The sequence below is a fragment of the Trichosurus vulpecula genome, chromosome 4 (genome assembly GCF_011100635.1).
Source record: "Trichosurus vulpecula isolate mTriVul1 chromosome 4, mTriVul1.pri, whole genome shotgun sequence".
NCBI classification, from domain to species: domain Eukaryota; kingdom Metazoa; phylum Chordata; class Mammalia; order Diprotodontia; family Phalangeridae; genus Trichosurus; species Trichosurus vulpecula.
Window position 1 is genome coordinate 260,799,960 of NC_050576.1, and position 144,179 is coordinate 260,944,138.

General features: G+C 40.0%; 2 protein-coding genes across 3 annotated transcripts; one reads left to right on the forward strand and one right to left on the reverse strand.

Moving 5' to 3' along the window:
* Positions 1 to 3,882: 3,882 nt before the first annotated feature.
* Positions 3,883 to 37,511, forward strand: HLTF (helicase like transcription factor). 2 transcript variants are annotated; one of them, XM_036757613.1, is made up of 26 exons: positions 3,883 to 4,392; positions 4,764 to 4,793; positions 8,270 to 8,477; positions 9,353 to 9,519; positions 11,546 to 11,679; positions 12,154 to 12,251; positions 13,580 to 13,654; positions 13,849 to 14,040; positions 15,084 to 15,173; positions 15,791 to 15,863; positions 16,059 to 16,152; positions 16,688 to 16,767; positions 16,847 to 16,891; positions 18,134 to 18,220; positions 19,606 to 19,703; positions 22,047 to 22,190; positions 22,610 to 22,748; positions 23,282 to 23,417; positions 24,799 to 24,978; positions 26,403 to 26,527; positions 27,272 to 27,450; positions 30,085 to 30,210; positions 30,692 to 30,804; positions 31,076 to 31,256; positions 34,384 to 34,464; positions 35,284 to 37,511. In XM_036757613.1, exons 1-26 carry the CDS (start codon positions 4,373 to 4,375, stop codon positions 35,434 to 35,436), a joined length of 3,048 nt encoding a protein of 1,015 aa, XP_036613508.1. In that variant the 5' UTR covers positions 3,883 to 4,372; the 3' UTR covers positions 35,437 to 37,511. The 2 variants fall into 2 exon arrangements, with proteins under 2 accessions (XP_036613508.1, XP_036613509.1); XM_036757614.1 differs by lacking the exon at positions 4,764 to 4,793 and having other exon boundaries at positions 4,065 to 4,392.
* Positions 37,512 to 42,806: 5,295 nt separating this feature from the next.
* Positions 42,807 to 85,493, reverse strand: GYG1 (glycogenin 1). Its single transcript, XM_036757856.1, has 7 exons — positions 85,348 to 85,493; positions 80,997 to 81,132; positions 77,749 to 77,923; positions 77,306 to 77,468; positions 57,448 to 57,574; positions 47,101 to 47,320; positions 42,807 to 44,233 (listed from the first exon to the last, which is right to left on the reverse strand). The coding sequence occupies exons 1-7, from the start codon at positions 85,352 to 85,354 to the stop codon at positions 44,060 to 44,062; spliced, it is 1,002 nt and encodes a 333-aa protein (XP_036613751.1). The 5' UTR covers positions 85,355 to 85,493; the 3' UTR covers positions 42,807 to 44,059.
* Between the last annotated feature and the right edge of the window lie 58,686 nt (positions 85,494 to 144,179).

The following is a 144,179-nucleotide window of genomic DNA, read 5'->3' on the forward strand; positions in this document are numbered from 1 at the left end:
TATGGGAAAAAGTGGAACTTAAGTTCAACATGAATTAGTAATATAAATTTTTTTTTGTGGTTCAATCTTTCTTCAGTTGTGTCCGACTCTCTGTGACTCCATTTGGGATTTTCTTGGCAAAGATACTGGAGGGGTTCTCCATTTCTTTCTCCAGCTCATTTGACAGATGAAGAAACTGAGGCAAACGGGGTTAAGTGACTTGCCCAGGGTCACATAGCTAGTAAGTGTCTGAGGTCATATTTGAACTCAGGTCTTTCTGACTCCAGGCCTGGTGCTCTATTCACGGTGCTACCTATCTGCCCAAATTGTGAAATTGTGCCATGTGGTAAATAGAACTTGGGCTTCATCAACAGCATAGGGTCCAAGACTAGGGAGGGAAAAGCCCTGCTTCATTCTGTCCTGGCTCAGAACTCAGCTGGAATATTGTGTTCATTTCTGAGTGCTACATTTTAGAAAGGACTTTGAGAAGCTAGAGACTAAAGCTGAGGTTGTTAATGCTTTTTATGTATCCTGGATCCCTTTGGCAGTCAAGTAAAACATATGCAACATCATGTTTTTTAAATAGACAAGATAAATTCATAGGATTACAAAGGAAACCATTTATGAATCTGGAATTAGGAAGACCGAAGTTCAAATCTGACCTTAGATGCTTCCTAACGTGTGATCCCTGGCAAATCATTTAAGCTCTGTTTGCCCCAGTTTCCTCATCTGTAAAGTGGGGATAATAATACCCCCTACTTCAAAGGGCTGTTGTTTGGATCAAATGAGGTTAATAGTGCTTGGCACATAGTCAGCACTCTGTAAATGTTAGCCATTATCAGCATCACCATCATCACCATACACAGACAGATGTAGGGGTGTTTAGCCTGATTGAAGAGAAGAGTTGGAGCAGGAATGGTTATTTAAAAAAAAAAACTTTGAGGACTTTCATGTGTTAGAGGGATTAAGACCTTTTTCTTCATGACCCCAGTGGGTAGTTGGTTGAAGTTGCAGAGGCAAAAAACCCCCAAAGAACAGCCTTAAGACCCTCCCTAATAGAACTAAAAGTATCATGGATTGTGGCCTGAGGGCACTGGGAAGTACAAAGTGCACATGCTGTGTGTTCAGAACCAAGGCTGCAATGAAGTTGCCCATGCAACACGGGCAAGCACTGCCAGAAACACCTTAGACTCATTACACATTTGATTTTGAATTAATTTCTAGTGTTTGTGCTTTCAGAAACCTTTTACTGTTGAGAGATTTTTCATGACCCCACGTGGGGTCACGACCCATAGTTTAAGAGACGCTGGACTAGATGGCATCTGAGATGACCCTTCTAATTCCAATTAATTAATAAGTATTTATCATTTTTTTATATTATTCCAGGATTCTGTATGCAATGATTTTTACTCTTATTTTTGAAAGGAAAATTTTTACTCTAATTTAAGGATAATTAGGCACTGGAGCAAATTTGAGGAGTTGGTGTTTTTACATAATTTCAGAGCACAGGAACTGGAAGATTTGTTTCATGGGAACTCCTGCCTGGGCTTTAGAATAAGGGTGGGTTTTGGGTAATGGAATCAAACAAAAATTAAAAATTTTTGAAGCATGGCTCTGGTCCTACTGTAGAGAGTTGTGAAAGGTTACTCAGTCTCATCTTGGAGCCTCCAGGGGATTTTTTTAGGAGCAGGGTTTGTGGAATAGGTTTTGAGATGCAAAATGTGTAAATGTTTTCCATTGCTAAGGAAATTTTGGGGGAATCCATAGAAGTGGAAGGAAATCTGGGTGTGGGAAAGGGGATTCTGGAAAATGGTAACCAGAATTAGAACAAAAACAGCAATTCCAAATTCCTGCTTTAGACTTTAGACATGGTTACTGATTATGATGATAATACTCCAGCATTCTAATAGTGATACAAATGTGACTCCACCATTAAAGTTAATTTATATGTATTTATAGGTATATATATTTATTGTACAATTGTACATATTTATAATATCTTATGTGTGTATGTTAACTATTAATAGAAATATATCAAATTTATATTAATACATTATATAATTAATCTAATAAAATTATATGATAAATTAAATCATACAATTGATACACATATACATACATATATGTATACATACATACCTATATCCTACACATGCAGATATACAATATATTTAGAGAATATGAAAATGTTACAATATATACATATGGATATACATATGCATACACACATATATGTTGAGAACTTGAGGACTATATCTTACCAGTCACATGGATGAGAGATATGTTCATTTCCTATAGGTAAATAATATTGATGAAAAATAGAAATTCTCATTTCCTGATTGTGTATATATATATACGTGTATATATATGTATGTATATATACACATATATGGATGAGTACCTTAGTATAGGTGAATTTTGAGAAGAATAACATCAAATCAATATAGGGAAATATTTATAACTGGTTTGAGGGGCAAGAAATGTGATTTTTCTTGCTAGATGCTACACGGGAATTTGGCTTGAGCTTACCTACTGAATAAACCTGATGATCAATTCTGACTAAGTAAACTGAAATGATAAATTCTGGATCATTTGAGGCAATGTGGCAGTCCACAAATTCAACTTGACATTAATCAAAGTTTGGCTTTGAAACCATAGTTTTTGCCCACCTCTGTGCTCATCAAATAATTTATCAAGAACTTGGTAAAATTGACTTCCATAATTTGCATTTCCTCCCTAAATGAACAGTGAATTACATCTATTCTACTGTCAAAAGGCAAGGAGGAAAAAAAAAACAAAACTTGGAGAGCCTTAAGATCATAGGCAAAGTCAACATGGTTTGCCAGTAGTGCTTACTGTAAAACTGCTCCACAGACTCCAAATCTAAAGTAATCCCAACTGCTCATCAGATCGCAGAGTAATTGGGTTGATTTCTACTTCGAAGAACTCTCCTCTGAAGGGACTTCAAAGGCAATCTAGTCCAAAACCTATGAATAAGAATCCCCAGGGGTCATCCAGCTTTTTGTTTTAATGGCTCTCTTCACCTCCGAGAACTTCAGCTCAAAATAAATCAGTAAAGACCCTATCTATCTCACCCAACCCCTCCAACTGAATTACCTGGAGATTTTAAAATAGATTTTGTGATCTCTTCAGTACAATTGAACCTAACAACATTCGTAGAGAGCAAACGTTCCAAGGCGATTGTTACCAAAAGCCCCCCAGGTTCCCTAAAAATCTTGCAATCCCATCAATTCCACTGAGGCAGGTATTAATTCTGTACCTACTAAATGCAATCCCGGGCGTGGGAAACAAAAAGAGCGCCTGCACGTGAAGGGGAAGAGAACAATGCGATAGTGCGAGGTACACCTAACTCAGCCTCCCCAAAGGGAGGGTATTGTCATGCCTCCGTCAAATGTACGTTCTTGGTAACTTTGTTTACTTAAAGTTTTTTTTTTTTCCCTAAAGAATTATTACTTAGAAACAAATCACAAGGTCGAAGAACAAGTAACTGGTACATCCAAGTTCTGATTAAGAATCTCAAAGATACGCAAAATGAGACTTAGTTTCTAGGGCTACTCCCTAAGGCACAGCACCGGAAACATTGGGTTTCCGGGCTCCGAGGCTGGAAGTCTGCAGCGTTCGGGGTGCATTAGTCGACCCCAGGGTTTCGCAGGGGCTTAGTGGGAAGCAAACGGGCCGGGGGGCGGGGTTCCCCTCCTGGGAAAACCAGCTGAGCCCAGGCGCAGGTAGGAGCGCCCGGGGCAAGAACCCCTGCAATTTTAGCGCCGGCTTGAAAATCGCCAGGGCAGAAAGTCTCGGCTCAGCCCTCCCCGCCAGCCCCCGAGCCCGCCCTCCCCAATTCCCGGGGTGGGAGGGACAGCGCCGCGCGCCAACCCAGGGGGCGGGGAAAAGCCCGGATGAAACCAGCCGCGCGGGGCCCGGCCCACTCACCTCTTTGAATTGCCATGCGGGGGCGGTGGTCGCCTTCCTCTCTCGCGCCGTGATTGGCCGATCCCCGGCGAGCCTGCCCTCGATTGGGGCGTGCCGCTGTCAGTCACCACAGATCGCGGGGCTGGGTTTGTTGCGGGAAGGGAGACGGCGGCGTCGCTCGACGACGACGGGCGGAGGAAGGGACGCGACGTCGCCGCTGCCGCCGCCGCCGCCGCGGCAGAAGCTGAGGTAGAGGCGGAGTGAGGGGAGGTGCGGAGCGGATCGGGGCGGAGAGGCGACCCGAGCTTCGGCTTCGCATCTGTCTCGCGGCGCGCTCTCTGCCTTCTCCTAGCTTTTCCTTAGCGGCGCGGCCCGGACCCAAACAGCGGCGGCGGTGAGGCGAGGCGGGCCCGGGGGGCCTGAGAGCGGCGGGGTCCCGGACCCCGCCTTCGTGCCCAGCGCCATGTCCTGGATATTCAGGAGGTGAAGGGGCTGGGGGGGGGGCGGGTAACGGTTGTCCCCCGATCCCCAAATCAACCCCCTCGGGGAATCCCCCGCCGTGCGCGTGCCAGGTGGGAGGGGCCCGACCTGCGCGCTCCCCCCCTCAGCTGGGGGTCCCGGTGCCCGAGACCTTGGCCCGGGGGGAGGGGAAAGGGCAAGGGAGGAGGGGGAAGAGGAGGACTCCGGGCATCGCCGCCTCTCACCTGTCCCGGGCTTCTCCTCGCTGGGGGAGTCCCGCTTAAAGGGGTCCGGGAAAAAACCCCAAAACACGCACAACCCCAACAAAAACCCGAACTGGAAAATCTCCTGGTGCGGCGAGCTTGACCAGAGGACTCTCTTTTCCTCCCCTTTAGGACGGACGCGCCCCAGGTGTTCTTTAAAGTGTGAGTTACCCTTACTGCCTTTTAAACTTGTGCCCACGGGCCCCGCGCGTGTAGACGGCGGCAGCTGGGACCCGGGGGCCCGAGCGTGTCTGCGTGGCTCCGGGGCTTTTGTCTTTGATAATTCTTGTAAATAAAACCGCGGCCGCGGATGCGGGCCAGGGAGCGCCTGACGGCCGCAAAGCCGATGGTTTTTCTTGATTTTATTGGGATTTGTAGGTAGGCTCTCCAGAGGGCGGGGACTTTATATTTGGCATACCAGTACTTTAAAGCGGACCGCCCGCAAGTGTTAGGGCACTTTTTATGCGTTAAAGCTTAAAATACTAGCTGTCACCATTTTGGGGGTGCAGTTTTAGGCTTGGTAGACAGTTTGGGGTTCCAGTTAGGAATCTATAAATCTTGCCCATTCACTCATACCCATTATACTGTAAGTGGATAACATTGCCCCCCAGGAACTTCATTAACCCTTTTGCAGCGGAGATAAACGCATTTCAAATGCAGATTCAACATAAAAACACACGATTGGCTCTAAGGCGGGGAATTGAGGCCTTAAGGAAGCTTCTAGCCAGGTGCTCTGGGACTAGCCACCGGAGGAGATCTTTTCCAGGGGCTCTTCATGGAGGGGCAACGGTCCAGAAACATTTAGTGCCTACCCTGTGCCAGGCACTGCCCTGCAGATACAAAAAGAGGTGGTGCTTGAGTTGGGCTTTGAAAGCTGGGAGAGATGTTCTGGGACAGAGTGAAATAGTGAGAAGTTTGAAAGAGTGGGTGGAGTCCCCACTGGACTAGAGAATCTGAACTTTATTTAGTAAAGGGGAGCAATATGAATGCTACACTAGGGAATTTTAACTTTATTCAGTAAAATGAACAAGCTAGTGAAAGTTTTTGAGATAATGTACACAAGGCACTATATAAATGCTACCTGTATATTATTTTCTGAGTAGGGAATGATAAAACAGACTCGTGGTTTAGGAAGATAAATCTTGATTTAAGTCTCGGTGGATTGTAGGGGGAAAAGACTGATTGTGAAAGCTATTGAGAACATGAACTAGAAGGGTAACAGTGGAAATGGAAAAGAGGAGATGCGATTTATTGATTTGCTCTAAAAACTTGTTGACTGCATATGCGTGAGTTGGAGCAAAGGAGAAAGAGGCAAAAGGTGACTGAGTAGCCTGACAGAATAGTGATGATGCTCTTAGCCTGGGAGGAATCGAGGAATTATGAACTGTTAGGGGAGAGGAAGGTTATTAGACTGTAATTTGGACCGAGTGAGCTAGAAATGCTGGCACTGCATCTATCCAAGTGCAGGTGTCGGGCAGGAGTGGGAAATGTGCAACAGGATCTGGGGAGAGATTGGAAGCCATTGACCTAGAGTTAACAGTTGAAGCACTGGAAGGTGGATAGAGAAAAGAGAGCTAAAGGAAAAAATTTAGTATTTTGCTGCTTACGTAGTCTGCGTTGGAAATGGTACATAGTTTTCATGCTAATTTTTAAAATAGTATAACATCTTAAAGTAAGTTTTACAAAGATTAGTATTGCCAGACAGATTTTGAAGAATAATTTGGATAAGTGGTTCTATGTGCAAAAAATGGTAAGAACCTCCACGTGATTCTTGTATTTTTAGTATCTCTTGAATGAGAGAATACACGATGAACCATTACCTACCTCCCAGGATGGTTATAAGGATCAAATTAGATGATTGTAAAGGGTTTAGCTTGACCCAAAGTAGGTGCCATATAAATGTTAACTATTATTGAAATTGAGTCTGTAGAAGGTTTGTTTAACTTCTACTGAGTCATTTAATAGAAGTGGTTCATGTAGAATCATTGACCAAAAACTGTGTCCTCAAGATCCAAATCCAACACCAGCATTGTAAAAGGAGTTGGCGCATGTACACACACACACAATTTTTTATAGCAAGAATTTGCTAGAATCTTGGCAAAATACAGAGATGGTGTTCTTAAACTTTTCTGTGAACTCAGTTGTTAGTTTGGTAAAAAGCCTTTTGACCCCCTTTTCAAAATTGTGTTTTTAAATAACATGGGATTGCAAATGAACATAATTACATTGAAATACAGTTAGCAAATTTTTTTTTAAAGTTAATAGATCCAGGATAAGTACTTTTGATTTAGAAGATCTTTCGTGACTTAGTCAATAATGATCTTTATGTTTTCTGACATATATTTAAATTTACTGATTGACGTCTTTAGAAGGAAGACTGCGGAAGCAAATTTGCAAGCAAATACAGTAAAACTCCAAGGAATGATTATTATTAATGATAAATCAGTTTTGGGGAGAATGGCTATTAGATAAAATTTTGTGCCATGTGAACATCATTTTGATATTTCTAAAATTGCTGTTACCTTACCTAATCATACCCTCATATAGTAGAGGTTTAGCAGTAAGCTATTTTATAATAGCCTTATTGTTGCCAGTTTTGTTATCCCTTTGTAAGGCTTTGACATATAGATAAAGTTGCAATATGAAGCATATATTTTAAGATAAAGCTTTTTGTAAATAGGTTGTCAGCCACATGGAAAGGAACATGTGAAGTCATTTGTTTTACAGGACTTTACATTTCATAGTTGGGGTGACAGATGTATTAAAGGCCATCTGTGATCATGGGGAAAGAATTTGGGCAGGTCATGTTTCAAGAATAGGGGAAAGGAGAGGAACTATACCATGAGACCCTAAGATATGAAGGTCAAGAGGTATTGGACTTTGGTGGGAGGAGCCAGTGGTCCAGTTATTTTGGACCAGGATTGTTGATCGGGATATTTGGTGTACATGTACTTGACGTGAGCCAGAAGAGGGTGGTATATAAAAAGGATTCGCTGAAACCACGTGGGCAAAACTCTCAAAAATCCATTCACAGGGATATAGAAATAGCTCTTTAAAGAACAGTACAACATTAAAGTTGTATTCCTTAAAATTGGATTTTACCTGTGTGTTCAAAAGAAAATATTTGGAACCTGCTTTAGGTATTCAGAACACTTTACATTAAGATTTTAGGATATATAAAATCTGTAAATACTTTGCTTGGTTGCAGGTAGTAGAGATACTATATTTTCTGATCCAGTGGTTCTTAAAAGTGTGGTTCAGGCTAGGGACAACAAGAGCTCCTAGATGGCCTGTAAGCTAGCCTCTTAGAAGGGGAAAGGGGGAGAAATCTTGGAGCAGGAAGGGACCTTATTGATCCCAGGTCCTTTGATGGCAAATTCGGTCCTTTTTTTTTCCCATTTTTACCATGCTACCCCTCAACCTCTCATTTTATAGATTGAGGACATAGGTGATGGGGCTTGCTCAAGGTCATTTAGTGGTAGAACCAAAGACAAGTATTATGACTCCTAGACCAGTGTCATCTAACCTTCCTCCATATATCATCTCTATGATACTGAATGATAATTTGCTTATATTTACTAAAAAGGACCACTTCATTCAAAATGAGACTTGACTTCTTCCCTACTTGTTTTAAATAGGGATCCTCTTTGGAAATATTTGCAGTCATTCCAATATGGAGTCCATGGAACTTTTTCACACTGCACCTATCCCAATTTATTTCCTTCTTTTGATCCTGAAGACATTATCCCTCCAGATGACTTTATAGCTGGTGATGAAGATCTAGATTCAGTTTTATTTGGAACTTTGCGAGGTCATGTGGTTGGATTACGATATTACACAGGAGTGGTAAGTAGAATATGATGGTTCACTCGGTTTAGTAGTCTGGGTATTAATCCTACAGTTGCAGGAGGTGTACTCAAAGGAAATATGTTTAGCAAATGCAGTTTTCCATGATAGGGCTTACCTTGAATTAATTACAGGATAATGGATGGGTAATAAGGAGGAAATAATGTTTTCAAAAAATGCTTATTATGTGCCAAACAAAGAAAGTCAATGATATCCGAAAGGGTCTGTCATACATATTTTTGTATTGCTTTGCCTTTTTTGATATCTCTACTCCTTCCTTTTATTGTTCCATTAAAAGTCTTTCTAGCTCTGCTTTTGTGTTCTTTTCACCATCTTACTGTGCCTTTTTGTCTGTGCATTTTCTCTGAATTTTTGCTTCTGGCCTTTATCCGCCTCCAATAGAGGACCTATTTCGTCTGTTCCATATGTGAGTTCCTGTTTTTTCTTACTAGTGCACCATATGTAATGTGTTTCTTTAACCTCTTGCTTCTGCTCAATCATACAGCCTCGTTCCAGCATTCATCCAACAAAGTAGACTGTTTTTGTTTTTGAACTGAAGTATTATGTATTTTTATAATGGCCACTTTGCAAAAGAGAAAGCAGAAAATGATGAGCTAATAAAGATGAAATTAGCATTTCAGAAAGTTCCAAGAACTATAGCTAATGTGACAGAATTTTAAGCTGTGTTTGATGGTTAATTTGATCTTAGTGACATAGGACTATATGAGAGAGAGTGAGAGAAGATAGCCTTCAACAGCCTTAGTCTGAAACCCCAGAAAAAGTATTCTGGGTACTATATAGTAGGCTTTGAGCAGTACAGTTTAAAGGAAGGTATTATAAACTAACCGTGTCACTTACGTTTAATATTTTATTAGGTTAATAATAATGAAATGGTGGCGCTTCAGAGAGAACCTAATAATCCATATGACAAGAATGCAGTGAAAGTAAATAATGTCAATGGAAATCAGGTGGGTCACATAAAGAAAGAACTCGCAGCCCCTTTGGCCTACATCATGGACAACAAACTGGCCCAAGTTGAAGGGTAAGAATTTGGTTTGGAGAATTTTACAAATACCTTTAGGCTAGTTCCAGAGTTGTCCATATTTTTCCTATTGGTAATCAGTTATCTTTTCTTAAGTCTATAAAGCACTAACCACCCTTTACCATAGCTAGTGTTGTGGTTGAAGATCAACCGTGAAAGTGTCTCCAGAAGTTTCAGCAAGTGGAATGTTCATGAACAGATCAAACAGCTGAGCATTCGTCTCTGTTCTTCACACATCATCTCCATGCCTTTTTATTTTCTTATAATTCTGTGTGTTTTTGTAGTTAATGGGGAGTTAGATGCCTTTTTTTTAAGGTGTTTGGGGTAGTATGTGGGAAGAGGTGGTATAACTTAAGAGTAGTTATCAATTGATTGCAGGCAAAAGAAATAGAAACAGTTCGGTTAATGCTTTTAACTTTACTTTCTCCACCTAATAAGCATATTGATATTCATATTTATATGGAAATTTCGTCACTCCTTTGGAGATACATGCTACAAGTAAGGCTTTCTTTGTTATAGAGAATTCACTTTGGACAGTGTTCACAGGAAGCATTTGCTATCTTGATCATTCCTTTGACACTAACCATTTACTACCTTGTATTTTTGTTTATTTTTGTCCAGCCTTTTTTTATAAGCTTCTTGAAAGCAGAGTACACCACTTAACTCTGTTTTGTCATTGCTTAGCAAAGTGAACACGCGTATGTGTGTAGTAAGGGCTTAATAAATACTCATTGATAATTCTTACTATTTCTGTAGAAATCGTGGAACCAGAACAACAAAGCAGTGTTTCTTTTGACAATTTTATTCTGACTTAGAAACAACTCAAAAGTTTTCAGTGCCTTTTAAAAGTTGCTGTTGAAAGCAATAGATGCAAAAGCAGCAGCTGAGCAGTCCCTAATGAATCTAGTGCTCTGCCGATTGCTCTGAAGTAAATCCAGAAAGTACAGTCTCTAACCCTTATTTCATTCTCAGTGTATGTATAAAACAACCAGAGGATGAAATGGCACTATACAATCCAACTTTGGATATGTAGGTTATAAAAAGAAATTTTATTTCTAAGTTCTTTTAAGTAGCATTCTTGGCAGTTTTAAAAGCTTGATGTTGCACCTTGCTTTGGCACTCTAATAGTAATAATGCTGTCAGCAGTAACTGAGATTTAAGGTTTGCAATATATAAATTCTATATAAATTCTCTCATTTGATCCTGTGAATAAATTGCTGACCCTTTCTGTGTAATAAATTTTTCCCTTATAAGATTGAAGTAATAAATACAATGAAGACTTAATATTTTTTAGAAATTTGCCATGTTTAAGTTCTTCAGAAATGGGGTAGTGGTTAGTAATATCTTGGATTCTTAGGTATTTCTGACAAATAAAGCCTGTTTAATTATGAGTCTTATCTTTAGTTCTTCATCCTGCTTGTCACATTCTCTATGGAGCTGAAATATGGGAAGAAATGGGAAGGAGTTTGTGTTGCTAGTGGGAAGAATCCTTATTCTATCAATGCTTAGTTCTGAGAATCATGCAAGATCAGCTTCAGTCAGTTACATCCCTTCTTATTTGTTCAAATCCTTCCTAATCTCAAACGTTTCAATTTTTCTGGCAGGATAGGTTTCTCACCCCTTTAAGTCACCCTATTTTCCAAATATATTACAATATTATAATCACCATTCAATCTAAAGATACCTTATAATATTCCAAATTGTACTATTACAGAAATTACCTTATTGCACTGTCTTATCTCTTCTAACATTCTGGTTCTTAACTAACCTCTTATTTTCTCTTGATAGTTTTTTCCTCTATTTTTCAGCCCTTATTTTATATTTTCCCTGCTTAGTTCTCAGGCACAGTCTTAGCAAGAATAAAAATTGAAGCAGATAAGGGATTTTCATTATAGTAGTTCTTCATTCTCTAGGCTTTTATAGTTTAAAGAAGATACTTAGTGGTTTTAATACTTTTGTGGGGAAAAAAGCCAATGAAAAATAAAGGATTTCCCATATCCCTCATTTTTTTCCCAAATCTTTGTAGGGTTGTCCATTATGGAGCAACCAATGCTTTTACTATGCCTGTTCAGATGAGTTTTTGGGGGAAAGAAGAAAATAGAAAAGCAGTTTTAGATCAGTTGAAGAAACATGGATTTAAGTTGGGGCCTCCACCAAAAAGTAAGTTCAAGACCTCATTATTTTGATATATTAACTTTCTTCAGGTTGAATTTGTCAAGTTGTTGCTAAAAATGTAAAGAATGTAAGCTTATTTTGGGGAAAGTAATTTGTTTTGTCTCCCTATTTTCTTGCTTTTTGAGTGCAATAAGGGCTTAGTATTTGTCTGCTGAAGCTTCAAAATTTGAACTTTTTCTTCTGCTGTCTCTATGGAAATGACTGGGATTCAAATATGTGCTTTTATGAATCATAAATATGAGCGTTGCCCTTCAAGAAGTTGTTGGAGGAAGGCTTCTTATTTGCCCTGCCGTTTGCTTTGAGTAATGTAAAATAGTCTTTGGTGGTTAGGATTAAACTTTTTTTTTTTTTGTCTAGAAGATTTTTTAGTGAGACATATAAGTTTTAAAATGTTTTTATTTGTATATGTAAAGTTATTATTTTTGCATTTGCTAACTTGGTTTGTTTTGTGGGACACAGGTTCAGGATTTAAGTTTGGTAGTGCTTGGAGTTCTGAAAGAGCTGGACCAAGTTATAGTGTACCTATTCATGCAGCTGTGCAAATGACAACTGAACAGGTTTGCTTCTTTCTGTTTTGGATTGTTTTGCCTTGAAGCAGTCTTTTCTCCTGTCATTAGCTTTGGTTGGCCTTGCTGTATTTACCAATGCCCACCTCTTAACCATTTATACCATTACTTTCTACTATTTGTGTTACTGGACTAGAACATAAATAATTTTCTTAGTATTAATTCCTACAGATGTACCACCTAAGCTTAGAGCATAAGCACGTAAATACTATGAATAAGAGTCTTATATTGTTATCTGTCCTAAATAACCTACTATCATAATACTTTGGTGACCATGCATAAACTAACCTGGAGTGCTTTGTGCTGGCATGTTCTTCCCTCCTATGTGCCCTTTCCCCTCTACTGAATGAATCAAAAACTTTTATTAAATGTTTATTATATACCATTCAGCGTTCTAGACACAAAAGTGAAATGGTGCCTACCCTCAGGCAGCTTAAATTTTAATAGCAAGGAGACATAGTAGAGTAGTATCTGTCCAAAAATGTTTTGAACTGAATGATCATAGGGTTATTAAGTGGAGCCATATGGGAGCTGATGGATAATATTCTTTCCAGAAGCAGTGGTAGTATTAATGTGATTTAGGGAAAGTAGAGGGGAGGGTGTGTTGTGGGGAAGAAAGTCAAGCTACAGTGGCCTATGTACCTTTGCCTTCAGTGATAAGCAGAATAGGTCAAGCCCTGGGCAGGATGGCAACTACTTAAATCAAACTGTAATACACATAAAGTGTGTGAAAGGTAGAGTTTAGTCCTGTGCCAGAATTTTGTTATATCAGTGTAGTTACTCTTTGAGGACTGTTAGAGATTATCTAATCTCATTTTAACAAAGGAGGAAACTGATACCCAAAGACAATAAATGATTAGGTACTAAGAGCCAGGATTTTAATTCAGGTCTCCTGACTTCCACCTCTGTGCCACATTGCCTTTGTTTTGAGAATGTGTAACTTGAGAATCACATTGCTATGATGTTTTGAATAACAAATTATTTATTAATGTCTTTAATAGAGAAAGGGCAATAGAGTGAAATAGGATACCTGATTTGGAGTTTGGAAGATGGTTTAAATCCTTATGCTGATGCTTTTCTAGCCCTGTAACCACAGAAAGTCCCTCATCTCTCAGAGCCCCAGTTCAGTCTTCTACCCAGCGTGAAATCTTCCAGTGGAGGGAGGCTCCCAAACTAAGTAGCAATGAAATCATGGGTCCTTAATGCACAACGTTTTTCTGTTAAAGCCAAGTACTCTAAAGGCACAGATTCACTTAATTTTTTTTACTTTGAATTGCACTTTAATAATTTGCATGTCTGTGATTGTTTATGTATTGCAGCTCAAAACAGAATTTGACAAATTGTTTGAAGATTTAAAAGAAGATGATAAAACTCGTGAAATGGAACCAGCCGAGGTATCGAGTTTGTAGTACTTAACATTGAAAACTACTTGGCCTTTTTTAAGAGTGGTGTTAAGTTCTATGTCATTTTGGACATTTCCGACTTCCTTTTCTGCCTGATCACTGTATTATTCACTTTTCAACTACTTTCTGTGGAAAAATAAAGAAAAGGCATATGCTATGTCTTACAGGATTTCTTTCACTTGTAGGCTATTGAAACACCATTGCTTCCACACCAGAAACAAGCATTGGCTTGGATGGTTTCACGTGAAAACAGCAAAGAACTACCTCCATTTTGGGAACAAAGAAATAACTCCTACTATAACACAATTACCAATTTTTCTGAAAAAGAGCCGCCAGAGAATGTTCTTGGAGGAATATTAGCTGATGATATGGGTTTGGTAATTGTTTTTTTTTTTTTCTCTTTAGAAAGTGTAATAACATTTGGGGGCAAGTGAGAAGGTGGACAATAAAAGTGTAGTGTTAATATAGGTTTAAAAAAAGACTCATTAAATAGAAATAGGTTTATTGATCTAGATTTGAGGAATACATTTTTGACTTTATAGAAAAAAATCTTACGGTTTTGCCGTGTAAAATCTGTATTTTCCTTGATGCTTCAAACTAAACAACATGTTCTCTTAAAAGTAGAGAGAATGGATGAAATATTTGAAAGAAAAAGTCATTTTCATTTTATAAATAGTCCTATGTTCATACCTTACCTCCAGTATTGTGGTAGGTGATTTGTGTGTTGAATACTTAGATCTGTATTTACCCATGCTGTTTTTCTCCTCGTTTATGTTTCTATATCTTAAAACAGTTGGGGGAAGTAAAAAAAATCACTGGACTCATACTTCTGCTTTGATTTACTTTTTAAAGTTCAACAAATTGTATCCTGTGTATTTTTATTGCAAATTATGTCACTTATATTTTAATTTTTAATCATTCACATTGGGGAAACTATCTTTTTCAACAACACTAAACAAATAACTTGGAACAACAAATAACTTTTAATTAGACCTTTTTTCAAAGATAACTGAAATGTACGAGTTGAATGTTAAAAATAAATTTTTTGTTTCTTAAACTAGTAATGTTTCAATACCCTTTTGGCACATAAGAGTTAAAGAGTACATTTTTGAGATGCTTGATATTATGTAATAGAGCCACTTTTCCCTATATCTTTTATAGGTGACTGGCAGCAGGTGGGTCTGTTTTCTCATGCCAGTCATGTTTTGCAGAACGTCAGATTGTTGGATCACAAATATATTTAGAGTTTGTGGATGGAACTGTGAAACTGTATTTCATAAGCACCATTGGTCCAATGTTCTTGTCCCTTTGGTAATGTGACACATGGGTCATCCCAAAAAGTATTTGTGAGACATCTTATAGTAATGACTGAGAATCTGGCTAGATATGTGACTTTATGAAGACTTTTTTTTCCCTTTAGGGCAAAACTCTTGCAGCCATTGCAGTGATCCTAACCAACTTCTATGATGGCAAGCCTCTTCCTGTTGAAAAAACTAATCAGTTGAAGGAGGTGGAGTATTTGAAAATGTTTTGCTCTTTGAGATGTTTATGAGAAGCAGTCTGTACAACTCTCTAGCTTGGCTGTTGGGAAGCAGTTACTCTTTCAACTCCTTACATTAAAAATCCAAAATCCCTTTGTCCATTTTTCAGAGGAATTCTTATTCCTCTCAGTTCATGACAGAACCCTAGTTCTCTGTTGCTAGCTATGTTGAGAACATGACTTGTAACCATAAAAAACAGTCCATTTACTATAAGTTTATTTGGAGGTTAAAAAAGAACTAAACCTGTTAATTCCAGTTACCTTAATTTAGGAACCAATAGTATTACAGTTTACAGTAGTATTCCCTGTTTGAAGCTTCAGCCTAAGGGCTATTGAGAGAGGTTTCAAAGGGGCAGATTTATGTTTGATGTGAGGGAAAACTTCCTCACTGTAAAGAGTGTTCCAGATGTGGAATGGGATGCCTTGGGAGGTAGAGTAGGGTTCTATTCACTAGGGACCTTCAAGGAAAGGCAGGATTGCATATATTGTAGAAGGGATTGTTTTTCTTATGGCTTGAACTAAACATCCTCTGAAGTCCCTTCAGTCTCTGGAAAGTTATGATCATTAAAGAAAGTCTTTTCATTTAGGAACATATTATTGATAAATCTGCAAAACATGGAGAAAATGATGACAATGAACAAGTGAAGGAACTGTGTAAAGGTAAAATTTTAATCCAAAAGTGCATAGTTTAAATATTACCAATCTAATGGCTTAATTCTAGTGTCCATTGATACATAATTCTTTAAAATGAGGGTTAAGAGCTGTATTAAGGGTAGTCTGATGTTTGTTTCTAATATATATTTTCATGTTTTTAACCACTGCTTCATATGATATGCATCTTTTACTTTCAAATAGAAGAATTTACTGTTGGTGAAGAGCCCAGTGTCTCAAATGTCAAGGAGGAAAGTGAAGATTGCAAGTCAGAATTTACAAGTTCTCGTCCCAAAAGGTAAAATTAAGTGCAGGGGTTTGAAAGAATGTAACCTTTTCTCTTGGAAATGACTTAATATTTTCCTTAAATTCGCTGACATGGAATCCCCAGTTATTTTCTTAAATTACCTTGCTATTAACGGAGAGAACTCGGAGGATACAATTCTACCCTGCTAGAATGCCCACATAAATGAGATCACAGATCTAGCAGAATAGTGACCTAAATTATTGTGGTTTTCCAGAATAGGAATAAAGGGGCCCCTGGCCAAGCTCTCTGCGTTTTCACTTGCTAAGTGATAGGAAAAATGACATGTTAAATATTACAAAGTATAACTAGATGCCAACATTGAAAGGCATGTTTTGAACTTGGCTTTGTAAAATTATTTCCCATTAGTTATCAATTTTTTTTAAAGTGTGAGGGTAAGAGAAACCTGCTTGCTTCCCTCATGGCAAATGTAACTTTCAGGAACAAAATTCATGAGTTATTTGCTGCTTAATTATCTAGTACCCTTTCCATGTGTCTGATGTTTTTTCAAAACTATTTATTTTTTTAGAAGAAAAGCCACTGTTAAGTATACTGAAAGCAGTGACTCAGAAGAGATGGAGTTAAATGAATTACCACGTAAAATAAAAGGTAATCCAAAATATCAATAGATTTGCTATTTTGTCACATATGCTAATTGGTTGTGACAATTTTTTATGTATTTTTACAGCCAGACCAAGACAGGAACAGCCTGTGATTAAAGGCAGAATTAAAAGTATGTATCCTCTACATAGTTTTCTGTTTACCTTGTAGCTGAAAAAATAGTACAGTAAATTTTACTAATTTATTTATCACTGACTTGCAAGCTATGATAATTGCACATGGACTTATTAGCTTAGATTTACTTTTCTGTTGTTGAAAGAGATTTATTAAACAAATTAATGACTCACAAATTGTAGTAGTTATGATAATTCTTAGGTTTTGATAAAGTTGATTAGGAAGCCAGCATGGCAACTTTCAAACATTTTTAAAAAGAAAGAAGGCAGCCTCATTGAATGTATAGAGAGTGATCCCAGAAGACCCTGGGCAAGTCATTTAAGACTCTTTCTTAGGCAACTCTCAGATGGATTCTTAGGATGAAGTCCACAGATCCCGGGGCTGGGGGAGGGGGTGTCTGTGAATGGGTGGGGGAAATGGCATCTTTTTTTCAATATGATTGGTTTCTGTTGCAATCCTATATATTTTATGCATTTAGAAACATTCTGAGAAGGAATTGTAGGCTTCACCAGACCACCAAAGGAGTTCATAACAAAAAAGATTAAGACAATAACTTGCAGAGTAGGAGCCAATCTGAATTGTTTGAGAGATCTCCTCTTTGGTCATTCCCTCTCCTGTACAATGAAGTCACAGGTTCAGTCCTAGGGGAATCTAATCAACTTCCTCACTTTACATAGAAGGAAATTATAGCTGGGGAAAAGTTACATTATAGCTGGGAAAAGTGACTTGCTCGGAGCCATTCAGTAGATCTAGAACTAGAATTCCAGTCTCCTTGCTCAGCCAGCCTATTTGTCTGTTTACCATCCACCCTGTTCAGTCATTTCAGTCATATCCAACTCTGTAACCCTTTTGGGGGGTGTTCCTGGCAAAGATAGTAGAGTGGTTTAAATATCAAAGTCTTGCTTTTCCTCAGTTAAAATATTGCCACCACCATTCCAAGTTAGTGAAGCTTTACTGTGTAAAGAAATGAAATTACTGTTACCAGACTGCTAATGACTGATCCAAAAATTGAGTAGGCTTGTCTGAGGATGATCTACATAATGCATACGAGAGCAGAATTCTCTATTCCTGGTTCTGAGGTGTGGGTGACAACGTCGTAGATTACTTATTATCAAATAGAAGCCAGCCTTGTAGTGTTAACACAGCCTAACAGAGTGTAGTAATGGCTTCATGTTACGTGTGTTCCCTGCTGCAAAAGTTTACTATGACTTAATGCTACTATCTCCTTTTATTTTTTCAGGATCTTCAAAGGCCAACGAAGATGCAGACTTTGCATGTGCACTTGAGTCATCTACCCCTCTGGTAAAAAAGAAAGCCATGAAAAAAGGTCAGCAGTGGTCCTGATATTTCAATTTCTGTTTTTAGTTCAGCCAAGAAATAATATAACTTGAGGAATTTTTTTCATATAATTACAAATTCTTTATCTATATATATTTGTAGCAGAAAATTTAGTATTCTATGCTCTGTAATTGAGTTGAGAGAAGACGATTTTGAATATAATTTTGTTGATTTCAGTGAAAGAATGAATGAAATTTTGGGGTGTAATTTTTAGTTTGAAATCATCCTTTGGTGAAATTACAAAATCATAAGTGAGTACAGTCTCAATTTAATTGGTTCCCTTACTTTGACTTAAAATCTATATGTGTTACCTTGGGAAAATAATTTGTAGACTTCTGTTTCCTAATTTATGAAATCAGGAAGTTGGTCTAGATGGCCTCTCGTGTTTCCAATTTGTCCTCCTAGGTTCCTGTACTTACATTGCTACCTCTTCTGGCATCTTGTTGTTGTCCAGGTTAAACTAACAGTGAGTTGTGAGAATATTATCTGTCAGATGAATTTTAAAATTCTAGGTTGAGAATAAGGCAAACAGTGTATGAATTTGCTGGTTATAACAGCCAGATGCTGGGATCAGTGTCTTTGCTAAGCAAGGACATAAACATTTCGTTTAACTTTATGTGCAACTACACGGTAACAGACTGACTATGTAACTTGGTGAAGAGGTCTGGAAAAAATAAAAATGCCCAAAAGATTTAAAGAATTGAGTTACTTGCAAACTTCAAGTTTTTTAAGTAATTTGAGGCTGCTTTAGTAGGTCCTGGAAATTGTAGGAGGGTGCAAAATGAATCAGTCATAGCTAAGAATTTTAGAGATTCTGGTTTTCCTTGTTAGTATTGTTCTGGGTTATGAATATAGTATGGCATGAATATTTGATGTTGATGTTTTGTTATGAAATTATTTTAAAAGTCTGGATCATTTTTTTAGTAGGTCACCTATTGAATTTTGTAACACATAACACATGAAAAATAGAAACTGATTTTTTGGGCAAACTTAGCTTGGTTGAATATCCTGCTAAGCAAAGGGTGCAGTAGAATTTCATTTTAGTATTTTATGCTGCCCTCTTTTACATGCTATTGCCAGCTGAAATGCCTCATTCTCCTAGTGCCTACCTTATTGATTTGCACATAGTATTTATAAGCATATTAGATAATCCACAATGTGAATCAAGTATCAACTGGGACTTAAATCATATGGTTTGGAATATTCTCAATGTGTTGGTATTGGCCATACGGATAAATAACATAAGGGATGTACAGGGAGTATTTTGCATTAAATGATTCAGCAAGGGTAAACTTTTATAAATTTTGAGTGATTTTAACATAACAAAACTACATGAAGGACTGTGTTCCTATTGATGATAATTTATCCTTTCAGGAGCTACCATAGTACAGTGCTCTAAGAAAATTGACACTGAAGAGAAACCAAGAGCAACTTTGATCATCTGTCCTCTTTCTGTTCTAAGCAATTGGATTGTAAGTTTTGTTACTACATACTAAAATTTCGTAACATGAAGTTAATTTGTAAGTCATCTTAGTCTTATAGTTGGAAATGCATGGAAATGACCATAATTTGGAAGGATAGTGCCAGTTTTGTTATATTTTACCTGCAATTAGTGGTTTATTAAAATGAATAAAACTTTAGTCCTGAGACATAAAATAAAAAAAGGAAAGATATCTAGTTGTAAACCATTCACCACAAAGTCCGGGAAAGAAGTATTTCATAGAAGCCAAAGTAAAACAATAAAGGAAGTGTATTATCTGTGGGATGCCATAGACATTTGCCGGTTCTGTGACCCTGGACAGTCTCTTAATTTCTGTCTCAGTTTCCTCATTTGAAAAACGGGGATAATAGCACCTACCTCCCTGGGTCATTGTGAGGAGCAAATAAGATGATAATTATAAAGCTTGGCATAGTGCCTAGCACATATTAAGTGCTATACAAAAGCTAACTCTTACTGTCATCATTATAGTGAAACTAAGAAAGAGTGAGGATTGAGAAAAGATCTTTGGATTTTCTGGTATGTGGTCAAGAAAACATTGTAGAGAGTAGGACAGAAAGAAGTCAAGTTAGAGGTAATTAAGGATAGGTACTGATGTTTTTAGACCTCACAAATTTTTTTCCCTTTTTTTAGAGGAATGTTCAATTAAGAATGATGCTTTGCACAATGTTTTGAGAAAGAGCTTGAAAGAGCTTTTTAAACAACTGAGGCTATCCTGGTGTAGGACCTAATTCACTCTTCGTTTCCTTTGTGTTTTCTCTGCTTATAGCTTCTTAAACTTTGATATTCAATTAAAATGTTGCTGAATTTTATCTTTGACTTTTTAAAAAATTTACTGTCTTTTATACTTCAGTGCATTTTTTTTTTTGGGTAAAGCTATCAGGGTTAAGTGACTTGCCCAAGGTTACACAGCTAGTCATGTCAAGTGTCAGGCAAGTCTTCCTGACTCCAGGGCTGGTACTCTATCCACTATGCCACTTAGCTGCCTCTTCAGTGTATTCTTTATCCCTCTTTTAAGAGGGATATGAAAATTTTTACTACTGTCACTTTATTTTATTCCTACCTATTATAGTTAGTAATTAATAGAAAGAGAAATGATTTTTTTTTCCACATCCCCTTTCTCTCCTGATCTTCACCAAGCTTAACTCTTTTCACATGTGCTTGAGGGAGAGAGATGTACTAATGGGAACTGCAGAGTGCTGCTTTAGAGGGGGTAGTGGAGCCTGGGGAGAGGCTAAGAGTTAGTGGTGTGCCCGTACTCCCTTTTTCTGCAAATGTGCATATTTAGCAGTCCGTTGGTGGTACTGCTGTCTTCTGTTATGGCCCAATATGAGGATGAACCTTTTAAAAAGAATATTAGCAAGAAAAGAGCAGGCTATTCTCTCTTTACTTTTGTAGTTGGGTTAATGAGTTGTTTGGAAAAAGTCTGTGGTGATTTTATTTCTATTTCAATTTCAAAAAATATTTCTCCAGCAAAAAGTCAAAGGATGTGAACAAATAGTTTTAAGGAGAATTGTAACTATAAATGACTACATGAAAACATGCTTCATGTTGCAATAGTGAGAAATGGAAATTACAAGTACCCATGAGGTTTTTACCTCACCACGTAAATTGACAAAGATGACAAATATTGACAACAGTATATGTTAGAACATGAGCATCTGTGTACATTTTTGGTGGAGCTGTGAAGGAGTTCAGTCAGCTTTATAGAATTCAGTTTTGAATTTTCCAAAATTCTCCCACTGGTCATATATGCCTGGGAAAAAGATCAAAACAAAATGCTAGTGTATACCAAAATAAGCATAATATGCTCTTTATGATAGTAGAGACCTAGAAACAAAGTAGGTGCCCATCCATTAAGGAATGGCTGAAAAAAATTGTAGTACATGAATATAATGGAATATTATTATACATTAAGAAAGGAGGAATTCAGAGAAGAAACAGGAAGATTTGTACAAACTGATTTTCAGTAAAATGACTAGAACTAAGAGAACAATATATACAGACTGCAACCACATAACTAAAAAGATCATCTGGGTAATTTAAAGGTCAGAGAAGGTACTGGAGTACAGATAAACATAATTCCTCCTTCCCCATGACAGAGGACTTAATTTTTTATCTTTGGCACAAGAGCGATTTCTGCCTTCAGGGAAAGGTTTGAAATGACTGTTGGAATGTTAAAAGATGTTAATAAGATTTTTTAAAAAGATGCATCATTTCTTCACTGTTAATTTTTTTTTTCACATATAATGCTCTTTCCTAGTATTAAATAAGATCAGTATTATGCTTACTGATTAAAACCATTTTTTTCTTTTAGGACCAATTTGGACAGCATATAAAATCAGATGTGCACTTGAATTTGTATGTTTACTACGGTCCTGATCGCAGCAAAGACCCTGCCTTGCTTTCAAAACAGGATATTGTATTGACTACATATAATATTTTAACTTATGATTATGGAGTAAGTATGCCTAAAATCATTCTATTTAGGATTAGAGATTTTAAATAGTTGTTTATTCCACTTTTTTTTAATCACACTAGGAAATATTTATAATGCAATGTAAGAAAGAGAATATCTGGCAGTTTTTTTTTAATGGACTTAATACTTTGAAAACGTAGTTCCCTAATGCTTCTAGAAAACTGACTGTCTGCTTATCACAAAGACAGATTTAAAATTTTATATTTTAGAACATTATAGTAGCAAAATTGTAATTCTGTCAAAGATTACACTACTTGACTTAAAATAGGGTGATTTTGCTATGCCCAGTAATTTCATTGGCATTTTCAATATATCTTACTGTTTTGCTACAGGTTTTTCTTTCCTGCATTTTTAATGAATTTATATCAATAGTTGATATGAGCTGTTCTGATTTATTTCAGAGCAGAGGGGATAGTCCATTACACAAAATAAGGTGGCTGAGAGTAATTCTGGATGAAGGTCATACCATACGGAATCCAAATGCCCAACAAACAAAAGCTGCATTAGATCTGGAGGCTGAAAGACGATGGGTGCTGACAGGTAATCTGCATTTATCGAAGTTCAGTTTAGACTTTTAAAACTGTATTAGAAAATAGTGGAAAATTGTAGGAAGTTTCAGACATGTAGGAAACGCTTCCTGTAGCAGTTGTTTCCTGAAAAGCTTTGGCATGTGTTCCTAGAAGTTTCATGTTGGGTAATACACATGAGCATCACAATTCAAAATTACAGAATCAAAAACAAAATTTTTCTTAAAAGTGTAGGAGCTCAGTACTTGGTCTTTTGTTGTTAATTTTGGGCCATTTTACTGCTGATTAAAAGATTGAAAAAGAATAGAAGACAATCAAATTAAAATGTTCTGTTTGCTAGTGTAATTACAGTACTTTTGATGTGGAACCATGTTGAACTTGTTGACTAAAATAAAGATTTTATTATTTATGCCTGCCCTGTTCTATAGTGATAATTTAAAAATTGGGAGATGCCCAAAATGTAGGCAGTATAGTGGTTCTCTTTGAGGTTCTATAGATAGATGCTCATGAAGGTGCTGCAATAGCTTTAAATTCTCATTTTTTTAGGTACTCCAATCCAGAATTCATTAAAGGACTTGTGGTCACTGCTTTCCTTTTTAAAACTGAAGCCATTTACTGATAGAGAATGGTGGCACCGAACAATCCAGCGTCCTGTCACAATGGGAGACGAGGGGGGACTTCGGTATGCTGTGTCTGTATGATTATCGAGCCAGGGGCTGACAGTCGTTCTCTGGAGGATGTTTGACTGACCCATCTCTTCCTCCCCCCTCCACCCCATCACTAGCCATCTTTGCATTTCTGGTGCATTTAGTTTGTTGACAGACTTGTAACAGCTGTTCCATTTGAAACTTCTCCATAGTGGCTTAGTGTGTTAATACAACTAAGGGGTTTGGGCTGTTGTAACACCACCCCAAATGCCATCTAAAGCCATTTGATTGGTTGCCTGCTTCTAGGGTGGGGCCTTCTGGCACAACATCCCATACATTCCTGCATTGAAACATTTACCTTTACATGTGCAGTCATTTGTACACATGCAAGAGGAGTTTGGATCATGGGATCATAGGGAGTTGAAAGGGAGTAGGGAGCATCTGTTCAGCTCCTTCATGTTACAGAGAAGGACACTGGCCTGGACAAGTTACATGACTTGCCTAAGACTAGTTCTGTGTGGACTTGGCAGAACTGAGTGGAAGTGGAAGAGGTGGGTTTGGGGTAATTTAAGGAGAGATTGTACAGTAATTATAATTCCCTCTTTGGCTACCTTTGATAGGTAGAGAAGTTCCAATCGCTAAAGGTTTTTAAGCAGAGACTAAGTGACTACTACTTGAAGAGAGGAAAAGAAAGGGACACAATAGGGTGAAAGAATGAGAAGGAAAAAAGTATGGTAAACAAAAAAAGAAAACAATATAGTGAAACAAGAAAAGAGAATAGAGTCAGCTGTCATTAGAAATTTTATTGACTAGGCATAGTATGCTAGTATTAGGTATTGTCTCTGCTCACCAGTTCATGCTCTAGTTTTGGGGATAAAATTTATATCTATATCTATATGCACATAACAATACAAACAGCATTTGTCAAATGAGTGGTGTAAATAATAACTTACATGACTTTAGAGGCGCAAATCAAATAGAATATATTGAAAATGATGGGCAGTCTCATAAATAATCGAGTTACTTACAAAAGTAAGTGATATGTATATAAGATAGTACACATGTGATAGATAGGCAGTGAGAACAGGAGAGGAAAAAAAGGCCAGAATAAAGTAGAATTTAAGAAGAAAGAGAAGTAATAGGAAAATAGGAAAGGAGTTGAAAAAGAAAAATACCTAAATGATCAAGCCTGGAGAATAAGTTGTTGGTTTTTTGTTTTTTTTTTTTAAGAATTTATCAGATGCTTATGTTTGCAAGTATTTCATTGACTTTTTTAAGTTGGTTAAACCTTCAGATAGAAGTAAACTAAAAGTGTATAAATTTCTACTAAATTACAGTGTATTTTTCTGTTTTTATTATAAAGTTGTATACCTGAAAGTAGTTAGTTGTACATTAAATTCTTTTTATCTTCCCTAGGCGTTTACAATCCCTAATTAAAAATATTACCCTCCGAAGGACAAAAACAAGCAAAATTAAAGGCAAACCTGTTTTGGAGTTACCAGAGCGTAAAGTATTTATTCAGCACATTACACTTACTGACGAAGAGAGACAGATTTACCAGTCTGTAAAGAATGAAGGCAGAGCCGCAATTGGCAGGTATGCAGAAAGAAAACCATATTCAAAGAGCACTAATTTTTTTTTCAAGGTTATATAAAATCTGCTGGGCATAATAATATTAAAGAACTAAAATGATGACAGTGGTTTTCATTTTATAATTGAAATATAAACCAAAATATCTAGTAGCTAGGTGATAACAGTGGTTAGAGCACTGCCTGGAGTCAGGAAGACCTGAGTTCAAATCCAGCCTCAGATCCTTATTGTGTAGCACTGGGCAAGTCCCTTAATCTCTGACTGTCTCACTTTCCACACCTATAAAATGAAGATAATGACCAACTCCCAGGATGGTTGTGGGGGTAAAATGAGATGGTCATATAGTGCCTGGCACGTAGTTGGTACTTATTTTTTTCCTGAGCTGATCTAGTTTGAGCTTTTATGCTCAACATTGGAGTTGAGGTAGTGACCAGATCTGTGATTTCAGGGGTGTAGAAAGCTCAGGAGGCACTTTATACCTTTGCTTCCCTGCACTGAACGCTCATCCCATAGCCAGTATGTGTCATTGGTGGGACTTGAATTCAGATCTTCCTATTTCAAAGAGCATCTAAGTATCAGTCAGTGGAAGTTTTTTCTGACCAACCCTAAACTGGCTTCCTTGCAAATTCCATCTGACAAAGCATTATGAGTTGTAAAGGCTGACTCCCGAGAGGTCAGAGCTGACCTGGCCTTGGGGTGGGGCAGCTGATCCCTCCTTCCTTGGCAGTGCTCAGCCCATGGGGACAGAAGCATCCCCTGAGAATGGGGACTGCCTTTTGGGTTTGAGAAAGATGGCAACATCTCCAGGATAGTCTAGTGGGTAGGGAGGAGGACTGGCAAATTGACTAACGGGCAAGAATTAGAAGGTGAGCATAAAAGTGAGATGATGAAGCTGGTGCTCAGGAAATCTCTGAGATTCCTCCAAAATGAACTCTATGGTGCTATGACATGTAAAGGTGAACTAATAATAATGATGATGATAGGAGGAAGGAAGTGGAAGGTAGAGGCAGTATCTGAGTGAAATGGCTTCTGAAGTTCTAGATCTTCTGTGAAGTAAACCTAGTGGAAAGAGTGTGGACTTCAGGACCTGCGTGTCAGTTCTAGCTCTGCCTCTGATTAACCATGGGGCTTCAGGCAGGTGACTACCTCTCTTGAGGTGCATTTTGTTCTCATTTGTGAAAGTGAGGTTGAGGTCTCTGAGCTCTGAATTTATGCTTATGAGCTTAAGTGATAATGAGGCCAAAGTGGCAATAAGTGACTGAGGCATGACAGAGTGGGAGGATCTTTTATGGTTGAGGAAGTGTGAATGGGTGAATGAGTGTGTAGATGTGCTCATGCACACATTTAGGCCCTGTATGCAGAGTCTGTCTGTCAATCAAACTTCAGTGGCTTCATAATGTGTTGTGTTTTGACTTCCTAATAATCTCTAGGTACTTTAATGAAGGCACTGTGCTTGCACACTATGCAGATGTCTTGGGCCTTTTGCTCAGATTAAGACAATTATGTTGTCATCCCCATCTGTTTACAAATACAGCATCTTCCAGTGGTCCCTCAGGTTAGTAAATTTAATTGGGTTTCCACGTACATTGTAGTTTATCAGAAATACTTAGTTCAGAATCAGAATTCTTGAAATGACCATTTCATTTTCCTTTTGAAATACAGGTCATGATGATTATGTTTTGTTTCATTTGTCTTGAATGCATATTAGACCCGAGTATATAATTTAAATATGGTAATGCATTGGAACTAAGTAATGTATTTGAAAAATTTTTTGCAGAGCCACATTATATATGAAATGGCGTTACTAATGAGGTTTTTATGTTATTGCTCAAAAGAACCTTCTATGGGTTCAGTATCTGGCAGTGTCAAATAAGTTGAAAGAATGCTTGCTGGCTTTGGACTCAGGACCTGGTTTCAAATCTTTATCACCTGCAGCCTCTAGCGACCATGGGCAAGTCATTTGACCTCATTGGGTCTCAGTTTCCCCAGCTACAAAATGAGGGGATTGCAGTAAATGGTTCCTGTGATCCCTTCTTGCTCTAATACATAGGATTTGCCTTACTCTGCATTTTGCTGTGGAGTAGGTTGTACACAGTGAGGTTCCTGTGTGTAATATGTTTTATTTGTACATTACCTAGTTTTGGGGGATACTGTTTAGTGTTGTTATATTTTCTAATTTAAATAATAGACCCAGTCTACAAAGTAGAATAAAGTATACTCTATTTGTGTAAATTAACTTTCTCAGTCATTAAGAGTCGCTGTGTATAATTAATTTGCTTTCTGTACCTAACTGTGATAGGAGATGATACACCTGAAGAACTACGAAAGAAGTTGATTAGCAAAATGAAGTTAATTCTAAGCTCTGGCTCAGATGAGGAGTGTGCAATTTGCTTGGATTCTCTAAATATTCCTGTGATAACACACTGTGCACATGTGTTTTGTAAACCATGCATTTGTCAAGTAATTCAGAATGAGCAGGTTAGTTTTTTCGTCTTTCATACTGAATTAATCAGTTGATAATTTGTCAAAATTTCATGTAAATATTTTTTCTAGAGAATGGAACAATAATTTAATTATCAACCATTCATACTTTACTGCTAGCAAAGTTTGGTTTAATTCAGTTAAGGAAATATTTATTAAACAATTGTGCAGACTATCAGACTTGGCATTAGATGTTCTAATAATCTCTGTTCTCATGGAACTTACATTTGGGTAGGAGAAAGAAAATGTTTCAAAGAGGTGAAAAATGGTGCTATGTGACGTGCAAGAGGAGGATGGGCTAAAGATGGCCAGGGAATCCTTTAGGCAGAGTTGACCTTGAGCTGGGGTCAGCAGATGCGGGGCCCTGAAGCAAAGTTGTGGAGACAGAAAAGGGCAGGAATAGAGTATATTTTTACATCAAACACCTCTCCCCTCCCTGCCCCTCCTCCCCACAGCGATCCCATACAGCAAATTGTACTTTTTATGACTAACACAGAAAAGGGAAAAAATCAGCATATATGATAAATACATCAAAGTCTGAATTATGCATATTGTGCACCATTCGTGGTCCACCTGTGCCTTTAAAGGGATAGAGTTGGGAGTGTCTGATCACATCTCAAATTTTGTACTAACAGAATTTTACAACATTCACTTTTAACTTTTTTGTATTTGGTAGTTTTGTTTGTTTATGTTGTTTTAGTCATTGTTTATATTCTTGATTTTGCTACTTCACTCTGTACCAGATCATGTAGATCTTCTTGTGATTTTCTGCATTCATCCCATCCATCGTTTCTCACAGCACAGCTATATTGCATTATTTGCCTAGCCGTTTGCCAGTCAATTGAGTGTCTAATTTGTTCCTAATTGTTTTGCAACAACCTCTTAGGTGGTTCCCTGGCTTCAAGTCTATCCCTTGTCTAGTTCAGATACAGATACCTATCATGGTGCCAGAATGATGTTTCTAAAGAGCAGGAGTGACCTTCCCTGTAAGGTCCAAAGGGAACTCTTCTGTTTGGCTTTTAAAGCTCTTCACAATCTGTTTTAATCTACTTTCCTTTACAATTTTATGGTCTATTACCACACTTCCATTTTCACCTCCCTTTTCATGATCTAGCCAAACCTGCCTTTCTGTAGCCTTCATCTCTAGGCTGAGCCTTTGCATTATAGCTTGTCCCCCATAACTGGAGTGTTCCCTCCATCCTCATTTACCTGTTAGGATCCCTAGTTACATTCAAAGCTTAGCTCAAGGGCCACCTTAGACGTAAGTCATTTCCTGCTGCCCCTCTCCCCATATTATCCTTTGGTTTTTGTATATAGGTTGTATTATTTGCAAGTGTGTTGTTTCTCTAAATAGAAATAAGTTCCTTGTGGCAAGGAAGAGTTCCTTTATATCCCAGCACCTTATATCTAGTTGGCACCTAATAACATGTTTGTTTAATCCAAGTAGGGATATCTTACAGACAGGCACAAGTACAGGTGTGGTATTTACAATAGCTGACATGTATGTAGAGCTTTTTTGTTTGCAAAGCATTGTTTATAATCATCATTTGATCTTCAAAAACAGTACTAGGGTAGGTATTACCTGTAATATAGCTGAAGAAGCTGAGGTTTAGCTTAATGCCTTGCTTGTGATCATCTGCTTAGTAATGCAGGAAGTGGATTTTGAACACTCTTCTCTCAGGACTCCCAAGTCTGTCAATCTTTCCACTGTACCATACTGCCTCTTTGCACAGTTACATGTGAAAGGTGACAGTGGAAGCTAGGGAAGTGGGATCATTGTGAAGAGGTGTAGAAAAGCCAGAAGAACCATGGGAATGTGATGTCTCTGAGGGCAGCAGTAGAAGGGATCCATATGTCAGGTGCAACAGTACAGTCAGGGACTACTGAGAGGACCAAGCAAAGAACACTGGATTTGACTCACTGACGGAGGGAAATCAGGCTGCAGAGTTTAAAAGGATAACGGGAATTGAAACATTTTCAAAAAATTCTGATCTGATCACTTAAGCAAAGTTCTCACTTTTCAAAGACATTGATCTCTATTCAGTATTCTGCTCTAAAAGTGTCTTATTGGAAAAATGATGGTTAGTAGCGTCCTTATGTCTAGATTCTTTTATTTTGCTAAAAATGTTCTCTGTAAAATACTTGAAATAAGTGGTTCTTTTAGCTGGGGTTGTGGATACAAGCATTTGTCCCATCAGCTTTAGTCTTGTAGTTTAAAATAAAATTTTGTTCATCCCTAGTAAGTCTTAGTAATTAGGTAAACACTTCATTTGAATGAAAAACTTTGTAAGATTTAACAGACATCAACCAATTTTTTCACTCAACAAGACAAAATTGTTTTGATTGAGTAGCTCTAATAAACATATACCTTTCAAAACTATAATTATTTTTTTAAATTGAGGTCTTTGAATCCAGGACTAGCTCATGAAATGTATTTGTCCACCCTGTATACTACTTCAAGATCTTTTGCCCTATGCCCAAACTAATACAATACTTTATCTTCTTTTTAATGGTGAATATTCACTTCTCAGAGAAGTAACTTTGAGGGCCTAACAAAAAGGGGAGGAGAGGTGGTATTAAAATACCTTTATCTTTTAGGAATGTTCAGAGTTCTAATGTTTTGTTTTATAGCCAAATGCCAAATGCCCTTTATGCAGAAATGACTTACGAGCAGACAATTTGGTAGAATGTCCTCCAGAAGAATTGAACTGTAGTGCTGAGAAAAAGACTGATCTGGAATGGATGTCCAGTTCAAAGGTAATTTTCAAAGACTTTGATGAATGTAAAAAATCATCTGTATATGATTCATTTGCACATGAACTAGGAGATTACTACAATTTCATCCTGTCATGTGAATGCTTCTAATAGGTAGTAAAAGGCGGGGGTGGGGTGGGGAGCGGGGTGAGTTTTTGTTGTTTTTTGGTGGAGAAAGACATAATTTATTATGTTTTAGATTTCAGGTATTTGTAAGAAATAAAACAGTGAAGAAAAGATAAATGATATGTAATTATTCTGTTTTACTTTTTATACTTAATGATGCTTTCTTATTTAAAGAGAAAGTGTGATATTAATGAAATATTAGACATTTGGAGAATTTTTGAAATCAGGCTAAATACCAGAGATCTTTGCTTCCCATTTGTAACTAAAGCACAGAACTTTCAAGAGTAATTTTAATAGCATAATTTTTACCAATTCAAAGTGAAATTTGATGGGTTACATACAGTTTTGTTTTTTTCAGATCAATGCTCTAATGCATGCTTTGATTGACTTAAGAAAGAAGAACCCCCAAATCAAAAGTTTAGTTGTTTCTCAATTCACAACTTTCCTGTCTTTATTAGAAACACCACTTAAGTAAGTTGAACAGTGTTTTATCTCTTTGAGTAAAAAGATTTTTATGTGTTTTGCTGTATGAAATTTGTATCAGAAAGTCAGTATTAACTTGTGTACCCATTTTATAATTTTTTTCCATTTAACTTTTGTACAAGTTAAAATTAGGAACTTTTTGTAACAACATAAAATATTGTTTTAAATCCTGAACTTACCAGAAAAGCTGTGTGCGCAAATAATTATTTGACTATTATTAGTAGCAACCTAGTAAATCTTTTTCTTATTTTTGTTAAAGAGCGTCTGGGTTTGTGTTTACTCGTTTGGATGGCTCCATGGCCCAGAAGAAGAGAGTTGAATCAATTCAGTGTTTCCAGAACACGGAAGCCGGATCTCCTACAATAATGCTGCTTTCTTTAAAAGCTGGTGGAGTTGGTTTGAATCTCTGCGCAGCCTCTCGAGTATTCTTAATGGATCCAGTAAGTAATCTTAGGGAATCTACATGACAAGGACATTTTTAAAACAAAATCATAGAAGGAACACCAAATATTTTTATTGAGAGGTAAAAATCATACCTTTCATTTGTAGAATGACTCTTTTCACTTACTTTAGTTTGTCTAATGACAAAATGGGAATTTTGAACTCATGACTCCAAAACCAGTACCCCTTCCACAGCAATAAGAGTAGCTGACATTTGTGTAACACTCGAACACTTTGCAAAATACGTTATACAGATTACCTCAGTTGAGCCTTATGATAAACCCATGAAATAAGTATTACTTATTGTCTCTCTTTGGCAAATGAGGAAACACTGGCTGAAAAGGGTAAAGTGACTTGCCTCAGGTTGCACAGGCTGGCAACCAGTGTCTGAGACAAAATTTACATTCAGCATTGCTATGTCCTTAACATAGAGCTTGATCCCCTACACCTGCTGCCTCACTGAGATACATTTTATCTCTGAAAGCCAGAACGCTTAAAATTCCCCTGACCACAGTACATGATTCTTCCTCTTAATCTCATCTTCATCCCCACTAGTACTTTTTCAACCTTATTCCATTCTCCTGGTCTCTTAAGCTTCTCTAGTGTTTTAAATGGCAAGAGAAAGAAATCTTGTAGGTTTAGAGGTCATGACAGGGGTGTTAAAAAAACAACAGCATGGCCACCACCTGTTAAAGTAACCCACCTGCCTTGGCTATGTATTTATATACTCCATTGTAGGTGCTCAACCCCAAGTCACCAACCCTTCACTTTCCTTGGCTCTTGGGTATTGAACATTGCCAGAGAAAACCACAATGACTTTCTTCCCTGTTCTGCTATTATGTATATATTATGTGTTAATGTAGGTGGAAAATAATAATTTTCTTTAATATGTACACTGAACCATTTTAGTTTTTGATGTAGAAATTTGTAGTACTGTCAGTATGACCATTGGTTATCCCTGTATTATTGAGATACAGAAGTTGTAAGAAATTGGACTAAATATTTTTTGATCCTGTGTTGTGCTGGAAATGAGTATTTTTTTTAAAAAGTAACTGGCTCATTTACTTTGTTTTATCTTGTTTTTGTTAAAATCATTAGTAGTGAGTTTTATTTTATCTGGTAGGATTTAATTTGGCACATATTTTAGTAGAAAATAGAAACAATTATCAGGATTACAAAATTATGTAAGGAAAACTGTGTTTGGCAATTATTTTTTTTTAAAAGTCACAAAATTATTTTTATTTGTCTAGCCTCCTAAAATATGCTGCTTACCTTTTAAAGTTCTTTTGAATTCTCAATGAACACGGGGTTAGAAACAGGTAATCTGATGGTTTGCTAAGAAATACACAGTATAGGAAGTTAAATGCGTTAGCCCATCAGATAAAAATGAGACATCAATTTTGTAATATATCTAGACAAAGATGTTAAGAACTTGGAGACACCAAAACAACCAGAACCAAATTAAAATATAATTGGCAAATGTTTAACAAAATAAATAAAAAAACAATACAGCATAGGTAATGTTAATTTTTGGGTTTCTGAGCCAGTATGTAGCCTTCAAGGATCCCTTTCTATTTTATCACCACTGAGCTGGAAAACCACTTCAAAGAGAAACAGTTTCAGCCTGTACAGGTTTATCTGACTCAGATATAGTAACTCAGGTATAATAACAAATCTAACATGCAGCCATAGTATTTTTATATTCCTAGACAAAAAAAAAAAAACCAGCTGATCTCTATATTGACTTCAAAATTCCTCCAAAAAGGAATGAGAGAAAATAGTAATGGAAGAAGACAAACAACTTTTCCCCCTTCAGAAAGCTACCCAAATAGGCATCTCTTTGAGTTGTTTCTATTCTAAAGGCAACTCTCCAACTAAATTGTAGCAGTAAAAGCAAAAACTAAACAAAAAAAGAGGTGTCCAGAAACTAAATGTAAACCAGGAAACATTTCTCTACACCTACCTTCAAATGTTTGTTAGTTCTTACTGAGGCATAGCTTTTTAAAAGAATATAATACTGCTTTTCCTAATTACCACCTCTGATTTCAGCCATAGTTGGACACACTGTAACTTAACTCCAACATAGTAATGTCATTTTGGTCTTCAGGAATGAAGGGCAACACCCATATTCATAGAAATATCGTAAATGTATGTGTTTATGTAAACATGCATACATACTTTCTTGTGCCATGTATAAAAATAGACAAAACTTACTTGCAGATTAACAGATATAAAAGATCAGTTTTAAGAGAATTCCAACAGTGAATAGAACAGTTACACAGAGATCAGATAATAACATAAGAAATGCCATGTTGGCCCAGCCCTGCTTTCTATCCAGTCCGTTTTCTGGTGTGGGCGGAGTGGAATAACAGTGTGGAAGAGTGTGCTGTCAGCTTCAAGAAGCCTCCTAATGCACCTAATATCTATTAATCATATCTCTAAAGCCTTGAGCATATTGATATTACTAGACATGATCATATACTCTGTGGAGAGGCAGCCAACTGTTAGGAGAAGAGCAATGGGGTCAGGAATCATTTAGCTGCGTGTTCCACTTCTGCCTCTGACATGGATTGTGTGATCACCACCAGCATGTTAACCCCTCTCCAAGATACAGTTTGCTACTCTGTTAAAAAGGGATTTGACACCTCTGATCGACACCATGCCTCTTCATTAAAGTATTTCATCTATAAAAACTGGAACTTCAAAAATTTCTCCTACCCCATGCCTTTACCTTTAACTTTTCCCCCATTTCTTTATTCTTACTGACCTTTTTCTTCTTAACTGTAGTCACTCAGTTTATCAAGTTGTTGAAGAACAAATGAAATAATAGGTGTAAAGTGCTTTGCAGATCTTTAAATTTAAAGCACTACGGTGTGTTGGTTACAACAATGCAGCATATACAACAGTAGCACATCAATTTTATCTTCATGCCTTAGATCAATTTTTGTGGCATACAAGACAACAGGTACAAAAGGAGTTGGACACTATAAAGATCTTTGTGTGCTAGAAACATGAGGTGGATTTCACAGAAGGGCTGGGGTTTGAACTTGACCTTAAAAGATGGGGAGGAAAAGAAAAACACATTGACAGCGATCAGAACAAATATTCTTAAAAACATCTTTCCAGGCCTGGAATCCTGCTGCTGAAGATCAGTGCTTTGACAGATGTCACAGACTTGGCCAGAAGCAGGAAGTGGTCATCACAAAGGTCTGTTTGTATACAGCTTATTGTTTCCTTAGTTTTTAAAAACATGATACGTACTGTTTTTGGAGGATCATAATGCCCTTTGTTTAGTGTAGTACCCTGAATTTGGGGTTCTTGGAGAGTTTGCTCCATTGACTATAAAGTTGTTTTTGTCAGACATAGTTGCTGTTCTGCCAAATACTTATAGTAAGAGAATCATATTTGAGTAGTAGTATAAAGAATTCTCAACTTCCTAATTATGATGCCATAAATAGCGGGGAGTATACCAATCCCAATTTCTCCAGTTGCTGTGATAGTTCCATGTGATTATAGGATCACAGATCTAGAGCTAGAAGGAAGCTTTACAGGCCACCTAGTCAGTCTGGCGCACCCCCCTCCCCCCATCTAGTTCCCTCTTGGCTCCCCTCCCTTATTTTGCACCTGGGGAATGAGGTCCATGAGTAGAAATTATTTGCTTAAAGCCACACAGCTATTGGGTCAGAAACAGGATTTACTTGTCTTCTGACTCCAGAGTCAGTTCTTTACCCATACCATGCTGCTTTCTTTGCATTTATGATGTGTAGCATGAAGCTGTGAAATATTTATGAAAAATCACAATAAATTTTCTGCAGTAGAAAATGTTACCCCAATTTTTGAGAAATGATTTCATTGTTCATCAAATGGACTTGGAATACTTCAGATTTGGGTTGCATATTTGCCTTAGAGTCACCCACTTGATGAAACAGTGGAACATTTTACAGAGAATCTGAAATATTTTGTTTTTATGTTAGGGCATCTAATAAGTGTGGTTTTAAAAATCCTTGTTTGTTTTTATTTTTTAAGTTCATTGTGAAGGACTCTGTGGAAGAAAATATGCTGAAAATACAGAACAAAAAGAGGGAACTTGCTGCAGGAGCCTTTGGAACCAAAAAGCCTAATGCTAGTGAGATGAAACAAGCCAAAATTAATGAAATAAAAACGTTAATTGATTTGTAATTTGTATGGTTTTAGGCCGGGTGAGTTTAACTGGTCAAATACATATTTACCTTTGGAAGAGGTAATTTGGAGCCTGCAATTTGTGTCTTTCTTAAAAAGGTACAGAACGTCTTTATTAGTGACAAGATAATTGACATGTTATCTCTTCTGAATCTGAACTTGTTCTTAATGATAGTTCAAATAGCAATAAGTACTACTGTGTACAGTGACCTAAAATAATTTTATGGGAGAGGATTACTTTAGTATTCTGCTTTCATAATACCAGTCCTAAATATTCTTAAACTAATTCCCACCAGGTACACAGCCTTTTCACTTTTGACAGAATGTTGGGCCTTTTACACTTCTTGAGCAAATAAGTTGTTTTCTATGTTGACCTCTTATGGTTGTTCACTCCAGTCTCCTCTTTATGTTTTTTTGATGAAATAGCTTCAAACAATCTCCCTAAATTTAATTTCCAAGATTGAAATATACACAGAATGTGTAGTGAATTGATTCATTGGTACTTTATTCTGATACAGTCCTTGCATCCAGAACCAAATTGTATGAGAGTCCAAAGTGTTGGGTCAACTTAATTTTATGTAGTTAAAGAAAAAAAATTTAGAAACTGTGTTATAGCAGTACATTCCCCTTTATAGTCAAGTAGCACTATATAAAGTGTTTAAAATGTATCTTGGTACTTAGGTCATACATACAGGGAAATAAATAAATCATTCCACCTTATTTGACTTTTCAATTTAAATTATGGAAATGCTAAAAATAGACATTTCTGTAAGTAGATAGTTTTCACTCATGAAGCTTTTTTGAAAAATAACTTTGTAAACTTTTCTAATTCTGAAGTCTAATTCTGAAGATGTAAAATTGCAATATGTTTCGGTGGATGATGGAACTAGATGACCTGAATTTCTAAGGTCCATTCACCTCTAAGGTTCTGTGATTCTATTACATCTTGGTCCTGATTCCTAATAAATCTCTTGTGCATGTTCATAACATCAGAATTTTTGGAAATTTTAAGAATTCATTCTCACATGCCCATAGAAAACCCAATCATCTTTGTTACTTTATGTTAATGAGAAAACTATTAATGGTTGTCACAGAATTCCAGAGGGTCCTCTGAGTGCTATTTTAAAATATATATATATAAATTCAGTGATCAGGTTTAGATAGTGTTACTTCCATATGGAAATAGTTTAGAAAATGTACTTTTTTGTTTTTGTTTTTTTATAATGAGAAGATGCATTAATAACCGTGATGAGAAAAGATTCATTTTTGGTACAGATGTAAAAAGCACCTTAGATTTTACTTATAGTATTTGGTGTCACCTGACTGAAAAGCAAGGAAGATTACAGGCAGTTTAAAGTTGTGGCATATATGTTTCAAGGTTAGAAATAAATCTTCCCTAAAGCCTAAATTTAGAATTGACCCACGTCAGCTATGCTGGCAGCTAAGCTTGCATTATCCTACGTAGTTTCTTCTACCATTGTTAACAGCAATTGATACACATCAGATGAAAATAGGAGCTTTGTGATATGTCTCCCTGGGTCGGGGAATGGGAGTTGGGGGCTGTTCCCACAACCTTCAGGAGCTGCTTAAGGAGCAGACTGGGGGAAAGCTCTCCTGATCTTTGGCTGTGGGAGCTTTGGGCAGTTAGAAACAGCTCAGAACCTGTATTTTCCTACAGAACAAAATCAGATTGACTTGTACAACTCATTCACCTTCCGAGTTATTGTAAAGTTAAGGACTCCCTTTTCTCCTTTCCCAAACATTTGCTGAGTTTCTTTTCCCTCATTTTCAATATTTATTTTGGTGAGTTCTTTCAAAAGTACAAGTATTTCCTTAATGTATTGTTAAAATATGCAAACTACTTTGAGATCTGGGGATAGATACTGGAGTTTTAACTTAAGTTAGTGCTATGTTATGAGCCAGTTTGAGTTTCTGCGATACAGAAGAAGCTCACTGTGAACAGTTTTGTTGTAAAAGGTAGATGCTATGCCCTATGCATTTGTAGTCTGGATTGGATTTCTGTGTTACATTTAAAATCAATAAAAATGTTAGAATTAATTCTATTGGCCTCTTCACTCATGCAGCTTCTTGTGGTGATTTTTTTAATGCCAACAACCTTATCATTAAATCTCACATTCAGGGAAGGTAAGGCCTGTTTTATAAATCACAGGCTTCTTCAATTTCTACCAACATGGAGTAAAAAAAATGGAGTGGTGAGCTGAGAGTAGGAAAAATGGAGTGGTGAGCTGAGAGTAAGGTCACCTTATTGGACTGTGTGTATAGTTGGGCTGGGATCCATGGAGCCCCTCACTGAAAGTAGCTCTTGGACACCCAGACCGAGGGCTACCCAGGGTCCACAGCTGTATGTCCAAGTTACCCAATTCACTGCTTCACACTTGAGTTTCTTCTACTTGAGATAAGGACAACCTATGTGCCCATTGCATAGAACCATTAGGAGGATGAAATGAAATGGCAGGCCACAAAGGTTTACCAGGCCTGCTCCTCCCTGTAAGCTGTGGGCTTGGCCACCATGTATCAGCGAGCACCATCACCCTTGGTGCTGACACCTAACTGGGAAGTGAACAGGGCCAAAGAGTATTGGTGGAAAATGCCTGAATTCTTGGGTATCCTCTCTCTCCCTGCTGATGAGGGGTATCACTGAACTGATACTGGTGGAGTTTGTGAGCCATTTCATTTCTCCTGATCAGGATTTAGTTCATGAGGGATTGAGATCTAATTCATTCAAAGATAAAGGTAAATCACTTCATTTATGAATAGAAAGGTCAAGGCAAAAGGTAGAGGTAGTTACCTGTTTTTTTCCTAATGTGCTTGGAGGAAATATGTTGTGATTTGGTTCTTAATTTTGTGTAGAGCTGATGAGTGAAACCAGAATGGAGTTTGCACTCGACGTCATCTGACTTTATTAGAGAAGATGAGTTTGTGAATGAAGCTAAATGGAGAACAAGTGATATTTGTGTGAAAGAAATCAGTAGATAATTAAAAATTCTTCTAGGCCGGGTGTGGGCAACCTGCTCAAAGCCATGTGTATCCCCCAGGTCCTCAAGTGCAGCCCTTTGACTGAATCCAAACTTCATAGAACAAATCTCAAGGTTGTAGGTTCCCCAACCCTGTTCTAAGCTCTTGAGTAATGGAGTGGGGAGGGGGGACACATTTCATATGTCCATAAATTTTCCTAGTCAATTTGTCTAATTCTTAAAAATGAAGTTTTAATAGACTTGGAAACTAAGGTGTGTGTTGAATATGAGTAATGTTGATCACAAAAATGTTTCCACTAGACTGCAGGTTCCTTGAAGACAGGCACTGGCTTTACCTTTTTTTGTATCCCCAATGTTAAGCATAGTGACCGGCATTTATATTCTCAAAACTAATCCGCAAAGCTAATTTGCTAATTCCTCAATATCCGATTTTCCTCTTTAAAGTTTGGTGCTTGATGGCACTTTGAAAGCAAAAGAGGTAAATATTTCATATGAAAGTGGTGTTATTTGAAGAAGAATGTTCTGGACCTCTCACAAATGGACCTACAAACTCACTTTATTGGTGTGTGCAACAGATGTTCTCTAGATTGTATCTCTTAAGACACTGTTAGACCAGGATAAGGCAGGAAGAATGCACTCCTCAAAGGCAGATACCTGTTCATTTTTTGCCTTTGTGTGACTTGTGTCTAGCATACTTCCTGGCACATAGTAGGTTCTTGATAAATAATGTTGAATGACTTTATAACCCTATTCTGAGCCATTTATTTCACAAACACGCTGAGGATAACAAAGCTGACTGTTACAATTCGTGCATTTCATAATGTCTTCTATTAATGCTCTACCCCTTTCCATATAAAGAAATGTGTTTACAGCATTTAAGACCAAACTATCTTAGAAAAGGAATTACCTTTGCTTACTAAAAAACGTATCAAGGGAAAGCTGTAATTCATTAAAGCAAAGGTTCTATTGTCCTTTTCACCCCAGAACGAAACTTGCTCCAGGTCATTATCCTTGGCATTTCTAAATCTCTTATCTTCATCATTGATCCAACTCTGGTATTTGCCTGTTCAGCCTTGGGCAGAGACCTCAAGTTTCCTCATTTATAGAATGAAGGGATTGAACAAGGATGATGCTTGTTCCTTGAGGCCCCTTGTGGTTCTGAATCCTGTCATCACTTTTGCTAGCCCAGAGCAGAGGAGGGTGGAAACAGCTGAAATCGAAGTGCGCTCATTAGTGGGAAATAACGGCCAGAGAAGAGAAAATTAAAAACCAGACTGAACTAGCAAAGCACAGCAGTTGGCCACTCAGTTGTAGGCCCTACATATCCCTCTTTAGGCCATTGTTATTAATTACAGTCTAATATAACTCTTTGGTGTTCTTGTAGGAGAGTAAAAACTGCAGACAAGTTAACTTTAGAATTCTAAGGAAGCTATTTAGTAATAGTAAAAGTCTGTTGGCATTGTTAATGGCTACTCTTACCATCTTACCATCATAGTTCATAGACCCTAGAGTAAGTAGATGGTCCAAATCAATTGGTGTGATTAAAACAAAGCAAAAACAGTTGACTTGCTTGCTGCTAATGATTCCGTCCATGCTTAACTAGGCTGGTCTTTGGGCAGGGGACATTATAATCTTGTCACTAAGCTAGTACTCCAAGCCTTTCCAGTTTATTGGATTCTGCCAGCATTTGCATTCTTTGGGCATGGATTTAGAGAGCCCAAAGTCATCTCCACATTACAAAGAAGTATCAGATTAGGCCTTCAGTGGAGCGACTTAATGAAAATAAATTATAATTTATCTCAGATCCAGCCTAATTCTCTATTCTTCACATATGAAAACTATCTTCTGTCTCTGCCTTTGCACTGGCTGGCTCTCACGTTTAGAATTTGGTCTTTTACTTCCACCTCATAGAATTCCTCTTTTTCAAGATGCAGCATGAGAATCATTTTCTACATACGGCCTTTTTTGATTCTCCCCAAATGTTAGTGCCCTCCATCCCAATCTATCTTGCAGTGAATTACTTTGTATTTATTTTTATTTCCTCTGTGTGTGTACATATATATATATATATATACACACACACACACACATACATATATGTATATATATATACATGTATATATGCATACAAACAGGTATATGTATGTACATGTACACTTGTTTTCTCCATTATAATATAAATTATTTGTGAGTAGAGATTGTTATGTTGTATTTGTATCCCAGCATCTAGTGCTGTGCTTGGCATGTGGTGCTTAGTAAAGCCTTAATTCAGAGAAAGGAGAGATGAATCCTGACAAGTCTAGCTTTAGGGAAAGACAAATCCAAAAAAGACATACTTAACTTACCCTGAAAAATTCAGGGGTATTCAAGAATATTTTTGGCAAAACTAGAAAGACCTAGTGGTTTGCATCAGTGTAGCAATGAACATACCCTCTCCCATCATTCCAACACAGCTTCTAGAATTCTCTCTTCCATAAAGTTACCTTTAATTAATTAGCAGAGTGGTAGTAACTTGCCCTAGCTTCTAGTCACTACTATCCCTTTTTAAAAAAAATTGTTTTACGTTGGTCCTTAAGGTTTCTGTTCATATCGGTATTGTCTGCCTTAAATATATTATGCTCCTTGAGGGACAAGCACCATGTTTGTAACCAATTTGTATGGTGATTTGCAATTGCGTGCTTAAATAGTGTGCCAGTAATACAAGCTATATTTAAGATCAGAATATGGTTAGGTTTTATTGACATTTAGGGTTTTCTTGGCAAAGATCCTGGAGTGGTTTGCCATTTCCTTCTCCAGCTCATTTTTATGGATGAGGAAGCCTAGGCAAACAGGGTTAAGTGACTTGCCCAAGGTCACACAGCTAGTTAAGTGTCTGAAGCCAGATTTGAACTCGGGTAGGTGTCTTCCTGATTGTAGGACCAGCGTTCTATTTACTGTGCCACCTAGCTGCCCACTTTGATGACATTGGTTATGTATCAAACTTAGGTTTATTTTGCTATTTTAGGTTGGGAGAAATCCATAATCACTACATTTAAAGATGGGTTACAGTGAACTTTAAAAGATCATTTATTGAAACTAAAACCAGTTGGTGAGAATGTCTTTGCTTTTAAAGACTTCTAAGGATGGACATATCCATTCTTAACCCACTTCAGTGGCAAACAGCTCTTGACTGTCTTGTTCTCTGATGGTTACTTTTAATTTTTTTTATTGTACAGCTTCTCAGTGGGGAGATTAAGGCTGGCTGCTGATCCTCCCTCCCTACGTTATAATGCTACAAATACTTGAAGGTCATTTATACCAGCTATTCTTTTGTTATCTTCTCTAGATAAGCCTAGTTCATTTAATCTTCAGAAATACTGAATTATAGTCATTTAGTGTCTTTAGGATTCTGAGCCTACATCCTTAAGTTCTCACCTCAAGTTCAAGAGAAGAACTGCCTTTTCAGTTCTTCCTTTAGGCTCTTTATTTCCATGCTTTCAAAAGATCCCTAATTTCATCATTATGGGCACTCTGTCCGACTAATACAGACCCCAACATTGATGCGATGAGATTAAGTTTCGTGAGTAGTCTTGGCACCCCATCACCCTATTCCCTGCCAAATGTCATCAATCTCTGGCCAAGAACCTTTATGAATTTAGCTTAGTCTGGCTTTTGAGAGACAGATACATATCTAATTACCAATTCAAGATGGAGCCTTTCTACCTCTTAAACAGACAGCAGGGTAGAGCCCTGGACTTTGGTGTTAGGAAAACCCAAGTTATAAATCCTGCCTCAGACGTTTACTAGCTGTGCATCCCTGGACCAGTCACGTCTCAACCTGTTTTCTCTCTCTTCTGTAAAACGGATAATAATATCACATAACTCAGGTTGTTGTGAGGGTCAAGTGGAATGTTATATGAAGAAAATTTTATAAAACAGTGCACTATATACTAGCTAATATTGTTAATAGTATGCTTAGCTTCTGGATCAAGTGAATCCCTAGACCTTTCAAGGCCACTGTCCTCCCTCAGTGTTCTGTGTGGCTCTTTTCACAGCAGGAAATAGATACTTTAGGGGCATTTCAAACTTCTGAGGATCACTTTAGAGTCATGATCCTTTTCTGCCAGGGGCTAGTCATCATTTCCAACTTAGAAATATCTGGGAATTAAATGAGCAAACCTTCCATTCCATCATTTAGGTTGCTAATTCGGAATGTCAGCCTAGGTTGGTTTTTTGTGGAATACTGTTATATTACATATACGGGTCCTAGGTAAATGATCACAGTTTGAATATTTGAACTTCTAATTATCAGGAAGCCCAGTGGTTGGGCTGGTATCTTTTACATTTTCAAAGAGTGTGTCACACAGAATATAATCAAAAGCTGAGATGTCAGGGTGTATTTTCACAGTTTATTATCTTGCATTTACTTACCAGGTCTTATCACACTATCAAAGGAGGACGCTGTAGTCATCAGAATTGTTTGGTTTTGTTTTTTTCCCCAGGTGTTTGCAAAGGAGTTGTATCTTCTGGAACTTCCTCAAATTATTTTGCTCTTCAAAACGACTCTTGACTCTCTCTCTCCATATGCATACATACACACACACGTATTATATACACACATATATGTATATGCATACATATGTGTATATGCATATATATACACACATATATATTTTTATGCACACACATATACATACAATCACATCTCAATATGCCAAGGAGCTGTACAAGATTTCAATGGTGTGGATACCCCCTCCTCTCCACTGACAGACATTGCAATCTCTCAGTACCTTACAGTGGATGAACTTTGGGACTTCTTGTAGCCATAAAAGAGCTGATCTCATTTTAAACTACTTGATAAAATGAAAAAAAAATTATGAGAATTCCCAATGCAAGTCAGGCAAATTTTCTTCAAGGAAACTAGTTCTGAACCAAGATAGACAAGCAAAAACTCACTGTTAAGTGTTTATTTTTTGTACATAGTGCCACTGGAGGTAAGCATTCAGAAAACTCACTCTCATTCTCCAAACATAGAATTGCCTTCCAGTATGCTACCTTACTGTACAAAGAAAACTGGTAAAAAAAAAATCTTCAGTTTCTTAGAGGTAAAAAGGGTCTCACCATTTGTGGTAGCTATTAAATTTGTGACTCAGTTTAACAGTGTTACATTGCTTCTCCATGAAAGAAGAACTGGGACCAGTAGGGCAGTCTTTGACCAATCCTGAAATATCTATCTACTATGGCAAAGACAGCGAGGCAAATAGCATCATTCCCACTTATCTTCGTGAAGATGAAGTGGAGCTGATTGGAGCCCAGCTCTTCAGGTTTCAGGAGCTGAGGCCAGTAGCTCAATGGCTTCATTCCCTCTCATCAGATTTATTGGTAATTGGCATTAAATAGAAGTTTTCTAAAATTTTCTCTGAATGATCAGGCAAGGAGTCACTCAGCAATTAATTGACCAGAAAATTAGCTTTTTACTTCTTGACTCATCCAGTTTTCACCTTTAGTACTATAAACCTTCAAATGTGGAGCTTTCGCCAAAGCTGCTAGCAACTGTAACAACCATACTCAACACTCTTCTAGATGCTAAATTATCCAGAACCAGTCCTGTGTAGCCAATGTTTGCACAGAGAAAATGGAGGTGTTTTCTACTGAAGGTAAGTGTCCAATTTCCTCTTGATATTGTCAAAGGAATCTGCTCCCATGTAATCAGCCTGGCCTTGCTCCCACCGTTCCTTGCGTTCATGTGAGGATACAAATGGTTGGGGTGGAGGGCTCAGGTCCCCAATGGACAGATGGGAGATTGCATCTGTGACTTCCTCCTAGAAGAAGAAACATGATCAAGGCCTCTGTGAGAGCTGGAAATTACTATTTAAAAAAAGTCTCTAAAGAATGCAGTAAATGGAAGGGGAAGAGAAGCTGGGGTGAACTATCATGCAAAGAAACAAAACAAAACAACCAAAAAAAAACCAAAAAGGAAATGTAAAAATAAATCAGGTAACAACATTTAAAAGGTCATATGATTTTCCTAGCAAAATGAACACTGTTCTCGGTGAAAACATCAGAAAGGCACAGGTATTAGGGTTAGGTTTAAGGTCTGCATACCTTTCTACAGAAGCCACAAGAGAAAGCCAGAGTATAGGCCAAACCCGAAAGCTGCAAACAGTTCATCAGAGAGGGTAAGATGGATAAGGGAAAGCACGTCTCATTCTAAGCTCTATCCACATGGGTTTGGAAAGATGGAGAGCTTATAGGACCCCGCAGACATTCAGCTTTAACACAAGACCGACGGCAGAGTTGCCCCACACAGGAAAGCTCTATGAGTTTGGGAGCCAACATTTACTGAACTCACAGGAGAGAGAGAAGCCCCTTAATTTTTATCAGTCTGCTTAATCTCTTAAGTGCCCTAATTCCCCATCTTTAGCTTACTTTGGGGTCCAGAGATCCTAGAAGGCTCTGTAAATTATAAAGCAAACCTGTTTTATTATTTTATGAAACCCAGTCTCTCCAGCAGGTATCAGCAGGGCTCTGGCTTCCAATTTACAAATACAGAGCTAATGGGAACTTCAGAGATCATCTGGTCCAATCCTCCCATTAAAGAGATGGAATCTGGAGAAGTGACTTGGAGTTTGGACCCACGTTCCCCAACTCCTAATGCAGGCTCTTTGTGACTAGATCATACTTGTTTGGAGATACTGCATCTCTCTTTTAATTCATTTTAAAACGCTTTCATTGTGAAATGAGAACATACTAGCAACCTTAGGACAGAAAAAGCAAAGTGCTGAGTGACATACAGACGCCGTCCTTAACAGGATAACATGAGAGAACCATTTCACTACAGTAATAATCACCAACCCCCGCCCCCCCCAAATTTCATTTTGGTCTATACAACTCAGCTTCCCTTTGATACTTGGGGATATAGGTTCTTGCACCATTTTATTACAGCTGAGACTCGTAGGCTCATGGATATAGAGCTGGAAAGGCCCCTGATCAGCTGCCACCCCCTGAATTCACTCTCACACATATTCTCTAATTTCTTATTAATTATTTAATGGAGGATGAGTTAGTGAGGTTCTGGGCCTCTTATGATGCCTGGCTCTTATCTGCCTTCAAAGCCCCTCCTAACAACTTTTAGTTGGGATGGCTATAATTTCTGCCTGTAAAGCCATAGAGCTGCCACCGTTTCTTCTTTAAAACTGACCTTTTGATTAAAATTAAAAAAAAAAAGTAGGACCCATGGTGTTATTTGGCAATAAGAGCCCATTTCTAGAAGTGCATAATCACTGAACGAATGTCAAGGCTGGAAGCAAATTTAGAGGTTATCTAGTCTGATCTTTCCATTTAACAGATTAAAAAGACTGGGGCCTGGAGAGGTTAGCTGCAAACTCCTTTCTTCAAACCTTCACAAAGGCAGCCAGAAGTTTTGTCTGTGACTCTTCTAACAGTAGGTGGGAAACAGAGCAAAAAAAAAAAAAAAAAAAAGGTGGCCAAAAGGAGGGCAGGCATCAGAAGATAAGGATGGTAGATGGCCTGATAATCTGACTGATCACTTGACCGCATTTCCTTCCATCTCCCCTGTTCTTCCTTACACTTCCTCACCATCATCTCACACTTTACTCCATCTTCATCCTGAATTTCCTAAGGGAGGACTCTTAGAGGGAATGTAACATTGTCTTTGTCAGAGGAGGAGTTGAGTGTAGGGTAGTAGCCTTGCTTCTCTCTCTAAGCAGATCTTTTGATAGCTATTGCCTAATGGCTGGACAACATTGTGGCTACCAAAATACCAAGGGGACATCTGCCATATTATTTTCATGCAACAACCTCACTGCAAACATCCTAGCCTCTTATGCAGATGGAAAATTATTAACCAAAGAATGTTTGGATATTTGTGATTTATAAAACATGCAAAGGGTTAGAACACTTCCTATTTGGACATAGAGCCTGTGTCATTTAAAAAGCGCAACCTCACTTGAGGTCTCTTAATAAAGCATTGGTCAGTATAAAGTTATTATTGGTTATTATTACTGTGAATTTCTTCCACCCTGGTTTGTAGATATACCTACTTCTCCAGCACGTCTCTCTTCAAGGTTTCAATGAGCCCCCACCCGTATGGCCTCTATTTTCCTTCTATCAAAATGCATCCCTCTCCTCTTTCTTTCTGCTAGAGATGCTCCACCTCTATTAAAGCTTTCCAGATGAACCCCGGCTGGCCCCATTTGCTTCAAAATCCTCCTCATGGCAATGCCCTTATACTGTGCCCAGCTGGATTTGATGAGATGTACTCATTTTTCTTGGATAAAACATAATCTCCTGCCATACAGACAGAACAAGGTCTATAGTAATACATTTCCCAGGTGTGGTGCTTCACCTCTGTCTTTTTGATCTCACATATGCTTGTCCTGCCTTCCTTGTTATGCTGGTACAAGTTTGAAAGCAAAGGCCAGGTATACTCCCTTAATTTCCTCTGCATAACCCAACAGGTACCTGAGCACATATACAATACTGTGCAGGCCCAATAAGCAAATGACTCTCCTTGCTGTAAATTTTATTATTCATTTTTGGCTTCAATTCTTAGATACTAAGTTGATGGCTTTAATTAGATTAGCTTCTTTTTCACCTATCTCCTCCCACCTTCAAACCAGGTCAGAAGGTGCATTATGTCACTCAAGAAAGAGAAAACAAACCCTACCGCGTTAAAGGCTGTGAAGGTATCTTTAACAACTCCAAACTGCTGGAGTAAAGGCAGAATGTTGGCAGAGAAGATGTCCCACCACATGGTGAGGAACTGGGGGTCGATCACAGTGGGGTCATGGGTGTCACTCCTGATGCTTTTCGTTTTGGGGTCATAGGTATAGTTCCACGGTTTGATTCGTCCCAGGAAATGCACGACTTTTGCATTTGCCCCAAACCTGACAAACGAACAGACACACTAGAAGTCATCATTCCCAGGACTGACTGGAAAATTGCAGTATTTACTATCTCTTTGTCTGCAATAGAAATTCCTGCTGTAGTAGCCAACAAAGACAGTGACTTTGGGACTAAAGATATCTTTTTTCTACCACTGGTCACCTACTGGTCCTATTTTTCAGAAGGTGAGATCACCATGGAGTTGGAGTAATCAGATCCCAGAACAAGTGGAATTCTTGTATAGGTAGGTTTGTACCTCATATATGTGGGAGGTAGCGAGTCTGAACAGTCTAAGTGTTCAATTGTCTACCCCTACCCCTGCTGTCATCAACTCCTACCACTTCCCACAGGGCTGCCTCTCCCTGATGGGAGGTGCCTGCCTGAGACAGAAAGGAACATAAAACCAGGGAAAGAAATAAATGGCTTCTGGTCTAGAAGGGGTGGCCCAAACCCCTAAACCTAGGTGGTCATTCGACTCATTTGAAACAGGTACTAGCACTGAGCCTGAAGTCAGGAAGACCAAACCAAATCCAGCCTCAGACACTTCATTATCTAGGTGACCCAGGGCAAGTTAATTCATCTTCTTTTGCCTTTCCTCAATTGTAAAGGGGGATAAAATAGCACCTACCTCCCGGGGTTGTTACAAGGATTAAAAAATGAGAGAACATTTGTAAAGTGGTTTGCAAACCTTAGAGCACTTTATAAATGCTAGCTAGCTAGCCAGTAAGCTAGTAGTAGTGGTGGTGGTGATGGTGGTAGTAGTAGTAGCAGAAGCAGTAGTAGTAGTGGTGGTGGTAGTAGTAGTAGTAATATTGGTAGTGCTAGTATTGGTATTAGTAGTGGTGGTGGTGATAGTAGTAGTAGTAGCAGTAGTAACTCAATAGATATGTAGTAAAGGGGGTGGATGGGGAATGTTGCATTAGTTTGCTGTGTGAGATGTTTCTGCAGAAAACAAGTATTTCTCTAATCCAGACATGAAGTTATCTTGCATTTCTCAACTCTGAGACCCATGTGGTTTATTTGTTTTTTGGTGAGATCTTCCTGGTTGATGTAGTAGGATTCTTAGAATGGGCACTGACCAATTCCTATTCAGAGAGGAAAATGAATCCTACTTAGCCCAATGAACCTATTAGCACCTATTGTCCCACCGTGGCTGCCCATGTGGGTCTTTGCATTGCAATTTGAACCCATGTAACTGGGAAGGTACAAGGGAGAGGGAAGGCCTTGATTCTGCTTCTGTTTAGGGGTGTGTGTGTGTGTGTGTGTGTGTGTGTGTGTGTGTGTAAAGCCCATAGGGAAGAACATTTCGGTTTGTTATTTTAAAGGCCTTTTTTATTTCCTCATAGCTTACAAATAGTAAAACACCTTAAAGCATCTAAAAGGAAGCTAAACAGGGCAAGAAAAAAAATCAAAACCCTGAGTCTCTTCTTAGCAGAAATGCTCCTCAAGAGGAGCAAAGTATCCACAGGGAAAGGAGAGGGTGTCCTTGATAGTTATGACTGTTGATAATAATAAACAATCCTGACGAGTGCTCCAAGTCTTATAAAGTCCCTTCCTCACACCAACTCTAGACTCCAACAAAGCCTGGATGCTCCCCTTTACCTCTCAGTCTCTTAGAATCCCTAGCTTCCTTCAAAGCTCAGTTCAAGTGCCTCCCCCTATAAGAAACCTGCCTGGATCCCACCAAGTTTCTAGTATCCTCTGGGTTCCCCCACCCCTAAATTATATACTCCTTTTGCATATGTTTTATATTTATTTATTTATGTTTCTATTGTTTGTCCCCAAGAGAATGGAGGCTCCTTGAGGACAGGGACTGTTTGGTTTTTGTCTTTGTATGCCTAGTGTCTAGCACAGAGTAGGTGCTTACTAAATGCTTGCTGAACATTTATAAATCCCCGCTTTACAGATGAGAAAATAGACGCTCACGTAATGAAGTCATTATACCTAAGAGGGATGATGAGGCAAGTCCTGGTGCTTGTAGGAGAAAGAAAAATGTGTATGTAGTAGTGTGATGGTGATGGTGATGGTGATGGTGGTGGTGGTGGTGGTGGTGATGGTGATGGTGATGGTGATGGTGGTGGTGATGGTGGTGGTGGTGATGATAGGGGGGTGGGGAAGGGCATATAGTGGCCCTGGCCAAGAGCTACAGTTCACATCATACTGATTCCCCCATTCATTTGCCTTAATCTTAAAATGATCAGGGAATAAGACACAAGAGAGCTAAAATTCCAATAAAATGTATCCCTTGCTTAAAAACCAAACACACTCAGAGGCTATAAATCTAATAAATAAAGTCAACAAGGTGTTATCTTTTTTTTTAGTGTACAACTTACGAACCTACAGAACATGGTAATCTGTCATTTATGAGTACCTACTGTGTGCCAGGCAAGCATGGAAGGAAGCATTTGTTAAGCACCTACTATGGACTGTGCTTTACAAATATTATCTCATTTGATCGTTGGGACTACCCTGGGAGATGCTAGTATTAGCCTCGTTTTACAGCTGAGGAAACAGAGGAAGAGGTTAAGTGACTTGCCCAGGGTCACACAGCTAGTAAGTGTCTGAAGCCAAATTTGAACTCAGTTCTTCCTGACTCCAGGCCCAGAGCGTTATTCACTGAGCTACCCAGCTGCCTTTGAAACAGAGGCAGAGTGATAGCTTCTCTGACTTGGAGAAACTTACATTCCAACTCCACAATCATACTGGAAGAATTTGCATTGCTGGGGTTAAAGCAAAACCCTTTATTTCATTGTCAGCTAAGGCAAGAGGAAGGGGAGAAATGTTGATGTCAAGAGATAAGAAAATTCAAATGACCTCAGTTTAGAAACAAAGTTAGCAAGGAAGGTTACTGACTCATCAAAGGATTTATGAGACTCAATATCTGGGGGGGGGCGGGGAGAGGTTGGGCAGACATCACAATAGTGTTTAAATTACCGGTGGCCATCCCTTCTGACTCAGTGTTAAGGATTTGTCTCAGCTTGCATGTATTTCTTAAAATAAATGTTCTAATTTTAAACCAAATGGAATCTCAAAAGAGACATCCAGATCACAAGACAGAGCTTGAGTGGAAGCCAGTTACAATCCTGCTTAGCTTAGCTGTCCCCAGTAATCCTTGAGCAACCTGGAGTCACCCAAAGATCAGATAGAATTTAATGGATGACTCTCCTAGTTAACAAATCAAGAAGAAGAAGCTGGATTTTAAACCCAGAACTGGTTAGAACTAGAAACGAATAAGATAAACTGGAGGCAAGAGAGAGGATTTCCAAGGGAATCCAGCTGATTATGGTCCTGGGGACACCTCATTCCCTCTGAGCTTTGCCTTCTGCATCCATCAGTATACAAGAGCAGTGGGAATATGCTTGCACCTGGGGTCAGGCTGAGAGCCAAAGCTCAGGGGTAGACATCAGGACTCCAGACATCCTGGATATCAGAGGAAAGTGATAGACATTCAGTCATTACTTGGTTCTTCCTCAAACACACAGTCCTTGATGGATGGTCACAAGGCCATGCAAAGGAAACACTACTGGGGTTGTTAGGTCCTCCGTGGCTTCAGAGTTGTAGGGGCATGGACTCCACAGGGAGTTAACCAGGAGAAAGTCAATGACTTTAATGACAAAAGATTTAGGTGCTTCCTGTGCACTCCAAATGACTTGGTCTTTATTCCATATATCTTATATCTACTTATCTCTGTGCATGTACTTCTCCCCCAGGAGAATGTAAACTGTTTGAGACGGGAATTGTTTTCCTGTTATCTTAGCATCCCCAACCTTTAGCATGAAACCTGGTCCATCATAGGTGCTCTATAAATGTGTGTTGAGTTGAATGACAATGTTACAGGGGAGCAAGGACTAACCAGGAAGCAAGCATTCATTAAGTACCTACTACGTGCCAGGCACCATGCTTTATAAATATTATCTCATTTGGTCATTACAATAACCCTGGGAGGCAGATGCTATTATTATCCTCATTTTACAGTTAAGGAAACTGAGGCAGGCATGTTAAATGACTTGCCCAGGGTCACACAGCTAGCAAAGTGTCTAAGGCCAGATATGACCTCAGGTCTTCTGATTCCAGCCTTACACTAGCCACTCTGCTACCTAGCTGCCGAGAAACAAAGCTGAGTGGGAAGAAGAATGATATGATAGAATTTAAGGACACTGGGCATGATACACACTGACATGAGTTAAGTCCCATCTCTGACACTTGTGTGACCACAAACAAGTCATTTAATCGTGTTCAGTCTCTGTTTCCTTGTCTTTAAAATAAGTGGTTTAGGTTTAGTACCATAGGATCCACAATCCTTTATTCCTATTATACTACCACTAGAATGCAATATTTTTTTAAACAGGTCAAATAAGCATTTTAACATATGTGCCAAATTCTATACAAGAGGGGCTAACAGATGTGAAAAAACTCTGCAAAGTTAGAAGTACTAATGATATAAACACATGGCCAGATTATCATCACTGGACCAAGGTTCTGATCAGTCAACATGGTGAAAAGCAAACAATGACTTGAAATTTCCAGAGTATGAACTTGCAGAGTGGGGCTCATGCCTTTTTCATCAACATTGTCTTGAGGATGCTGCATAAACCACGAAATTATTTGGAAGAATTAAAATTAACCTAAAGGGTAACAGAAAGATGCCTGGTGGGTCTAAGTAGGCTATGGTAGGCTGCCAGCCATGACTTGCATTAAAGAAATAGTGTAGAGGTCACCACTGGGGATGTGTGTGGCCAGACAAAGGTAGGCTGGATGTAGAATAAGGATGGAAGGAACGAGAGATGGATAGGCTGAGTGGCCAATTTATGGCCTACAAAAGATCTGAAGAAAACAAAGGCATTGTGCAATCTCCAAAGAGGATTTATAGAAGAAATGCAAGATGAAAATCCCATGGGATAAAACAACACAAAGTGATCTGTACACATGGAGGGAATGCTTTGAATGATGCCTATGTCAATCTCATGCAGGAAATCAGGATTTCAGATCTGGATGGGTAAAGTGTGTTCCCTCACTGGTAGCTCCCTATTTGGAAAACCAAATTTAAGAGATTGTACTAAATTGTGTCACATCTTGTACCTGTCAGATTTTAGCAGAATTATCTAGCACTTTCTACAAGTGATGTGAAACCAGGGAAGCAGAGCCCCCTTTGTAGCTCTCCAGAAAATGAACCCTATTCCAAGAGAAGATATTCAGGGATCAGACAACTACATGAGACATCTGGGACTCAAGACAAGATGAAATGATTAAATGGACATTGGGAGTGGTTTACGAGGATACAAGGAGACTCGATGTTACTTAGTAGTGTTGGTGAAAGTACTTTGGCCTTTTGTTTCATGGTATTCATGTTTATGTTGAGTTTTCTTGGTCACCTTGGTGACATGTAAACTTCTCTTCAAAATTAGCCCATTGTGAGCCCTCTAAGTAGTTTGATCTGTAGCCTGATTTATGTCATTCTGATTATGAATATATGAAAAACCTTATAGATTTGTTTTATAGATAAGTGATCTATGAGCGGACAGTGAACTACCCTCCTTCCCCATGAATCAAAAGGGAGAATTGAGGGAGTTAGAACAGTAAGTGGTAACAATCCATCTTGTGATTCAATTCTGGAGCTAGGTCAGTTCCCTTTCTATTCAGTTGTGGATCTAGTCCAATTTTTGTCTTGTGAGAAAACTTTATTAAATTGTGGCAAGTGAGAGAAAACCTTTTTGCATTGTTGGACATAGCCCTGCCTGGCTGGGAAGCTGCCTACCTCTATCTGCTGCTTAGAGACCCTTAGCTAAGGACCTAGGTCATGCTAATCAGAAACCCAGTCAGATCCAAAGACTGATGTGAGTTTATTCACAATTATACATTTCAAGCCACTCATATGTCTTATCTGAAAACTGGTTCTGTAGTGGTCAATCAGTTATTGTTTTCATGTTCTTTTGCTTAAATACAGTCACTTGGGGGGAATGGGACATATCCCTTTCTGATTTCAGGGAACTGCACCTGTTCACTCACTCCCTCCCAACTTGGAAAGTCTCTAATCTTTCCTCCACTTAGAAATCAGATCCTGGTTAATTGTTTTGCATTAACTAACTAGTCTTATTTGATTAATTGTTTTTGATGAATAAAAACCTGCCTCCCTCTCTATTCATGGTCCAGTGCCAAATCTGAGAGGGCTCGATCCCAATTTATTAGGCAGCTGGCATTCATTGCTTAATAAAGCGATGTGCTTGGAAGCCCTAACTTTTGTTTTCTCAGTCATTTCATCTTTCGCCCGCCATACCTGTACCCATGAAATCACAGATCAGCATCATGTTTATTAAGCATTTGTGTGCCAGGCACTCTACGAGGCACTGGTTGAACAAAGATGAAAGTGAGACAATCTTAGACATCAAGGAAAAGTCAGTAACTTTTGTTGCTCAGGTGAACTCTACTAAGGCTGTTTTAAATCACCAACATTCATTACTTGTTTACTAAGTTTGATTTTTTTTTTTGGAGGGGGGGAGGCAGGGCAATTGGGGTTAAGTGACTTGCCCAAGGTCACACAGCTAGTAAGTGTGTCAAGTGTCTGAGGCCCGATTTGAACTCAGGTCCTCCTGACTGCAGGGCTGGTGCTCTACTCACTCTGCCACCTAGCTGCCCTGCCTTTTAACTTAAAATTTTTTTTCTTTTTCTTTTTTTTTTTAACTGAGTTTTATTTTTAAAAAAATTCTAGTTTTATTTTAATGCTATGATATATAGTAGTATGTGATAATTTTAATATTTAACAGTGATTTTAATGTTATGGCAAACCAGTTATAGTTTGATTTTTTTTTAAATGAGTAATAGAATTTGGTGTCATGTTTTAATTCCACATAAAATGGTTTCAAATGCTGAGTCTGAGTAAGTCACTTGCAAATGTGAACCTAAAGTCCTTTTTTGACTGTGCCTGAGGTCTATATTTGGGAACTGCATTATTATAATATAGGTTGTTTTGAGCAGAGATAGCTAGGATGTCCCAAAATATCAGATGACATTAAATTCTATACAACAGTAAACTAGAACAGGAGTTTTTAACCTTATTTTGTTGTTATAGACCTTTAATGGCAGTCTGGCAAAGTCTAATACTAACTGTGGTTTATGCCAATATGCATTGAAGGAAATTAGTGAAAATTAAAATGTCATTTTTTTCCTCATCCAATTTCATTGACTCCCTGAAAATCTATTCAAGAACAGTTTGGTGGAGTTTGTGGACCCCTGGGTTAAGAACTTCTGATCTAGAGAAATGGCTGTGTGATTTCAATTATATCTTAAACTCGGAAGGGAGAGAAGGCACTCTCGGACTACAGTACAGTGACAGCCGGGATATCAGCATTTATGCACCCTAACCAAGGTTTGAAAATCAGGACTCCCTCATTCCCCCTTGTGTTACTAGCCAATAGAAACTTTGAGCCTTTCTTGGAACATATGCAACCTAAATGAACAAAAAATAAATATCTAGGAGCCATGGGGAATTGAATTTCCTGGTGATAGGAGTGTATTTAAGGGTGATTTTCAGTGTGCCGTCATGCATATTTGTACCTTAAGCTGCTGTCTAGTGTGCCTATGCCAGATTCTCCTGGCTCTGTGTACAACAAAGTTCAGATTGTACTTATAAAGCCATTTTCTAACAGACCCTGGCACTGACTTTACTATGTGGAATGTGGAAGAGTCAGAATAAAGGTGTTTCACTTCTTTGGGAGAATTACAGATTGGGAGGACATGAAGGTAAGGGGATTCTCTGGGTTACAAATAAATAATACTTTGATGGAATGAAGACAGTAACTCAGCAGACTATGAATTTTTTTTCCCTGAACCACAGAAAAGCCTGTTTTGAGTCAAGAAGCCTTAGGGATTTTTACAATGTATCTATAGCATCTTCCTTGTTTCCATAGATGTTCAGAGAAAGTCTACTGATACATTCCTTTCTCTGTCATTTACCAGTGAATTATACCTATTCATTGAAAGAATGTTTCTTGCTATTCTATGTATAGCTTTACCCAGAAGTGATGTGGCACAATGGAATGAGTGTACGTTGAGAAACCCAGAAGACCTGGATTCAAATTCTAGCTTCACCACTTACTATTTGTGTGACATTGGGCAAGTCACTGACTTTCTCAAGGACTATATTGTTGGTCAAAGATCTGAAGCTGGAAGGGGACTTCAGAAGTTTTCCACTCCAACCCCCTTCCCCTCTAGTTGATGAAACTGATCTGCCCAAGATATCTCATAGGTAGTAAGCATCCAAGATGGGATTTTAACACAAGAGTGCGTGTTCTTTTGAGCCATCAGTCTAGGTGGTCTCTGAGAATCCTTCTAGCTCAAAATATATGATCCTCTGCTATGAGATCAAGTGACTGTCCATATATATATATATGTATGTGTGTGTGTGTGTGTGTATCTATATCTATCTATATATCTCAGAGATAAACACAGATAAAAGGGACGGGACCAGGTTGCCTGGACTCATGGGGGTATTATTAGGATAGGACAATGCAGAAATAAAGTCAGCCCAGGATTAAAAGGATTAAATCCAAACAAAGATGGTCTTTACTTTAAAAGCCAGGTGCTGGAGGGATTTGGGACACAAGTTTCTCCTAGCAAATCATGCCCCTTACATGCATACACTGGCTGCTCCTGTTTAGCTGACCAAATAAGTCATTGTTTGTTTCTGTGCAGTAAGGACAAGTTAAGTACAATCATAATTTCTGAGCTAGAAAGAACCTCAAAAGTCACTTACTCCACTTGCTCATTTTCTGGGTGAGGAAACTGAACCCCAGAGAAGACGCTGCTTGTACAGGGTTAAACTGCTGATGAAGAGCGGGGCAAAGCCGGCTTTGAAACCCGGCTATCTTCTGATCCATGAGACCACAGGGAAAGATCAGAAGTCCATAATCTTTATCTGGGGCACATGGACAGAGTGAGCCTTCAAAATGAAACCTTGTAACTGGAGATGTAAGGATGTGTTTATGATCAGGCAGAGGGACAAAAGCCGTTAACAACAAAGGTGAAGGATGAAACATTTCACACATTTTGTGCCCTGAGAAAGTCAGCGTGCTGACCATTGTGATACAGCACTTATGTCTATAAGTCTTAGGAGAAGGTATGCAAGAGAAACTCATCCCTTTGCTCAATAGAAGCCTATGTGCGGCCAAAGCAAGCCCTTCTCAGTGAAAGTGTCAACCTAAGATACCAGATTCAATTAAAAACAAAAAAGAAGAAAGCTATTACATGCCACCATCTTCCATATTTGAGGAGCAATTCTGTTAGAAGCACATCTATATCTTGGGGTGGTATATAAGGAGCGACAAAGATTATGGTGGGCTTACATTCAAGACAAAAATATCAGAGTTCACCCCACTGGTTCAAAACAAGCAGAACAAAGTCTGCGGTCCCAGTGATGGGGTCTGTGCTCCTTGGGATATAATAATAATAAAAACCATCATCATCTAGAATTTATATAGTGCTTTACATATGTTATCTCATTTGATCTTCACAATAACCCTGTGAGGTAGGTTGCTATTATTATTCCTATCTTACAGATGGGGAAATTGAGGCTAGGCGAGGCATCAACTGTGGAGCCACCGCTAGGAATACTGAAGGTCCAGTCACCTCTTCGTCTGTAGGGAGCCTCCTTTGACATATGACATAAGATGCCTTCTAGTTTTCTGGAAGTTCTTGTAGGGAAGTGAGCCCTTCCCTCATTAGTTTGTGTTTTAGGGCTTGGAGATCAATGGACTATTATATTTGCTTATTTAACTAGTCTGTTCCATTGATTTACTTTTCTTTTTTTTAAAAATAGTTATAAATAGTTGTAAGGATTACTACTATCTGTCATTGCTTGAGATCTGGTAATACTAAGCTCCACTTCATTCTTGCTTTTTCCTCACTTTTTTTGTGAAGAATCTCTTTGTGAGAAAGCTCACCTAGGATATTTCCCAAGTAGAAGACCTACTGGCACTAAGGGTGCAGTTTAACATGGGACCAAATGTGCTCTGGTCTCTGAAACCTTTCTGAAAAGATCCACCCTCAGCCCCTTACATTCACCTAATCCTAACCCTCCCCTGGAGGCCCCACCATCCCCACATTGAACAAAAGCTGGCACTTAGTTTCTACTTACGCTTTAAAGGCTGGGAGGTAGGAGTATATAGAAATGCTGCTTAGATTATAAATAAATGGCAGGTGCTTTCTGATATCTGTTGTTGCCCAACTGCTAAAGAAGGTGTTCAGCAAACCCTGGTCCCCACCTGAAAGGAAAAGTAGGAAAAAGTGGACATTAATAGATTGAGATTTGTTAAGAAAAGTTCTGATCACTCACAAATAGTGCCTAATTTCACTGGGAATTAATCAACCTTAAGGTGCACTTATTCAAGGCATTTTATGAAATGCCCTGAATCAGGCCAGGGAGGAAAATAAAGAGAAATTGAGAAAGAAAGGTATCAGGACAGCTTTTTTCCTATTTGGGGTGCTGCCTACAGTAGATTTATTGGCTCACCAAGAGACAACCTAGCCCACTAGAATTCCAAATGCTATAGGCAATCCATTCCTCCCACCACACTCAGCTTGCTGAAATTTCTAGCCCAGCCAGAAAGAGTTAGTACTAAATCACAAAACAAATATAAATGAGCCAAGGCTGATCACCGGATACATGGCCTGGGCATATAAATCAACTATGCTTTTTGGCTCTTCCCTCGAGGCAAGTCTAGTTCTTAATCTCTTGCTAAGAAAGAACAAGGAATGTGAACTCTATCCCTGGGAGTTTTATTGTTTCATAGGATTATACTATAGATGGAGAGGACTTCAGAGGTCACCAATTAAATGCCTCCATTTTACAGATGAGGGAACTGAAGTCCTGAGAAGAAAAGCAAGACTTACTCAAAGTTATACTGGTAGTAAGTGGAAGAAAAGAGGGAATTTTTAAATCGCCTAAAGTCTGCAAATCAAACTATAAAAACACAAACAGGAAAAACAATTCACATTCTCATCTAGACAGACTTTTTCCTGATTGGAAATATGACAGGTTGCAAAGGAAAGCATGTTGTGCTACAGTACATTGATCCCCATTCTAAAGACCAGGCAGCAGCCTGGGCCATGGGGACAGGAAGGCAGCAGTCAGAGCAAGCAGGCTGTATGTGGGCAGTTCTTTCCCTGAAACCTTCCTTCCTAAATACAGACTAGGTTCAATCTGCTCCATCACTACCACGTGGTTCTCCCCATGCTTAAAAGGATTCTGTTAGAAACTGGATTGGGAATCTGGTTTTCAATTTGGAATAAAGATCTGGTGATCAGGATTTGGAGTCTACTATCCTGGGATAACTGTCCCCATTCCCCCAAAGACCTCCACCAGATACCCTAAAAACACCAGAGGCAGCCAATGTGTTTTTGGATCTAGCCCATGTAGAAAACACAATATATTATCCCTGTTAAACATCTAAATCCATCTACTGACTGAGACAAAAACACATTCTAACAATTTAGACAAATGGATGGGAATTTGTAATTTGGAGTATTCAAACCAAAAAATAAGATAAGCTCTTGAAGGAAACAAAGAGACATACCCAAGGCAAGTAGGAGGGGCAGGCAGTAGTTTAAAAAAAAAGGCAGTTAATCTAGGTGGCTAGGTGGATCAATGGATACAGCTCTGGGTCTGGACTCATCTTCTCGAGTTCAAATCTGGCCTCAGACACTTACCAGCTATGTGACTCTGGGCAAGTCATTTAACCCTGTCTGCCTCAGCTTCCTCACCTGTAAAATGAGCTGGAGAGGGAAATGGCATACCTCTCTAGTATCTTTGGCAAGAAAACCCCAAATGGGATCACCAAGAGTGAGACATGACTGAAATGACTGAACAACAACAAATCTAATCGACTGGAGTCCGGCACTTAGGACATCTGAGGCAAAAGATTCAAAATCAGTTACTATGCTTTTTTTTCGTAGCACATAACTGGAAACCAAGTAGATGACCATCAATTGGGAGGGGGCTAAACAAATATTATACATGAATGTAAAGGAATATTAGCATGCCAAAAGAAATAACAACAACAGAAGCATGGAAAGACACATGGATTGATGAAGAATGAAGTGAGCAGAATCAGGAAAACAACAACATACATAATGACTACAATATACATGGAAAGAACTGAAAAGAAAAAAAAAAGATGCTGAACATGGTAATTATAATGTCCAAGCCTGGCCTTGAAGAAGAGATAGGGAATACACCTCCTCCCCTTTCTTTGCAGAGATGGGCGATTACAGGTACAGTACTTTGAACTTCTTCCTCTCTGCTCCCTCCACTTTTTTTATTCTTTGTTACACAAGATAATTTTCTGGGTGGGGCAGGTTAATAGGGGGAGAAAGGGACAGGGATATGTTTTGAAATGAAGGTGATATAAAACCAGAAAATATCAATAACTAAAAAAAACCCTTCTGTTAAAATGTAAAATACAGTATGGAGCAAGAACTCTGAAGTCTCTCCTAATGTGGTGGGTGAAAGATGAATTGACTAAGGAAACAAAGCTTCTGAACATAGCAATTTACTAAGCAATGCACACCAATGGAACGACAAATTGGGACCATGCCCGTTCCTTGGCTTAGGGCTGGATCCCAAATACAGGGAGAGACAGATTTTTATACATTAAAAACAACTAATCCAATGCGGCCAATTAATTAAAAGGAAATAATGCAACATTAGGTAATCAGATTTCTGATTGGATGAAAGATTGGAGACTTTCCAAGTTAGGAAAGGGAGAATGAATAGGTACAATTCCCCTAAATTCAGAAAAAGAGGTATCCCACTGCCCCCAAGTGTCTGTGAACAATCAAAAGAACACGGAAACAATAAATGATTAACTCGTAAGGAGCCAGTCCTCAAATAAGACCTATACGCTGCCTGAGATGTACAACTAGGAGGAAACTCCTCACATCCGTCTTCAGATCTGACTGGGTTTCTGTTCCTTAGTTAAGGGTCTCTAAGCAGCAGAATGAGGTGGTCCAGTTTTCCAGCTACCCAGGGCTAGGCTCAAATAGTCCAATAAGGTTTTCTCACAACTCCCATAATTGAATAAAGTTTTTTCACAAGACAGAAATTGAACTAGATCCATAATTGAATAGAATTGAGCTAGCTCCAGAATTGAGTCACAAGATGAAGTCAGTGTGAGTGGAGCGTACACTCAATTCCCACAACCACTTGTGGTCTGAATCCCCTCAGTTTCCTCACTAAGGTCCTCTCTTAATTGTATTAAAGATTCATAGAATCCTAGTGTTGAAAGCAACTTCAAAGGTCATTTAGTCCAACCCTTACCTACATAAATCTCCTTGACAACAAAGCTGATGGTGATCACTCTGCCTTTGATAAAGACTTCCATTGATAGGGAGCTCACTACCTCCCAAGGCAACTCTTTCCACTTTGGGAAGCATTTTTTCTTGACAGCCCTTCCTTCAATCGTACCCCTCCTAAGTTTTCTTGTCTTGAAGCTAAACATCCCCAGTTCCTTTAACTGACTTTTGCAGGCTGTGATCTTGAACTCCTTGGCCATCAGGCTTACCCTCCCTCCTTTCACCAAGATTCCCCCTCAGTAGAATGCGAACAGAGAATGTCTTCCTTTTCTATTTGTATGCTCATTGTTTTCATGTAATAAGCAGTTAGTAAATGTTTTATTCATTCATTCATTAAGGTAGAGGAATTCTGATATGCATACATTCCACATGGGTAGGGAATAAAGCAGCAGCTAATCTGAGAACCAATTCCCTAGGAGTAAGTTTAGAAAGAGACAGCGGCAGCCAAGTGGATACAGGGACAGGAAACAAGAGAAGCACAGAGACACTGGTTCTACTTCCTTCCTCCCCACCAGGTGATGGAAGCTCTAAGAAACTGGTGACCTTTTGACACCCTTAGCATTTCCAGCCCCAAGGGTCCATTCTTTGCTTCCCACTGACGCACTACCCAGAAACCTCTGACTTTGTAAAATTATGAGTGATTATAGACATGTAGATAAGTGCTTTGAATTGACACAATTTTCATTATTACACATTTTCATCAGTTTTCATTAAAGGGTAGTAGTTGCCTTTTCTATAGCTGGCCCTGAATTAGAGCATGATTCAAAATCATATTGAGGGAGGAATAAGAAGAAGAAGGGAAAAGAAAGAGGGGGAGAGAGGAGGAAAGGGAGAAGCAGAAAGAAAGGGGGGGATAGGGAGGGAAAGGGAGAGGGAGAGAGAAAAGGAAAGAAAGAGACAGGGAGAGGGAGAGAAAAAAGGAGATAAAGGGAAAGGGAGAGAGGAGAGAAAGAAAGAAAGGGAGAGGAAAAGCATGAAATAATGGAGAGAGAACTGATTTTGGAGCCAGGAAGAGCTGGGTTCAAGTCCTCCCTCGAACACATACACACTCTAACCCATACAACTTAACCCCCCGGGTCCTAATCATAAACATGATTTTGATTTCATGAACGAAACCCCAGGAATTACACGCCAGTGATGACCTATCTTACAATCTCGCAGGTTTATTTAATCTGACAAACTAAGGCTGCTTTAATTCCAAGCATCTTGATGCCTACAATCCCGGAAAGCATAATTGCCCTGATCCTGCCAGGTCTGAGGGTGTGTCTGAGGCAGGTGGAAGAGCTGCAGAAAGGGCCAGAGGGCACCCATTTTGAAAAAAACCAATAGAGGCAGCTCTGAGAGATTCTCATCCTTCCACTTGGCTGCTCAAACGCAGTTGTCAACCACACAATAGCATGACAGCCTCGAGGTGGCTGAGTGGGGCGGGGAAACTAGCAACTATGGAGACACCATCGTATGGTTATCAGCAATGGTGCCCACCTCACCAGGCAGAAATGGAGCTGTTTGGGTAATTATACACTTTTAATGTATGTACTTTTCCAATGATTATGTACTACTCCGATGATTTTCTAGCTGGCTGGCAGTGACATCACAGACTGAAACCTCCTGGAGGACTTGCCTCATGGACCATCTGTTTAAAAGTACGCAGTCCCTTCTTCTACCCAGGTGGACTTCAGGATCCTTTTTGAGGAGGGTGTAATGTCTGCATTCCTGAAAGAGGGTGCACTGGGGGGAGGAGTAGAAGTAGGAGAAAAGGGGAGTATTTCCAAAAGTGATTGTGATGTAAAAAACAATGAAAAAAAATAGAGGATTCAATTATAAGATGATATGTTGCCATATCATGGTACATACTACCAGACGTGTGACTTAAACCATGGACTGAACCCTCGTTTAACACTGAGGATAAATGTGAAATTTGAAAACTTTCTATAATTTGTTTCTACTTCCTTAAAAATCTCGAAACTAGTCTATAGTAACAAGTTAATGTCTAAGATCCAACTTCAAATTCCAACCTCTCAGAGCCTCAGTTTCTTTATCTGTTAAACAGGGAAAATAAATATTTACCCAGCCTACCTCACAGGGTTCTTGTGGGGATGTAGTTTTGCAAACCTCCATATGTTTTATAAATTTAAGTTACTTTTACTATTTCCCTATTGTTTGGAGCTTCAAGGATTTGTCTGGGAAGCAATAAGACCCGACCCAAAGTCAAATCTTCATCTCCTTGGGTCTCAAGCATCCTCATAAGCAAAAAGAAAATGGATTAGTTGAATTCCAAGGCTCCTTCTAAATCTATGATCTCGTTATTGTCTTGGTGATTAAGCATAAGTATGAATGCTTGACACTTCTCCCCCAAAAGGGCCACTGAACCAGTCTGACTGTGGCTTACCCACAAAGCAGTAGGTGGTTTATATTTAAAGGGAACTCGAGGAAGTCACAGTTTCTGACTTTTACCATCTTACAGCCTAAGTCCAGAGCGGTCGAAGCATAGCTAATGAAAGGCATGGTGGGGGATTGGTGTACATTTCATTAAAGACCAGCAGAAAAGTTGTAAGGAGCTCACACAGGTTCACACACTTATGGGGTTAAGAGATCTGGTCACCCATGTCACCCAGCATTACTCCTACTGTCACACTGGCACATTCCTCTGCTTCATATAAATCATGTATCCTCTCTTCTAGGAACCAGTTACCAGGTCTCTTGCTCCTGTTTCTACCCCTAGAGTTTATACTATTAAGTTCACCAGTGTGTCACCCACTGGCCACTCTGCTCATATGGAACAAAGATCATCATGGGATGGGGAAGAAGGGCATTCCCAGTGTGGAAATTCCCTTCAGTGATGCATCAGCAACTCACCTGTGACAAATAGCCTCAGAACAGATGTTCTTTGCTTTGTGTCATGGTGAAGCCTATGGGCCCCACCTCAAAATAAGGTCTTTTAAATGCATAAAATAAAATACAAAGGATTACAAAGGAAACCAATTAAATTGAAACATAACTATCAAACTAAGAAAAAAAACACCAAGTTGGCAGAATTTTTGTTTTAGAGAGGTACCTGTTACAGTAGGTGCCCATAGTCATAGAGCTAAAATATATCCAAGATAGGACTTGAACTCTGGTCTTGAGGGGTCTGAAGCGGGACTATCTAGTATACCACACGGCCTCTAATTATAGTAATGATATTTTGTACTTCATGTTATGTATATGTATACGTAATATAATGCATTTAATATATATACATACATGTTTTATACATGTATATATACACATATGTATATACGCCAAGTCCCTTTTAGGTTGATCTGTTTAGTACACTGTCAACAGCCAGAAAATCTTTTTTTTAAAAGTTTTTTTAAAATTTAAACTCAATAGTGATTTTTCCCAATGCTGGAGGGAAGGGTTTGGGCCAAGATGAGCATGTGCCAAAGGCCCTTCCAGCCCTGTGAGCTGCTCTGAAGAGCATTTGCTCGTAAACATTCAGAAGAATGTGGGGCTTTGTCCCAACTCTTTCTCCTCTCTACTAAAGAATGTGTTTTGGTCTCCAGGTGCTAATTGGACCTGACATAGGGATGTGAGGTGAGATAGCTGCTTTGTTCAAGGAAAAAAAAATCATGAATTTTGTTTCACCTACTTGGGTAAAATTATCGAAAAGGTTTTTCTCTCTTTTCTAGGCAAGGATAAACAGAGAATGGAGGGTGGATGGAACGACCGCAAATGCTAGAAAAGAGCAACTCAGAGGAGTCTGGACTGAGAGTCAGAAAGAACTGAGTGAGAATCTCACCTCTGATACCATTTCCCAGTTGTAGACCACAGGCAACCCACTACATATTCCTGAGTCTTTTTCCTCAAGTGTAAAGGGATAGTAATAGGTGTTGTACTGACTCTACAGGGCTATTTGTGAGGCTCACCTGATATTCGTAAAGCATTTTGGAAACTTCAAAACACTAGAGGGTGTCCTGAAAGTCTCAGTGCATTTTAAAGCTATTTAAGCACTAGATTAATACAATAAAGCTTTTGGGACACCCTTTATAAATGCCAGTGATGGTGGTTGTTACTATTGCTATAGGAAAGACGGCACAGTGGAAACAAATTGACGCTGCCTTTCGTAGGAGTCTGCATTTCTTGGGCCCAAACTGGTTATAATTTATTTACCCCCAAGAAAAAAAAAAAGGATTAAAAAAGTCATCAGATCTCTTTTAGACTTCAAAACTAGGGAGGCCGAATCTCTGTCATGGAGACTTCCTCAAATGCCATCACCAAGACTATCTGTCAAATGGGCAATGTCATTTCCTTTAAATAGTCATCATTCCCCCTCTGTCCCAGATGTTCCCCTTCTCCTAAGCTCCCTATTACAGTTAAGGGCGCCACCACCTTCCCAGTCTCATAGGCCCACAACCTCAGCGTCAGCCTCAATTCCTCACCCTCTGTAACTCCACAAGTCCAGTACGTTGCAAAGTTTCGTCCACGGAACCCTCCTAACACCTCTACAGCTGTGCCCTTCTCTCCTCTGACACAGGCTGTACTGTTGGAATAGCTTGCTGGTGGGTCTGCCTGCCACCAGTCACTCCCCACTCCGGTCCAGCCTGGAGCTGTCATGGGATCTATGGAGCTATCCAAGTGATCTTCCAACTGCATAAGCCTGACCATGCCACTCTCCTTTTCAATAAGATCTATTACCTCCAGGATCAAATATAAAATCAAAGCCTTTCATGACCTGTCTCCTGCCCTTTTCAGGCTTTTTACACCTTACAACTCCCACATACTTTGTGATCCAGTGATACGGGCCTCCTTGTAGTTCCTGGAACAGAACAAGTTCCATTTCCTGACTCTGGGCATTTCCCCTTCTGTCCCCTGTGCCTGGAATTCTCTCCCTCCTCATCTCTGTCCCCTGGCTTCCCTGACTTCCTTAAGCCCCAGCTAAAATCCTACTTTCTATAGGAAGCCTTTCCTGATCTCCCTGAATTCAAGTGGCTTCCTTCTGTTGGTCGTTTCCAATTTACCTTTCGTATAGCTTGTTTGGACGTAGTAGTTTGGATGCTGTCTCCTCCTTCTGATGGTGAGCTCCTTGAGGGCAGGGACTGTCTCCTGTATCCCTAGTACTTAGCACAATTCCTGCCACCTTGTTGTTCAGTTATTCAGTCATGTCTGACTCTGTGACTCCACGGACGTCGTCTATGGGGTTTTCTTGGCAAAGATAGAGAAGTAGTTTGCTATTTCCTTCTTCAGTATGTCAGTTTACAGATGAGAAACTGAGGCAAAGAGGGTTAACTTGCTCAGAGTCACATAGCTAGTAGGTGTCTGAGACCATATTTGAACTTAGATCTTTCTGACTTCAGGCCCAACGCTCTATCTACTGCACCATCTAGCTGCCTGGCGCATAGTAGGTGCTTAATAAATGTTTTATTACTGACCGACACACATTTTGGTCTACAAGGTGCTAAGGAAGGCTCTGATTCAAATAAATCAACAGACTACATTTCTTAGAAAAAATGCCTGTTGGTTTGTTTTATGAGGTACCTTGGCATGCAGGACCGAGGTGGCAGGCACCCTCCTCACCCTTGTTCTGTTAACAAGGCCTCCGTGGAACAGAAGAATGAGTCAGAAAGTCTAGGCCTGTTTTAGGAGGTTTAGACATGTGTGACTTTCGACTAGTTAATTAACTTTTCTTTATCTCTAAAATGTGTGGGGCTCTTGACTGAGAGATGATGGATTCAAGGTAAAGAATGAGATATACATTTTTAGACATGGGCATATGAGAATTTGTCTTTAGTATACATTTCGCAATTTTTTTAACTGGGGTGCGGGGAGGCAAAATAAATGCTTGCTAATTGAAAAATAAAATGAAATGAAAAAAGTGGGCAGGTGGTTGGACTACGTGGCAAGGGACAAAAAACCACATTTAAAAAGATGATATAAGATATGTAAAGGCAAAAAATAGACAGAGGATTCTCTCTCGGGAGGAATATCCAACACTTTGTGTGCTCTATTTTCATAGCCAGGAACTATTGGAGCATTTTTTTTTTGGTGGGGGTGGAAGGAGGGAGAAGGGCCTTTGTGGCCAAGTGAGCAATGAATTAACCACTAGGGAATGCTGGCATGCGCCACCTAATTGACCTGAGAAATTTCTGTAGAACATCCTAACACAACAACTGAAGTGCCAGGCTTCCAATAGCTAGAGTTAGGTGTCAGAGAAGGAGAGAACCATCTTGACACAACCAAAACTATTATGGGAGACAATACAATCATCTCTGTGATCGGTGCATTTCAGTGAGGTATCCTGCCCACCTAGCAAGCACCTTCCTTTTCCCAGGGAGGGATCCAGCCCCACTCAGTCTCTTCCGAGGAGAAATCCACTACAATTTCAGTTAAATAAAACAGGGAATGAGAATGTCTGAGAGGGAGAGGTTGAACTTTCTGGTTAACTGAGGTTAAGGCTACAAACCTTTTTGTTATTGTTTAAAACCTTCCTAGCAAAGCTCAATCATTTTCTTGCCTCATTTAGTAACAAGAGGCCACTGAAGATAAGTGTGTTTCTATTTAGTTACTGAAGGCCTTGTAGTGTTTCAACATGATCATCACAATGTGACCAGTTAACAGTGGAAAAATGCTGCAAATGGAGAAGGGGAACAGACTTGGGGTCATTTTGAAGAAAAATTAAAAGAATTCCCTGCTTTTAGCTCACTTTCTTACATTTTTACTCTCTGCTTAAAAGTAAACTGGAGGTAAAAAGTCCTGTTTGCTGAGGGGTTGGTGGACGGAGGACAGAATTAATATAAAGAAACATCGATTTTTTTTTTTTAAATGAAGCCACTTCAAATAAGAAAGCTCAAATGACATTCTTTCACTTCCAGTCACCTCTTACTGCTAGTACACCATGTTAAAAACATATCAGCATTAAACAGTGTTTAAAGGAGCATCCTCAGAAACAGAGAATTCCGGAATTGGAAGGGGCAACGGCAATCACCGAGGACAATCCTATACCTGAAAGGGAATCCCAACTACAACATAGCTCAGAAGTGGTTAATCCAGCCTGTGATCAAAGACCTCCAACAATGGGCGAGAACTGCAGCTCCTTCTGGGGTCAAGTCATTCCACTTTGGAACAGTCCTAATCGTTAGCGAGTTTTCCCTGACATCTTGTCTCCTTTTAACTTCTATCCATGCTTTTGGCTGTGCCCTCTGGGACCAAAAAGAACACATCTAATCCTTTTCTCCACATGACAGCCATTCAAATACTTGTAGATAGATATCATGTCCCCAGTTGGTCTTTTCTTTTCCAGGCTGAACATCCCCTAGTTCCTTCGCCTAATCCTCATATGTGGACGTGAAGTCTTTTCCCATTCTGTCATCTCAGGAAACTCTGCTTCTTATCAGTGATTTCCCTCAACTGTGCTGGATTTGATTTGATCAAATGAGATAATACAAGCAAACCAAAAAGCCCCATATAAATGTGGTTATTGTCACCCTCTCCATCCGAGCAGGGCACATGGGCACATCACCTCTTTATTCCTAGAAGACACGCTTCTCTTATAATACAGCCCCAAATCACATTAGTCTTGTAGGCTGCCATATCTCACTGTTGACATATTTAAGTCCACTAAACCCGAGACCTTTCTGAAAGGCAAACTGCTATCTAACTGTGACGCCCCACTTTGTGCTTGTGAAGTCCATTTTTTAAAGCCAAGTGTAAATCTGTACATTTATCCTTATTAAATTTAATCTTATTGGATTCAGCCCAATGCTCTAGCCTGTCAAGACCTTTTTAGAGCCTGACTCCATCAGCTAACATGTTAGCTATCGCTCCCAGCTTTGTACCATTCAATGAGCATGTCAGCTATGTCTTATCCATGCCATTGATTAAAAAGAATATAATAACTAAACCACACAGAGCCAAGCACCCATCACTGGGGCCACTCCCCTGAAGATCTCCTGCCAACTGGACACAGAATCATTATATCATCAGATTTTTGAGTTCTAACATTAAACCAATTCCGAATCCATTTAAATGTACTATTGCCCTGCCCAATCTCTCCATCTTTTACATAAAAATAGCATAAAAGTACTTTCTGAACAGCTTTGCTACGAGTTAGGCAAACTGGATCTCCCTCACCATAAATGGAAATAAGGTCAGTCAGTCTAGCGTAGCCTGCCCTAGAAGCCAGGCTGGCTCTCTGTGATCACTGCTGCCTTTCCAACATGTTCACCAACTATTTTTTTTTAATAAGCTACTTCAGCATTTTGCCAAGTATCTGAGTCAAGTTTACTAGCCTCTGGTCTGTAGGCTCTATTCTCTTTCTATTTATGAAAACTGGGAAGAGAATTTGCCTTCTCCCACCCTTCACTGTGTCTCTAGATCCCCAATCTTTTGAATACCACTGCCACTACTTTAGTGATCATGTGGGGTGGGTTTCTATTGTTTTGTATCTGTAGGTGGTCCAACTAGGCCAGATGACTTAAATTCACCAAGGGCAATTAGGTCATTTTCTTACTGTTTTCTCCAAGACAAAGGGATTATTTTGTGACAGACAAGGCAGTGTGGAAAAAATGCACTCTCAGCTTTTGTTCAGATGGGCTACCTAGACTGTTCCCCAAATCAGCAGGCAACCCCACAAGCTTAGGATTTAGAGGTAGAAGCACTTTAGAGATAGCCCCTAAACCAATGCATTCAATCCATATAGGGGAGAAATGGAGACAGAGAGAGGGTAAATAAGGCACCCATTGTCACACAGGAAATAAACAATAGCATCAGGATTTGAATCCAGATCCAATCCTCTCCCCTCCCCCCACCACAGCTTTCCTGTTTTGCTTTAACTAGGTGGTACATTGAATAGAGTGCCAGGCCTAGAGTCAAGAAGACTCCTCTTCCTGAGTTCAAAGCTGGCCTCAGCCACTTATTAGCTATGTGACCCTGGGCAAGTCATTTAACCCTGTTTACCTCAGTTTCTTCATCTGTAAAATGAGCTGGAGAAGGAAATGGCAAATCACTCCAGTATCTTTGCCAAGAAAATCCCCAATGGGGTCATGAAGCATCTGAACAACAATAATAACAATGGGCCAGACATGGAGGATATAAAGAAAAGCTCCTGGGTCTGGGAATGCACACAGCATTCTGCTATAGTATACCCGAACCCCCACCTCTACGCTTTCCCCAGAAGAGGGAAATGGTAGCCAATAGTATTTCCTGCTACTCTCACACTGGACTTATGAAAGTCAGGTTAGCATCCCCACTGCTTCCTAAACATGTCATACTCAGTATGTGAGGGTGGAAAGGGTGTGTGGTTTGGAGTGAGAAGACAGGAGTTCAAATCCTCCTCCTATTTATTACCTGTATGACCTTGGGTAAGTTGCTTGAGGTCTTTAGGCCTCATTTGTTAAATGAGAGATTTGTCCTTGATAGGCTCAAGTCTATCCAGTTCTAGGCTTCCAGGGTCCTCATACTCACTGCTGCTGTTTCATACTTCTTTTCACTTCCCAATTCCAATCAGTCCTTCAAGGCCAGCTACTCCATGAAATTCATTTCAACCACTCTGGTCTACACTGCTATCTTTTTTCTCTATTCCTCTTGTTTCAAAAGCCCATCCCACACAATAGTTTTATCTCCCTACATACAATAAGCTCCTCACAATAGTTTTATCTCCCTATATACAATAAGCTCCTCTTGTACCATGTCTTTGAATGCTTCACACAGCATTCATCACAAAACCGGGCCCCCAGGAGCCAATCAAACAACTCCTGACTGGTATCCACAGCCTTAGGGTCTCTTTTTTTACGTGGCAGGGTGCTGCTGTGGATGGCATTGGAGTTGGAAGTCTGGAAAACATGAAAATGAAGCCTACCTCAGCACTTACTAGCTGTGTGACTCTAGACAAGCCACTTAACTAGCACCTGCCTCAGTTTTCTCATTTGCAAATGGGGATGATAACTGCATTTCTCAGGTTTTTATGATGATGAAATGAGATTTTTTTTTTGGAGGGGAAAGGCAGGGCAATTGGGGTTAAGTGACTTGCCGAAGGTCACACAGCTAGTAAGTGTGTCAAATGTCTGAGGCTGGATTTGAACTTGGGTCCTCCTGACTCTAGGGCTGGTGCTTTAAATGAGATTTTGTAAAGCACTTGGCACAGTGCCTGGGACATAGAAGGAAATGGTAAGCCATTCCAGCATCTCTGCCAAGAAGACCCCACATGGGGTCACAAAGAGTTGGACATGACCTAATAATGACTGTGCAGCAACAAAATGTGCCCAAGACTAGGCTAAGATTGGGCAAATGCAGCAAAGGGTCCTTCCTCTCAATGAGTTCACTATCAAATAAGAGAAACAACATGCAAACAACTGTATACAGAAAACGTACATACAGAATAAATATGGAGTAGTCTCCGAAGGAAGGCACCATGATTACGGATTGGAAAACGTGCAACTAGGGTGATATGATAGGGGTAAGACCACCTGGGAATGCAGACAGAACAACTTTACATAGTCAGTCAGTTTATTAAGTGACTACTATGTGCCTGGTATTGTGCTAAATGTTGGGGATACAAAGAAAGGCAAGACAACCCCTGCTCCCAAGGGGCTCCCAATCTAAACAACATGCAAACAACTATGTGCAAACAAGTACATACAGGATAACTTGGAGCTAATCAGTAGAGGGAACATATCAGCATTAAGGAGAACCAGGAGAGATGTTCAAGAATTTACTACTTTCAATTTTACCCAATTAAATTTTTGCTGGGAGGAAAAAAATCCTACCACCAAACAAGTCAGACACTCAACTTCTTGTACTATATCCAGATCACTAGTCTGACAAAACACCACGGCAGTGAAGTGAAGGCTGTAACAGGGCTCACTACATTCCTTTGCATTAGAGATGTTATAAATGAGTTAGCTGCAAATGCTTGGCTGTCACCAACCTCTGAGGAGTATCAACAGACACCAGGTGAAAACTTCATTTGTTCAATGAATTCAAGAGGCTCACCAAAGGGGACAAGCTGTTTGTGTCATGACATACATACTCACTTACAAATCAGTCTTCTCTTTGAATTCCAGTCCAAATTAAAAAAAAAAAGTTTGGAGATAAGGCTACTGCTTATGGGTTTACTGTGGGGTAACAGCAATATTGTACGTTGAAGAACTGAATGACTTAGCTGTTCTCAACAATACAAGGATACAAGACATTCCCAAAAGATACATGATGAAACATGCCATCCACCTCCAGGGAAAGAACTGATACTATCTGAATACAAACTGAAGAATGCTATCTTCCTTCCTTCCTTCCTCTCTTTTTTCTTTCTTCCTTTCTCTTCCTTCCTACCTCCCTTTTTTCTTTCTTCCTTCCTTCCTCTTTCTTCCTTCCTTCTTTCCCTTCCTTCCTTCCTTTTTTCTCTTTCTCTCCTTCTTTCTCTCCTTGTAAAAAATGACTAATATAGAAATGTTTTACATGATTGCACATGTATAAACTACATCAGATTGCTTACTGTCTCAGGTAGGGGAGAGTTCAGGGGGGAGGGAAGGATAGAATTTGGAATTCAAAAGTTAAAAAATGTTTTAAAAATTGTTTTAAACATGTAATTTGGGGAAAAAAATGAAATTTTATTTAAAAAAACCCCAAATTTACTGTGGGGTTGTGGCAAGGAACCAACATCCCAGGCTAACAATAGATAAATAGTGATATAATTCTTTACCTGAGTTCCATAAAAAGACTAATGTAGTTATTGGGAAATGGCTTATAGTCTTGGTTGACAGGTAAGAGAAATGCTTATAAATGATGGATCAAATGAAAGGATATAATGATGTCTCAGTATAGAGAAAGTTAACTTCACAGAAGGGGGCAGGACCCACAAATAACTACAACAGTTCCTTTTACTTCTAAAAATAAAAATTTAAGAAAATAACTGAGAATTCCTGGTTTCACTAATGTCTGCAGTCCTTCCACTGATAAAGAGGCAACACCGCTGGGGGCTCAAGAGGTCACAAAAATTTTCAAATTGGAAGGGACCGCACGGCCAATGAGCCTAATATGTAATGGAAAAAGAACTCCCTCTTCTACCTACTCAGGGGGTTTTCTTTCCCCTTGATATTAACCCCAAACTTTCATCTTTAAAAAGTTATTCATTGTTCCCAGCTCTTCCCTCTGGAGCCAAACATAACAAGCCTATTCTGCCTTCCAAATGTTGGTCTTTCCAATGTTTGAATGCAGCTCTCATGTCCCTCTTGAGTCTTCTCTTCGCTAACCATGCCCAGTTCCATCAAGTGATCTTTGACGTGAGCCCAAGGCCATGTACCACCTTGGTTGAGCACCTCTTAAAGCTCATGAAGATGATCCATCCCAAGAGTTAACTAACGCGCCCACAAATAACTCAGCGCTTGGTGGCCAAGACTGTGCTCACTTAGCTAGGCTGGTCCATAGATAACGGACACCAAAGTCCTTAACTGGGCCCATATTTTCAGCCTGGCAGATCCTGCCAGATGTCAGGCTCCACACATATAGACTTTAAACCCAGGACTACCTCAATCCCTCCCAGACTCAGGGATCAGAGCTTTGGTAGAGGAATCTAATAATAATGCAGCTCAAAACAAAATAAAACAAGAAAACCAACTATGGGCAATGTAAGCCAGGCCTCTTTATGAAACAGAAACAAAGTATTACAAGAGGGCTTTCAAAGTCTTCTTCCTCCCTGCCTGAAGCACTATACCTAAAGGGTAAGGGCTTTATGCCAATTTAAAAATTCCAGGCAGAACAATGCTATTACATATTCAGGAAATGACTTGACTTAATAACCCAGAAGCTTATTTTCCTCAAACATAAAACCCACACTTTCCTGAAGTAATAATAAGTCACTTGTATAGAGAAAACACTTCATAGGGTTACGAAGGCTTGGAAAGTTCTGGAACTTTGCTCTATATAAAAAGTCAGTAAATATTATAAACATTATTGATTTAAGACAGCCAGCCTTTAAAACTTGTGTGATACTGATTAACCTTCATCTAATATGGAGTTTAGGACATGGCTTCCCAACCTGGGGCACAAGAAGCTTGTCAAGGAGGCCTAGGGATAAATAATTCTATTATCTAACTGAATTTTTCTAAAAGTCATGATGCTCATGAAAAAAAAGTGTACATTGGGGAGCTACCAACTTTATGATACTAAAATATATTGTTATATGCCAAATAAAGTTTTGTTTATGAAAAATTAATAAATCTCTCTTTTATTTTTTATGTACAGATAGATGGTAAGCACTAGAATTTATTTCCGTTCATAATGAATAAAGGATATGGAAAGGTTTGCTGAAAACCGAAGGGTTTGGGGAATGAAAAAAGTTGGGAACCCTTGGTTTCATACATACAGTCTCTAGTTCTAAGAACCATATTTGTTGTCAATTTTAAGCCTATACTTAAAATAAGGAAACATTTCCACAAATAGAGAGACTGTTAGAACATTCTTCTCTTACATACTTCTCTTAAGTACCCAAAGCTGGCTGTCTTGAATCAATTCTGTTTGTAATATTTATTGATGACTTAGAGTCTGAGAAAAACTTCTGGTTTTTCTGGTCCAATCTTTCCCTTTCCAGTACTGTATTCCATCTACTCCCTAGTCATACCCCTGACTCTTGCCTGGTGATTCCCCTCTCTGGAACCTCACATATCCAGAAACTTCTACATTTGCAGTCTTCTAACCTAGGAAATTCCAGTCTCTTAGCCAATTGGTATCTCCCTGCCTACTACCATTAGGTGGAAAACCAACTGGATCTCTGAGCAGGGCTCCTCCTATACTTATAGAAGATCTGCAGATCCCAGATCTGCTGCGATCTCAGAATTTTTCTCAGATATCCCAAGATGAGTGAGCAGACTTGCTCCTAGAATTTTCTGAGTTGCCCCAAATCATGGATCCAGGAGCCCTAGTGAGAGCATCAGATCCTGGCAGCCTCTTCTTGCTGACAGGCTATTGCGGACTCTCCCTTTCTTGCCACTGCCTGAAGACTATGACATCTCTGGTCATGTCCTCGCTGTCACTTTCTAGCCCTGCTGTGGAAGTCTAAGAGCTAGAGTCTCCCATTGCATCCTGGGCCAACTCCAGTCATCCTGGTGAATATCCAGATAGCTCTGGAGGACAAAGTGAGGCTGGTGACCTTGCACAGCCCTCCCTCACTCAAATCAAAGTCAACTGCAAATCATGTCATCATTTCCCTGATATCATGGTCCTCTTCAAGAACGAAGGACAAACACAACAACTCAGCCCCAGTGTTAGAGGGTTGATGGGATGCCCTAGTTTAGGGATATTAATCTCAGCCATAGTGTCCAGAGTGAGGAGTCAAGGGGCTTCCCCAGCACCTTCCCTAGTTGTCCCTGCCTCTGGCTTCTTTGAGTATACCCAGTTAAAACCCCAAGTCTTTCTCTTTTGGGTCTTCTTTTAAGGATCTATGGTTCATATTAATGATAACTAATGCAAAGCATTTAACATGTTATCTTAATTGGTCATCTGATTCTTTTGTAAAGCCATTTTGTTTCCAGCAACAGACCCTGACTATTCTTCAATGATCTCCTGGCTCCTTTTGCAGAATTCCTACTATCAAATAGGATTGGAGTGATTCAGAAGAGGCCATGCAATCACCCCTGTAAGAATGTTACACTCCTTAGTAGCATTTCCTTAGTTCCGGTTGCCACAGTTCCATTGATTGATCTATATACATCTAGCTCCATAAAGGCAAAGGCAAAACACAATTAACTTCTTGTCAGGAAGAGGAAAAACAATCAACCTCCAGTACATTGTTGGCAACAGCAGTAATCTAGTCAGGAACCAATAAAAGACTAGGCCAGGGCAGCAGGGGCAAGTTCTGGGATGAGTTGCTACTTGGCACAGCGCTTGATGAATATATTTTTCAAATGCAAGAGATAGTTCAAAGACAAGACCAGATGAATTTGGGGGCCAAAGGGGGTGGTTGGGGAAGGGTCATCACTAAGAGCATTGTGGAAGTTGTAAAGAGGCAAATTTCCTGACAATTAGAGTTGTCCCAAAAAAGAATGGGCCACCATGGAAGGTGGTAGGTTTTTTTCCATTGGAGGTATTCACGCAAAGGTTGGTTAGATTCCTCCTTGTTGAGGATGTTGCAGCAGGTATGGATTGGTCCTGCCAGCCTCCGAGATCTCCCCTAGGTCTGGCATTCTGTGCTTCTGATTATAGCAGAGTCTCAGATATAAGGTCTTCAAGACAGAGAAAGTAATCTGGTATGGGAGGAGAGGGCAGAGGGAAGAGAAGGAGCCCGAGTTTAACAGTAATTGTTTGATGCAGTTAAATTCAGCCTTTCTGGCGTCACACCATACTTGCTTGTGTTTCAACCATCATTTTAAGGCAAACCTTTGAATCACTGTCTGGAAGGATTTTTATGGAGAGAGAACAAAATGTTGGTATCATCTGTGGTGACTGTTAATGATTGTTAAAGGCTTATCCAGATGACATGGTTGGGTAACTCTAGAAAGGAAGCCTATCCATTGGTTCCACTGCCCAAATTCTCCAATAAAAGGATAGGAGATCCTACCCAGGGGCAAAGCCTTTGGACATACAGCTGCTAAGAATACTGGATGGCATCATAATCATTTTCCTATTTGGTAACAGAGATTGATCTACAGACACTATATTCAAATCATAGGCTTACTGAAAATAGGAAAGGTATGGGCAGAAAAATATTCATGTAGCCCTTTAATTTTCTTCTCAACCCTACCTTTAAAAGTTGGAAGCCAATTTACAAAACTTGCTTTCTTTGAGTTTTCATGAGAGGTAATGGGGTAGAGAAGAGAGAAAACCAACCTCAAGACCAAGAAGAGGCCTGGGTTCAAGGTGGATGTCTGATCCATCCTAGCTCTACAACCCTGGGTAAGATATAACCTCTCATGGCTCTGGGGAGGCTCCTAAGAATTTAATTTGCAGAGAAAGTGCCGACCTGATTGAGAGTAGGAGCTTCCTCCCCTGGAAGTTTTTTCATACCAGTGAAATCCTAGCTCTTGTCCCTGTCCTTTTTCATGGCAAACACACAGTCTTTTTTAAAGTCAAGGTATTGTGCCTGTGTGGTGGTAAAGTCATGTCACTAGGGCAGAAGATGAAGGAATAATTGTCCAAGATGGCTTTAGACAATTGTTGGACTGATTGATCTCAAGGTTCCTTCCACTCTAAGAGTGTCATTCTGTGGGTATCTACAGTGATACACACACACACACACACACACACACACACACACCTTTCAACGTAATCATCATCGTTCCTGAGGAGTAGCGAATCAGAGCTCTAAGACAAGCCTCTGCAGAAATTCAAGTTCATTGTATATTGGAAAAGGCATGTCTTGATCAAGACTGCCTGCCTCTGTTTACATTGTGGAATGAGATATCCAAGTCCTTAAGAATCAAAATGCATTTGGATTGAATTTAGCTGTAATGAAAGCCATCCAAAACCAAGCTTGTGCTCTCTTGACTCTAATTAAACAAGCAAACTAAAACCAAGATGTTTCTATAGTAAATGGGTGGGTAGACAACATAATCTGCACAATAAGAAGATGTAAGCTAGATTTGAGATGTGATTGCTCTTCTCATCTCATCACTAAGTCATCCCCTAGAGTACTATAAAGCTACCTTATCAGATGCCCAACCCAACAGGATACATACCATCAAAGCTGCCTTGTTCAGAAGCCATATGCAACAGCTGATTATATGTTTCAATGGAAGGTTGGTATACAAAGACTCCAGAATTGAAGCAGTCAGGCCACCCTGGGTCTGGTGCTGCTGATAGCTCTTCTCTCTCAAAAAGCTCATCAATATTTGTCAGCACCTAATTCAAAAGAAAAACAGGGAATTGATAGAAAGTTTCCCTGTCCCATCCATCACCTGCCATCCTCCCACATTAAGTTTCCACAGCATCAAGGCTGCACTAGTCAGAAGTCCCAGGGACAGATTTAAGATGGCCTGGTTATGCTCTTCTGTCCTCTATTTTGACATTTGATGTTTTAATGATCCTTTCCTGTCAAATCTTAGCTGCATTTCTCTGAACATTTACCAGGTCTCAGTTGCTATATATAGTCTTTTTAGTAATCATGGGCACTTAGACTCACCAGAGTATCTGCATCCATGAACACACATTTTGAATACTGAATTAGTGACCAGCAGTGGAGTTTGGTTAATGTGACACCCAGTTCAGGTCTCTTCATTAAGGTTAGATGAGCTGAATCCCTGCTGTCCAAAATGTCAACCATGATGACTTCATCAAAAATCTTCTCTAAAACTTTCCTGTTAAAATAAAGTCCAGTTGGGTGCGTTAATTTTGCTAAATTGCTTTTCCCCCTCCTTTTCTTTCTTTTCTTATAAGGAATGAAGTAGGAAGGAGATAGGAAAGGGACATGTTCAAAATAAAATTAATATAAGAACAAAAGATTAAAATTTTAAAATAATTTTAAGATTAAAAATAAAATGAAAACTTCAACGAAAATAAAATAAAATTCAGTTCACAGAGTTCAACACTCTTTTAAAAAGCAGAAAATCAGAACTAGTAACCGCACTATGACACAAGATTGCTACTTCCCTTACTTATGCCTTATGCCTTTCCTATCAATTGCTTATTGTGACAAATTTTCTATACCTTTTCTATCAATTGGTTACTCTGATCAATTTTCCCCCATTATGCCACCTATTCCATCATGCTGTAGCACAAACTGTGCCTCTCAGCCACACTGTAACTCTTGTTTCTTCCCAATCACTATTTTATGAAAATTTATAATAGAAACGTGGCCACTGTTTCTCTCTTCTCTCACCCCTCTGACATCTGGCTTTATGATGGTGACAATATAACAAGGGATTACTCTCATTTCTGGTATACTAGTTATCATGCTGATTTACAAACCAAAGAAATCACTGGCAAGAATGATTATTAACTTTTTGCAAACATGCATTTCCCTGCAATAAAATGCTCTCTCTCTCTCTTTTTGTTTTTTGGTTTCCATTCTTCTACAGAGTATTACTAAACATTTGGTTTTCTTTCTTCTAAATAACATTATACTACCTTAGAATACAGTGCTTGATAATTTGCTTATCAGAGACAAGGGAACAAAAACCTTGATATAAAGTATATTCAATCTCTAGGAAGCCTTACCTCTTCTAAGCTCAGCTCATCACCTCCTCCCTGAGGCCTCTCCTTACACTCCACCTCCCAGTTGTTAATGTTCTTCCCGAGATTACTCATGTGTGTGTATAGGATAGCCAGCATTCCTTTGACACATACTGGCCATGTGACCCTGGATAAGTCCCATGAGTTCTCAAAGAGTATGTTACCAAGAAGTTGTTAACCTGTTTTCTTAAAGGGAGCTCCCTATACCCATGACATCATGTCTAGTCCTTATCCCTACATTTTGTATACACTTACTTGTGCCCATGTTCTATTTTGGGAGGCTCTTTGAGGATAGTGACTGTTCCATCACTGTCTCTGAATCTATCCCCAGCACTGAATGCACACTACACACTTAGTAAATAAATTCTTGACCAACTTACTAAATCACAGAGGAGATACTTAGACCAGGACTTTCCCACTGCTGAAATCAGAGATCCTTCTACCATTCACTTACTCTCTAGGAGATGAGTTATATAGAATTACATTTCCCCCCTAAAATAGTTAGAAGTCATGAACGTTAGACATATGAAACTGTGTACCACAAAAAATCTCAGGTCAGCAAAGCCAAGGTATTAGTCAAATTTTCTGGTGCCATTGGTTTCAGAATTACACAGCTTAGTTTAGCAAGCATTTGTCACGTTTCTGTCAAGCACCATGCTAGGCGCTGTAGGGATTACTCCTTTTGATCAATGAATAGCAAGTCTGGGATATGGTCATATCTCACTATGACATTTAACCAATGAAAGTTTAATAAAGTTCTCAAGAGGGACAAGTGACCATATGTCTCACTAACAGAAAATCAGTAAGAATTCCAAGGATGGTCCCACCTCTCACACCTACTAACTGTGTGACTTTGGGCAAGTCTTTTGACTTCTCAGTACCCCAGGCAGCTAGTTGCCTAAGTAAGTTACAGATGGATTGCTGATCTGCAGTGGTAGAAGGCGTTTCCATACCAGACATTCCTAACAATGACTAAAAAAAAAAAAATCACAGGCCAGGACCAAATACAAAAATTGAACCAAAAAAGCCTCCCAATATCTAGAATATTAAAAGAATTAAGTCCATCGAACTAAACTAAAAGAGAAGCCTCAGAGTAGACATGATATCTATTTCCAAATATGTGAAGCCTCACCACAGGAGGGATTAGACCTTTTCTAGTTAGCTCCAGAGGGCAGAACTGGCAGTGAATGAGAGCAGCAAAGAGATAAATTGAGGCTTGTTTTTCCTTTTCTCTTTTCCAAAGGGGTAGGAGGGGAGGAAGAGAAATATATTTGATTATTAAATAAGTAAAATAATTTTTAAAATTTAGGCTTCAGGTCTGCATAACTCTAAGAACCAGAGTTCCACACAAGTACAACAGGCTGTCTCAGGATATCCTCATATCATAGATATAGAGCTGGCACTGAGTCCAACCTTTACACTTGACAGATGAGGAAACTGAGGCCCAGATTGGTTAGGCAACTTGTTCAAGGTCAGACAGGGAGTAAGTGACAGAGGCAGGATCTGAACTCAGATCCTCTCTGCTGCTCCTTGCTGGAATGTTAGGGCTCTCTCCCCTAGACCTCACTACTACCAGGTGGTAGGGATTTCCTCCCTTCAAGTAAAGGCTAAATGATCATTTGTCAGGTATTTTGTAACGGGCCACTGAAGTTCCTTTCAATTATGAAATTCTGGGTGTCTTTGCTGGAAAGGATTTTAGAAATCCATTGGGAGAGGTGAACCAACTATGTCACTTCAGAGAGGAAGAAAGAGAGATTCAGAGGGCTAATGACTTGCTCAGGACAATACAGTTAGTTAATTAGCGGCTAAGTTGGCATGAGAACTGAGGCATCTGAGCTGCTGCTCCAAGGCTCTTTCCAGTCCACCCCATTATCTGCACTGCAGTAAACATCAAAACAATTCCCAAAGTTGGGAGAAAGAAGCATTTTCCAGTTCACCTAATAATTAGCAAAAACAAGCCAACAAACGAGCACCCTCTGCTCCAGCCGTGGTCAGTCCTGCTAGCTCCTTATGCACCTTTTCTTTTAATAGACTACACAGTGGGAAGCCTCCTCTCTGGCATCAAACCTTACTGACCCCCAGAAACAGAGGTGCCAGTAGGTTACAGAATGTCCTCTCTTCTGGCGCTCTTGGCAGGGGTTTGACATCTGAAATTTCACAGCAGGACCCATTCAATTTGAAAAAGAAGGAATGTCTTACCTCATAGACTCGGAGACCTGTGGGGTTATCAGCACAGTTAACCTTTTTGTCGTTCTGTGTTGTTTCAATGAGGAGCCGAGCACCAAGGCTCCTCTGGCGTAGGAGTCATTTGTTGACAAAGTCACAAAAGACTGATCTTAATAGAAAAAGAGAGATGACACTGATTACAGTAGCCCAGAATCACAGGGGAAAAAAGCAAGACAGAACAGTCTGTTCCCTTTGAAGGAGGGTGTGTGGTTATTGCTTATGTCTTCTCTTGGCCGGTTGGCTAAGATCAAGTACACTTTCTGGGAGGGAGACATTGAGGGGAAATCCCCTGCTGCCGATGGCAAGCATTTTTCTTTTAATGTTATTTAGCAAAAGCAGAGAATCTGAGATCACATTTGCTTCTGGACAAAGAGCCCATAAGCACTTAGCAGAGTAGCCTGGGTCACACTTAGTAGGGCAACTAAATAAGGAAAACATATATATTAAACTTAAGGTTTAACTCCTATTTTTATCATCATTTGTATCCTCTTTTAATATCATATCCTATTCTTATCATCAGACCTATTCTTATCATTTAGTGTAACTCTCTCCCATCTTATTGATGAAGAGACGAAGGCCCAGGGAGATTTAATGCCTTGTTCGAAGTCACACAGAGGGAAAATGGTAGATTTAAGATTTGAACCCAGGTCTTCTAATGCCTGATCTGTACCACACAAGAAAGCCTTGGGAAAAAATGCTACTGGCTTAACACCCAGGGAAATGCCAACATCTGTAAATTAATTAAAAGTAATGAAGTGGTCACATAGTAAGTGCATTCAGTTTCCCTAACAAGGTGGCTTCAGACAGATGAAAAGCCAAGTCTAAACACAACTGTCAACAGGAATCTAGATGATCTGAGCATAGTACTTGAGCCTTTAATCTGATTTGTAGCTTTTAGTTTAAATGCATGGGCATGTGCTGAAAATCACGGTGTGTAGAGACTCAGAAATAAGCAGAATGAACTGTGTACAGGGAAAAATACTCTGCAACAGGAGTCAAAAGACCTAGGTTCAAACCTTGGCTGTTACTCTGCAAGAAACTATACAGCAAGTCACTTAACCTCTCTGCGCTTCAGCTGCCTCCTCTGTACAGCTCACACTTTGACTAGGGTGAGGCAGATTTTGAGCTCAGGTTTTCTTGGTTGATCACATTATGCTGTTCTTCCTAGGCTGCTAAGGTCCCTCTTCCAAGTCTAAATCTAGGATCCTATAACACACCCAAATTGATTTTGTTTGACCAATTCTCAAAACATTCGAACCATTCTCCCCTAAAAAATGACCCTAAAGGGCAAATCCCACCCCTTGATTTTTTTTTATCGAAACATGCAGCCTCAAACACAAAATTCCTAGTAAGTTTGGAAAGATTGTAGGAAGCTGCTATCTATTTAGCTGCTAAAATGGGAGCCAGAACATCCAAGGAATGTTTTCCCCACTTCTTCGGTGTAGTAGTGAAAGGCCAGAGACCATCAGGGTTTCCACTGGCGACAGAGTTCAACTAGGCTGCTAACTACACCTGATATCCTGGGGCCCCTTGGGACCATGTCACCACTGGCCAGTGCCTGTCAGAGAACTGCAGAAAGCTAGTTAATAAACATCCTACAGTATTTAAACAACATACAGAGGATACTTAAGTATCCTAGCTTTGACTGGCACTAGACACTCTCTCCCTAGTGGTAACCTGGGTCTTTGTTGAGTCAGGAAGTCCTGGGTTTCCTCACATCCCTTTAACAAATTTTCAACCAGGGGGTTGATAATTGTGAAACTATGGAAAGGAGGGGAAGGAAGGTGGTTAAGCTAAGATACTGCTGGACCAAAGGGAGAAGGGGGGAAGAACGTCATGTCACTGAGCACATTATCAAGGAAGGGAGAAAGGGGCTAATGGAAAGTCTGTTGAATTAGAAGTCAGGAGCTAGATTCAGATCTTAGCTCTGATGCTTGCAGCCTTGGCCAAATCACCTAACTCTGTGGGCTTCAGTTTCCTTGTCTGTAAAATGAAAGGCTGGAATTAGATGGTTATTATTCAACTATCTTTATCTCTCTTACTTACAGCCAGAAAAAGATAAGTGCTAGTGCTTTGTCATTGTTCTGTCCCCAGATCCATGAGAGATAGAGTAGAATACTTGTTAGACAGCTGACCTCAAAGGCAGACAGGATTCAAAACCCTGCCTCAGATACACACAGGTTGTATGACTCTGGGCCAGTCACTCTGCCAGTGCGTCCAGGTAACTCTCAAAGACTACATCTGAGGGGCATTAAGGATCTGCACCTGTAGAGAATTCTGCTGCTGGTGAAATCACAGTTCTAGTTTTAAAAATCCTTGAGTTATGCACTGTTCTCCCCTTCCCACTTCCCAATCTTCCTGGAATTGTCAATCCTTGTTCTCAAAGAACACCAAAGTATCTTTGAGAACAGTCTTCTCTTGGTCTCATTCAGCTGCAAGATCTGCAAAATGAAGAGGCTGGATTACATGGCCTTTTCAGATCCCTTTTCAGCTACAAATCTTATGAGCCTATTGGTGGTCCCAGGGAGTGAATCCCGGAATTTAGGGGACCGGCTGGCCTCTTAATAGGAGCCCTATACTAGTCTCTATTGTTAAATGACCCTTCAAAATATCCAACAGTTAAGTGCTGTGTAGTTCCTAGGAGAGGTGTAACATTCTAGGATACAAGACTTGTTCATCTGTTATGTTCAACTATTCAAAAGAATGATACAGAAAAGTCACTAAGAAAATGTGATTCAAAGATCAGAGTAGGGATAACCAGGAAGAGTGAGGACAAAGGACCTAAAGCTTATAGAGATTTCTGGCCCCAAGTGTGATGGGAAAGATGGGGGTTGATTGATCATAGGATTTAGACCTACGAGGGACTTGAAAGATCATTGAGTCCGATGCTCCCATTTTGCTGAGGCCTAGGCAAATCAACTGACTTGTGTGTGGTTACACAAACAAATAGCAGAGCCAGGATTCCGAATGAAGACTCCAGACTCTAATTTTGTTCAGGATAGGCTCTGGAGAGGAAATGTAATTGCTGTGCGACAGGGGTTCTTGACCTTTCCGTGTATAACCGACCTGTCGGCGGTGCGGTGAAGCTTATGGACCCCTTCTCGGGGTAATGTTTTTAAACGGATAAAATGCACAGTATTACAACTATAGGATTATAACTAGGAAACCAACTATATGAAACACTGTTATTAAAATATATTTTTTAGAACCAGTTAATGGACCACTGACGAAGAGCCCCGGCGGTGTGGGCGGAGGTTTCCGCCTTCACAGAGAGTAGCTGTACGGTCACATTTATTACAGCTCCTGTTCAGGAGCAGAACTGGATGGTAGTTCATATCTGCTGCGTTTTCCCCAATCACCCAGCTTGTCCTTGAACACCCATCTCAGAGCAGACGCAGCATCTTGCCGGGCCTTATTTGCAACAAGTGGGCTTCCAAAAAGCAAGAGTGTCTGGAATCGAGTCAGGTCAGCGGGAGTCCCAGGGACTGGGACCGGCTCCTGGTGGGCAGACTGGCTGCCAGACACCTCGTGCCCGCGCGGGCTGCCCCGGCTCCCCGCAGCCCTGCAGGGCCGGCCTAAAAATAGGCTCGGGCCAAGGGAGATGCAATCAATGCCTAGCCTGCCGGGTAGAACCGCACCCGTGGCCTCCTCCCAGCGGAGCAACTAGTTTCGTTCCTTCCCGAGGGCCCCGGTGGGGAGAGGGAAGAGGCTTCGGGGGATTCCGCAGTGTCCGAGTCGCGAGCCGGAGGAGAGAAGGTCCGGGGTGGGGGCCGAGGTTCCTCCCCACCCCCACCCCACCCCAGCAGCAGCTGCTGCAGCTGTCAGTCCATTAAAAAGGAAGGGGGGTGAGGACGCACAGGAGAAAGCGACCGGCAAAGAGGTGATCCCGCAGAGGAGGGAGGGAGGCCAACCCCAGCTAGGGGTAGGGAACAGGATCTCCAAGGTGCGCTGACACCTGGCTAGGAACATGGCAAAACCAGCCTAGGGAGCCTCCACCTTCTCAGGCCGTCCCGAGGAGGGAGGGTGACACAGAACAGCTGGGGGTGGGGATCCTCACGGACCCCCAAGTTTCTCCACCACCACCCCCTCCAACCAGCGTTCGGGTCTATCGCGCTCCCCACAAGCCCACCCAAAAGCAACGCCCCCCGGAGAGCGAAACAGAAAACGAAAGGCCGGGAAGGAGAGCAGAGAGAGAAGGAAGAAGGAAGGAAGGACAGAGAGCTGGAGGAGACCAAGTAGCTTCACTGCACGGCCAAGCGCCCGGGGCGCACGGACAGACCCCAGGAGGCCCCCTGAGCCCCTCCCGGGCTGGCCGAGGACCTACCTGTCATGGTGCCGGCGGAGTCGAGGTTGCTGGGGAGGCAATGACTCGGTAGCTCTTGAGCGCAGAGAGCCCAAGCGCCGGGGCGAGGGGGCACCCGAGAGAAGCAGCTGGAAGAGAGCGGACCCGGCAGCTAGGTCTTATACGACACGGTCACGTGGAGCACGTACGCTGGCTTTCAGCTCTGCATCCTTCCTGCCCGTGGGTCGCCTGTTGGGCTGCTGCAGCTGACCGCAGCGGCCAGCTCTGGTGGGGCTTGGCCAAAATGTCTCCCTGAGTCTCCTTTGTGCAGAGCGGGTCAAATGACCCGTGCGTGCAGTCCCCTGGACTAGGTGAGAACTGCTCCTTGCCCGCTGCCAACAAGGGTCCTCCCACTCATCCACCCCCTCCCCCACTTTCCAGGTGGGGAAACCGGGCGTCTCGAACTTGAGCAAGTCTGCCTCTGGGTCAGGAAGCGGGAGGGTAGGCAGAGCACTGGCTCATTACTTCCTTTCAGCTGAGCTGCAGTTGCTTCCCTTTCACTAGTAGGATTATGGAGAACTTCTTGGGCCAGGGGGTCAGGATATACCCGCTGAATTTTGGAACACAACCCCAGAGGATTCCCGTTTTCCAGGGAATCCCTCCTTCCCATCACCTCTACATTCCATAAAGGAAGACAGAGGGTTCATAAAATCACAATTATGGAGCTGGAAAGGATTGTAGAGGCCATTTAGTCCAACGCCTTTGGGGGGGGGCGGTGTTTGGAAGAAAAAAAAAAGCTTTATTGTTGCATATATGATATCTATACCTTGTGCTCCAATCCTCTTTTGTAACAAAGAAAAACATTTAAATTAAACCCAACTGATAGAGTAACCATTGCAGTGTTTGAAGAAGTATGTTTTCGATGTCATTTCTCCAAGACTGAGATAGTTCATTGTAACTCTTTAGAGATCAATTGCCATGTAGTCCAACCCTCTCATTATACAGATAAAGAACCACGTTCACAAAAAAGAGTAAGAGGCAGAGGGGAACTTGAACTCATGTCCTCTTGTGACAAATCGAATGTCTCCCCACTATACCACAATGATTTCCTTGGCTAGAGAGAGTTTTGTTTCATTTTGTTTTAGCCTAACCACTGAGCCAAATGTCACAGAGAGGAACGTTCATTTGCTCCAGAGCAGAGTTTCTAAGCTTGCGTTTTTAAGTTTAATAATGTATATTTCACTATAATTGCTTTCCCTTTGTATTGCTATGTATTTAATTTTATGCATTTAAACACATTATTCTGAGGAGTCCATTGGTTTCACCAAGACTGCCCCCCCCCCAAAAGGTAGACCTAGAGGTGAAAAGATAAGCGTAGATTAATAGGAAGCCAATAAAGTTTAACGAGCATGAAAGTGACATAGTCAGACCTGTGTTTAGTAATATCATTTTGACACCGAATGTGAGATAGGCTAGCACTGCCCAAGATTAGAATAAAGTGCTTTGGGAGAGTTCTGTTTCCCCTCACTGGATGTTTTCTAGCAGAGACTGAATGACTACTTAAAGGATATGTTAAGATTGGGATTCCTTTTGGACATGAGTGTGTGATAGGTGGACCCTGGGGTCCCTCCAGTTCTAAAATTCTATGATTCTGTAATGTTCTGGCTTTTGACAAAGCTAGTGTAATTTTTTAAAAATAAATTTTGTTGATGTTTTTTTTATTAACTTTTATTTTCCACTGTGTATAGGTCATTATTTATAACAAAGAATAAAAAAGATGGGAAAAGGGTCAGCAAAACTAATATATATATTAAAAAAGCTGATATTCCACACCCACTGTTTCTGTAGGCTAATGCAATAACATTATGGAAGCATTGTAATATAGTATCCAGGTCAAGGAAGATAATACTTACTTCTCATTATAGTTTGTAACATATGGAAAATTGTATTTGGCTCTCAGTCTCATATCTTAAGAGGGACATTGACAAATTGGAAAATGTGTTCAAGAAGGATGACGAAGGGTCTAGAAATCCCATCCTATAATGAACATTTGGATGGAGTGAAGACTGAGTGGGAAGACCTGATAGCTATAGTCGCATATCTGAAGGGCTGGCATGTGACACAGGAAGAAAGCTTATCCTTGCATAACTTCTGAGGACAGAATTGCCAGTGGGGAGTAGACATTATGCGGAGGCAGATTTTGGCTTGATATGAAAGAAGAATGTTTCCACAATTAGAGTAACATGGTCCAAAACTATAATGAGCTGTTTTGAATGAAGCCAGCAGTAAAATTGTTCAAGCCAGGGATCTGTGACCATTCCTCAGGGTGCTCTGGAAAGGATTCTTATGTGATGGTTGGGAGGTTGGCTCATGTGATCGTTAGTAATCCTTCTCCCTGAAGACTTGGCTTAAACCACCTTCTATGTGAAACCTCTCCTGATTTCCCAGCCGCCCTATCTCCCTGAACCTGCTGCATCACTTAGTTTCTATTTTGTATTTATTTCATATATGTTGACTTCATCTATTTCTATATGTGTGTGTTGTTCCCCCATAGGATGTAAGCTCCTTAAAAAGGAGGACTGGTGGCACAGTTGTATTTAGTAGGTACTTAATAAATGTTAATTGATTGCCTAGTCATAAAATCATAGATTTAGAGATGGAAGGAGCCTTCCAGCTCATGTAATTCAACCCCATCATTTTGCAAATGAAAAAATTGCTTCTCAGAAAGAGCTCCAGCTCTGGAGTCAAAGGACTTGGGTTCCAATCCTACTTCTACTTACTACTGGTGTCACCTTGAACAAGTCACTCTTTGGGCCTCAGTTTCCTCATCTGCAAAATTAAGGAGCTCCTGAGTCCTTTCTGGACTCAGACTCTCCTACTCATCTGACAGAAAGTAAATGGAAATATTGAGTTCAAGCTAGAAACGGTGGAAGACGGAACACCATCTGTGCTTAGGCAGGGAAAGGGGTACTCCTTAGATGTCCTCGGGATAGGTTCCAGTTGCTTGAAGAAACTGGTGACAAGAGACAAAAGCCTTTTCCCTCCATACACCCAGCAACACAGTCATCAGCAGCCCTAGCCAGGTGATCACAGACTTATGATCTGAAAGACCACTTCCTTCCCTCCCCCAATAATTACTTTGCTGGTGCTTCAGTTTCCATTAGTAAGGACAAAGATTTTCCTTCCATAGTTAGGAGGTCAGCACTGAAACTCATTTGCACTAAATTATAACTAGTTGACCTCTTGCATTGGCTGGTTTACTCTTTAGGCAACTGTTCCCAGAGGTTCACAATATTGATGGCTGAACTTAATGTGGATTCTTGCTTGGTGCGATACATACAAAACGTTTGAGAGAGATAGTTTCCGGGTAATTAATTATTTTATTAATCATGCTAGCAATAATTAATAAAGGAATCAGTGACATTCTCGAATACCAAAGACTCCTCATAGAACCCACTCAAAACTTACATGGCCTTGGAAGAGTGGGTGTTCTTCAGGGCGGTAATCAACTTTTTGGTTAACAATGAGAAAAATGAATATTGTAATGAGAGGTGGGCTTATTCTAATGAGGGTCTGGGGGATGTGACTCTGATCACTCAGTCTTGGTTAAAGAGACTTATCTTTACCCATATCACGCTGTCTAGGGTAATCTAAACAAAAGGGAGAATCCACTTTTTACCAGACCTGTCTGATTAAAACCCAAAGGGCTGGAATCCATCAATTCACCTAATCTAAAATTTCTTTACCTCTTGAACAGATCTGTGTGTTTCCTCTCATTATCAGCCCTGCAATGCAAAAGCTGCCCGAATAACCTACAGGGGCTGATTTCTGAATGAGGAAGTAGGAAAGGGGGAAAAAACCCACCTTAGTTCTAATTCAACAATTAGTTATTAATATAAGACATAAATAATTATTTCTCTCATTGGCACACCCCACTGTAGCACAGAACTCCTGAGCACCAGAAATCCTCCACCCATCAGTGTCCCAAGTAACTAGAACTATGGGCACCTGCCATTATGTATTCATCATAGTGGGTAGAGAACTGGCTTTCGAGCCAGGAAAATTGGGGTTCAAGTCATAGACCCATATTGGTGTGTGACCCTCGGCAAGTCACTTAACCTGTTAGTGCTCTAAACAGCTCTGTAAGTTGCAGAAAAGGTGCCAACTTCCATTGGTAGGTGGAATTTTTTCACTAGGCAGTTCTCTTATACCATAAAACAATACCTATACCATGAAATAATGATGGTTAACATTTATATCGCACTTTAAGTTTGCAAAGTAATATATGTGTATATAACATATACATACACACACAGACACACACAGAGATACAGACACACACACACACACACATATACATAAAATCTTATTTGATCCTCAGAACAACCCTGTGAATTAGGTGCTTTTAGGATCCTTATTTTAAAAATGAAGAAACTGGGACTACGAAAGGTTAAGTGACTTGCCTATGGTCATACAGCTATTAAGAGTCTGAGGCAAGATTTGAACTCAGGTTGTCCTAACTGTCCACTTATCTTGCTTCAATTACAGGTCTAGTCTCTGTCCTATGTCACTTGTCAGATAATTCAATAAACATTTATTAATCACCTACTATGTGCCAGGCACTGTGCTAATGTCAAAAGTGTTAATGACTGATCTCAGATCCTTTTTGATTTTGATAGGTGGAGGGAATTATTAGAGACTGAAGAAGGGTTAGTTAAGGAAGAAAAGGGATGGAGAAATGGGAAATTAGGGACCTCAAAGATGAACCTGAAGGAACATTCCAGATGACTGGCACAGAGAAAGAGGCAACGTCATAAAGCTGCTAATCTTGGGAAGGGGTGGGAAAACAACAAGACCTCTTGTGGAGTTAGGAAGACCTTAATTCAAATACTATCTTACATATTTACTTGCTGTGTGACGTTGGGCAAATCACCTGACATCACTGTGACTTAGATTCCTCACCTGTAAAATTAGGGGGATAGACCTGTGGCCTTCCATCTCAATCTCCCATTTATGATCTCCTGCAGTGACTTGAAGGGGTTTTTGCTTTATCATGGTGATTTATCCAGTTCTCTTGATTGATGATGTAGCATACATAGACCCTGGGCTCATTCTCCCAGCCCCTACTAGCACGGGACATCCTTGAGGGCAGCTACTACCTTTTCCCTCAAGGTTATATTGGTAACCCTGAGGGAATGGGACATCATCTGATACTGTTGCTTTTGAGCCCTTCCAGTGCATTCTATCTGATATCCTTCACCGGTGCCAATTATTGTCCCACCAAGATCACTTTGATCATTTTCTTTCTCAACATTAATTAATTAAATTCAGCTTTCACAACAAGAAATTTACTGAGAAATGATAGCAAGAACAGAAGTACAAACCCTTACGTACCCTTTCAGTTCCTGGCAGAGTGAGCTCAAACTTAAAAGTGTTTGCTACAAAACATTCCCTCTCCCCTCTTAGGTTTGCCTTCTGTACCTCAGTTTTTGGGAAGAATGAATTCCAATATAAAGTGGTAACTGACCAATATTCACCCCATCAAGTTCACTTCTGGGTGTGGCATAATGGATGGAGGAGTCAGGACCCAGGTGTCTCAGCTGTTGGGTTGATTCAGTACTGGGCTGGGGCACATCAGCTGTGATGGCTAAAGGTGAATTCTTCTAGGGGCTAGTTGCTGGACCACTGAAGTTCTTTGAACCTTTTGAAGCTCTAGAATTGTGACTTGATCTGTTGTTCCATCCCCAATAATGATCATGGAAAGAAGCAACAGTACAGACAAAATAAGAGTGGCACAGGTTTTCAGTCACATGGCAAACAGGCGAAGGAGGGGCTGTCCCACCAGAGTCTTACGAATTTCTTCTTCCTCAAAAAATTCCATGAAAAAAGAAAACATGTTCCCTCATTGGAGCCTTTCATATGCCCACTTAGGTGCATCTCAGCAGCCATTTAAAAGGCTCCTTCCTATCAGCATATGGTAAGAAGACAGAAAATAGTTAGAATACTTGGCATGCTCTTAATTGAGGGCGAGAAGCCTCCCTTATGTATCGTCATCCATTTCTAGAAGCAGGATTCATGTGGACATTCAGCAGGCACTGTACATGTTCCAAGGGCTGGACCTTTATTGGCCAGTCCCCTTCTTCCTCTTAGGATAAGAATAACAGTGTTCACATTTCTTTAGCACTTTACTGTTTATAAAGGATCTTCCTATAGGTATTATCCCTATTTTACAGATGTGTAAACTGTGGCTCAGAGATGTTAAATTACCCAGAGTTATGTAGGTTGTAAGCCTCAGAGCCTAGATTCAAACCACAAGATTTTGAGCTGAATAAGATTGTCATGACTATCTATGAAGGGATTCTTAACTTTTTTTGCTCATGGATTCCTTTAGAAGTTGGCTGAAGTGTATGGACTCTTTGATGTTTTTAAATGCATAAAATAAAATACACAGAATTACAAAGGAAACCAATTATGTCAAACTATCATTAGCAGCATATTACAAAAAACAAAATCCCCCAAATAACAACCCCAAAACCCCCATGGACTCCAGATTAAGAAGCTCTGATCTCATCAAATCCCTTCATTTTACACAGTAAAGAAATTGGTCCAAAGAGGCAAAAGAACTTGCCCAAAGTTTGCTGGGTAGTAATAAGCAGCTAAATTGCTGCTTAATTCTTGGCCTCCAAAGCCAATGCTCTTACTCTTAAGTAGTACTCTTTTTTTCCTTCATCTGTGCCTTTTTGAGGTTTCCTAGTTCCCTGTTGTGTTCATTGGGCAGCTAGGTGGCACCATAGTGCATAGAGCACCTGGCCCAGAGCCAGGAAGACAGCTTACACACTTACTCAAACCCTGTTTGCCTCAGTTTACTCATCTGTAAAATGAGCTGGAGAAGGAAATTACAAACCACTCCAGTGTCTTTGCCAGGAAAGCCTCAAATGGGGTCACAAAGGGTCGGACACAGCTCAACAATGAAACTTGTGTTCTTTACACTGTCACATTGCCCGCCTCAAATTAATTCTTTTCTCTAGAGGACCAGCTACACTTTAAATTGCAGCCCTTTTATTTATTTATTGTTATATTTTAAGTTCCAAACTGTCTCTCTCCCCTCCTCCCACACTAGAAAAAGTTATCATTTAACACAGACTTGTTAGTGTGTGTAAAACCATGTTATGGGCACTTATCAGTTCTTCCTCTGGATTTGTATGGCATCTTCCTTTATAGTTGATCTGAGTATTTATAGTTCTCAGAATAATAATCGTTCACAATTATCCTTTGAACAATACTGCTGTTACTGTATACAACATTCTCTTAGTTCTGCTCGCTTCATTTTTCATTATTTTATGTAAGTCCATGTTTTTCTAAAATCAGCCAGCTCATCATTTCTGGTGGCACAGTAGCGTCCCATCACAATCACAATACCACAACTTGTTTAGCCATTCCTCCATTGATGGACATCCCCTCAATTTCCAGTTCTTTGTCACCACAAAGAAAGTTGCTATAAATATTTGACAACATGTAGGTTCTTTCCCTTTTCCCCTGATCACCTTGGGAAACAGACCTGATAGTGGTGTCGCTAGTTCAAAGGGTATGCTTAGTTTTGTAACTTTGGGCACAATTTCAGACAGCTTTCCAAAATGATTGAACCAGTTCACGGTTCCACCAACTGTATATTATTGTGCAGATTTTTCCACATCCCCTCCAACATTTGTCATTGCTCTCTTCTGTCATTGTAGCCAACCTGATAGGTGTGAGATATCTCAAAGTTGTTTTAGTTTGCATTGCTCTAATCAATAATGATTTAGAGCATTTTTATATGACTACATATAGTTTTTATTTCTTCATTGAAAAACTGCCTGTTCATGTCCTTTGACCATTTATCAATTAGGGAATGACTCATATTCTTATAAATTTAACAAAGTTCTCTATATTTTTGAGATATGATACCTTTATCTGAGAAACTGTCTGTAAAATGCACCCCTCCTTGCAATTTTCTACTTTCCTTCTAATCTTGCCTACATAGGTTTTATTTGTACAAAATCTTTTTAGTTTATTGTAATCAAAACTATCTATTTTACACCTGACAATGCTCTCTCGCTCTTGTTTATTCATAGATTCTTCCCCTATCCATAAATCTGATAGTAATGTGTTCTATGTTCTTCTAATTTTCTTATGATATCTTCCTTTATATCTAGGTCATGTATCCATTTTGACCTTATCTTGGTAAATGGTATAAGATATTAACCTGTATCTAATTTCTGCCAAACCGCTTTCTAATTCTCCCACACCCCACTTTTTTTTAACCAAATAGTGTATTGTCCCAAGAGCTTAAACGTTTATTTTTTTGTCAAATACAAGGTTACTATAATAATTTATTAATGTGAATTGTATATCTACTCTGGTCCACTGATCCATCTTTCTATTTCTTAGGCAGTACCAGATGGATAATTACTGCTTCATAATTATAGTTTCAGATCTGCTTTTGCTAAACTTCCTTCCTTTATATTTTTTCATTAATTCTTTTGATACTCTTGACCTTTTGTTCTTCCAAATGAATTTTATTATCATTTTTGTAGCTTAATAAAAATAATTTTTGATGGTTTAATTGGGATGACATTGAATAAGTGGAATAGTTTAGGTAGAATTGTTATTGATTTTATAACCTTCTAGATGTATATGTTGCCCCTTTTTTAACTTATTTCCGATAAGTGTAGGTTTCCAGCACTACCAGCCCTCCCCCCACCTTGCTTCTTTTGCATCACTTTTTCCTTTCATGCCTCCTTTGTATGAGATAATTACTCCATTTTTTCATAGAATCACCCCATCACACACAGTTCATCCCAACCCTTTCTTTTAAACTACCCAATGATGACAAATAATGATGACAATTTTAAGAGTACTGATAACATTGTCACATGTAAGAAGTAAACAGTTTGACCTTATTGAGTCCCTTATAATTGTCTTTAAAGTTTACCTTATATTTCTCCTGGATGTTATATGTTGAATTTTCCATTAAGTTCTGCTCTTTTTGTCACAAATACCTGAAAGTCTTTCAGTTTGTCAAATGTACATTTTTTCCCCCATTCAGGATTATACTTAACTTTGCTGGGTAAATTACCCTTGGTCATAACCCCAAATCTGCAAAATATAGTGTCCCAAGACCTACAGTCTGTCAACATAGTAGCTGCTAGGTTTTGTATAATACTGATTGTAGCTCCTAGATAATTTAAATTTTTTTTGTTGTTGTTGCTTGCAATATTTTTCCCTTAACTTGGGAGCTTTGAAACTTGGCTATGATACTCCTGTAAGTTTTCCTCCTGCAATCTCTTTTAAGTGGTGATTTGTGGAATTTTTCAATTTCTGCTTTACCTTCTTGGTCTAGAACTTCAAGGTAATTTTCCTTAATAATTTCTTGTAATATTATATCAAGATTATTTTTTTAGCATAACTTTCAGGTATTCCAACTATTCTTGTATTTTCTCTCCTTGATCTGTTCTCCAGATCACTTGTTTTTCTAATGAGATGTTTCACATTTTCTTCTATTTTTTCCATTTTTTTGATTTTATTATTTTTTGGTGTCTTGTAATGCCATTAGCTTCCCCTTGCCCAATTCTAGTTTTCAAGGAATTATTTTTTCCTTAAGTTTTTTATTATTTCCAGTTGGTTGATTTTTCAAAAATTTCTTGCTTTTCTTGGCTTGTTCTTATTTTTTTTTCTAGTTTATCCTTGGTCTCTCTTCTTTCATTTTAAAAGTACTTTTAAAGTTCTTCCACGAACTCTTTTTTGGACTTGTGACCCTTTGATGTTTCTCACTGAAAGAGGAGTGGCTTTTTTAGCTCCACTATCTTCCTCTGAATATGAACCCAGATCTTCTCTATCCCAAGAGTAGCTATTTATGGTTGTGTTATTTCCTCTTTGTTTATTCGTTTTTAATTTGTTTTTAGCAGCTTATTGTTATAATCAAGATCCAGTCCCAAGGTGTGGGAAATGATGCCCCAAGCCTCAGATCCTTCTTACTGTCCCAGGGTCCAATCTTGGCCACTCCTTTCCACTCCCAAGTCATGCCTAGGGCCCTCAGTCATGCTGTCCCACAAATGCTCTTGCTCCCTGTTGTCCCTCTGGTGGCTGCAAACTTCAGCTTTCCTCTCTGCCCTAGGAAGCAGGGACTCTGTTCTCCCACAAGGGTCCACACAGCCAGCAGGGTTCCCACCCCTCTGCTACTGCACTCACCAACTATGTGCTAGCTCCTTTTCCCCTTCAGCCATAGTCGGAGACTTTGTCTGGTCAGCACAACTGTGCTTGGCATCCCTCTTCAATCTTCAATTGAAGGTCCTTCAATCTTCTTCTACTCAGCTCTCCCACCCCCACATTGTTGGTGAAGTGAAAGTTCCTGAGAATGAGGCTGCCTCTCTACCCAGCTGCCCCCAGGGTTTATTGTTTGTTGATTCCGGCAGAGTTGGCCTGGACGTGTTTGCACTTCACTCAGGCGAAACCTCCGTCTCTGGAGATTGGGTCTTTTCTGGGGTCTTCTCAAGTTGTCTTAGGAGGGCAGCTGCTTTACCCCACTTTTGTTTATTTCTGCTGCTTTACATTCACTCTGAAGCAATGTTCTGTCTTTTTTTTGTGCAGGAACTTTGGTAAGAATAAAGTTTTCTGACCAATTCTGTCATCTTTCCAGAATCCTTTCGAGACATCAGATATGGTATTCTTAACCTGGGGTCATGAACTTGTTTTTAAAATATTTTGATAACCATATTTTAATATTATTGGTTTCTGTTGCAATCTTATTATTTTTAAAAAGGCCTTTTAAAATATTTACCTGAAGAATCAATAGGTTTCACCATACTTGCAAAGGGATCCGTGATGCAAAAAAAGGTTAAAAACCCTAAGAATAGATGATGCCTTAAAAATTATTTTTCCATAGTATTGTCCATATTAGGTTGATAATACAAACACACAAAGTTTAAGGAAGTTCTTAGAGAACTAAAGATAGTACCATACTTCTGTTGGGTCTAATGGTGTTAACTGCAATGCGTGTTCTTTAATTGGATAAATGATCCCCTTTTACTTTTGTTTCTAAAGGAATTTCGTCATGTCTTTTTTTCCTGTTCATTTGTATTAATGAAATAAGAAGTTTGATAATAAAAAGTAGGTGAATTTTAGATAAATGAAAATAACTTGATTTGGGTTCAAACAATTCCTGAAGGAATGAATCTACATTTTGTCATCTCCAGTTCAATAGGCTGTAGGTAACCTCCCAGTCATTAGCAACTTCTATTTGGTAGATGACCGTGTTCTGCAGAGCACTTACTGACACAATTCAATTCTATAGCCAATTATTAAGTGCCCGCTATGGGAAAGCCATTTGCTAGCTGCCGGGGACTCTGAGATGGAAAAAACAACACAGACCGTGACTTCAGGGATCTCCCAATGAAAAAGAAGAAATAAGACTTTCCATGTAAATATGAAGCAAAATAGCTGATAGGAGTTTAGATCAAAAGTTAAAGGGGATATAAAAAAGCAGAGATCACTCGCTACTAGGGCCTGTCAGAGAAGTCTTCACAGAGGAGGTAACACCTGATCTGAGTACTAAAGGGATAGAAAGGTTGCGACAGGCTTAAATGTGGGGGAGGGGGAAGGTTCCAGGCCCAGGGGAAAGAGGCGCTAGAGGACAGGGCCAAATCAGATACAATTTATCTGGAATGCAGAATGCATGAAGTAGGGGATCGTAGAAGATGAGCAGGAACTAGATTGTGAAGGACTTTAGATGCCTGGTTAAGGAATTTCATTTTTAACCTTTACGTCATAGGGAGCCACATAATTTTTTTTTTATTTCAACAAACATTTATTAAATGTCTACAATGTTCAAGGTACTATGTCACACGCTGGGGATTCAAAGACAAAAAAAGAAAGGAAGAAAGAAAAAAAGAAAGAAAAAGGGAAGAAAGAAATAAAGAAAGATGTTCCTGGCCCTCAAGGAGCTTCCATTCTGCTTGGGGGTTATAATATATTTCTTGAACTGGGCTTTCCATCTCTTGAACCTGGCATATTTAATCCAAAAAAGAGAAAAGTCAGAGTGGGGTGGGGAGGTCAGAGACATGATAACTGTCTTCTAGCATTTGAAGGGCTGTCCTGTGGAGAAGGCTCTGTTTGGCCCCAGGGGGCAGACCCAAGACCAAAGACTGGGAGTTGGGAACAGGATAATTTAGGCTTGATGTCAAGAAAAGCTTGCTAATGAATAATTAGAGTATTCAGACATTAGAACAGGCTACTTGGAGATGGGGTGGGTTCCCTCTACTTGGAGAGGTAGGATGATCCCTTGTCAGGCATGTTATGGTGGGATTCTATCCATGTATGGCTGAACAAGAAGTCCATTGAGGTACCTGCCTTCCTCCTATTCCTTCAGCTCTCTATTGGTCCAAACTGTCCGTCCTTCCTCTCGGAATCTTTATCTTCATTCAAGGCATCTTCTCCTTTGTGGCATCTTCTCCATTCCCCTCCTCCACTTTATCACTCTTCTTACCCTCTGCATATTATCATATATTGGTATGTCCGTGTTCCCATTGGACAATTCAGGGGTTGTGAGGGTATAAAAGGAGAAATACCCACTGGAGGGGATCTTGAGGGATGCAGCATCTTTTGGGAAAAGTCTGGGAGAATCATAAGAAGGATTAAGCATGAAGGGAAATTCCTAGGGTCAGTAACTTAGAGCTGGGAGGGACCATAGAAGCCATTTAGTCCAATTACCTCATTTTACAAATGAGGAAACTGAGGCCCAGTGAAATTAAATTACCCGCAAAGATGGCATTCTAGAGAGCACAATGGGATGGAAGGGCATAGAAAGTTGTGGGTCATGGAGGGGCAGGGTTTAGGTGGGCAGGGATGATAGTGTGGAGTAAAGAATCTCAGCAGATGGTGATACTACCAGAGAGTACTGTGGATATGAGCTAAAGATTTTTTAAACTAGCATTTATATAGTGCTTTAAGGTTTGCAAATTATGAATATTATCCTCACCATAACCCTGTAAGGTAGGTGTTATTATTATCCCTGTTTACAGATGAGGAAATTGAGGCAGAGAGTATATGACTTGCGGAGGGTCAAGTAAGAGTCAGGTTGGACTTGAATTCAGGTCTTTTTGGCTCCAGGGCCAGGGCTCTTTCCGTTGCAGCACTCAGCTGCCAGATCTTTTATCAGATTCCTCCGCAGCTGGTCCCCTTAGTTCTGCCCCTGGCATGGATGATTGAGTGTTTTGTGTTTGTCTATGGGCGTGTATATGTCTTCACCAATCAAATCACTCATCGTGCCCCTCCCAACTGCTTAGCTTCTCTATGCTTCTCTCTGAGCTGTGTGACTCATTGAATTGACCCTGCCAAAGCCATTACCTTAAGAAATGTTTAATCAATTTGGTAAATATAGAAATAAACATATTAAAATAAAAGCAGACACTGATCATGTCCCAGACTAAGACTTTTGTCTAAACCTCACTCCAAGCCCTCCTGGCCTGAAATGCTTCATGGATCATTGTCCATCTTCTTCCTTCTTTCCCTGTCCCAAACTGTCTTATGTTGGTTCCTGAAGTCTGAATTACAGCACAGGGATTTAATAGATATAGACTACCCAGATCCTTTTAAAACTAGAGCCTCATACATGCAATTAACTTATGGTTGGTACAGAAAGCACTCTAGAAGCTTGAGCTCCCTCCTCTGTTTGCAGTGCTTGGGCAAGTGGATCACAGAAGGCTAACTTTAATTTTTTAATCATTGACACTCCCCAGGATAGAAAAGTTTGCTGGGTTTCAGTCTGTTCCTGTAACCCTACCACCAAAAGAGGGGCCAGATGAAATACTCCAGAGGTGAGACCCATGGTTTAGCCTGATTGTCTCAAATCTAGTGTCCATAGCGTCTGGGAGGCAGATGAAGTCTCAGATATGATTGGGTGCCTCTTAGCACCTGTCTTTCACCTACAGAAACTTGTACTGTCCTCCCTTACATCTTGAGGAGGCAAACCAGACAAATGAAGAATAGCAATGAGCCGTCAGGGATGCTAGAATGTCTTGTTACATCAAGGATAAGGGGAACAGGAGTTTTCTAGCAGTCATAACTAGCCATGTCTAGGAGAAGATTCTGTGGGGGGTGGAGAGTTGTAGACCAGTAGCATAGAGTTGCAGTGGGGATAGTAATATATGGGACAGTCCTACCATTGGGAATGACCATCTTTCTCCTAATGAGTCCTTTAGGGTAGCTACAGTGGCCTTGGGGAGGAAATGCAAAATGGATCAGGAGTATACACAGTGTAACAGTTCACTCAGCTGATGCAACTTCCCTTCCCAGAAAGTCTGAGGAGCTTGCTTCAGAGAGAGTAGTGATGACATGCCTTGGAGAGTCTGGGGAGCATGCATAGACATTCTGTAACTGGTTCTGATCTGCTGACTTTGTGGTGAATGGGAGGCTCTTTATTTGACTGCAGAGACATTCAGAAGGTCTTAGTCAGCATCTCTCTCTTCACCTCCTTGTCTTCAGCGGCACTCTGAGGCTCACATCTCTGATGAATAGATTCCATCAGAGATATTAAATGGATGTGAGTTCTGTTCAGCACAGTCATACTATTGCCTCTTACTTCCTGAGGTTGGCCCTTTTTGAGTTGGGTTCAGCACAGTCATACTATTGCCTCTTATTTCCTGAGGTTGGCCCTTTTTGAGTTGGGTGGAGCTTAGACTTGTACTTTAGGAAGTTTTGGCAGCTGTGTGAAAGATGGTTTAGAGAGGGGAAGACACTGGAGGTGGGGAGATGCCTAAATGGAGGCTATTTCAGTAACAGGTAAAGCGGTAATGAGCTAGGATTGTGGCCATGGAGACTTTGTGCAGGTAGAATTCAACTCAACTAAATTTTTTTTTTTTACCTCATACAATATGGATAAATACATGAATGAAAAGCAATTATTAAATTATTACCTTGTGGGAAGCACTATTCTAAGCCATTGAAAATACAAATTCAAAATTCCCTTAAGGAATTTATATTTTAATAGGGGGAGATGCATATATGAGAATAATGACCCAGAAGAGTGTTTTCTGCAGATTGGCAGATTGTCTCACCAATTAGTAGATTGTCTCACCTTTTCCAGAAGCAGTGGTAGAATCTGATTTCATTATGCTTTCCAGAGAGAGGAAAGAGGGGAAGGACAGTTTGAGGTGATTTGGCTGAGGGCGAGAAGACAACCAGAAAACAACAGCATTCTTAAAAGTTGCCAAGACTTTATTTTCTTTGGCCTTTCATGTTACCGGATTTCTTCTTATAGTCCAGTGGACCTCTTTATCCTCTTCCTAAACATAAGGCTGATTTAGATTAAGAAAAAAAAATTGAAGATTCAAGAAAATTGCTTTTTTTTTTCTCCTAGCAATTAAGCAGTGGGAGAGGTGTCAGAAAACTCAGGGTGACATAAGTGTGGAGGAGGGAGAATTCTCAGGCCCTTCTGCCTAGACTCCAGCATCTTTCTCTGCCATGTTACAGGATAGTGAAAAAAAATGGGAGTGGGGGTGGTGGTAGATAATGGATTGAAGGAACTAATGCTCCCTCCACTATGGTTTGGCCAGTAGAAATACAGCTATTAGGACGAGGGCCTTTGAGGTGACAAGAAGGGGTGCGGCCAATACAAAAGAAACAGGAAATGGATAATGGAGCAAATCTGTTTGTGAGTGTCATACAAAGCAGCTCCTCCACGTGCTGTGCCGAGTACACAAAGATGAAACAAGGACCCAGTTCTTCCCTATAAGGTTCTGAAAATCAAAAGTATGAGATGGGGGCGGGGTGGTTATTAGCAACTTGGTGTGCACTGACCTTGGTTGGGAGACAACAAAAGTCACATGCTAACTATCAGTAATTGTTCAGCACAGAGCCTCTGGTCTCCTTGAAGATTTCAGAAGTAAAGATTATCACCAAAATCTGCTTGCAACCTCACCAGCAGATAACTAAAATCAGTGCTGACAAAAACAGAAAACTTGGCTTATCTGTGGGAGTGACCAGGAGCCTAGGAGCTGCAACGGCAGTAGTTTAGCTCTTTGGACCTATCAAATATATCACAGCTGGCTTGTGCATCTATTTCATGAGTGCCAGCCAAGGACAAGCATTCTCTGGGACAGCAAATGAGGCTTACTGGTAATGAGGTTAGGGAGCTCGGTGGAGCTACCAACTCTGAGACTATTATTCTGGTTCAGCTGTATGGGCCTGGACCGACTGGAGGGGAACTAAGAACATCAAATATAGTATGTGTATGTATGTTACCTACATGTCATATATGCTATGGGATGTCTAAGTTCATAAACACAATTGGTGGGTGGTGAATGAGGCCCGGCTCACCTCTTTGGAGAGTAGAGCCAACAGCAGTGCCTGCTCTGCCAGCCCTTCAGCAGCAGCTTTTGAGGGTGCTATTTTCTCCTCTCTGTGTCATCTTGGCTCCGTCACTTAATCTCTACTGGCCTCAGTTTCCTCGTCTGACAAATTAATGGCATGGATTAAATAACCATTCTATTTCTAAACCCATGATATGAGGGTATCAGGCTAGAATAATATTGATCAGCCAGCCCTCAAATATCTCTCTAGTCTAGGGATACTAGTTCAGGACAAAAGAAGCACCAGTCTGGATTATTCTTAACAGGAAGGTAACCCTTAGTTATACTTCCACTAAATGCTCATTGTAAAAAAGAGCATCAGAAATAGAGAGTTGTAAATAAGCCCATTTATCCAAGCAAATGGCAAACAGAAATCAGAGAAGTTATATGGATCAGACTGTGCCAAAGACGATATAAGAGTGAATGAGATTTTCATCTAGGAGTGAGACAAGACCTCAGCTCAAATCGAGAATGAACAATTTCATTCAGAGATGGTCCATTCTAGCAACCTTTAGAAATCCAAGCAAATCCATTGATATGATGGGGCAGACTTCCCATGCATTTCTCTTTCTCTTCCCTGGAGTGTCCACTGACATGTCTGTGTGAAGAAACTCTGGAATCAATTCATTAATTCCCTTAAGAAAATTCGTGGTCCAGTTCAGCAGCTCTCCACCAATCAGGAGAACCTCCACAGGCAACAAGCACAAAGCACCGGGTTTCCCTATCTTCACCTTGCTTGGTTGGGAGCCAGGTTACAGAAAGCAGATGCCATCTCAGAAGATGAATTTGAGCTTCTTCAAACAAGGTAGATTGCTATGGGCAAGTACCAATGACTCACATTTATATTGCACTTTATTGCTTATAAAGCACTTTAAACACACACATTGGCATTCTTACAACAGCCCTGTGGCAAGGGTGTGTTGTTAAATGTTTAACAGCCAACTCTCTGAAAAGGTAGTAGACACTATTAAGTTTAATCTGCATTATTAACATTTTCCCCATTGCTTTCTTAAGTCTAGAGCATTAACAAGGTAATAAATCAAGGCCTAACTCGTAGCATTTGCTGATTTCTAAGGTGTAAATGCTTAGCACAGTGCCTGGCACACAGGAGGTGCTTAATAAATGTTTATTGATTGATTAAATGTTCACACTGAAAATTCCTGAGCTGCTGTGAGCTGGCTCCAGCACACCCCTGCCTGTGAAATAGCCTTTGACCTCAACTCCTTTGAAGTTTCTACTGTACATCGCTGATTCCTGGTCTATCCATCTTACCATTATACTGTACCTCCAAAAGCACCAAAAATTTAGAACCAGAAAGGAACTTAACTGTCAGGCACAGCATTTGGCCCAAAGTAAGCACTTAAATAGCAATTTTTTTTCATTTTTTCATTCACTCATTTATCCATTCCTTCATATTGTATAGCCCCCTTCATAACAGATGAGGAAGCTAAGGCCCAGAAGAATTATGACTTTATGTGGTATCACTTAAGTTGGGACTTTCTTACTGTTTTAAAATGATTAATTAAGTATCTTTGATTGAGCCTTACTAGGTGCAAAGTCCCAGGCCCAAACCCCTATCTACTAGGTGCTTAAGTCTGTGTGGGCATGAAGCCCTCAGGGTCCTAAGGGGAGTTGCTAAGACTACAGCCAATAGTAGGAGCCTAAGTTCTGGTCACTCAGATGATGTTTGATGATGACTAAAGAGGGTATAAAAAGCTAGAATAGAGCTGTTTGGGAGGGCTCTCACTCTTGGAGGCATGTTGAAGTGGAGACTCTGGGCAGCTGTAGGTAAGGACCCTCCAGCTTGTAAACCTGGATGTTCAGACTTTGTTAAACCCTGGTAACTATGTGTTGAGATTTGAATCAGACAAGGTCTGTCTGTTGATGTTTGTAATTTGTTTGTATTTGCTCTGAGGCTCAGGGTGCTGGCTTTTCCCCCTGAACTAAGTGAATGATATTTGTATGTTGGATTAAATTGAGATTGTTAACCCCTTAATGTTACTTTCCTTAGTAAAGCAGATCAAAAGAACCTGTGTTGGCAGCTTTCTGTGTGCTGGTTGTTGGTGGGTCTTACACCCCTACGGCAGCTGCTAGCCAAATTGTAGCAACACTTTCTCAAGGCCGTTTATTCCACAAACATTTATTAAAGTGCCAGGTACTGTGCTAAGCACTGTGGCAAAGGACAGGCCTTGCCCTCAAGGGGCTTACAATCTACTGAGGCCCTACAGGTAAGAGAGAGCAGAACTGGGATCTGAACCAGCCCCAGGTTCTCTTTCTTCATATCCAATGCTCTTACTTTAACCTTGTGTTAGGCTGCTTTTCGGGGGATGAGGAGCACTATGAGAAAAAGAAATATATTTTCAAATGTCCAGAGGCCCTGCAAATGGCAGCTCTCAATGGTCAGATTTTGTGGAGAGTTTGAAGGTGTGAAATTCTTTGTATCCATTATCTCTGATCCTAACAGCAACATTGTATGGAAAATGCTGTTTTTATTCCTGTTTTATGGATGAATCAATGGAGAGAATTTCCTATGGGCATGTTAGCTACTAGGTGGCAAGATTTGAACCCAGGATTTCTTGATCCCAGTTCCAGTACTCAGCTAGCTAGTAATGTGTTGACTCAGGCCGTCTGTGTCCCTGTGCCCCTGTTTTTCCTTCCCCCAGGAAGACCAAGGCTTTAACTCTCTGGCTTTCCCTGCTGGTATCTTGCCAGGGCTGCCCTCTTTGTTCCAGACCCAGTTTGCTGCAGAAAACAAACACGAGCTCTTAACTTCTCCTCTGCCCTTTCCATCCTTGTACCATCTCACCCTTGCACAATCTGGTTTTTTGCTGGTGATCACTATGGGGAAACATTCACGGGTTTAACAATATAAGCAAAGGGGAACGTGATAGGCCTAGAACAGGTTTTGAAAGGTAACAGCCCTGTTCTGTATCTGTGGCTCTGGCCTCCGCTCATCTCAGTCAATGACTCAGCTCCTTCTGGCACAGGAATGCAGACCTCGATTGCTCGCCCCTGGATAAAGGCAGAGAGCCAGGCACAGATACATGCCAAGCTGAAACTGACCTGAGAAATCATCTTGGATTCCACCCCCTCATTTTTTAGTAGAGAGAATGGGGGACCAGTGAGGGAATGTACCTTTCTCAAGGTCACATAGCCAGTCACTGACAGAGCCAGGACCAGAGCCCCTCCTCATTTATCTGCGTTTCTTTCTGTTTCTTCTTCCTCTCACCTCTAATACATCTATACATCCCCTGAATCAACCTTGGAAGTTGCTGCTGCAACTTCCTCCTATCCTGACATCACTGTTTGTAGGGAGGACCCCAGGGAAGGTGAGAATTAGACCTCCTTACCAATCACGCATTTCCCCTGGCCTTGGAGAGGCCCCGTAACCTTTCCCCCTGTAATGTTTGGAGACATAAGGGACAGGGACCCCAAACTCATTTTCTTTAAATGAAGATTCACAAACTAACAATCTAGCATTTTCCACTGGCCACTCTGTAGCCACTGGCTTCTGTCTAGACTACCCCTTTGCCCCACCTCCATCAACTCCAATCCACCCTGCGCCAGATTAATCTTCCTAATGCACAGCTCTAGACACATTATTCCTTACAAAATGTCTATGATCCCATATTGCTCCTTGGATAATGTCCAAATCCTTCAGTTGGGCATCTAAAGCCCTACCCAAGTCAATCCAGGCCTACCTTTTTAACTTCATCTCCTCACACTGTTCCTTTACTAAACATTTCCCCTTGTTTATCTCTTATTCCTACTCCTAACCCTCCCCCATGAACACCTTCCATCAGTAGTAGCTACTATCTTGTCTGTTAAGCTTTCCCTGATTCTCCTGACCAGAAGTAATCTCTCCCTTCTTTTCTCCCTTAGCACTTTGTGTCTCTCTCATGTATTTCCTAGGCTCTGTTATATATTATAATTACTGATATATGTGTCTCATTTTTCTTAATAGACTCCTAGAGGTCAGAGACCATGTCTCCTTCATCTTTGTGTCTCTGTGGCTCATAACACAAGATTGTTTATACAGTAGACATTTAAAAATGTATCTTATATTTGGATGACTATTTGACAAATCTTGGTCTTCCACAGATAGCAAGCTCTGTGGCCTTACTTTCTCAGAGCCTGGCTACCTACATCTCCTCTTTAGGGATCTAGGGGTATTCCTAAGGGGTTGTGATGTCTCTTCTCTAATGTTATCAACTTGAAATCCCATTCTGATATATTTTCTCTACTATTGGCCATCAATGGTCACATTTACCCAATTAACATCATTTAATCTTTCAAAGGGATATTTACTTTGAAAACATATTAAGTACAAAAGTACTATATTTCCCCTACATAGCTTCCTTTCCCCACAGAACTTGATTGTTCCCAACTTCCCTGATTCAGTTTCCTAATGTGGGGGCATAAAAGGTCCTAACCTCATATAGTCATTGCCCCTCAAACTTGGTGGGTGCAAGAGACCACTTGAGTCATTATGCACAGATGACTGATTGATCAAACGTATTTCCTGATGTAGAAAAGAGGGAACACATCCAGAGAAGATAAGTGGTATTATATCTATGTTTCATAGCCTTGTGGGGTTAGGACGAAATAAACCTCCTCTTTTTGTAATTGTTCAGTGACTCGTGAGTGAATGTAAATCGATCTTTGTTTTTCTGTCCTTTCCCTCATAGTTCCCTGGTTGAGACAATTGTGGAAAATGGAAGAAGGACCTTAATGCGCGCGCACACGCGCGCGCACACACACACACACACACACACACACACACACGCACACGCACACACACACACGCACACACACACGCATACACATTAGGAATTGGTATAGTTTTAATAATTTTGTAAACTATCCTAATTTATTTTTTTCCATTTTAGGAAAAACTGACAAATGAATCTAAAAGCCTAGAGTTGAAAATAGGTTTTAATTACAGCAAGACAATTCAATAAGCATCTACTGTGCCAGCTACTGAATGAATTTAGATTAAGCTTAAGAAAGGACTAACTATCTGAATGAGGTCGAGATGCTATAGAATTACCATTCTTGGAAATTTACAAAAATAGTGAAAGGATGGGGTGCCTCCCTCAACCCAGTTAGTCAATTGATCAATGAATAAAATAGAAGTTTTAAATGTATAAAGAAGATGATTTATATCCTGTAATCTTCTTATTCAGTGTGAATATTTTGAATCAAGAAAGAAAGCAAGGTGATTGGCAGAGAGCACTGGTCCTACCCATTGAACCTATTCATGGATGAGCTCAGTTTAGCCCAGAAATGGAAGATTTTGGTTCTGGAGTTGAAGATTCTAATTTTTGCCAAACTTCTGATAGGGTAATGTTCTTAATGGGAGAAGAGTGTTTTTTCCTTTCTCTTCTCCCTCTTCCCTCTCCACTAAGCATGCCACTTGAAAGGAGGGACTGATCAGAGATAGTGTGTCCAACCTGGAGCACAGAGCAATGGATCAAGAACAAACACAGATACAGACACACACACACACACACACACACACACACACACAGATACAGACAGACATCTGAGAGAGGAATACGCTATAAGGCATGTGAACCCTTGAATCCAAGAAGAATACTTGCTATGAGCTCAAAAAAGGACCTTCTATAACAAAAATTAGTTTACCCTTTGGCAACACAATGTGTGTATTTCTATTACTATTGTCTAAATTTAAGACACTCTTCTCCTTTACTCTGCGTATTCTTGTGGGAGAGAGTACCCTGCACTTTTGGAGAGGAATATTTTGTATCAATGGTTCTTTTTCTACCACCTTAGCATATATCCTTTTTCTAAAAGCTAATTGAGGCTGGCTAATCTTCAATGGGAAGCACACCAGTCAGGGCTCATGAGTAACATGGTTACCCCTAGATATATGAGAGGGTGAATATTCAGTCACCTTCTGGGTACCTAACCTGGTAGTGTTAGTGGAATTGGGGAAGTATTGGGGAAGTAGGAATAGTAGTACGCATCCTATTTTTGTTGATGACAGAGGATCAGATTAAATCATTTGCTAGATTCTAAGACTCCATGAAACTCATAATCTGTGCCATTCAACAAATAATTTTTAAACAGTCACTATCTGCAAGCCCTGTGATTTTATTGGCATAGAAAACTTCCCTTGAGGCAATTTCCACTGTCAATGCATATCTGCAATTTATAATCTTAGAAGGTTGCCTGGATTACTAAGAGGTTAAATGGATTTTGCTGGATCTCATAGCCAGTATATATCAGAGGAAAGACTTAAACCCAGGGCTTCTGGACTTATTAGGCTAGCCCTCTGTCCATTATGTTACCCTACCTGCCACAGATCCTGTTCATGTAAGGTGTACTACGCTAATACATCTTTACAGGCTTTGCATATGGGGAAGGGGGGTGGGCATGTAGACTACTGGGAAGAGAGTGAGATGACTTTTATCTGTGGGTCCTGTGTCACAAAGTAGGGCAATACCCCTGAATACTCAGGAGACGTATGATCCAACATAGATTAGCAACTATTTTCCTCTACTATTTTATTTCCCCTAGGGATATGAAACAATTAAAAATAGATTAATGCTTCCATAATAATGATTGGGTCTCAGGTATGTATCCAAAGACATGTAATTTCATTAGCATGGGAAATTTCCTTCACTAAGGCAGATTGACATACAATCCATAACTTAGCATATAAGTTCTAGCAAGATGCCTGAGATAGTTTGGCACGGTGTATAGAGATCTGACTATGAAACTAGAAAGACCTGAGCATAAGTCTTAGCTCCGACACATACTGGCTGTTTGACCCTGACAAGTCACTTAACCTCTAAATAACTCAGGCAACTCTGTAAATCTATAGATTGTAGAGAAGGTGCCCACCTGCATGTGTAGGGGGAATTTCCTCAACCTTGGAATTCCCTGTACCATGACATTGGCCCAATCCACGCACCAAAGCTGTCTGAGGCATAAAGAGGTAAACTCATGTGCTCAAGGATATGCAGCCAAAAAAGTTTTAGAGACAAAATTTGAATCCAGTTTCTTCCTTTAACAAGGCAAAAAATGAACCAGTCCTTGATCCAAAAGACTTTACTAGCTGAATTATTCTAATGGTGATCTAATTGTTTAAGTTTTGTTGGAATTGTATATAATAAAATTTGTGTTATGAAAAAGTCTAACTCTGTTGCCTTATTGTGGCATGCATGGAAATGATTGTGTTCTTGGTGACTAACCAATGAAATGCGAACCTTGGCAGGTCCTCCTAAACTAGACAGACTCTGAGTAAAAATTGAGCTACTGACTATATATTTGCTTTCCAAGGATTGGCTTACTTAAGTACAGAAAGGTTTGTACCAAAAGACCATTCACCAGGTGATCAAATTTACTTTTTGTCCACGTCTACCTAGGAAAAGTACAAATGCACAAAATGGCCCTCAGTCTTGTTTGGTGCCTTTTGACAATGAGGGTGGTGGAGTAGCAGAAAAGAGGCCATGAGGCCATGGAATGTTGGATTTAGGATTGGAAAGGACATTAGAAATCATCAAATCAAACCTTTTCATTTTATAAATGTGGAAACTGAGGCCCAGAGAGGTTAGGTGACTACTCCAGGGTTATACAGCTAGTAAGTGTCAGAGGCAAGATTTGAACCCATGTCTTGCTGACTCCCAGTGCCATGACCTATTCACTATGCCACAATTTAGCAAGTTCTTGGATCATATAATAAGCATTAATTTAACCATTGATATTCAATGTACAGTTGCTGCTCAATGACCAATGAGAGGGAGGGGAGAGAGAGAGAGAGAGAGAGAGAGAGAGAGAGAGAGAGAGAGAGAGAGAGAGAGAGAGAGAGAGAGAGAGAATAAGTTTCAGTGTAATAACAGTTGAACTGAATTTGGGATCCAAAGACCTGACTTTGAATCTTGGTCTTCGTTTCTTATCACCTAGGTGACCTTGGGCAAGTCATGTAACCTACATAAGTCTCAGTCTCCTGATTTACAAAATGATAGAATTAAACTAGAGATGATCTCTATGGTCATTTCCAGCTCAGAATCCTATGAATATACCCACGTTGAGCCAAACCACATCTATATTTATATTCTTATAAAAGGATATTTTAAAAATATAGCTAAATGAAATAATAGCTCACTTCAGATTGGTAAGTAAAGAGTGGACAGATCTAGTTTCATCATGTGGCCAAAGACACAAGCAAACATTTCATGAGATATTTGGTCATCTTCCCTTGTGGTATATGGGGTAAACATATGCATGCTAATCTGGAGATAATTGCAGTGTACGAATAAGCATCTATTGAAGAAAATTAGAGAGCTATTCTACAAATACCTTGAAAAGATCCTTCAAGTCAAGTTAACATATACCTTTCTATTTGGGGACTTGATTGGGAAACTGGGCAGAGGAGAAATTTATGGTTCATGATAAACTCTCTGGCCTACCTTTGGAGACATATTTCATATTAGTTCCCTTCACAGGTCCAAACAGCTGTTCACCTTGCGTGGATTCAACTCTCCTTGCACAAGTGTCTTCCGTGTTTGGAATGCAAGCCCTCCTCACCTCCACCTCCACCTCGAATTCCCACCTTCTTTCAAAGCATAGAATAAAGGTACTCTCTTCTACATGAGGCCTTTCACTCAGTTATCCTTGCTCTCTGTCCCTTTTAAAATCAATTTTATGTACTTAAATTTGGATCTGCTGTCTCTGCCTCTAGTGGAATGTAAGTTCCTTGAGGGCAGAGCCTGTTTTGTTTCCATCTTTGTATCCCCGGTACCTAGGACTGTGCCTTGTACAAACATACTTAGCAGGCACTTACTATGTTTGTTAAATTGAATGACACTATTCGGTAACCTCATATTATGAATACTTTCGCTTTTTTGTGATTCTAATTTTAAAATAAGCTTTATTGATGCCTTTTGTTTTTACATTGTAGCTATATGATTTCACGCTCCACCCTCAGAACTAAACCTTTCCTTTAAACAAAGAAAAACCAGCTAACCAAGAGCAACTGATGTAGTAATTTCATCAGGAAATGTATGCAATGTTCTGTCCTTGTAGTTCCCTAATTTTTTGCTGGGGTGGGGGCATGGAGAAAATATATGCTCCATTGTTTATTCTAAAGAACTGATCATGGTTTTTCTAATTACTCAGAGTTTAGTTTAATTTTTAGCATCCTTTTCATTTACATAATTCTTGTCATGGTGTATATTGTTTTTTGGGAATACTTTTTTGAGACTTGCTTAGATTTTATTTTATTATTTTAATTTTTTAAGGTTACACATGTACAATCATGTTAAACATATTTCTGCATTAGTCATGTTGTAAAAGAAGAATCAGAACAAAAGGGAAAAACCATGAGACAGAAGAAACAACAAAAAAGTGAAAATAATATGCTTCAATCTGCATTCAGATTCTACAGTTCTTTGTCTGGATGTGGATGGCATTTTCCATCCTAAGTCTTTTGGAATCATCTTGGATCGTTGTATTGCTGAGAAGAGCTAAGCCTATCATAGTTGATCACTACACAATATTGCTATTACTGTGTACAATGTTCTCCTGGTTCTTCTCACTTCACTCAACATCAGTTCACATAAGTCTTTCAAGGTTTTTCTGAAATCATTCTGCTTTCATGAATACTTTTTTTTTCTTTTTTTTCTTTTTTTCTTTTTTATTTTTTTATCATGAATACTTTCTTAAAGAAAAGAGGTGGAAGGCACTGGATGTGAGCAGCCCCAAATGAAATAACGAAACATGAAATCGACTGTAATTTATGGAATGGAGGATTAGCCAATCAGAGCCCAGTCTTTGGAGCATGCTCTCATTGGCCCTTCCTATTGAGTCACACAGAGCATTTGCAGATATTACCTTCCTGGTTCCAATCCAACATGTGGAGGCTTGGTGAGTCTAGTCCTGGTCATGAGAGACTGGGGACCTGGTACTATATGCTGAGGAAGAGTCTTCTGGTTGGTTGAGGAGCTGGAAGAAATGATGACTCATGAGCTGTTGAGCCAAAATTGAGTTTGCATGGAAAAGGAGTGATCTGTACCTAGGCCAGTCCTTTTGCATCTTTCTTTTCTGCTGGGAAAGAAGGACTGTTGTGAATTGCTAGATATGAGGAAGAGGGAAAGGGCAACTGTCTTTTCTCCCATCCATATGTGTCCCTGAGCAAATGTTGCCTCTGTTATTTTTGTGTTTGGTCTTTTTTGGATTTTAGGTAAATGAGTATTCTGAGAGCCATCAGACAGGTCCCACCGACAACTGGACTCAATAGCAGAGGCCACTTGAGTGGTAATGGCTGGGCTGGTAGAGGAAGTACTGAAGGTGGAAGTTGAAATACAGAATCCTCACAAACCTCAGGGGTCATGACCACTCCTGATGGAGAGAAATTCATCTATGGACTCTAGGAAGGTAAATACCAGTTTAGAAGAAAAGTAAGCAATCACAAGAAACTACATGCCCTTAGAGCAGATCAAGCTGTCAATTCTTAAAAATAGGAAATGGATAAAAGTGAAAGCATTAATTCTATCACCATTTCCTAGAGAAGTTTAGACAAAGCAAATCAGTTCCCATAAAAAAGAAGCTAAAAGAAAACATTTATTATCTGACAAAATCTTAATCTTACTAAAGGAGGAGATTTAGCTGTCAAAGGATAACATCTGTGTAGAGTAGGAACTTATTTGCAAAACTTCATAAAAGAAGATAACTAAAGACTATAAGTCTGTAAAAAGTTTTTAAAAAGTAGTTGGAAATAGGCTGTAAGTAGATTGATTTGAGAGGGAAATGGAAAGGGAAGAGAGTATAGTACCTACTATGTGCCAAGCACTGTGCTAAGCAGTTTTTACAGATATCTCATATTTGTGAATATTCATATTTCAGAATAACCCTGCAAGTTGGGTTCTATTATTTTCCTATTTTATAATTGGGGAAACTGAGTCAAACCGATTCAATGATTTATCCAGGGTCACACAGCTAGTAAAAGTCTAAGGCTGAATTTTAACTTGGGTCTTCCTAATTCCAAGCCTAGTGCTCCATCTGGTCTGGCATTCCTGCCAATTTCAGGCTGGACTAGAAGCTGGAACTGGAGCCCCATTACACTCCTGTGGTCCAAACCACATAGTTGCTGTTTGCTCTTTGATCAGTACACAGCCTATGACTTGCAATTGTTACTCATATTGAAATGCTACCTCTAGGCATATGTCTACTCACACCACCTTGGATCTGTGGCCCGAGTCTGGGTAGTGAACCACAGGACCACCTCTTCTTGCTCTGGTGCTAATCTTCTTTGCACTAGAATGCTCCTCATGGCTCATTCCTGGTCAGGCCTCATCCCCAGTGTCTATGTACCTAAGTGTCTGTCTCATTATGCTTACCTGGGCTAGAAAAAATGATTCATTTCACCCCCTTGGATTTCCTGATTAGGTTTCAGTCTGCTGCATTTTTTAGATCTCTTTGGGGTTGGGGTAGGGACCAGAAGGAGCTTTGTCCTTTTCCCTGCTATTCCATCAGGGGTTGCTAGGTGGCACACTGGATAGAGTACTGGGCTTGGAATCAGGAAGACTCATTCATGAGTTCAAATCTTGTCTCAATCATTTAGTAGCTGTGTGACCCTGGGCAAATCACTTAATCTTGTTTACCTCAGTTCCTCATCTGTAAAATGAACTGGAGAAGGAAATGGCAAGCCACTCCAGTATCTCTGCAAAGAAAACCCCAAAAATGGGGTCATGAAGGGTTGGGCACAACTGAAGCAACTGAGCAACAACAAGCTATTTCATCATCTGCCTGACCTACTCTTATCATTGCTGCTAATGGAACCAATATATTTAGAATCAACTATCTAAGTACCTTATTCCTCTCTCAGAAGTCAGAAACTTCCAGAAGTGAGGCTAAAAACCGTATATTTCTCTTGTTCCATTTTCCCCTGCCTTGATCAAAGCTCTCTCCTTTTGGCTAGCTCTTCTTCACATTTTTGGAGAACCTCTCTCCTCTCTTTAGTCCCTCCTCCTCTACTCTTCACAGGCATGCCAACGTCCCTGACAACCCCCTGCCACTCCTCTTTTCCAACAGGGTCAAGGCTCTCCTCCCTCTGCTGTCAAGTCACTTAACCTTTTATTGCCTAAGGCAACTCTCTAAGACTATAAGTTGCCAATATGGCTCAGTGGAGGAAGTTTCCACACTAGGAGTTCCCCCATACAGATGAAATCCAAGGTCCAGCCAATGAACTAACTAATGGGATGATTCTTGAATCTTGCTTCCCAGCACCTGTTTAGAAGCCTGGGTCAAACCACCCAATGGGTGACCAGACATTTACCCAGTGGACTGTGGCTGAGCTGCACCTTTTGTACTATGCTAGATGGGGCACAGTGATGGACTATCCCCTGAGGACTCTAATCAGCTGCCTCCTCTCATGGAACCTTGCCCAGCCTGCTCCTCTGGGAAGAAAGCAAAGCCATTATAGGAAAGCAAGGACATTACATTTTATCATTCTTGAGCTACATAGTGTCCAAAAAAAAAATCCAGTTCCTGCTCAGCCTTTTGGAAGAAATGATGAACTGTTGGTCAATGACATGCTGGTTACAAAGTGACATGCTTAAAGAAAATGAAAAGATTCCGAACATATTTCCCTCAGAATCAGTCACATGACACATTTTTCCAGGCAGTCTTGAACATTTCGCACACTTGAGAAAAATGAAAGCCTCATAGGGAATTTGTCTGGTTGAGATGAGGGGGGAGCGAGGGGAAAGAAACAGAATTGGGATTTTGAACTTCACCCAGAAGATGATTGTGCATATGTCGCAGATAGTTACCAACTGCTTGAAATCAGGAAGACTTCATTTGGAACTTGGGACATGTTAGGAAACAGTATGTGGCTGATTGAGGTGAATAGCTGGAAACCCAGGGCAGTAAGAGGTCAGAAATGACTGGGGTGGGAGGGGGTGGTGTTTGCTCAAGGGTTGGGTTTTTTTACTTTTCAATTTTAAGTGCATGAGTTCACTAACTTACAGGACTTAATGCCAGAAAATTTCTTCTTAAAAAAAGCCTGCCAGTTGGATTAGGTCACATCAAACGATTCAGTTCTTCAAGTGTTTAAATTTTTTTTTCTTCTCCCCATACTCTTCTTGGCCAACTGCCTCGTTGCCCTGGAGAAACATCCCATAAGGGTGCTGCTATTATGGTGAATGCCTCTCCTGAAAAGCTTTCAGGAGTCTCAGCCATGCTGCACTTTCACCACTTACTCTCCGGTCATCTTCTCCACTGTTTGGCCGACTGCCCTACAGCATCACCTCCTACCAGTATTACTCCCTTCTCTTCTCCAACCCAAGGGTTGGAACCAGAACCAAGAATCAAATCAACTCCACCATTGTTCCTGGGTCTCCTACCTTCTCGCAGGCCATTCACAGAAGTATCCCATACAGTTCACTACTCTCCTTTGTTAGAGAGTAAGCACCCTGAGGGTAGGGCTTGTCTTCGTTTTGTATTTGTGGTCCTAGCACTCAGCACTGACACAAAGTAAGCACATTTCTCATTCATTCTTCGATGTTAACTTCTAGACAGAGGATTCCTTTGGTCTTTGTCTCCCCCCTCTCCCCCCAATAACCCTCTCTAATATCTGGTTTATTAAATGATAATTGAATTGCACTGAACTTTGTTCTTTGGTTGCTTTCTCTGTTAGATACCCTTCTCTCTGCACATCCAACGAGCCACTCTAGCCTTTTATCTTTCTGTCTTTTTCCCCTTTGTGCTTATGGATAGCCTGACATTGTCAGAAGATCATAGATTTTAGTGCTGGAAGTGACCTTGGATAGCAGGAATCCTGGAGAAGTCACAAAACCAAGGGAAAGGTCAGATGTAGTGATGGGCACAAGCCATGGCCTCAGTCCTTGGCTGCTGCCACTGCCACTGAGGGCCTAGAATGAACTGAGCTTTCTCTGCATGATTGAACTAAGTTGTCTGGGGACAGAGACTGATAAGAGCAACATAGGTCCAACTGGGGAAACTCTGGACTGAGCCAGCCTAGAACTAATTCCCGGTGATTAAGCCACAATTGGATTCACATCAAGAATGGAAATTGGTTGGCTGTGCAACCCACTGTATTTGGTCAGCCATGAAGAACATCCTCCTCCCCCACCTGTCAAGAGCAGTCAGTGTTTTCCGTGAATAAAATTCAACAACAAACACATTCAAAGGGGCTCAGGAGGAAGGAAAACTTCATTCTTCCTTCCCTGCCTCCCACTTCCCACCCCCAAGTTGCCAGGCCTCCAGGTTGGATCAGCAATAATGATGGGAAGCAAAAGGTACAAATGGGCATCCTTCACACAGAATTCAAAATGGAGCTCGAGCATATGCAAACAGCATGTGAGCTCCAGCTCAGAGGCCCTGGCGGATCCCAGGCTACAGAGTGAGAAATAAGCTGGTGTTTCTGAAGCCATCTGGGAAAACTCTTAGATTAATTTGAATCGAGCCAAGCTGAGGCCCTCTGCATTTCTTCCCAATGTGATGGGAACAGAACAATGACACGATGGGAAGTTGGATGTTTCCTTGTTGAGATACCCATGTGTCCTAGCCTAACAGCTGTCTTAAGTATGTCCAGACCTCTCCTGAAAGCAGGATAATTAACTGCCTTTTGCTTTGAAGTCTATAGAAAGCAGCTTCCTACTGTGGGACATTTACAGCTTCCACAACTGCCATGTCAAATGTGCCTCCTCTTAGCCGCATCAGCCCAGCTCAAGCTTTTAGATGTTCCAGTCTCTCAAAGGTAATCAAATCCTTGCAGCTGCTCAGTGACTTTTTTTTTCAAAACCAGTATTTTTATACGTGTATATGTATGTATGGGTGTATGTATGTATGTACACACACACACACACACACATATATATATATATGTATATTTATATATACATACACATATGTATGTGACTTTTTCATTAGAAACTTAAATAAATTTTCTAGGAACATGGCCCTGAATCTGAACATCTGCAGACCTTTATTTGCTGAGTTCAGAAGAAGCAACTATTAGGGAGGAGAGGATGGTGTCAGTAAATTGACAGGTGTTGAATTATGGGTGTATACAAGCACACCTTTTTATTTTTATTTTTTGGTTGTTATTTGGTGTGTGTGTGTATTTAAGTTAAACAGGGCTGAAATAGGACTACTTTCCCCCTCCCCCCCCCCCCCCCCCCCCGAGGAAGAATCCCAAAGTGATTTTTAGAAGAGGAAGCATTCAAAAAAGTTCAGATTTAGATTTGTGGGCCAGGACATGAATAAATCTAAAAATAAAATTAACACCAACAACAAAACCCCAAACCAAACCCCATGGTTTGAAGGATGGTAAGGATGAAGCATGATGTGTGAATGTCTTCTTCTATGAATATGCTATATATATGTATTTTTTTCCTATACCTGTTTGGTATTTACCTAATTACTATAAATACTATAGTAGAAATATGGTTTTAAACTCTTGACCATTAATGTTTGTGGATTATTTATGGTGAAGGTTATATTTGGGAAACAGAAGAAAGTATTTGTGTGTAAAGACATTCCATAACAGAGATGTAATAAAGATCTCTTAATCTATGAATAGAGCTTTAAGATGGCAATAAGTTGTGAATTATCCTTAACTGCTATGTCCTTTTCAACCACTCTCCGAAGAAGCTGAGAACCAAAGTATTTGTCTTTGATTATAAGGGGCCCTGTACTTGTTCCTTATACAGTGGAGACAGTGAAGAAGTCAAAAATCTACTGAGGACAGAATTTTTATGACATGTAATAATCTTTTATTTATTTGTGCATTCATTCAGCAAGCACTTTTGAAGCACCTACTAAGTGCAAAGCACTATGCTAGGCTCTGGGGAAATGCAGACAAAATGAAAAATAGTTATTATCCTCAACAAGCTTATATTTTACTTGAGGTGGAAAAATATGCCATTTAAACAGATAAGTAAATATGTATGTGTATACACACAATATATGTAACTTATGGCATGTCTGTGTAATTTATGGAATGAAGGGTTTGGCGTACTTGAAAAACTCACATTTTGAGAAGAGCATGGGATCAATACTGACACATTATGAATAACTAACCATTGTTAGTCTGTGATGTTTGGTAAGGGGCCTAATGAAATAACTGACAAGTTAGTCTGATTGCTTTTTTTTTAATAAAAAAACACAATTGTTTTTAAGTAGGAATTTTGCATGCTATATATTATGTAGAAATCTTTGCCACTTGGTGAAGCAATGAAGTGTTGGAGTTGTTTTTCTTTTAAATTTATGTCCATTTGCCTTTAGGGAGTTGATGGAAAGGCACCCATAGACTGTGGAATTTCTTTGTGTATAAAGCTAAAATTGTTTCATTAAATGTTAATGGATTTAATAGTCCACTTAAAAAGAGAAAATATATTAACCAGTAGTAGTAAGCACTTAGTGCTGACCTGACACATTCAGAAATTGTATTTGAACTGAGAGTGCTTAACATCCTATGTGAACAGAGGTTAGGAATGTATTTTGTTCTTTTACTATAAGGAAATAACCATTCTGTTTATAAATGAGTTCAATTTTTAACACAAACAGCTATTACAGTTGCAACAAATGGGCTTATTTTGGCCCAAAGACAGATTCAAGGATCTCATTTAACGTTAGAGAAACAGCAAAGGGCTATAGAATAGAACAGAATAACCCCAAATTATCATAAAATTCCACTATATCTTTCACTTTCTATAGGACCTTATCTAGAAAGTGAAGTTTAATTCAGCAAACATTTATTAAGCACCTACTGTGTGCCATTTTCTGGGCTATATAAAGTGAAAATATTATAGCTGACATTTGTGTAGCATTTTGTGATTTTCCGTGTATTATCTTCTTTGGCTTTCAACACTAGAATAGGTTCTACAGATATTATGCCCGTTTTCTAGATGTGAATCTGAGGTTTAGAGAAGCTAGGTGATTTGCATGTGGTAATACACATGATACCCTGGGCAAATCACTTAACCTCTGTTTGCCTTCATCCGCTGGAGAAGGAAATGGCAAACCACTCCATTATCTTTGCCAAGAAAACCCCATGGAGAGTGTGGTCCATGGGTCGTGAGGAGTTGGACATGACTGAATGACTGAACAAAACAAATATCAAAAGTGGGACTGAACCCTAGTCTCTGATGACCACAACTCATCATTTACCATGATACTAAGACATATTTGTTACAAGGACTTTGTTTTTTCTTTTTTACTTATTTTCAATGGGATGGAGAGTAGGAGGAAGAGAAGATTTCTATTCATAAAAACTTTAATTAAAAAAAGATAAAAGAGAAGAGGGGGTTGAAGACATAGTCTTATGGGGCTGGTTTAGTCGGGTGGCATTCATATTTAGGGGGGTGGAAGAGAAAGAGGAGTCAGCAGAGAAGACAGAAAGAATGGTCATAGAGATAGGAAATGAACCACGAATATTCAGTGTCAGCAACAAGGAGATGATGAAGTATCTAGAGTAAGGGATGTCCAACAGAGTCAAAGGCTGCAGAAATGTCAAGAAAGGTGGAGCATACAAAAAGAATGTCATTTGATTCTGGGGAAGAGAATTTCCCTAGAGTGGTAAATGAATAGAATCTGGATTGCAGAAGATTGAAGAAAGTGGAGGGTGTCAGATCCCAATGCTGACTGTCCATATTGGGGGAGTGGAAAAGGACCAACAATTTCTGCCATGCATTACATTTTTATGCTATCAAGAGTGTATTTTTGACCCTCGTTAGTATAGCAGATTTTAGATTGCACCATTTCCCCCAGATTAAGTGAAGATGAATATATCTTACTGTTCTTAGAAAGTAAAAGCACATTCTTTGGAAAAAAGAAAAACTATCAGGGTGGACAAGGTTGTCAGCAGCTCATTGTGGCCTCATGTTTCATCCTCAGGAATGACCAAATTCCTTGTCCTTTGAATACGTTGTCATCAGCTTTTCTCAAATCAAGCAATACCCATTCAAGATCTTTCAAGCACCCAGGGTTGTCAATACTTTATGGTTTTGCTGAATAGGAACCACATGTAGTCAAGGCTCATTTCTTTCTTCCTTTGTTCTTTCTTTCCTTCCTTCCTTCCTTCCTTTCTTTCTCTCTCTTTCTCTCTTTCTTTCTCTCTTCCTTCCCCCCTTGCTCTCATTCTCTCTCTCTCTTTCCCCCTCTCCTTCTCCCTCTCTTCTCCCCCCTCCCTCCCTCCCTCCCTCCCTTCCTTCCTTCCTTCCATCCTTCCTTCCTTCCTTCCATTAAAAGGTTAAATAACATCAATTCAACAAACATTTAGCAAGCACCTATTATCATACAACTCTTTGCTAGGTGAGGGGAGTTATTTTACTTGAATCAGTCTATGGTCCCAATGGTTTCCAATCTCTGACCTAGGCTGATGATGTTGACATCTTATCCATGCCTTCTTAGTCTGTGCAATTCTTGTCCGTGACCTTATACAATCTACCTACCTTGCTGGAATTCTTTCTCAGACTTTTTTTTTGTTTTTAAAAAACTTGTATTTATTTTATTTTTAATTTATGAAATAAACATTTATGTAACATGGTAGCATAATAAAAAAGATTGCACATGAAACTGCAAGTCTATTATGTACAACTTGCTGTTCTTTTAAAATATATAATACATTTATTTGTAATAAATTTAAATATATAATTAATTTATTATTATATAATAAATATATAATAAATTTGTAATGTATAAACACATATGAGTTGTTAGACTTTTCTAATGGTTTTAAAATTCATCTTTCTCTTCTCAGTAGAGGTGTGTGTGTGTGTATGTGTGTGTGTATGTGTATAGGGACTATAGGTACTGAATGGTTGATATATTGGGAAATGTATATGGGTTATTGTTGCTTAACTGTTTTTCTTGGGTTGAAGGTGGGGGGTTTGGAATGGGAAAATTACTTTGCTGTAAAGTTAGTGGCAGATTGATGATTCAAATCTAGGTTTTCTTATCCTAAGTCAGTTTTTCTTCCTTTGTAGCATGTTGGCTTTCCTCAAGTAAGGTTTGAGTCTTCAGGAGTGCTTAAGAAATAATAACTCCATGACTGATGAAGAGTGAGGCAATTGCAATCCAGGTACACCTCTCTTGAATCTGGGTTCAAGTTTGCTTCTGTTGCAAGCAATCGTCTTAGACCATAGATTATAGACCCTTTGGCAATTCTCAACTAGAGCTATTGTCTGCTAGTTGCCTGCCACTCTTAAGTCACTTGACTACATGGTCTTCTAGCACCAAGATAAGATTTATTTACAAAAATCTTAGAGGTTACTTTAGTCTTTCTGACTCAGCTGGCAGATGTACACATATATGCATATTTGTCATCTATCTATCTATCTATCTAGTCAAGCTAGATTATTTTGCTTTATCCAGATAATGAGTAGTCACTCTATGTAGGGTTAAGAAAAGGATTCTTTTCTCTTTGCCAAATGGTTCATGGAATATGAAGAGGTACATTATCCTAAATTTAAATAGTAGCTTCCTTCAAATAAATTCTTCAAAAGTAAGCCATTTGCATTTTATTTCATTTTCAAAATTGAGCACACAGGAGAGGAACCTAGAGACTGAGATTTTAAAGCATTTACTGCATTGATAAAGCAATCAAAAGGATTGCAGATCAAGTCCCCTAAAGAAGACCTTACAGGTCATCAAGTCCAACCCTGTCCTTATACAAAAGAGGAAAATGAGGCACAGAGATGCAAATTTGTTTGTCAAAGTTCATATGGCTAGGTGTTAATAGAACTGAGATTCAAATCCAGATCCCCCTGAATCCAAATTCAGTGCTCTTTTCCTTCATAGGTACCCTTTCTTTGTTGGAGGGCCTTCAAACTGTCTTTTGGGAATTTCCTTTTCAGGAATAGTAACCTCAGTATAGTAGACTGCCTATGAGAGTTTGAGGAATTGTTTGGTTGAAGATGAAAAAAGGTTCACCTACGCAGCTACTTTAGGAAAGAGGGTGGGGTATTCACACCCTCCTTTTGCTCCAACCCTTGGAATGTAGGTGTCATCAGCATTGTAGAGCTACTCCCCTCCTTCTCCTATCACCTGTGACCTACTCTCTAACCATTACTTTCTATTCCATCTACATGTAATAATTTTTCTGAGCATGCTTGGAGGAAAACAAGAAAGAAAGCAGTGTAATCACAACGGGGCCAACCCCATGCCTGCTTCCTACTTTTACTATACAGTCAATCTTTAGCTCCTAGGACAGAAGACCTAGATCCATGCTTGTCCCATTTTGAGAAGTGTATAAAAATAAGAAATCATTATCAATAAGATTCTCTCTCCTAAGCTCCCTGTAAAGATTAACTCCTAACAATTTAGATGTAGGATATGGCTCTTAGTCCCTTTCATTTTCATCTATGTACCTTGCTATCACCACCTCCTTTTGTTTGGCTTCCCCTTTACAACCACAAAGCTCATAGATCAGAAAGTCATTATGATAAATCAAATCGTGATCTAGAGTGAGCTGGCATCTGTACTAATTAATTCGGAAATGTTAAGTGAAGCCTTAATGAACAGAAAAACTTTGGATTTAACATCTGTCCTCTTGGAAAATGTGAAGGAAAAGGAAAGAGAGACAAAGCATGGAAGAGAAAGAAAGGATAATACCGTCTTTTATCAAGTCTCCAAGAGAAAAATGTTTGGCAAGCATTAGTGGCCTCCAGCCACATCCTTCTTGGGGATACCAACAGGTGGAGGTAGCTACTCAAATCCTGTCTCCCCTAGCTAGTCACTTGGGTTTATGCTATCCCTTAGAATGCTGGTCATTCCTCCATTCTCTGGTAGGGAGAATTGATCTATCTACCTGTTTCTGGGTCTTCTGATAAAGACTCCTGGAGGGTCTTTTAGTCCAACCTCTTTACTTTTATAGATGAAGAAATTGAGGTCTAGAGAGATCAAAGGAAGTAACATGGGGGATTTAAACTCTGGTTCTCTATCTTCAAAGTCAGTGGTCTTTCCACTGTATTGCATTATCTCTCAAACCCAAATTCTCTCCTCTTCTTCCATGGGTCTATCTCTTGAACCCTGCTCACTCTTCCTACCAAGACTTTCCTTCTCTATTTCCTTCAGGAAGGGAGGGGAAGCAGATTGCTTTTCCCAGGGCAGTGATAATTCCATTGTTTCCAGGATCTCCGCAAGTAGATTCTGAAAGCCTTACTTCTTTCCGCTCATGACATCAGCATTCCTAAAGATTCCGGGATAATATTTCCAAAGGGTCAGATTAACTTGACTGGTGACTGGGGATAGAAGAGGGGTGAAAGGGAACTCCTTTGAAGCACCTGTTTCTGTTGTTTGGTTAATCCTTTATACTTCATGCAGGCCAAACCCCTCGTGGCAAATTTACTTATTTCTAAGGTGATAGATAATGAGAACAACTCTTAATTCTATGAATAATTCACAATCCTATAGTACTTTTTTGGAATACCCTGTACAGGTATTTTAATCCACATTTTACAAATGAAGAAACTGAGGTTGGGAGAGATTGAAGTGATTTGACTAAGAGGCAGAGCCAGGATCTGGGTTTTCTGAGGCTAAGATATCCTCTTGTTCAGGCATTTTTCATTTGTGTCTGACTCTTCGTGAGCCCATTTGGGGTTTTCTTGTCAAAGTTACAGCAGTGGTTTGCCATTTCCTTCTCCAGCTCATTTTACAGATGAGGAAACTGAGGCAAACAGGGCTAAGTGACTTGCCCAGGGTCAGACAGCTAGTATATGTGTGAGGCTGGATTTGAACTCAGGAAGATGAGTCTTCCTGACTCCAGACCTGGTGCTTTGTGCAGTATGGCACCACCTGGCTGTCTGAGGCTAAGACTAGAACCCCTTAATAAAAACAGCAGCAATTCACATTATACAAGGCTTTGAGATTTTCCAAGGGCTTTTCTTGAAATTGGGGTGCATAGTATGCTAGCATTCCCATTTTTAGAGATGAGCAAAATTAGTCAGGCAATGAACATTGATTAAGCACCTACTATGTGCCAGGTACTGTGCCAAGTGCTGATGATACAAAGAAAAGGGAAAAAGACTCATAGGGGTGGGGCATGGGGGGTGGAGGCAACATGCAAACAATGATGTGAAAACAAGCTAAGAATTAGAAATAAACAACAGAGGGGAGGCACTAGAATTATGGCAAATTGGAAAAGTTTCCAGCAGAAGGTGGGATTTTAGCAGGGAGTTGAAGGAAGCCAGGGAAGCCAGAAGGAAGAGATGAGGAATAAGAGCATTCCAGGCTTGGGTACAACCAGAGAAAATACCTGGATTCAGGAGATAAAATACCTTGTTTGAGAAACAGCAAAAAGTCCCAGGTCACTGGATTGCAGAGAATGTGAGGGGGAGTTAGCTACAAGGAGACTGGAAAGGTGGGGCAGGTATTGAAAGGCTTTGGATCCCAGATGGAGGATTCTATATTTGATCTTATAGGTGGTAGGGAGTCAACTGAGTTTATGAGTATGGGGTGACATGGCTGGATCCGTGCTTTACAAAGATCATTTTGGCAGCTGAATGGAGGATGGAGTAGAGGGGGGAGATTCTTGAGGCAGGCTGACTCACCAGTGTCTATTTCAATAGTACAGGTGGGAGGTTGATGAGGACCTTAACTAGGGTGGGATTGGTGTCAGAGGAGGGGGGGGTGTGGAATTCAAGAGATGCTGCCCAGGTGACATTAACAGATCTTGTGAACAGATTGGATATGGAGGTGGGGTGAGTGAGGAGTCCAAGGTGACACAGGTCAAGAGGCTGGATTGGGTGACTGAGAAGATGATGGTACCTTTAACAGTAAGAGGAAAGTTAGGAAGAGAGGAGGGCTTTGGGGGAAAGATAATGAGTTCAGTTTTGGATACGTTGGACAATGAGGCTCAGAGAAGCTAAGAAACCTGCTTAAGGTCACACAGTAAGGGTAAGCAGTAGGGCTCAAACCTGGGCTTTCTGACCATAAGTACAACACAATTTCCACAAAGCCACACTGCTTCTCCTTGGGAATATTTATTTACTTTTCCAAAATGACACACTTATATAATCCCTCTTCCATTTTCTAATTAGAGTTCAAACTTTTCTTGGCATGAATAAGTCCCATTTTTCGGCTCATATCATTAAAATAGCATGCTTATGATAAAGTACTTTCTTTACAGCTGCTGGTAGGCAAGGGATGCTGGTGACCCAGTGGACTGTGGAGAAGATAATTACCGCCTGGCACATAGCAAGGGCTTACTTAATAAACGCTTATTTTACCAGCTAGGAATTATATGAACAGGATCCCATTAAAGGCTTTTTGTGGAATCATCAATTCTATGAATGGGTTTGTAGGCTCAACAAGTAGACAAGTCCATAAACTCCAAGCTGATTCTAATGACACACGCCTCCTTTGGTCCTCATTGCCCCAGCTTGGATTGGACTTATTCTCCCAAAGGCTCTGAGTGACCAGAGTTCTTTAGTGACTCCTAGACATTCCTGCCATGCCTCAAGTAATGTGGGGCACAGCTTCTGGTCCAAGGGTCATTCCTAGAATAGGTAGGTCCCTCCCTTTTCTGGGACTGTCCAGATAAATCCCTAACAGGTGTTGACCCTAATTGTAAGGGGTTTACACTATGATCTGGGCCAGGGGTCATCAGCCAGGAGGATGGAGGGTATGAAGAAGAGGTTGATGACCTTCACCTTAGAATCCACAGGGAAGAAACTAAGATGAAGGCTCAAAGTTCGGAAACAGATTTTTAAAAATGGGGTCCCTGAAATTTTTTTCAATGTCTTGAAAATGATATTTCAGTGTAATTGGTTTCCCTTATATTCCAGGTATTTGATTTATACATTTAAAAACACTATTCTGAGAAGTCCAGAGGTTTCTCCCAACTGCCCAAAGGGACAACCGGGACACGTAAAGAGTTTAAGAACATCTTATCTGGAGTATCCTCTGAAATGTGAATGAATCCTAGGTGGGTTCTAGGAAAGCGCAAAGGGCCTTTTAATGAAATCCTTGAGGTCTAGGGACATAAGGATGATGGGAAACTCTCAGGGGAATCTGATTCTTCTTCCTTCAGAAGAGGAAGAAAGGAAGAAAGCGAAGGAAATGGGAGACTTTGGGCAAATCAGACAAGAATAAGAAAGAAGAGAATTAGGGAATAAAATACAGATTTTGAATTAGCCCCAACTCCTCTAGGTTTCTGAGGCTTAAAGGTTCCCTGTTTTGTTAACTATTTTTTACAACCCAATTGGAGACATTGGTAAATGAAGTGACTTTGCCCTAGTCACAAAGCAATAGGGCAACACAGTCAAGATTTGAACTCAGGCCTTCATATGTCCAAGGCTCAACACATTAACCTTTGTGCCATTGCTGGCTCCTTTCTTAGAACTCCTAGCTGTAAACCCCTCAGAGAATCTAAGGCAGGATGGTGTACTGGTCCCCAAAAAGAAGAAAGGAGGGAAGGGGGAAGAGAGGTGGGTGAAGGCAATGTGGGAGGAAGAAAAGGTGGTGTTAATGTCTACCGAACAAAGCCTTGAGATTAGGCCCTCAGAGAGGAGGGTAGAAAGAAGCAGGAGACAGAGCCAGAAGGGGTAGCTAGACCCAGGGGGTTAGAAGAGAGGGAAAATTTCCCCCACATGCTTTACCACTTGGAAATTAAGTTAATAAACATCTGGAGAGGCAGTGACCAGAGACCTGACCTTGGAGTCAGGACAATTTTCATTCAAGTCTGATCTCTGGTATTTACTGTTTTCGTGACCTGCGAGTAAGCCCCTTGATCCAGTCAACCAGACCAAACTGGCCTCTAACCTGTGGTGGGAGCTGAACAGAGCAGGCTAGAGACAGGACTCAAACAGAAGTTAAATTTCAAAGTGAGGGAAATGGCTTGCAAGCAAGGACAAGTGTGCCAGGGCCCCACTCCTAGTAGGGGGAACCCGAGGCAGCGTGGGCAGATCTCAATACTTATACCAATGGCACTGTGAGCTGTCACCCTGACAACAAGGGAGTAGCAGCAACAGACACAAGTTTGATTCATAGCAGGGCTTCAAGACCAGAACATGGATATAGCAGGTGCTTGTCTGAGCTCAGAGAACACCTGGTGCTGGTCAAAGCAATACAGTGATTATATGATTTTGCCAGAGGGTGAGTGCAAAGGACTGTTGTTCTGACAAGCTCAGGGCACAGTCTGCTTGCTGGGCTTTAGTTCTGTAAAACAGGGTGTCTTCTAATGTCTTGACAATCTCAGCTCTCAGAGCAGGAGGGATTGACTTAGTAGGGGGTGTTTCCTTTCTGGGAGTGCATCTATCTATAATGTTGTGGTTAAGTTCATTCAGGGTAAAGCTTTGGGGGTTTGGGGCAGGAAGGAAACTTACAGTTTCTCCCTAGCTGAAAACATTGCTATTTAGGGGAAAAACATGCTGCTGCTTCCGAGAAGAGCTGTCCAGGGGGGAGGGTGCTGTGGATGAGGATGGTGGTGGGGCAGCCAGATGAAGAAACACACTTGCTGGGCCAGGGGACAAAGTTTGCCATAGCTTCCAAAGGGAGGGCAGGTAGAGGAAGAAGTGCCACCAAGATGTTGGTATTCTCCCCATTTTTCTCTTTGGGTCAAAATGCTGGATACTCTATCCTTAAACTTTGCAGAGGTGGCTGTTGGTGTGGTGGATAGAGCTCTAGACCTGGAGTCAGGAAGACCTGAGTTCAAATTTGACCTCAGACACTTACTAGCTGTGTGACCCTTGGCAAGTCACTTTCTGTTTGCCCCAGTTTCCTCACCTGTAAAATGGAGATAAGAATAGTATCCACCTTCCAAGGTTGTTGTGAGGATCAAATGAGATGCTCTTTGTAAAAGGTGCTTAGCATGGCACAGGGAAAGCACTATATAAATGCTTAGTCCCTTTCCTAATTATGGGTCTCAGTCACACTGACTTCCTGACTTCTAGGAAAAAATGGTCGGAAAGAGAAAGAAACAGAAATCAGAGACTGCTGGTTGCTCCTTTGCTTTCTAGATAGGGAGGGTTATATTTGTATTTCCAGTACTTAAGAAAGTGCCTGGCACATAGTAATCTCTAAGTTTATCTTGTTTGTACTGGGCTGTGAGGTAGTGCAGTAGATACAGTATCGGGCCTGGAGTGAGGAAGACCTGAGCTCAAATCCAGCCTCAGACACTAGCTATGTGACTCTGGGCAAGTCACTGAACCCTGTTTGACTCAGTTTCCTCATCTGCAAAATGCGCCGGAGAAGGAAATGGCAAACCACTCTAGTATCTTTATCAAGAAAATCCCAAATGGGTTCATGAAGAGTGGACATGACTAAAAAGACCGAACAACAAAATATCTTGTTTGTATATAGTTTGCATGTTGTCACCCACCTCCAGGTTAGACTGTGAGTTCCTTTAAAGCAGGAACTTTCTTTCGACTTCCTTGGTAACTCCAACCCTTAGCTCAGTGGCCAGCACATAGTAGGTACTTGTTGGGTCATTTCAGTCATGCTCTGATCCTTTGCCAGATTTGTACTCATGAAAATGAGTCTTCCTGATTCCAAGTCCAATGCTCCATACACTGTGCCACCTAGTAGGTGCTTAATAAGTGCTTATTGACTGAGTGACTAAGCACTTTTGTTCAAAAACAAACAAAAGTTTTTGCATGCAACTAGAAAATAAGATACACAGGCAATGGGCCATAGAAATTTATCTTGCCCTACAAGAAAGAAAGGGAAAAGGGGATGGGAGGGGAGTGGGGTGACAGAAGGGAGGGCTGACTGGGGAACAAGGCAATCAGAATATATGCCATCTTGGAGTGGGGGAGAGGGTAGAAATGGGGAGAAAATTTGTAATTCAAACTTGTGAAAATCAATGCTGAAAACTAAATATATTAAATAAAAAAATAAATTAAAAAAATAAAAAAAATAAGTGCATGTCTGCTTGATATCTAGTGTTGCTAGGCCTCTTGTGATGGCCTTTCTCCCTACCTCCCTGGGAAGTTCACCTTGGGAGGGTTAACAATCAGTCCTTTCCATCTTCCAAGAGAAGAGAGGAGAGGAGAGAAAAGAGCAGAGAGGTTCTACTTTTTGTCTGCCAGACCAAGAGACAAATGAAGACCATTCAGAAAATAGAAGTCTTTAAGCCCTGCCTACTACTTCTGATCTGTGCAGGTTCTCTACTCCCATTCACAATCCTGTTATGTCTCCTCCTTGGGCCTCCTGATGGCTGGAGCCAACATCACACCTTCAGCTTTCCAAACTGTAAGGGCCAGTAGGTTGTCTTCCTTTCCAGTGGACTTTTGAATCAAGGCCTCCTGGGATATTAAGATGAGAAAGCCACCTCTTTAATGGAGGCATAAGGGTTATTAGGTTCCTTTGGTCTATGATTCTGTCTGCAGCCCAAGAAAGAGGAACAAGTTACTCCATCTTCTTTATTCCAAACAGCTAGAAGAGAACTTGGCTTCGGTTGATAATGATGATGATGTCCCAGGACTGGGAAGGAGGTAGGCTCCTGACAATAGGAGCAGATAAACAAGAGACCATCAATCTGCAACAAAGCCAGAATCTGAATTTCCATACTTCTCAGTGCTGCCTAGGATCAGCCTTGGCAATTCTCATGATATCAGGTTACTAAGCAAAGTTTCAAGAATGACAAACTCCTGACCTTTAAAAGGCAAAATTTATGAGAGACGGCCTGACATAATGGATAAAGAGCTGGTCCTTGAGACAGAAAGACTGGGTTCAAATTCTTGTCTGTGATACTACTGGCTATGAACGTACTCTGGGCACGTCACTCTTTCAGTGCCCTGGGCACTTTCCAGACAGCACATTGTTGAGAAGGTGCCTCTCTTCCTTTAGAGGAGTTCCTTACTTTGCTAGAAGTAGCCTACCTGGATTGACTTCCCTGGTCTTATCCAAAAGAAAAAGAAAGGGAGGAAGAGAAGAAAGGAAAGAAAGAAAAGAAAGTAAGTAAAGAGGGAGAGAGGGCGAGAAGGAAGAAAGAAAGGATGGAAAAGAGGGAAGAAAGAAAAGAATAGAAAAGGAAGAAAGAAAAACAGGGAGCAAAGAAAGAAAGAAGAAAGAAAAGAAGGAAAGAAAGAGGGAGGGAGGTAAAGAAGGAAAGGAAGGAAGAAAGAAAAGAATAGGAAAGAAAAGCAGGAAGAAATAAAGGAAGAAAAAAGAAAGGAAGGAAGGAAAGGAAGGAAGAAAGAAAAGAATAGGAAAGAAAGAAAAGCAGGAAGAAGAGAAGGAAGAAAGAAAGGAAGGAAAAAAGGAAGGAAGGAAAGAAGGAAGGAAGGAAAGAAAGAAAGAAAGGAAGGAAGAGAGAAAGAAAGAAAAAAGAAAAGAAGAAAGAAAGAAAGAAAATTCAGCCCTCTAAGGAAATTCCCAACAACTTTCTGGTAAAATAACAATGCTTGAAGAAGCCATGAATTTTTAATAGAGTTGATATTCACACAGCAGCTACAGATCACAATCCCTTTATTCTCTATTACACACACCTTTGTTATGGCTCATATTTTGTGGAGGAGTAATTGGGAATCAAGTGAGTCTGTCCTTGGATCCAGGTCATATTTACACCACAATGATGTGTGAGAGTATTCTAAGAATCATATGCAAGGGGTCCAAAAAATCGTTGTGCAGATCAAAACTTGTAACAACAGAACAATGCATAATAACTTTTGGGACACCATGTATGTGTAAATTTGTATGTGTGCACATATATAATGCGTACATATAAAATATATCTATATTATATGTATATATAACATTGTACATTATATAATATAATGTTTTGCATGTATAATAACTATAATTACAATAAATTCTCCTAGATATTATTTGATCTTCAGAACAATTCTGTGATTAAGTAGTACAAATATTGTTATCCCTACTTTACATGTTAGAATGCTGAGGCCTAGAGAAGCTGACTGATAGCATAGTTTTTGACATAGAATGGATTTTTAGAAGCCATTTATTCCAACCCCTTTGAGGAAACTGAGGTCTTGTGGGGTCAAAGGTAGGAGATAACATGGGATTTGAGCCTTTATTCTCCACCTTAAAAGTCAGCGTTCTTTCCACTATTCTACACTGCTTCTTAAACCCAAGTTAAATAGTAAATGTCCCTTCTATCCCATGACAAAACTTTCCCTTGTAACAAAGATGTACAGCTAAGCAAACATACAAACCAGCACAATGGCCCTCTCTGAAAACATGGGGCTCACTTTGCACCTGTAGCCTGCCAGCAGCCTCTGCTGAGGGGAGGGTGCTTTGTGACACCTTCAGTCTGCCAAAGGCAAGATTGGTCCTTGCATTCATTAAAGGGCTGAAAACATACAATGTTGTTTTCTTTTATATTGCTTTAGTCACTGAGTAAATTTTTTTTTGGTTCGGCTTACTTTGCTCTGCTGCGATTCATACTACTTTCCTCAAGTTTTCTTGAATTCTGCATAATTGATGTTTCTTACACTCAGTAATACTCCATTGTATTCATATATCACAGTTCATTCAGTTATTCCACAATTGATGGCATCCACTGTTTCTTTCTCTCTCTCTCTTTTTTGCTATCACAAAAAGAGCTGATAAAATATTTTTGATAGATTTGTTTTTGACCTCCTTCCCAGATCTCTGCAAAAATGGATTTGATTAGCAACTTTTAGTTTGAAACTGTATCCTTGAACAGTTGAACCGATTTGTGGCTCCACAAATAGTGAATTAGCATGCTTGTCTTCCTACCGCCCTCCGACATTTACCATTTATGTATTTTGTCACTGCCAGTATAATGTTGAACTCAGTCTTCTTACAACTAACACAGTGGGTTTCCTTTCTCCTCCCCCAACTACAATTTTTATCTTCACTTCATCATCTTATCTAACTAAAAAATACCAGCCTTCTGGATACTGTAATTAAAAAAATCAGGAATGTGGAAAAGCTGGCTAGTGATTATCCTGGGGCACAAGAATGCAGACATTCTGAGTAGTTCAATGGATCTATGATCTCCTTGACTCAGGAGCTCCTTCCGGTGATTATCACAAGTCATACATGTCTGCCCACCCTTTGTCTTCCTTCCTTCCTTATTTCCTTCCTTCGTTCCTTTGTTCCTTCCTTCCTTATTTCCTTCCTTCTTTCCTTATTCCCTTCCTTCCTTCCTTTGTTCCTTCCTTGCATATAGTTCCAAATTGCTGTCCAGGATGGATGAGCCAGTTCACAACTCCACCAACAGAGCATTAAAGAAGCTAATTTTTCCATATCCATTTCAGTATTTGTCAGTTTCCCTTTTTTTGTCAGTTTAGCCAATCTGATCATCCCATGCCATCACCTCTGTCCTTGTCCTCTCAAAAGTCTACCAGAGGGGAGCCACCTGTTCTGGAGATCTTTCTTTTTTTATGACATGAAGAGGGTCCCAGTGGAGCACTCTGACTGTCCACTTATTATCCTTTGCTCTTGCCATGTGACCAGCTTGTATTTTCTTTCTGTCATAAGACTCTTCAAGGATATATCCTTTACTCCTGTTCTTCTTCAGAGTTTCCCACTGGTTTTATGTTGCAAACTGCTTCTACCCACCATGCACCTCTCCTTTGCCCTTTGTGCAATGCTCGTCATTAGTTCTTCAGAGTCAGTGGTGTTTCAGGTCTTGTTGCCATAGAGCAACAGCACTGGCAGATTATTTTTATGGAGAAGATGAGCCTTTGCAGTTATGGGAGTCTGGGGTCAGTGAAAATGCTTTGCAACTTTTTGAAAGCAACCCAGTACACTTTACTTTTCAACTCTGGGCCCATCTGTGTTATCTGTCACACACATATGTATGTATATATATGTATATATACATATGTGTGTCCATATATATATGTATACGTATACATACATACGCACATAAACACACACACACCCCTTATGGAGTTTGTTGAACTCTTTCTCTCCTTCAACAGGTTCCATAAGAACTTTCCATTCAATGCATGTTGACATCTGGCCAATGGCTTTTCTTCATCCATTTAGTTTTTTGTGTGTGGATGGACTGCCCAAATTCATTTAAGTGACCATAGAAAACTCTGCTATGTTTCGAGGCTTGATACAATCAACACAATGTCATCCGTAAACAGGAGAATCTGGAGAACCTCCCCATCCATAGAGAATCCCTCTTTGGTCTGCACTCTGTCCTGGATCTCCTCCATTGTTATAGCAAATACTTTTGTGAGCATGCATCTCCCCCATTTTATTCTCCCCTTGATGTTTATTATCAGGGTTATTCTGGACATAGAAATTAATTCGTGATCTGATTTTAGAAAACCGCAGTTGGGGCTCTTTGAATGTCTTCATATTCCTACCATAGTTTAAGCTTAAAACTGTGATTGTGTGTTAGTGTGGGCAAGCTGGGCAAGTGCTTAATGCTGGTCTGACCAAGTTCTTAGTCATCCATGGGGCACTGGACACTTGCTTAATCTCTCTAGGTTAAGTTAAGTTAACCTCTTTAGGTTTCAGTTTCCTCAGGTACGAGAAAGGATCTTAGTGTCATAGCTTTGGCACTAAGGGAAGCCTTATACATAACCTAATCATATCTTTGGGATTATAGAGTTAGAGCTGGAGGAGACCTGGGAGGCCATCATTTTACAGAAATGAAGGCCCAGGGAGGCCCAAGGTCACACAATGATTGCCATTAGGGTTCTGATTTGAACCCAAGTCCTCTGACTCCAAATCCAGGCTCTTTCTAGTACCTTATTAATTAGTACTATGAAATTGAAAGTGCTCTTCTGGCAGTGTGACATTGCAATAATTCAAGATAAGAAAGAGGGCTAGATTTGGAGTCAAAAGACCTGTGATCAAGCACTGGCCCTGTTTTAGACTGTGTGTTATTTACTGTGTGTCTATGTGTACTTCTGGCCTCAGTTTCCTAATCTGTAAAATGAGGGGATTGGATTAGATGGAAGTCCCCTCCTTCCTAAATTCCTTCCCTAAAGTCCTTCCTTCTTCAAGTCCTTCCCTGCGTTCTATTATCTTAAAAAAACCAAAAACAACCAAGAAACTTTCCTGAAGAGTTTAATACCCTCCTTCGGTAGCCCATTTCTTCTCTGTAAACAACCCATCCTGTCAGAAAAGTCTTCCTTGCTTTTAACATGCTGCATCTGGAGCCATTTGTCTTGTTCTGTTCTCTATGGGGAACAGCTCATTATCATCTTATGATGCCTAAGGGCCTATTACATACTGTGCATATAAAGCCATTATTAAGTGACCCCCTTAACCTTCTCTTCTCCAGCCTGAATTATCTCAGTTCCTTTAACCTTTCCCCAAGAGCTTATTTTTCAACCTCTGTAATCACTTTCTGTGGCTTTTCTCTCAACTGCCTTAAGTTGTCCAGATCTCTCCTTAATTGTAGAACCCAGAACTAGAAATTATGCTCTAATTTGAGTCTCTCAAGTTTGTGAATAGGGCCCGGAGATACCAGAGGGACTAAGATGCAGGCAGAAGCAGCGGCAAATTGCTTAGTAGAAAGTTAAGGGAGAGGAAGAGGTAGGAGGAGGTTTGCTCACTGTCCCAGATGTGTCCTGTCCAACTCCGAGATTCTGTGATTCCTGCTCATCATTTTCAGGACTGAGTCAGCTTCCCAAACAATGGCAGCCTCATGGATGTAGGTCAATTAATGAATTGTAGTGTTATATAGATCATTGGGTAAGGGCACATCTGGGACCTCTACATGAAGGAATTCTCCAAAGAGGTTTACAGCTTTGGAGAAAAGTCTAGGGTGAGACATACACTGAAACTGTGGACTGACTCATGAGATTTCTGGCCCTAGTGTGATGCTACAATCTGGCTTGGAGGTGACCCTCAATTCTTGAAGGCAAAGTGCAAACTTTGTTTCAGAGAAGTTGGAAAAGCTTCAAGGAGGGCTTGGTGATGGACTATATAACTTCTGTCCTGGTCCAACCTTGCTAAAGTCAGAAAGGCTCATTACATTATGGCTTAATGACAACATTTTTGACCACTAACCTATGAAGCAAAGAAAATGATGGGCTGTCATCTTTAGCCACCTACACTGATGAGATCATAGATCCATGAAAGTCATGGGAGCTCCTAAGAATCTATAAATAGTTAGGGGTGACAGAAGACTTATATCTGAGTTTGGGTCTCTCCAAATGGCTAAAACCTTAAAATGACTTAGTTTGTCGATGAACCAGCACCGCAAAGAAATCTTTTCTAATGGACTTTGCCTTTGGAGATTCAGTACCTGGGGAGAAAGACTTGTACTTCAATGTATCTGCTTGGCTGGCATTGCATTGTCTGTGTGTGGTCTATTGTTACAGTGGGTTGAGAAGGAAAAATGTTATTACAATGTATTGAGAAGGGGAGGAGGGTTGTGTGTGGGGTTGATTGTTACAACATGTTGAAAAGGGAGAGAAAAAAGAACTTTGCTGTCTCTGAATAATAATCAGTAATTCTTCAAAAGAAGGGAGTAAGACAAATGAAGATTCTCAAGAATCAGGCAACCAGATAGTGTTTCTAGAAGCCTTCAAGCCTCCCTCCCTTTAAAAAGTTCAGATCGGCTTGATTGAACAGTGAGCAGTTCTCAGGTATAATCTTACCCTAGGGTAAGCGACCATCGGTAGTCCAACTTGGCAAGCACTTATTAAGTACCTACTGTATGCCAGCAACCATGCTAAGATGCTAAAGATAAAGACAAAAAGGGAAGTCCTTACCTTCTAGGAGCTTACATTTGTATACAGAGAGTTTTAAGTTTTACAAAGGACTCTAATTCATTTTTTTGGGCAACAACCTTGAGAGATAGGTCTTTTGAATCCATCTCATTTTATGGATGAGGAAACTGAGAAGCAGAGAAGTTAAGTGATTTGCTTATGATTACACAGAGGCAACAATTTAAATCCAGATCTTTCCTGATCCCAAGACAAGAGCTTTGCCCATGGCACTGAGCTCTTCCTCTTTCCTCCTTTTCCCTCCTCTTTTTCCTCTTCCCTCTTTTCTTCCCTATATATGCCTCTGCAACTATTTTCATCAAGAGCGTTACCTGGTCCATTTTGGTGCAGAAGCATCTTTTTCGGGGCATCTCTTTTTTTTTTTTAAGGATTTTCGATGGAGCAGCTATCTCTGTAAGAACATGGAGGCCTCAGAGAGGAGGGAGCATGGTTATTGCCTCTGGCTTTTCTCCTGAAATATTTTTTTTCCCACCCTGAATGTTTTCCCCTTTCCTTGCTGCTTGGCTGAGATCGTTGTGAGCTATGTAGGAAAGAATGCAGCTCCTTCTTCGTTGGGTTCACCAAGGGGCAAACTCTTTAAATCTACAGCCAAATTTTTTTCAATCTGTAGCATGAGTGCCCTCTGCTGTCTCTTTCTTCCCTCTTTCACTGAGACAGTCCTTTGGGCAAAGAGTCAACAAGCACTTAAGGCTTTGTATGGGCTAGGTAGCTATTGTGCTAAGCTTGGGGCATCCAAAGGAAGGCAAAACTCATGACTCCTCCCTTCAAGGAGCTACCATTCAAATGGGGGGGGGGAAATATACAAATGATTATGTACAGAAATGATATGTAGGGTGTAAATAAAAGTTAATTTCTGTGGGAGGGGGCAAAACAGGAAAGGCCTCTTGTGGAAGGTGGGCTTTGAACTTCATCTTGAAGGAGGCCAGGGAACCAGGAGGCAGAACATCCCAGGCACGGAAAATAGCCAGTGAAAAGCACCGAATCTGAGACGGACCTTCATGCACAGGGAACAGCAAGTGATTATTTGGGATCTTATTGTTCAGCCGTGTCTGACTCTTTGTGACCCTATTTGGTGTTTCCTTGGCAGAAATAATGGAGTGGTTTGCCATTTCCTTTTCTAGCTCATTTGACAGATGAGGAAACTGAGGCAATCAGGGCTAAGTGACTTGCCCAGGTTCACACAGCTAGTAAGTGTCTGAGGCCAGATGTGAACCTCAGGAAGAGGAATGTTCCTGTAGCCACCTCGCTGCAGATCTTATGCTTTGGGATCTTGTGATAGTTGAAATATCTAATTGGATTATGGGGCAGTAGGCTTTAGGAAGGGAAAGGATCCCAGAGACCACCTGGTATGACTGCCTCATTTTACAGAGGACAAAGCTGAGGCCCAGAAAGAGGAAGAGACTTGCCCAACAGAGTCAGGATTGGAATCCAGGTCCTCTGACTCCTCTATCTCCTATTTCACACTGCTTCTCCCTGCTTCAGTTATTTGATCATAGGTTTAGGGCAGGAAGACACCTTGGAGGCTGTGTAATCTACCCTCATTATTTTATAGAGAAGGAGATGGAGGCCCAGCTTTTAACTGATTTTCCTAAGAGTTCACGTACAAATGGCAGAACCAGGATGTACACCCAGATCCTTGGACTTCAGGTCTGGTGATTTCTCTGGTGGACCACTTTACATGTTGAGGCTCAAGATATCTTCTAGACAGTGTAGATATGACTTTTGGCCTCAGAAGATCTGCCTGGCCTATAATGTCCTATAGAAGGAAGAAGCCATCAGAGACTGGTGGTGAATGTCATTAAATTGACCCCACATTTGCTCCCTGGCTTCCAGTTCCACCCAAAGTTCCTCCCTAACCTGTATAAGTTGTGGCAGGTGAAAGATGACGATTTCTTCAATTTCCTCATACTTCACTTATTTTTCAGCTCTTTTGTTAATCAAGTACACAGTTGCACAGAGCCAGCACAAAGAAGAGCCAATCAAATTGTGATCTTTTTTGTTTTCTACACACATGGCCTATCTTAGTCCACCAGTGTCCCTCCAAGCTCACTTGATATTTAGGTGGGATTGAGGAAATTCCTTTCAACATCCCTCATCCCTATGGTCCCTACTCCCAGGGCCATACAAGTATCTCTGGAGCACCTGCAGTCTTGACTCCAGGACTCCAAATGGAATGGAGGTCAGAGTAGGTTTGTGGCAAGCAGATGGATGCCACTTTCTTTCTATTTTTTTAGATTAATTTATTTTTAGTTTTCAACTTTCATTTCCACAAGATTTTGAGTTACAAATTTTTCCTCACCTCCTCCCTACCCCACCCCAAGATGGCATGCATTCTGATTACTCCTTCCCCCATTCTGCCCTCCCTTCTATCACCGCCCCCCCATCCTCTTTCCCCTTACTTTCTTGTAGGGCAAGATAGATTTCTATATCTCCTTGCCTGTATATCTTATTTCCCAGTTGCATATAAAAACAATTTTTAACATTTGTTTTTAGAGCTTTGAATTCCAAATTATCTCCCTTCTTCCCTCCCAATCCACCCTCATTGAGAAGGCAAGCAATTCAGTATAGGTTATACATATATCATTATGCAAAACACTTCCATAATAGTCATGTTGTGAAAGACTAACTATATTTCCCTCCATCCTATCCTGTCCCCCATTTATTCAGTTTTCTCCTTTGACCCTGATCCTTTTCAAAAGTGTTTGTTTCTGACTACCCCCTCCCCAATCTACCCACCCTTCTACCATCCGCCTTCTCTTATCTTCTTTCCCCCTACTTTCCTGTAGGGTAAGATACCCAATTGAGTGTATATGTTATTGAGGGGTGCCACTTTCCCCCATGCAATATGGCATACCATCATTTCTTTACTTTCCCTTTATTGGGTTTTAGCAAGCTACTATACTTATATTATTTTTTTATCCTACTTCTTAATGGGGGAAAGTCACCTTTCCTTGAATTTTTCTACCTCCTCCCCATACTTTCACATCTCCTACTATAGCATATGTTATCATGTTATGAGCAAATCAAGTTATACATGATATATTTTATATTATTAAATACTATTTTTCCTAGTCATTTTCAGTTGTATCTGACTCTTTGTAGTCCCATTTAGAGTTTTCTAGGCAAACATACTAGAATGGTTTGCCACCTCCTTCTCCAGATCATTATATAGATGAGGGTTAAGTGATTTGTCCAGGGTCACACAGCTAGTAAGTGTCTGAGGTTGGATTTGAATTCAGGAAGATGAGTGTGCTATCTACCATACCACCTAGCTGCTTATTAAATGTACATATAGTCATCTTCCTTAAAAAATGAAGATTCCCTTTTTCCTGCCCCAATCTCATAACTTCTAAGTTTCTGTGAAGTTAACTACTCCAGCAGTAAATTTTAATTTCTTTAAATTGTGAAATACCCCAAACACTAGTGTCGAATAGAAAACACCCTCTGTTACTTTGCTAGAAAGCACATCTCTTATAAAAATATAAAAAGATCGATTCTTTCTCTTCCTAGTACAATAGAAATCATTCTATCTTGGAGAAGGAAAATGGTAGCTTATTAACAATTGAGAAACCCCCAATAGGTACTGAGTTATATTCACCTATTGAAACCATCCCCAATGATTAAGTCACTCTTTACATCTTTGTCTTAAGATTTCAGAAGTCACTTTCTTAATCCTCTCTATAGGCCTGGTGTCTCTTTTGTACATGAAACACATTTGAAGCAGAGAGACACACATGGGTAAAGATAAAGGGCTGCAGCAAAATCTATTATGCTTCAGCTAAAGCAAAGAAAGCAGGGGTAGCAGTCATGATCTCAGACAAAAGCAAAAGCAAAAATAGATCTAATTGAAAGAGATAACAAGGAACCTATATCTTGCTGAAAGGTACCATAGACAATGAAGTCATATCAATACTAAACATATATGCACCAAATAGCATAGCAACTAAATTTTTGAAGAAGTTGAATGAGTTGCAGGAGGAAATAGGTAATAAAACCATACTAGTGGGGGACCTCAACTTTCCCCTCTCAGAACTAGATAAATATAACCAAATAGAAAGGTTTCACCTTTTCCATGATCTTCTTCAGAGAGAAGGGATCTCAATCAGTCTATCAGTCAACTAGCATTTTTAACTGCCTACTCTGTGCTAGGCACTATGTTAAGTACTGGGGATACAAAGAAAGGCAAAAGATAATCCCTTCCTTCAAGGAGTTTTCAGTCAAATGGGGGAGACAACATGTGAAGAACTACATCCAAACAAGCTATTCAAAGGATAAATGGGAAATGATCAATGGAGGAAAGGAAGAGTGAAGAGAGGTCAGTAAAGGCTTCTTGTAGAAGGCAGGATTTTAGGTGGGACTTGAAGGAAGCCAGGGAATCAAGGAGGTAGAGACGAAGAGGGAAAGAATTCCAGGCATGGGGGATAGTAAGTGAAAATGGCTGGGGTTGGGAGGAGTGTCCCATCCCTCTCTGCTTTGAACTCTCCTATGCACTTATCACACTCTAACTTACATAATAATTTATAGACAAGCTCCATCCCCACATTAGATTATAAGTTTTTGAAGGCAAGAACTGTGTCCTGTTTCATCTCAGTGTGTGCAGCACCTAGCAGAGCGAACTGCATTTGGAGGTGTTTAATAAATGTTTGTTGAATTCTTGGCTTGGATGAAATGTTACAGAATGATTTCCCAGGGTAAGAACAAATAGCTGACATGGGAAAACTACAAAGTAGAAATGTATGTCAGATGAGGGAAGCCAAGTGAATTCTTTATAGAAAGCAATAAGGCTTTATGCAGAATTATATAAGAAGGCATACATGGTGGCACACAGGTGGTGCCTATGAGTAAAGTTGTCTTCAAGAACTCCAGAAAGCAGGTAGAGAAAATCTCTATAACAAGAGCAGATACTTACCTATCCCTTCAAGGTTTGTGAAGAGTTTTATATAGAGTATGTCATTTGAACCTCACAGCAGGTCTGGAGGCTATTCCTACCTCCATTTTATAACTGAGAAAAGGTAAACTCAGAGAAATGACCCAGGGCCATACCGTTAGGGAGAATCAGAGCTGGAATTTCAACCCAGATTTTCCTGTCTCCAAGTTTAGAATTGTTCTAAATTGTCTCTGGAAATTGATGGGCATTTCCAAGGAAATTAACACACTACTGCTTCCCTGACACCAGCCCGAAGATTGAGCTAAACCTTTCTTGTCCATGACTGCTAACTTTGCTTTAAGGAAATGACTGTGTCCAAGAAATAAAATGTATTTCAGTGAAATTAAAAAAGCTGACTCTTTGCTTATCACTCATTTTCTTCATTCTTATACTTGCCTGTTGTCGGTGAATTCCTTTATGCTTTTATTGCTGTTCTCTGTTGTGGCTGAATGAGTATATCTCTTGTGAAGGATTCCAAGGAGTGACTTCTTCACATCTTTGGTCATGCTTTAAAATCATAAAACAATATAAATAGGATGGGTTTTTGTTATTTATTTTATTTTTTTCTCTTTTCCATAAAACATTTGTCTCTGCAAAGCTTGTTCACTAGGTGTCACTCTTGATCCAGTTAAAGTATTTGGTGAACATCATTTTATAAATAGTACCACAGCTATCAAATATTTATTGCTTTGGTTACATAAACACGAAGAAGAAAATGTCCCCACCTGCATGTTCTAAAGTCTCTCTGTATAGTGCCTTTTGCCATAAAAGGCTATGGGGTATTAGGTCTCCTGGGTATTTATATATATTCTGAGGCCTCGCTGTGGTCCTATCTTGCCTTCCTCAGTATCTATGTGCACTGGGGGAGCAGCTTCATCCAACTGTACCATTTGCTTATGTGACACAGGAACCAGCCTCTTCATGTGATCACATGGATAAATGCATTTGTCAGATGCCTGTGTGGATTCTGTGATTATAGATAATGTCTTCAAAATGCACCTGTCAGTTTCCGGATGCCATACTTACATTGTCTCCTCCTCTCCGAAGCCTCCTTTCCCCAGAGTCCTACTCCCAGTTATTTTCCGTTCTTTCCTGATCTCCATCTCCCAGCCATCAGCAACAGGCAGAGATGTTGATTTGACTTGGCAAAGGAAGGACAACATTGAGGAGGGATTTTCAAGAGGGATGCCAAACTGAAGACAACAAGCTTGTCTTCACAGGCAAAGAAGGGTTTGGTATTAAGGCAATAATCTGGATAAATCAGGATGATGCCTTCCAGCTGTGGAGGGATGAGAGAGAGCATTTTGGAGGCTGGCAGGATTGGTTAGGAGTATATTAGTCCATGTCCCACTGCCTAGCTCTCCATTTTACACTGTTGTTGTCAGCATCCACACAGTCTGGAGTTTCTTGGAAAGCAACTCAGAAAGCAATTCAGAAGGTCTTGACTGGAACTTGAAATGTAAAATGCTTTAATCTTCCATTGAATGCCTTCCCTCTGACATCTCCGCCTGTCATAGAGGTTGATCTTAGGGTCTCCAAAGCCATGCCAGCGGAGAACAAGCTCCAGAATGTTCTTCTGAATTGGGAAGACTCCCAACACAGGCTTGGTGATAGTACGACTCTGTGAGCCTCATTTGGAAACCAGCCTCAGTAAGTTTAGGGCTGCTCATCACCAACTGACCCCAAGCAAGGGATTTTTCTCAGCTGAAACTATTTATTAAGTCAGAGTGGTGTTGGGCTCTGTTCTGGAGCAGGAAGTAACAACCCTGACAAAATCATGGATGTGTCATTTTTGTCTTGTCCATTTCATTGTATTTATTTGAATGCCTCTGACATAACCAGTCTTCCCCCGGAGGACAACAGCAGAATTCTATCCTGAGTGGTTTCAGTTACTAGTTCAATAGTTCACAATTCGCTGATATATATATATATATATATATATATATATATATATATATATATATATATATTCTTGTCTTTGAAAAAACTTAGCTGAAATGTGTTCTAGGGTCCTAAGATCCTAGATCTTGAGCTCGAAGGGAGCTCAGAGGCCATCTCATAGGCTCGCAGATTTAGAGGTCATTTAGTTCTTGCTGTAGATGAGTAGGCTGAGGTCCATGGAGGTTAAGTTACTTGTCCAGTGTCACAGGGGGGAGTCTCCAAATCTCAGAGTTGTAAGCTATCTTAGAGGCCATTTTGTATACCAATCATAGTTTTAGATTAAAAAGAGGCTTGAGAGACTATTTAGTCTAAGTCTGTCATTTTATAGACGAGGAAGATGAGGGCAGGAAAAGTTAGGTGACTTACTTGATCAAGGTCATTCAGGCGGTAAGTAGCCCGAAAGGAATTTGAATCTTGGGTATCTGGTACAGTCCGCTGTCCCATGAATTCCTGTAACAGCATCTTCCAACAGGCTGTCATCTTACCTTTGCTTGAAAAGCTCCAGTGAAGGGGGAAGGTATGACCTGAGTGGTAGCCTCTTCAATTTAGCATCAACATTCTTAGGAAGGATGCTGTTGTGCATGCCAACATCACTGCAAGTTATCAGACCACTATTCATCTGTAAAATGGGGCTGATAATAGTATTTATATCACAGGAAGATGAAATAATAGATTTAAAGTGCTTTGCAAACCTCAAAGGATTATATAAATCCCAGTGATTCTTATTATTATATTAAATTACACTACATATTGTGTTATGCTTATTGTACTATGTTGTATTATATTACTGCTAATTATATTTATTGCTTTTTCACTTTACCAAGGAAGAAGTAAAACAGTGAAAGAGAAAGAAAAAAGCTGCCAAGGAGATAGAAGTCTGCCTCTGCTCTTCCCGTTCACCACATTCTTGATGTGTGATCACTGTGCTGTCATTCAGGGCTTCTACAGAGGCAGAGGCAGAGCCTGAAAATCATTGCTGGTGAATGAGTGAGTAGCTGCTAATTTGGTAATCACCATGAATAGGAAGGAAAGAGATTTGTTCTCTCCACTGTCTACGATTTACTTTTATTTGTGACTGAATTTAGTTTCCATTTAAAATCATTATGAGGAAGCAATACATTCTCTTCATGTTCACTAAAATCCCAACCACGTTTTGGAATTTAGTTTTAGCAAAAAACCTGAGCAACCCAGCATTCATTCCTACCATTTGCCTTCATCCCCACTAGTTTGTACTTTTTGTGTTCGTTTGAGTTGCTTTCATTATTGAAGTCACTTATTAAGAAGTTATTTTATTATTATATTAATGTGTTATGTTGTAATATATTATATATACAGTACATATTATATATTAAAAAATGGTTGGAGGTCATTTGTTTTTCTGTCACCTTAATTTCCGAAGGTTTTCCTCTCCTGTCTCTTGCCCAGTGAGCCAGCCCCTATAGCAAAGGATAAAAAAAGAGAAAAAGGAAGCTTAAAAGAACCAACTAATATATTAACCATGTCTCACAGTGCATCCAATGTTCTGTCTACATGTTCTCCCACCTATTCAAAGAAGGGAAAGAGGTATGTTTTCTCTTTTCTTGGGTCTGGCTTGGTCATTATAATTATGTAGTGTTTTAGTTTTATTAAAAAAAAATCTTTCCATTTTCACAGAGGCAATGAACAAATTGGGTAGAGAATTGGCCTAAGGGGCCAGGAATACCTTACCTTTGATATATACTGGCTGTGTAATCCTACATAATTTGTTTATTTCAATGCATATTTTTACCATCCAGGCAGGTAGGACTATTCAAGGACTCAGGGCATGCCCTACTTAGCCATAAAGTGAGGGGGTCCCTTGGAGCTCTAAATCACAATGATGTTATCATTGTGAATTGGTTCCATGGAAACATAATGTTAGGTGAAATCATGTCAGTTACAGGTGGTATTTAGTTCAATAGGAATAAGATTTTAAGTGTACAAACCAATTATAGCTGTTTCTAATTCTATGGCTGGGTT

Coding starts and splice junctions, on each gene's coding strand:
- HLTF (XM_036757613.1), top strand. CDS start 4,373: ATGTCCTGGATATTCAGGAG. Junction 12,252..13,579: donor TGCAAATGACAACTGAACAG/GTTTGCTTCTTT, acceptor TATGTATTGCAG/CTCAAAACAGAATTTGACAA. Junction 14,041..15,083: donor TAGCTGATGATATGGGTTTG/GTAATTGTTTTT, acceptor TTTTCCCTTTAG/GGCAAAACTCTTGCAGCCAT.
- GYG1 (XM_036757856.1), bottom strand. Junction 77,469..77,748: donor TCATGGATGCAGATACTCTG/GTGAGTCTAAGT, acceptor CTTTTGAATTAG/GTGCTGACAAATATTGATGA. Junction 57,575..77,305: donor TGAACAAGGCAGCTTTGATG/GTATGTATCCTG, acceptor TTTTCCTTTCAG/GTGGGGACCAGGGTTTGCTG.